Genomic DNA, 144,179 nt, shown 5'->3' with positions numbered 1-144,179 from the left:
ATCAGTGAAATAACTCCCTCTCAGAATGCCATAATTCAGAAGAATTTATCCTTTCCATCAGCAGGTGTCTTGTGTTCTTTTTCCAAATGAATGAGATTACAGGGAAGAAAAGAGGCAAGCAATCCTCTTAAGTACATGTGAGGATAAAGCCTATGTCCCAGATTCAAAAAATGTTGATGAATTGGTGGACCTCGTGAAGGGTCATTATCAGCTAAAGCCCTCAGTAACGATGAAACGGTTCAAGTTTAACTCAAGAAATAGGGCCTCAGGGAAGACAGTTGCTTGTTAAATGGTAGGTTTGAAGCAGTTAATGGAACATTGTGAGTTTGGTACATCTCTAAACGACATGCTCAGATGTCGTTTAGTATGGGGTGTGAATGAGGACACGATTCAGAATTATTGTCTGAAATAAACTTGGATTTTAAGAAGGTGCTAGAGATAGCACTGGCTATGGAGAGCACAGTAAGAGATTCAAAAGCCATACAGGGAGAGCAAAATGGTGCCGTCCTCTATGTTGGGTGGGAAACCCAGCCAAAAAGGGTGTGAAAATGCAAGACTCTGCTGAGCAGCGGGAAACAGCCCCTGCTAGCCAGAAAATAAGAAAAAAATGACTTAACAGCAAAAACAAGGAATAATTTCAATAGAGGTGGAAACAAGCAATCTTATAACGATTGGCAGTTTGAAATGTTTTTATTATCATAGAAATGGACACCTAAAAAGACAGTGCAAAGAAAGAGTCAGTATTCTTTCAAACAAAAGGAAAAACCATGTGAGACCAACAATGTAGAACAACCTGAAGCAACAAATTCAGATATTTGTTTGTTGTTTAATTTAAAGGTTGGAAAGACAGAACCAATATATGTAACAGTGAAAGTAAATGGCACTCCTGTTAGAATGGAAGTGGACACAGGAGCTCCCTCTAGAGTAATTGGGGAACATGCCTTCAGATATCTAAATTGTGAACGTCAATTAAATTTAGAAGAAACTACTGCCCAATTAAAAACATACACAGGTGAAGACATTCAGGCCAATGGCATAAGCAGAGTAACTATCTATTTTGGAAGCCAGTTGACAAAGCTATCCTTGATGGTGGTAGCAGGTGAGGGGCCAAGCCTCCTGGGGCAAAACTGGCTAAAGGGGAGTAAGTTAGAATAGGCTGAAATTTTCCAGTTGAGAGCAAGTGGGTTACGAGAGCTTCTATGAAAGTACAACACAGTCTTGAAGGATGAACTTGGGAAAATCCAAGGCCTGCAAGCAAAATACACATGGATCCAGAGGCAACCCCCCCCCGATTCATGAAGGCAACACCAATACCTTACACGCTGTAAGGAAAGGTCAACACCGAACTGGACAGACTAGAAAAACTGGGCACTATACAACCTGTGCAGTTCTCAGAATGGGCAGCGCCCATAGTCCCTGCCCTTAAACCCACCCAACGTGTCCAAATTTGTGGAGACTACAAAGTGACTGTTAAAAAAGTAGCTAAGCTAGCCAGGCACCACATTCCAAAAATCAAAGACCAGTATGCCAAGCTGGAAGGTGGAACCACTTACTTGAAGTTTTGATATGAGTCATGCTTATCAATAACTAGAGTTAGTGAATGCCTCCTAGGAATTTGTCACAACTGATACCCACAAAGCGTTGTACAAATACACCTGATTGCCTTTCGACATCAGCTTGCGCTGTCTTCCAGACAACAATGGAAAGTTTACTGCCCCCCATTGTAGTCTATTTAGATGATGTTTTGGTGACAGGATTCACTGAAAAAGAGCCTTTGGCAAACTTAGAAGAAGTCTTAAAACATTTCTTGCAGGCTTGAACATGTTTAAAAGAAGATAAGTGCATGTTCCAAGCTAGGGAGGTAATCTATTTGGGTCATCGGGTAGATTCGCAGGGCCGTTACCCAGTTGAGGAGAAAGTGAGAGCCATAAGAGAGGCACCTGCACCAAAGGATGCCTCAGAACTCAAATCATTCCTAGGAATGATCAATTATTATGGGTGGTTCTTACCCAATTTGTCTACAGAACTGGCACCTTTACATTATCTACTCAAACAGAACCAACATTAGTCTTGGGAGGTGCCCCAGAAAGAAGTTTTCATAAAGGTGTAACAATTATTGCACTTTCCAACCTATTAGTACATTATGACCAGAGAAAATAATTGGTGTTGACATGTGATGCATGCCCCTACAGAGTGGAAGCAGTGCTCTCCCATCGGATGGACGATGGCATGGAACAGCCTATAGGATATGCATCAAGAATGCTTACCACAGCGGAAAAGGGATACTTGCAGATAGAAAAAGAAGGCCTGTCAATCATCTTTAGTGTCAAGAAATGTCACCAGTATGTACACAGCTGTCATTTTACTATTGTTTCAAACCACAAGCCATTGCTAGGATTGTTCAGTGAGGACAAGGCTATACCACCCATAGCCTCGGCAGGAATACACCAATGGCTTTAATTCTGGCAGCATACGAGTATACTTTTGTATATAGGCCTGGAAATCAAATAGCAAACCCTGATGCCCTTAATCGTTTGTCTTTACAAGAAAGTGATGAGGATGTCCCAGTACCACAAGAACTTGTTTTATTGTTAAATTTCTTAGATCCCTTGCTGGTATGTGCTCAACAGATCTGAGACTGGACAGTCCTATCTCAGGTATGAGAACAAATGCTTCATGGTTGATCACAAGAGTCTGTGTCTGATGAAATGAAACTGTACTTCAACAGAAGACATGAAATAACCAGCCAGGATTGCGTCTTATTGTGGGGAGCATGAGTGATAGTTCCTCCAAAGGGAAGGGCTACACAGTGTCCATCCAGGAATTTCCCGACTGGAGACCATAGCCACAGCTACCTATGCTGTTTTGGAATGGATGGCCAAATAGAGAGTTTAGTGAAGAATTGTGTGCAATGTCAGCAACTGCAAAAGTTACCTTCAACAGCTCCATGACACTCTTGAGAGTGGCCAGGAAGACCATGGGTATACCAATGGGTATACATTGACCATGTGGAATAATGTTTCTACTCATTGTTGATGCCCACTCAAAATGGATGGGGATAAATGAGATGAAATCACCAACATCTTCTGCTACAATTGGGAAGCTACATAAAAGTTTTGCCATTAATGGACTACCAGAAGTAGTCATTTCTGATAATGGCACAGCATTTACAAGTGCTGAGTTTCAATGTTTTATCAGCCTCAACAGCATCACTCATGTAAAAACTACACCATACCATTCTTCCTCAAATGGACTGGCTGAAAAGGCAGTTCAAATGTTCAAGGCAGGCATGGAAAAGTTACCTAGAGATTCCTTAGCAACCAAGCTAACACACTTTCTTTTTCATTATAGGACCACCCCTCACACAGCAACAGGTGTCCCACTCATGGAGTTATTGATGAAACGCTGTCTCTGGACGACATTGAGCTTAGTAAGGCTGAGTTTAGGGGGAATGGTGGAAAGGGTTCAGGGAAGTCAGAAAACCAGACAAGACTGGCATAGTTGTGAGAGGAAATTTAGCATGGGAGAGATAGTTTATGTGAAGAGCTTTGGAGAAGGACCAAAGACGTTACTGGGTGAAATAAGTGCAGTGATTGGACCTCTATTTTACCATGTGGAGACGGAAGGCCAAGTTATATGGGGATATGTGGATCATGTAAGGATGAGAGAAAGAAATCACCAAGAAATGAGTCCACCAGTGTTCACGACCAGGTCAACATTTCCTGTTGAGAAGACTTAACCCAAGACTGACATGTCTGATGTTCCTGTATATGTTGATGATACAGAACTGCAGGTGCCCAACGAAGAACCTGATGTTCACACAACTCCAGGAAAGGAGGTTCCTGACAAAGCATCTGAAGTTGTAGAGCTGAGATGATCTACATGCCTAAGGAAGCCCCCAGAAAAACGGAACTGGTACATTACTTACCAGTGTAAATAATTTGCTATCTTGAGAAAATTGTAATTCTAAATATAAAATGTATTTCCGAGTAAAGGGGGAGGAATGTGGTAATTATGGTTTTATCTAATGTGTAATATACCTTGAAGAAGAATGGTGTTAAGGAAGATCACATGATCTTTAGTAACCGATAGGAGAGTAGCGCCGGCTAGCTCACTAGTGAATAATTAGTAGTCAGTGAGATAGGGTTCGAAGTGAAAGCACACATGTAGTTGCTGCTGAGTACCTTTGTAAATTAACATAATGGGCAGGATTTTTACCTGATAGGGCAGGCCCAGGAGTATCCACAAAACCAATTGCCGCCCATGATCGGACCCTGACCATGATTTCACGGCGGCTGGCCAATTAATGGCCAGCCAGCATGAATCATATGCTGAAAGGCTCAGTGCTGCCTGGGTGCAGGGGGAGGAGGGCGAGCATGGAAGCCAGTGCATGCATGCGGGCACACTCGGTGAGAGATCCCTGGAGCCACAGAGCTGCCTCAGGGAGCTGAAACTTTCTAACATTAAAAATAAAGATTCCAAAATTAAGATAAACATGTCTCCTCATGTGGCTCTGTCACATGAACAGGGACATGCTAACAATGAGATTTTAAAATTTTAATCTTATTTTTAATTAACATCGGAAACCTCATCCCACCCGTGGATGAGGGTTCCTCAAAAATCCATAGGCTGCTTGGGCTATTCACCTGCCCACCAACCGTAAGGTTGGACAGGCAGGGCAAAATTTACTTTAATTAATTGCTCAATGGGCTTAACATCCCTCTTAATTTTTGCTGGGCGTGCTGCTGACTCCCGCATGCACCCATCGACCAAAATATCATTTGAGTGTGCGATGGCATCAGGACGCTCCTGTCTTTCCTGCATCTCCTGTCCTTTGAGGCAGCCCATTTTTGAACTGCTTTCCTGTATATTCTGTTGGCTACTTCACACGTAACACATTTGCACATGTACCATGTCTCAATATCACACCACACATTCTTGACTCTCAGGTGATCTCATCAAAAGATCTCGAAATCTTTGCTTATCTCCCAATGTGTGGTCCCTGTAGTGAATGGAATATCAAATTCAGTTCCCTTAAAAAAAGGATCCTGGGCAAGAGCACAATGGGCAATATTTTCCCCCCGTCAGGGGGAAGTGCGGGAGTGGGCGCAGGCAGAGAGGCCTCCGATTGGTGCCCCCGGTTCGGGGTGCACTGCCATTTTAGGTGAAAGGGCCACTTAGGGCCCGTCCAGCGTGACGCCCAGCGGCGGAGGTTGGGGGGATTCCCTCAGCCGGGAGTGTGCTCTTTCGCACATCACCATGGATGAGGTTTCATGATTTCTCCGAGGCCTGCCCGTGCTCCTGGCCTGCCCACCAGCCTTAAGGTTGGATGGGCAGGTCCATCAATTAGGTTAATTAGTTTTTTAATGGCCTTAATAGGCTGTTGACAGTTCAGTTAACGTAGCCGATTTGGTTGCGCGCCAGCCGAACTGAAAATCTAAATGACACAGGGTGATGTCGGGACGCACACCCGACATATCCCCGTATCATTTTACACGTCAGTGAGTGGACCTCACCTCCTCTCGCCAACTGGAAGATGCTGGCCAATATCTCCAAGAGAAATCTGTTACTTTATTAGTCTTATCTACACTTTCCCTTCACTAGAATATACCCTAACACCAGATTGATATATTCCATTGAATCACATTCAAGGTTGGTTATTTCAGTTCCCATTTGATGTTGTGTCCTTTCTCCCTAACTCTATCTCCTCATACTATTTTACACATGCAATAGTTATCATCGTACCTTGCTTGTGAGCCCTGGAGAAACTTTATAGCCCAATAAAATATCCTCATAATATTTTTAAAACAGAACTCAAATATTTCTATTTTATTTCAGGCATTAACATATTTTGTTTGTTCATTCTTTATTCTAGATGACATTTCCATTTCTCAAAAGCAACTTAATAAATTACACTGGACATTTTACATTCAAAATTATTCCAAATTCAAATGATAATTGTTGTTGGGCTAACAGGTTTCCTTTTTTAAAAATTTATCTTTCTTCAAAAGAAAATTTGTTTGTAATATAACAATAGGAAGCACTCTTAGAAATTGTGTGTGCTTATTTTTGTTTAAATTAAAGAGCTTGCATATGTGCATCTCTTATTCCATACACCGAACTAGATTCATTGGTACCTGTAAAAATAAAACAAAAATCCATAGTAATGTTGACCAGGAGCCCTGTCAGTTAATACGTATATAATCGTACCTGTCAAAAACTTCTTACAAATTAATAATACTCAATATATAAGAAGTTACCCTCGGAAATACAAAAGCGGTCCAAAAATCAGCTCTCCACTGAAAGGGTTAACTTCTCTGCAGAATTTAAAGGGGCAGAACAAAACATTCATGGAGGCGCGCAGTTGTGTAACCTTTTTCAAACAGACGGAATCTAAACACTGTTTTTAAACTTTGCTTTCTCAAATTATATACTTTTCTTTCACATTCGAATTCCTACAAATTTTTCCTAGGAAACTAGACACAACAAGAAGAATCCTTACTAGCATTAAATCTAAAAGAAAACATTTTGCATCTTAGATTAAATCTTACTTTATCCCAAAGCTTTTTTATTTGCCTGTGTAATATTATTATAATTATTGCAATAATAAAGTTTTTTTCAAAATTTACTTTTTCTGATATGACCATTAACTAAAGTCATTTTCCACTTCACACAATTGAACTTTTAAAATTTATAACTGTCAAGCATATATGTATGTCTTTTTATCCAGAAGTAGACTCCCACATGCACTTCAACATCAGAACAAAGTTTCGCAGTGGTCAGTAGTGAGGCTTCTAGCTTATAACTTAAACAGGTTCACTAACTTTAAAACTCCAAATTTAATTGTGATATTTCACATGTTCCAAATTAAATAAAATGTTTTTTTACAGTTCCAGCTGGATTTCTGCTGTTTATTTCTACAAGGCAAGCAAACAATCTCTTAAAAGGGCAATGCTGTCATTAAACTGAAAATGTTGGTGTAACTCATTTACTATGTTTTAACTTTAACTAACTCAACAATCGCATCAATCACATTCATACACAAATGCAAACAGGTTCTTTCTCAGCTTAACCATTATCACTCCAAGTCTTTTTGAGATCAATATCTTCCAATTCCAAGCAGCCCCACCTGATGTATCCCCATCTCATATTCACTTCAAAGGGTGATTGTCTTTAACTGTTCATAACTCCCTTGGATTGAGAAAGAAGAACATTCTGTGCTTTCTCACTTGTCATGTCACGGGCACCTCCAGATACTGCGGAGATGGGAGCTGTTGTTTTCTCGGGGGAAGGGGGAAATACATGGCTGAAGGGGCTAGTGGAGGGGCCAAAGAGGCTGCACAAGTTGGCTCAGAGCAGGGTTCTATTTCTGGTTTGGGGGGGGCAGCACGAGGACAGGTTCTCCCCTCGTAACTGCAGCAATTGCTCCTTTATATTCAAGGGTGTCTTGTTAACAGTTTAAGATTATAAGTTTTAAAAGGGGTGTTTTGTTTACACTCTCCACATTGCAGATATGAAGTTACGCATCAGTCTTTTGTTTTAAAAGGAGTTTGTTATTTTCTTTCAACAACTGTTTCAATTCAAGGTTTCCTGACCCTTAATCTGGATCTAGATGGCTCTGTCAGGCCGTCGTGCACAAAGGAATGCATTGTACTCCCAAAGAGTTTTAACTATCTCTAGGTTCCACAGCCCATCTTTCATTTTGTCAATGATAAAGTCCCAACATTCAAAAAGCTGATATTGCTTTCTTTCAAGCACTCAGCACTCAGCCAGAGTGGTACAGATGCAAGATCCATGATTATCCTTGCTCTACCTTACACTTCTGGTATCTTCACAATCAAATGTCTTAGCCTTTCATCTCTGTCCCATCTGGGTCGCCATTGGTACAAGTATACAAGGGGGTCTTTGTTATTTCAGCCTGTTCCAATTTAGCTGTGCACTGCCTAATACTGGAACCCAAACTGCCCCTTTAAACGGTTTAGTTTTACAGAGGTGTAACTATCAAGCAAAGACTCAAACATCACATCAGTAAATAATATTGAAGTTTATTGATTACAATCAAATTTTAGAAACTAATCAACTAACTAACAGAGGCAGAATATAGGCAAAGTATACTTATCAATGAAACTCTGCCAACTCCAAGCTTTCAAATGGGCAATCAATCCAAGAAAGTGGACAACAACTTGAACTCCTCACACCGAAGGAGAAACAGTCAATGCCTCCGAGAAGTGCTACACCTTCCTGGGATTTCTACTGGCAGGAAATCCTTCACTGAACCAGTCTGAGTACTAACTACTCATCTGCCCTAAGGTTTGTTGGATATAACCTTGGTACTGATAGGATACTAAACCATCCCCAACAATCTAAACCGGTTCTCCCACACTTGATATACACAAAGATTATTCCCGCAGCTCCGTTTTTTATACTCAAAGGATGTTTTAAGCCCACCTTAACCAAGTTGTTGGAAATGGCTAATTTGTCTATAATTTGTCAATAATATAATGAGTTAACTCCAATGGTTCGAGCTAATTAAGCACATTAGCTTAAACTTAAGACAATGCCTTCTTTTAAGCTATGTCTCTTATCCTGATGTCTTTACAGGGGTCTCATTCTTAAGACATACTCAACATTCAAGAACAGTGTGTGTTCCTGATAGGGAAGGAGTCCAAGGCTTATTTCATATCTTTCCAGTTGTTACAGCACCTTCACTTTCTCATAAGAAAAGCTGATGGAGAAATACAGAAATAACATAAAGTGACTTCTAATTAACTGCTGATTAATAATTATTTATCCTTCAGTTGTAACTTAATTGAGGTACACCATTTGGTTAATCATCTGTCGCTAGTCAGTGACTGTTCCGTAATACTGTTTTGGGTTTGTTTATTGTAAAAGGTTAATAACATCAAAATGGCTTCTCATAACAGTGTTAGCACAAAATGGAGTTTTGATCTTGTTATCTTATTACAATGAATGTAACTTAAATAAACCTGAAAATGGTTGGGTTACACTAAATTCTAGTACAGCAGCGTTCACAAGCATCGCCCGTAAGACATCAAGGAAGAGGCGCCATGCATTCCTGAGGGGGGTTACAGGCAAGTCACTTTTTCCTGGCTGGATTTCAGTGTGTTGCAGGGGCAAGGGTTCCTGTGCAGGTGAGGCCAGTGTGGGTAGTCTGTAGGGGCAAGGCAGCACAGACTGGGGGAAGTACATAAGCACATGACAGCGGGGAGTGTGGGAGGAGCAGCCATGCACTTGAAAAAGTTTGTCAAAAGTAAGCATCCTTCAGCAGCTGAGACAATTCAATAGCAGCTACGTTGACATACTTAGAGTTGGCTTTCTGAATCTTTACAGCCCACTCAAGCAACACAAAAGCATGTAAGTGTCACCAAATGCTCCAGAACCTTTCAGCACTCAAGTGCAGAGTGCAAATTAATGTGCTTTTTAGGAGATGGCACAACAATGGGCCGACAGGGCAAGTTGTAAGATCCCCTTGCAAAAGGTGGCCATGGTGCCATCACTGTTGGAGGCACTCAGAGCCTCTTGCAGTGTCTTTATTAAGGTTTGGACCAGTGTCCCTCATAGTTCAAGCTAACAGTGCAGTCTTGCAGTATGGGTTAGGAGAATGCCTGCACCTGAACTGAGAGCACAGCATGCAGTCCAGTGGCTGAAGCTGCTGCCAATTGGCCAAGAGCAGTGGGGCAGGGGTGGGTGGGGTTTTGATCAACCAAGAAGCACACTACACACTGGCCATCCAAGTGGTGGCCAGCACTCTCCAGCATGCATGAAAGAGCCTCCAGACTTAACCAAGAGAGGTTCTTAGTACACCTGTAGGAGGAGCACATCAGGATTATGGAGCCTCATGATTTAGCGGAATGCCTCATGGCTTACAGGGAGCAGAGAAGACTAAGAGAGTGGTGGAGGTGCCTAGCTCAGAAAAGTGGGGAGCACCTCCCTCGAGATGAAGGGGTGGCAGGGCCTGCTGCGCATGCAGCTGAAGATCCACAGAGAGCCATCGCTCATAGGCACCTCACTTGACCCAGGGTCCACAGACGGTGCTTGTCATTCCTGCAGATGACTGAGAACCAGTGTCGCCAAAGACACATGTCTAGGGAACTGGTCGGTCAAATATGTCACCAGCTGCAGGATTTGGCACCATGGGGACATGGAGGGCATCCACTGCCAATGGCCATGAAAGTGACCACGGCATTCAATTTTTATGCCAGTGGCTCCTTCCAGGGCTCCACAGGTGACCTGTGTGGGATCTCACTAGCCTCCATGCACAAGGGCATCCAGGAGGTCTTGGACGCCACCTTCACAAGGGTGCAGAACTTAGTCCATTTCAAGTAGGATCAAGAAAGCCAGGAATTTGCGCAGATCTCAAGTTTCTCACAGGTGCAGGGAGCCATCAGCTGCATTCATGTAGTGCTTAAAATGAGGTCCCAGTGGCTCCACAGGCCCAGTAGAGCACTGCAATATAGTCCACTGAGGGTGTTGCGCATCATCATCGCTACACGTGGCACTGCCACAGGGGGAGGAGCTGGCTGAGGAGGAGATGTAAGAGCAGCATGTCTCCTCCAATGAGGAGGACCATGAAAAGAATGATGGTGATCTGGTCTTCAAAGGCGAGGATGCTGGTGATGAGGCCATCGCACAGGCCAGATGAGGCAGGCACATTCGGTAGACTTTCATAGCTGTAAGATTTGTGGAGGATGATGATGAGATACAATGAGGACAGTCCTGACATCCTCACCTTGCATCTGTGAATATTTGACTCCTGTCTGGCTGATGGCAGGGCACTTACCCTCAGTGCTCAGGCTCATGTCATGGAGGCCCTAATAGTCGCTAGATCCCAGGAGGATGATGATAACATGCAGCGATGACACGCCATAGATATTCACATTGTCTCTGTGAATGTCTGACTCCTGTCTTGGCTGAGGGCAGCTTGCTTGCGCTCTTGATCAGGGTCATATCATGGAGATGCAACCGTGAAACTTTAAATGCACCTGATCCTTTGTCAGCCTTCAGCACCTGTCAGGAACACAGCGTCACCGGTCACAGATGCTGAAGAGATGGGGGCGTCAGCCCCACTCAAAGGTGTTGAGAGCACGCAGAGAGAATGACGGAACTCTGTGATGCCTGCCCACGACATTCTGGCAGCAATGACAAGCACTGTCGAGGTGCAGGCATCACTGATGTGTCCAGTGTGTGTGAAGCTGAACCATCACTTTGGTCTGAATATTACACACTGCACAGGGAAGAGGCACTGGACTGAGACACCTGCCTTTATCTCGTGCAGGAACCAAGGCTTCACATCTGAGTTACATGAACACTGCTCATCAGAACAAGGAGCTGTAGACAGGGAGATATTCTTGGGAGTTTACTTACAATAGTGAATATTATGTACATTACGTGGTTAACTAAAGGTATTTAGGAAAACATCAAACTTAAGGAAAAAGTATACAACTTCGCAAAGATGAGTGGCAGGACAGATGATTGGACAGAATATAAAGAACATCAGGGAATGACTAAAGGTTAAACAGGTGAAATAAATTAGAGTATGAGAGGAAGCTAGCTAGAAATGTAAAAAAAATGGATTACAAGAGTTTCTACAGGTATTTAAAAAGGAAAAGAGTAAGTAAAGTGAGTGTTGGTCCTCTAGAGAGTGACGGTGGGGAGTTAATAGTAGATAATAAGGAAATGGCTGAAGAAATGAACAAATATTTTGCTTCTGTGTACATTACAGATGATACAAAAAACATTCCAGTAATAGCTGCAAATCAGGAGGTGAACGGGAGAAAGGAACTTGGTGAAACTGAAATCACTGGGGAAACGATACTGAGCAAATTAATGGAGCTGCGGGCTGGCAAGTCTCTATGTCGTAATGGACTACATCCTAGGGTCTTAAAAGAGGTGACTGATGAGGTAGTTGATGAGCTGGTATTAGTTTTCCAAAATTCACTAGATTCTGGAAAGGTTCCATCAGGTTGGAAAATAGCAAATATAACCCATCTATTCAGAAGGGAGGGAGGCAGAAAACAGGAAACTATAGACCAGTTGGCTTGACACATCTGTCATGGGGAAGTTATTAGATTTGATCATTAAGGAGGTTATAGCTGGGCACTTAGAAGAGCTTAAGCCAATTGGGAAGAGTCAGCATGGTTTTGTGAAAGGAAAATCGTGTTTAACCAATTTATTGAAACTTTTTGAAGGAGTAATGTGCACAGTGGATAAAGGGGAGCCTGTAGAAATACTGTACTTGGATTTCCAGAAGGCATTTGATAAGGTGCCACATCAAAGGGTATTAGGGAAAATAAAAGGGCATGGTGTAATGGGTAACATTTTAGCAAGGATAGAAGATTGGCTGGCTGGCAGAAAGCAGAGAGTATGCATAAATGGGTCTTTTTCAGATTGGCAGAATGTGACAAGTGGCGTCCCACAGGGGTCTGTACATTTTACGATTTACGTCAATGACTTAGGTGAGGGGAGTGAAGACATGGTAACTAAATTTGCAGATGATACAAAGCTGGTAGGAAAGTATGTTATGAAGAGGACATGAGGAGGTTGCAGATGGATATAGATAGGTTGAGTGACTGGGCAAAGATCTGGCAAATGGAGTTTAAGGTGGAAAAATGTGAAGTTATTCACTTTGACAGGAAGAACAAAAGAACAGAGAACGGCATGCATAATTCTGAGGTGAACAGGGATCTAGGGGCTGAGTTTTCCCCCCGTTGTGGGGGAAGTTGGTGGGCGGGCGCGTTTGGGTGCACTTCTGATCAGCGCCCCCGATCGGAGGCACAGCGCCATGTGCTCCCTGTGCGGGCAGGGGGAGAATCCAAAAATCTATACTGCACTCTTTCGCGCATGCGCATGAAAGAGCGCACTCATCTCCCTGAGGCTAAGTGCAGCTTCAGGGAGATCACCTCACCCTCCCCCTTTTATCTTGTAAAAAAGATAAAAGTAGAAAAATAAAATTTCCCTTACATGTCACATGAGTTGGAACATGCCCATAATTTTTACACAGTCTTTATTAAAATTTTTAAAACCTTACATGAAACCTCCCGCCCATGGATGAGGTTTCATGTTTTTTCTAGTTCCCGCAGGGGCTCCTGGCCTGCCCGCCAACCTTAAGGTTGGAAGGGCAGGTCCTTTAGTTACTTAATTGACCCTGACAATGGCCTCAATTGGCCACTGACGGGTCTGCGGGCACGCAGCTGATTTTGCAGCACCCCTGCCTTCCTGAAAATTTAAATCGGGTGCAGTGACATCGGGAGTTCCCCCTGTCACCACACATTATTTTATGCGTCAGTGAGCGGGCTCCGACCCCTCTCGCCGACTTGTAAAATTCAGCCCCTAGGTGTTCTAGTACACGAGTCACAAAAGGTTAATATTTAAGTAATTAAGTAATTAAGTAGGCTATTGGAATGCTATCCTTTGTTACAAGAGGGATTGAACATAAAAGTGAGGATGTTATGCTTCAGTTATACAGGGCATTGTTGAGACCACACCTTTAATAATGTGTGCAGTTTTGGTCTCCTTATTTAAGGAAAAATGTAAATGCATTGGAGACGGCTGAAAGGAAGTTTACTAGATTGATACCTGAAATGGGTGTGTTGTCTTGTGAGGAAAGATTGGGCAGACTGGGCTTGTTTCCACTGGAGTTTAGAAGATTAAGGGATGATTTGATTGAAGTATACAAGACCCTGAATGGCCTTGACAAGGTGGACATCGAAGGGATGTTTCCTCTTGTGGGTGAGTCCAGAATTAGGGGGCACTGTTTTAAAATTAGGGGTCACCCTTTAAGGACAGAGATGAGCAGAATTTTTTCCTCTCAGAGGGTTGTGTGACTTTGGAATTCTCTGCCTCAGAAGGTGGTGGAGGCGGGGTCATTGAATATTTTTATGGCAGAGGTAGATAGATTCTTGTTAGGCAAGGGAATCAAAGGTTATTGAGGTTAGGTGGTAATGTGGAAATCGAAACACAGGAAGATCAGCCATGATCCAATTGAATAGCGGAGCAGGCTTAAGGGGCCGAATGGTCCACTCCTGTTCCTATTTCTTATGTTCTTATGTACAAGTGATTAACATCCACGCCCAGGATGTGCAACAACATCTTCTTAGTCTTCCTAACCCTGCCGCTATATTTTAGTGCTCCCCCGACATCTACAGCAGAAGTGGAGGCAGTCTACTGATTGCTACGCCCTGTCTGTGATTACCTTAGTGGGCAATCTCTAAAGGGCTGAGACCTGGAGAGCCCCAGCCTGCTTTGGGAGTGCTGCTATGGGCCAGCTGCGCCCTCCCTGGCCTGTGGGGCTGGAGTTAAGGGGATTTGGATCAGCCGGACATTCCCAGAGTCACCTGGGTGGATGGCACTGGGTCTCGAGCTGCTGGTCCTCTTCCCTATTGGTACCTGATGGCCTCTGGCTGACTGATTGAGGAGAAGGGAGAGCTGGAGTGGGATCGAGCTGCTCTTGCATTGACACAATTGGTGGACAACTATGGCGATGGAGTTCAGCCTGCGCAGCAGTGCAGGACCGATGTCCTGGACCAAGGTATCTATGGTGGCCACCATCCTGCCAGTGTTAACCTCAGTGCATTGACTTACTGGTGCTATCGCCTCAGACTGGAGGCGGACAGACTCCTCTGTCATCTCTTGCAATCTGAAGAGTGCACCAGATATCGCTTCCTGACATCACCATGAGTGTATTTGCAGCTCCACCAACTGATTGAGGACCGAGTCCAGAGGCTCATCATCTGATTTGAACTCAGCAGGTTCCTTGCCTCCAGCAGTCCTCAAAGTGCCGGCAGCCAAGGATATCCCTGCCTCCGTCTGCTGTGGAACAGATTGTGTGCTGTGCTCACCAGATTGTGATCCTGAGGCTACTCTACATCTAGGTTCCACCGAGATGTGTGTCACTGCACTGGTGGAGAGTGCGGGTGGCAGATCTTCAATGCTACTGCCCTCAGGGACTTCAGCTGCGGTGCTCTCGGCGCTGGGGTTAGGGTCATAGTTGCCTGATGGTGGCATGGCAGGTGTACCTAGGAAAGAAAGTGAAGATTATTAGTGCTGGGCAGCCACATTGAACACAGGACAGTGGACTTGGAGTTGTGTTGAGAGAGGAGATGTGGCAGGATCCTCACATAGGTGTTCACCAACAACCACACCATCGCCGCAGGAATGGTCGATGTCCTCTCTGGCCAGATCCAACTCTCAATTCTCAGTCTGAGTGAGGACCATGATGTCCGGCACTCAAACCCAGGTCTGGGACTTCTCCTGTTGATCGTGCACGATCTTGTCCTGAACAAAGACAGGTGGAGAGAATGTGAGCAAGGCGCATGCCAGGCCAAATGAGAAGGATGGCAGGCAGGCACATGTGCTGAGTACAGCCATGGATGGGATGAGGAAGCAGTCTCCAAAGAAGATGAGGAGATGTAAGGGTGTGTGTAAGAGAGTGAGTGGTGATGTCCCTTGATCTGGCAGTGAGTGAGATGCCAGTGAATGTGTGATGGCCTTGTGAGTGGGTGAGTTGCAATGGATGAGATGGTTGACCTACCCTGGCAGCACAGATGAGATCATTCATCCATTTTCTGCACTCGAAGGCCGACCTCTTGTGTGCAGGGCAGGCACTGACCACCTCTTCCACCACCTCCCAAGCTGGGTTAGTGAGACTGATGGGCCTCATGCGGCCAGAAGGTGTTCCAAGGATGTGTCACAGATTCGGGGGCTACACTCTTCCTGGCTTTTGGGGCCATGTCTTCCGTGGAGTAGTCCTGAGCTGTAAGCATTGAGAAGTGTGTGCACGGCTGCATTTTAAATATGGCGCTTGGCATGAGGAAGCGGCAAGGTAATGGCATGGCAGGCCAGTCGGAGGTCTACCGCCAACGGTCAACCATGTTTCCCGTCACTGCATATTTTACGAGGCGGGAAGGAGATGATACGGTGCGAATACCGCAATCACAGCCAGAGGGTAAAACATCTTTTTTCATGCCCCCTACTGCACTTACTGCAAATCTGGGATGATTCCATCCTAAGTGTTGAAGCACGGTGTAGACATTTTAAAGCATTGTATTAAACTTTGTAAATAAAGTTCTTGCACACTTAGAAACTAGTATCATCACTACATTGCTCTTAGGTAAATTAAATACATAAAGTTTACATCACCGCCAGCACCCAGGAAACCTGGAAGTCTGAGTTACTCAACAGTGTTGTAGGGTTTTAATTCCAAAGCGAATGTCATACGTCACTGACAGATTCCCTACACAGAAGTCAGCCTGGCTGACAGGCTTGGCTTCAAGTCAGTGAGGAATGCTGGAGCAGTGCCACAAGACCAATGCGTCTGGTCCCCAACTCAGGGGGGCCCAAGTATTCAGGGGGCTCCAATCAACAGCCCCCAAGAGAGGGGGGGCTGGTCTAGCCGCTGGGCACACCCTCTGGTGAGGCATCAATCTAGGGTGGCAGTAATCTGTTTTCTGACCCTGGGCTTGGGAGGGGTCCAATTCTGGAATGTGTTTATATAGGGACAGGCAGGAAGAACTCCTGCCCCTCCTACCTCACAAGGAGGGCTCTGTCAGGTGGTCCTCACCTTACAGGGTTTCTAAGGCCTGGGGGATCTGTTAGGCCTCAGTTAAACTTGCATAGCAGTTTAAATCCAACTCTCAATGACATACTTAAAATACTAAACCTTGTCCTGAGAGCGGGTTAGCTACCCACTTCTTGCCCCACCTGAGCAAAAGCCAGAAGCAGGGGGTTGAAACTGGCTTCTTGACATGTTTCCTTTTTTTTAACCATTAATTCCCCACTCATGCCCAATCCAACCTGCTCACCCACGTTAACATTCCCCCCCCGACCCCTGTACTCACCTATTCTTTGAATCGTGGCATGTGATCTCTTACATTTACCTGAGGCAAGACAGGGTTTTGATTTAATGTCTGAAGTGAAATTACCAACCTCTGACAGAAATATTCAACCTCTGAGCCTTTCCCTCAGTACTTCACTGAAGTGGCAGATTGGATGATGCGATCAACTATAGGGAGTTCGAACAATGACCTCCTGACTCAGGTGAATGTGCTACATCTGAACCATGGCTGACACCTTTGAAACTAGACTTCCTACTTGATTGTATCGTTTTTCTTAAGACAAACGAAATAACTTCAGCACTCTCTCTCAGAAATGGTGATATTAGTAACTTGGGACTGAGACTGTTGTTCTCATACATAATCAATATAGATAGGGCTGAAAGTACAGTTCCTTATTAATAATTTTGCTCTCTCCTCAGCAACAAAGCACCAATAATTAGTTCAGGGGTAGCTAATCCTTCAGATTCCAATTAGAAATGTTCCTTTTTAAATGCTAAGCAATTGTAAAAATGTATTAGTCAGTCTATATAGTGCTGAGATTATGATTTAAGTGCTTCACACAAATCAGTTGGAATAATTCCAATTATAAATATATGAAATTCATGAAATGCTAATAGTCTCTCATTCCCACTAATGCGTATCTCATTCTGAAATTGTGGGGGAGGGGGAGTTAAGCATTGTCTAGGATTTAGAGGGTTAATCAGTTTGAAGCAGCAACCCATGTATTAGATTTAGAGCTGTATCCTGTTGTTTTTTACTATATGAGTACAACCCATGACTTTTTATAGATGGATTATGTCTCATTTCCTAGCTAACTTATATCTTCTTCCTATTGTTAAACAGAAGTAAGTAAAGGTTTTCCTTGAAAAAAAGCGAGTGCATGATAAAAATGTAAATGCCTAGTATCAGACTGCATTTGGCTTCATTCCAGGAACTCCACCAGCTCCATTACCCACAATTCACAGTGTCTGCATTTGGCAACTGCTCCAGTGGGAAATCTGAAGGCTCTCCCCTAATTTGATCCTTTGCAGATTGTTGCTTTTCTTCTATCTGCTGTATTTTTTCACTATATTTAGAATACCATCCTTTTTTTCAGCATAACTTGTGATTCTAATATGCTATTGAACTAATTTTGTTTCCTTGATGTGTCAGGTGCAAAAATGACAGTGCTCAAAAGGATTTAAGAGCTGTTTCTTGTCTTATGTTCGTGGTCTTGCTTCCTTCATCTTCTGACTCTTGGCTGTCATAGCAGCAGCTGCTCCCTTTTCTAGTTGCCATGGCAATACCAGTATGATGTACAGTGCAGCCATGCAAAGTCAACATACTGAGCGCTGAAGCAACATTTTTGCAATAAGAATATGAGTCTAAAAAAATATTGGCTGTGTTCCATTAATAAAGAAATAATTTTTACAATCAACAGGAAAAGGGACCCATACAATTATCTCACTGTTGACAGTAATTCAGTATTTCTGCATCCTTCCAAGCAGATATTTTATTATCAGACATGTAGCTGACAAAGGGACTTCAATGTTCAGCCAACATCCTTTTCTTAAAAAAGTCGCATTGATCTGTCAAAATGTTCCGCATAAAGATGGTTACAATTGTTTTAATGCAAATTACAGGAGCTTTGCAACAAAGATAATATGTAATTGATACTTACAATTACAATTGTTTGGTTTAAAAAAAACCATGCTAAATAGAGTTACAAAATGGACAACATTCTCTTAAAAAGTGCCATTCTCATCTGCTAGATTTAAATAAAGTGTACGTAGCTTAAAATAATTTGTTTTACTCCATTTTTAACATTATTTATTATGTTGCTTCCTTTTTTATTTAGCATTACATGCACTGCACACCATTACTAAGACAACAGTATGGATAGGTAATCTAATCTAGTCCTTTACCAGTGGGGCAATTAAAGGAGCCACTTGGAGACGCATGAGTGTGGTGTATACTGTCTAATTTTCCATCATGTCCCCTGAGACACTGCCTTGCCTCTGTTCAGCATCTCCCCAAGTGCCTTGGAATTCACAGCCTGGGTAGCCAGTAGCGAATGTTTTTATCTTATACCTACATGGACAATTACTGAAATAATTTAAATTCAAATATATGATGGGAGATATATTTTGTATTTAAATTCAGGGTAACAGGGCCAATGAGTCCGCAGGGGATGGTTATTTGAGACCACAGGGAATAGTTGTCCCCGCCCTTTTGCAAGTCATCCCAGGCCCAGGTCAGAGTCCCAGGCTCGGGGTTACAAGCCATAGCCAACGGTGGCAGCAAATTTTCAGGGTATTGGGAGAAGAGCTAGAGCCTCAAGGGATAAAGGTTGCTTAGAGAAGCAGGATCCTTCGGGAAAAGGAATTGTGTTTCCTTTAAGCAAACGTGAGGAAGGCAATGGGAAACCATCGCATGCATTCTTTTCCCGAGTCATATTGCTCATTGTTCATTGAAATTGAAAATGGGAGGCTCTTACGTACAACTGAAGAAGAAGGTGCAAGACCGCATGACATGGAGAAATGAGCAGAGGAGCTGCCCTTAGGGAGATCACCACCACAGTTTAAATTCAGCCAGTTTACATTGTACTGGGAATTACAAGTATAATGTCAATTTTCAGAATTAGGATTGGCAGGCACTTTCTCCAGGCATGTTAAATAACTTGTTGAAAATCAATAATGTCCAGTGATGTCCAATGTTGCAGGCTCAATACTTAGTCTGTGCTGAGTTAAGTGATTTCAGCCTGGAAGGTGGTCATAACACTACAAATGGAATCCACGGTCTTGGTTTTAAGAAGGTGAAAAATATCAAGGGTCAAGATTTACCATTTTGGGCACAATCAGCGACCTCAGAGCAGGTTGCACTCAAAATTACACTAATTTTCAGATGTGTTTATTTTACTTAATTATCCTCGCAAGCTAATTTGCATATTCACACACATAAAATCTGCCATGAATCAGCACAATCCAGCAGCTTTTCAGAATATAATTTCTAAAATTGTTTTGCATTAAAGTGTATTCCTTAATTTATTTAAAATTGGTGCAGTTTTATCAATACAACTGTTGCTGTACAATTAATCACAATATTAATATAGTTTATCACAAAAATCAAGCATTTTAAACAACTGCTCTACCACCTATGAGTAATCCAATTTTAAATAAATGTAAATTACTTCCAAAAACTAGACATAACTAGTTACCAGTGCCAGCTTATTTTTAAGAGCCCCTATGAAGGCCCGTAATTAATGGAAAATAGTCATGCTGATTAATTCAAACAGGGGCATGACCAGTTCTTTAGGCTAGGTCAGTTCCTAGCATGATGATTTTTAAATTGGTGGAAAAGCTTGCAGAAAGTCCACAAAAAGCAGGACAAATCCAACCCGCCCAATTACCGCCCATCAGCCGACTCTCGATCATCAGTAAAGTGATGTCAATACTTAGTCTGTGCTAAGTGACCTCAGCCTGGAAGGTGGTCATCGACAGTGCTATCCAGCATCACTTACTCAGGAACAACCTGCTCACTGATGCTCAGTTTGGGTTTCGGCAGGGCCACTCAGCTCCTGACCTCAATACAGCCTTAGTTCAAACATGGACAAAAGAGCTGAACTCTAGAGGTGATGTAAGAGTGGCTGTCCTGATATCAAGGCTGCATTTGACCGAGTGTGGTATTAAGGAGCCCTAGCAAAACTGGAGTCAATGGGAATCAGGGAAAAAACTCTCCACTGGTTGGAGTCAAACTTCGCACAAAGGAAGATGTCAATCATCTCAGTCCTGGCCACTGCTGGAGTTCTTCAGGATAGTGTTCTAGGCCCAATTATCTTCAGCTGTTTCATTAATGACCTTCCCTCCATCATAAGGTCAAAAGTGGGGATATTCGTTGATGATTGCACAATGTTCAGCACTATTCACGACTCCTCAGATACTGAAGCAGCCCGTGCCCATCGGCAGCAAGACTTGGGCAACTTTCAGGCTTGGGCTGATATGTGGCAAATAACATTGCCACACAAGTGCCAGGCAATGACCATATCGGACAAGAGAGAATCCAACCATCTCTCCTTGACATTCAATGGCATTGCTGAATCCCCCACTATCAACCATTGACCAGAAACTGAACTGGAGTAGCCATATAAGTACTGTGGCTACAAAAGCAAGTCAGGGGCTGTGAAATCTGTGGCAAGTAACTCACCTCCTGACTCCCCAAAGCTTGTCCACAATCTACGAAGCATAATTCAGGAGTGTGATGGAATACCCTCCACTTGGCTGGATGAGTGCAGCTCCATCAATACTCAAGAAGCTCGACACCATCCAGCACAAAGTAGCTCGCTTGATTGGCACCCTATCCACCACCTCCAGCATCTACTCCCTCCACCTCTGATGCACAGCAACAGCATGCACCATCTACAAGATGAATGGTAGCAACTCACTAAGGCTCCTTTGACAGCTCCTTCCAAACCCACAACCTCTACAACCTGGAAAGACAAAGCAGCAGACACATGGGAACACCACCAGCTGCAAGTTCCCCTCCAAGCCACACATCATCCTGACTTGGAACTATATCACAGTTCCTTCACTGTTACTGGATAAAATACCTCCTAAACAGCACTGAGGGTATATCTACAATGCATGGAGGGCAGCGGTTCAAGAAGGTGGTTCACCACCATCTTCTCAAATGCAATTAGGGATGGGCAGTAAAAATGCTGGCCTAGCCAGCGACACCCACATTTTGTGAAAGAATTAAAAAAACTCCATTTATACTGGACATAATTTGCCCTTGAAGGTTCTCAATATTTTGCAGTGGTTTTGCCAAATCTTGGCAAATTCTGATAGAAGTATCAACTAGATCTTAACTGGGTAGTATGAACTGGTAAATATCAAGTAAAGACAGGACTAGACTTGGTTATATGTACTCAAATAACCCAACAACAGTCGAGATTCACATACAGAGAGTGACTCCTTGAATGGAATACAGTAGAGTACTTAGCGCCTGTGGAACTGGATCGTGCTATGGCTCAAAAACTTTCGTGAGAGGTGGGGGGAAAATTGGAGCGAAAAATATTGACGTTCCTTGACATTTTTCATCAATGGGAAATACATTGATATCTCTTCATCATAAAAGTTTTCCGCAACACTCATGTGGTCTGATTGGATATTTCAAATAATTCACTACTTCATAGCAGAATCTAAAAAATGAAAATTCTGGCTAAATATCATCAAACACCATCATGTAAGTGAGAATACCTTTTTAGCACTGTCAAAATATCTGCTGTTGGGAAAATTGGGGCATTAAAAGAGAATAGCAAAGAGTTAGCAAACAATCCACCATGTGCCATAGAATTTAAAAGTGAATTGAATCTTTACATGACTGCATAGTGTCCTCAACAAAAAAAACAGATGAAAGATTGGAACATAGATTGACTGCATTTTCATATGGATATATTAATAACTTAACAACTTAATATTCATTAGAAAATAAACTTTTTAATAGACTTTGGAAATAAAAAATCTTGACAGTATGTTAGTCAACAACTAAAAAAAGTAAAAAATAAAAATAAAAATGATCGGCTATACAGCAGATAAATATCTCCAACTTCACTATTCCGGCTGAAGGATCACACCGAAAGGGTAAGGCAATCTTTCTCTTGCAGATGCTGGTTGACTTGCTGCACATGTCCAGCACTTCCTTTTAAAAAAAATAGATGCAGTTTTACATGCGGGTTCATTTACAACCATGAGTCAGAATTTATCAGCTCTTTCTGGAAATTTTCTGATAAATTAATCACAGCCAGTGTTTATTTACAGAAAATATCCATCAGAGAAACCATGTGGCCACTTACAGTATATACCATGGCACCTCATCATTGTTTTTTATTCAGAGTTGGCAACCTATTGATACAGAACCTTCAACTATTTTGACAGAAATCTTTGTGATTTAAAATGAAATATTTTGTTTCATTAATTGCAGTTATTCTCATCTGATATGATCCTGAGATACTAACTATATGTTATTGTTCTGCACAGAGAGTAAGCAAATGGTTTTAAAACCACTTGCATTTATTTTTATTAACGAGTAACTCATTTATTGATATTAAGCAATGATTTGGTCATTTGCCATTAGTTGGTGGCAAAGTCACATTCACTAAATATCTTTTTTAATCTTTAAAATTTTTCACTCTGGAAGTTATTTCAAACTCAGACCGGTTCCACAAATATCAACAAATGACTCTGATATCTAAATGCAAGGCCTCGGCCTTGGAAAGAGGACATTGAGATGATTAAATCAGCATAGAGTCTTTTCAAATCTGGCCATCCAGCCATATTAATTGACAATAAATTTTTCGGTATTTACTATCCATTAGGGCTGGCACAATACAACCAATTTAATTTAAGTGAATGTGTGCTAATTGAATTAACATATTATCCCCATTAGAATAATTTATATTAACCCTGAAGCTGATGCTTAAGCAGGATCTTAATATGGTTAGCACTGCAAATGATGTGGCTATGACTTTAAAGATTATGACAAGTCATGTTTTACTCAGGTGGTTTGTGAAATGGTAATTTATTTTCCACCAAAGGACCTCAACCATTGTATTTTTAAATGTATTCATATGTAATATTTCCTGAATCAAGCTATCTACTGAAGTAAGTAACCCATTCATCTTTTAACTTGTGGACTTTATTTTTCCAAAATTGGTAACCATTATTCCATTCAGTTTATCAATTGTTTGGTTATGAACAGGGGGAGGATAGAAGGTTTCTTTCCTAATTGATTGCCACCGTGAAATGTATTGATAATGCTATAATAACGATTATGAATTAATGAATTTGAAGGGACAGGTAAGCATTATTTTATGAACATCCCAATGCTTAACAACAGCTTTTGAAGAATTTGAAATGAGAATAGCAGAATTGACAGGCAATTGAACTTCCATCCAAAAGACCTCAGTTCACATAACTGTTCTTTAATCTCCAATATCTTCAATAATATTTTCCCAATTTCAGGCCTGTCTGCTAGTTGCAACACTACATGGCAAAGCTACTCTGAACTCAGATTGGTGCGAGTCTGGTGAAACCACAAGCCTCAGTGCTTCAAGGTAGGGCAGAGAATTATTGGGCAGGGTGCCACCGCTAATGACTCCCCAATGACTCTGACTGGAAATACAGGTGCTTGTGTATGGATAACAACAAATCAGGTTTGACAAATAACCTGCCAACCCTCACTGTCCAACTTCACACATGAAGAAGTCACTTGACCAAGACACTGGAAGTCTACTTCCAACCTTGGAGCTGTACCAAGTAAAGTTATGAAAGGAGAATCAAAGCAAAAAAATAAATAAACAGGCAGAGTTATCATATTCAGTGCCATCAGTGAATGGTATCAACAGCATTTCATTTTCATAGATCTACCTGTTGCTGCTCCTTTAGAAGAATCTTCCATTCTACGCTTTCAGTGGGGCACTGCTTCCTCTCATTCACACTTTTACTCTAATTTCTTAACAAATTCATTTATAGATTAAATATGCGTTTAAATTAATTTAATTAATCAAGTTATCTACTGAAGTAAGTAACACATTCATATTTTAACTTGTGGACTTTATTTTTCCAAAATTGGTAACCATTATTCAATTCAGTTTATCAATTGGTAATTGATTGCCACTGTGAAATGTATTGATACATTTAAATTAAAGATGCGTTTGATATTATAGATTCTATGCACTTAAATTATAATAAACAACACTTGGTATCAGACAGATATATGATAGACATCCACATTAGCATTTGATAAAAACAAGTCAATGCAGTTAACTGACATATGATGTAAAAAACAAAGTCCTAAATGAATTCCAGAGTGAAAGGGCTTATTATAATATACACAGTTTATGTAATTTCCCTTCCTTCCCGAAAATCCCACCTCCATCCACATTCACCTCCTCAACCTCCTCCTTCCTACCGTCAGTGTCTGTGTCTGCCTTTGAGTCCCCATCAACCACTTTCGCTGGCCCTTCTACTGCAACCATCAAATCCTCACACTCCCAACCTCCTGCCTCACTCTGCCCTCAGTCATTCCCCTTGTTCCATACATACCCTCAGTGTGCTCTCCAGGAGACAGTCATGGACTCATCAGAACCCTTCCTTACACTTTCACCTGGACTTCCCCTCTCTGGACCCCTATCCCCCTCTTGCCTCCTTCTCCCCCTTGGAACCCATTCCCCCTTGGAACCCTTCCCATCCCGGTTTCCCTCACCCTTGCCGCCCCCCCACCCCACCCCCAAACCGCTCCGCTGGACTCTACCACTATTTAGTCCTCCCCTTCTTGATTCCTTCACACACCCCTACTTGTTCCTCCAGCCTTACATCTTCTTCCACCCTTAGTCATTCCCCCTTCCCAACTCCTTCCTCTACCCTTACTTCCTCCTCCAGCCTTACTCCCTCCACTCTCTGCACTCCTTCTGCCCTACGAATTATTTCCCTTACACATTCCACTCCCTTACACCTACCTCCCCAGTTGCCATCTTCTCCACTGTTACGCCCTTCCCCTCCCAACCTCATCACCCCTACCGACACATGCATTCCCCCAACCACCTCACCATCCCGGCATCTTCATTCTCTTCCAACCTCACCATCCCAGCACCTTCATTCCCTCCTTCCCAAACTCACCCCATCCTGACACCTTTATTCGCCCCCTCCCAACCTCACCCCATCCTGACTCTTCTTCTTCCAGTCGACCCTAGACCTTCCCCACCCACACCCTGGTACATCTTCCTCTCCTAGATACAGCTGGACCTTCCTCTCCACCCCCTTGACCGTCATCCATTGTAAGCAGGCTCTCAACTGTGACTTTCCACCTTCCACGCGCTGCTTCGCTGTGGGACATGTCCATGACAATCCACTCAGCATGTGATGGTCATTCCTCCAGTGTGTTGTTGCTGTCAGGCTCCAACATCTTCTGCTCCTCCTCCTTGCGAAGTGAGCAAGGGTCTGGCGTTAAGCACTGACTTCTGCACATCACACTTGTCAAGACATGTTCTGCACAGGTGTGCAATCACGCCGACATGGACAGATGACCCAGCAAGGTCACGGGAGATGATTCCAGGGGCTGGTCTTATAATGATATGCTGATATATTACAAAGAGGCTCCTAACGTCCGATGGCGGGGAACATGGCTCGCTATCAATGAGCTGAGCAGATGATTGCAAACTGGTTCTATGGTGTCGTGAAACCGATTTTGGGCCTTCTCGCCATATCGTCATATTGTCCACCGATTCCAGTGGGCACAGACGAATCTGCCCTAAGGGTGGGATTTCCTGGCCCTGCCCACCACTGGGATTGTCCAGTCCCACCGCAAGTCAGTGGAAATTTGGCTAGGCTGCTGCGTCCCTTGCAGTGGATCCTACCATGACAGAGCTGGAAAATTCAGGCCTTAGGCCGGGATTTTCCAGCCCCATTGCTGTTGGGTGTCATGCCGGACAGGGGCGGGTGGGGAGATACAATATGATGAGAAGGCCAAAAATGGGTTTGATGTTATCGTGAAACCAGTTTACGATTGTCTGCCCTACTGGTAATGGCAGGCTGCGTTCCCACTGCCACACTTTGATAACCTAATTTCAATATTTCAGCATCTCATTATAAACCCTGATCACTGGAACCATTCCCCTCACGCTGGATCATCTGGGTATATCAGCATGATTGTACGCTGATATGTTTCACAATTGTACATAAGTGACATGCACCTGGCGACCTGCACATCACCTGGGGCTTTGAGGTTTGTTTGCCTACCTTGTTTCTGGCAGCACTTACATCGACACCAGGCTTCACAGGCAGCGCCACTTTTAGGGGAGCTCATTGGTAGGTCTCTACCTGCCAGACCAGCCGTAAAGGTGGGGGTGGATTTTCAACAGCTGCAGGGCTAGGCTGGCTTGGAGAAGGGAGAGAAGTGGCCTCAGGTAATGGAAGAGGCTGCAGGGCGAGGGCTGTACTGGAGAAGTGGTGGGGGGGTATCCCTGGGTTTGTATGGGGGCATATGTTGATCTGTGCAAGTGGCCTCAAGGTGGTGAGGGCTGAGGAGGCAGTCTCCAGAGGAGGAGGCCAAATGGAGACGCAAGGGTGTATGTAAGAGAATAAGTGGTGATGTCCCTTGAGGTGGCAGTGAATAAGATGCCAGTGAATGTGTGATGGCCTTGTGAGTGTGTGAGTTTAGAGTTATAAGATGGTTGCCTCATGCTGGCAGCACGGATGAGATCATTCATCCATTTTCTGCACTGGGTTGTTGACCTCTTGTGTGCAGCATTGGCACTGACCACTCTGCCACCACCTCCCAAGTCAGGTTGGTGAGACTGATGGGCCTCCTGCTGCCAGAGCAGGGGTAGAGGACATTGTGACAGGCCTCCACAGCATCCAGAAGGCATCCCAGGGATGTGTCACTGAAATGGGGAGAGCTGCAATCTTCTTGGATGTTGGGGCCATATCTTCACCGGAGCAGTTTTGGCTGAAAGCATTGAGAAGTGTGCATGCAGCTGCAGTTTAAATATGGTGCCCTGAGTGAAGAACTGGTGAGGTAACGGCGTGGCAGGCAAATCAAATCCGCCTGCCAGTGAGACGGCGTGTTTTCTGTGGCTGCATAATTAATGAGGTGAAAATGAGACAATACAACGTGAAAACCCACCATTGCGGCTGAGGGGTAAAATGACTTTTTTCTTACCCGCTACTGTACTTTGTGCAAATCTGGGAGGATTCCACCCTAAGAGTTTCTACAAGTATTTGAGTAGAAAAAGAGTGACTAAAGCTAGTGCTGGTCCTTGAGAGAATGAGTCTGGGGAATTGATACAAAGAAATGGTGGAGGTGTTGAACAGGTCATTTGCATCTGTTTCACATTAGAAGACTTAGAAAACTTCCCAAAGATACTTGATAATCAAGAGGTGATAAGGACAGATGAACTTAAAACAATTATGATCACCAGGGAAAAGCTACTAGGAAAACAATTAGACCTAAAGGCTGACAAGTCCCCAGGACTGAATGGCCTGCATCCTAGGATCTTTAAAGAAGTGATGGCACAGATAGTAGATGCATTGGTTATAATTTTCCAAAATCCCTTAGATTCTGGAATGGTCCCAGTGAATTGGAAAATGGCCAATATAGCATCTTTATTCAAGAAAGGAGGGGGGCAAAAATCAGGAAACTATGGGCTAGTTAACCTAACATCCGTCATAGGCAAAGTGCTGGAATCCATTATGAAGGAGGTTATAGAAGGATACTTAGAAAATCACAATGTGATCAGGCAAAGCCAACATGGCTTTGTGAAAGGGAAATCATGTTTAACTAATCTGTTAATTTTTTGACAAAGTAACATTCAAGGCAGATAAAGGGGAACCATTAGATGTGGTGTACTTGGATTTCCAAAGGCATTTGATAAGTCCCACATCGAAGGTTACTACACAAGATAAGAGCATATTGTGTAGGGGGTAACATATTAGCTTGGATATAGGGTTGGTTAGCTAACAGGAAGCAGAGAATAAGGATAAATGGATGTTTTTTTTTGGATTGGCAAGCAGTAACTAACAGGGTACTGAGTCCTCAACTTTTTACAATCTATATCAATGACATTGGATGAAGGGGCTGAATATATGGTAGCTAAATTTGCTGATGGTATCAAGATAGGTAGAAAGTATGATGTCAAGAGGAGGTAGAGAGTCTGAAAATGGATGTTGACAGGTTAAATTGGCAGACGGAGTATAATATGGGAAAATGTGAAGTTATCCACTTTGACAGAAAGAATAGAAAAGCAGTATACTATTTAAATGGAGAAAGGTTGCACAACTCTGTAGTACAGGAGGATCGGGGTGTATTGGTACATGAGTGACATAGGCCAGGATTTTACAGCCTTGCCGCATCATGTCTCCTCCGGCGGAGGTGGCCAGCCATTTAAATCTCCTTTCAGTTCAGTGGGACAGTAATATCCCACCAGATGGGAGGGGGCAGTAAAATTCTGGCTATTAAGTTAGAATGCAGGTACAGCAAGTGATTAGGAAGGCAAATGAAATGTTGGCTTTTATTGCAAGAGGAATGGAAAATAAAAGTAGGGAATTTTTACTGCAGCTGTACAGGGCCGTCGTGAAACCACATCTGGAGTACTGTATACAGTTTTGGCCTCCTTATTATAAGCAAGATATAATTCCTTTAACAGCAGTTCAGAAAAGGCTCACTCGATAAATTCTGGGATGAAGGGGTTATCTTATGCAGAAAGGTTGAACAGGTTGGGTCTATACCCAACCGAGGCATCAGAAAGGACAATGGCAATCTGAGCGCTGTCGACCCTGCAAAGTCCTCCTTACTAACATCTGGGCGCTAGTGCCAACAGTGGGAGAGCTATCTCACAGACTAGTCAAGCAATAGCCTGACATAGTCATCCTCACGGAATCATACCTTACAGATAATGTGCCAGACAACACCATCACTATCCCTGGGTACGTCATGTCCCACCAGCAGGACAGACCCAGCAGAGGTGGCGGCACAGTGGTACACAGTTGGGATGGAGTTGCCCTGGGAGTCCTCAACATCGACTCCAGACTCCATGAAGCCTCATGGCATCAGGTCAAACATGGGCAAGGAAACCTCCTGCTGATTACGATGTACCACCCTTATGCTCCTCCATGTTGAACAACACTTGGAGGAAGCACTGAGGGTGGCAAGGATGCAGAATGTACTCTGGGTGGGGGACTTCAATGTATGCCATCAAGAATGGCTTGGTAGCACCACTGCTGACTGACTGGCATAGTCCTAAAGGACATGGATGCGAGACTGGGTCTGCAGCAAGTGGTGAGGGAAGTAACAAGAGGGAAAAACATACTTGACCTCATCCTCACCAATCTACCCATCGCAGATGCATCTGTCCATGACAGTACCAGTAGGAGTGACCACCGCACGGTCGTTGTGAAGCTGAAGTCCCAGCTTTACATTTAGGATACTCTCCATCGTGTTACCACCATGATAGATGGGATAGATTTCGAACTGATCTAGCAAGTCAAGGGCATCCATGAGGCGCTGTGGGCCATCAGCAGCTGCAGAATTTGTACTCAAACATAAACTGTAACCTCATGGCCCGGCTTATCCCCACTCTACCATGACCATCAAGCCAAGGGATCAACCCTGGTTCAATGAAGGGTGCAAGAGAGCATGCCAGGAGCAACACCAGGCATACCTAAAAATGAGGTGTCAACCTGGTGAAGCTATAACACAAGACTACTTGCATGCCAAACAGCATATGCGGCAAGTAATAGACAGGCTAAGCGATCCCACAATGAATGGATCAGACCTAAGCTCTGCAGTCCTGCCACATCCAGTCATGAATGGTGGTGGACAATTAAACGACTCACTGAAGGAGGAGGCTCCACAAATATCCCCATCCTCAATGATGGAGGAGCCCAGCACATCAGTGCAAAAGATAAAATTGAAGTATTTGCTACAATCTTCAGCCAAAAGTGCTGAGCGGATGATCCATCTCTGCCTCCTCCTGAGGTCCCCAGCATCACAGTCTTCAGCCAATTCAATTCACTCCATGTGACATCAAGAAACAGCTGAAGGCACTGGATCTGCAAAGGCTACAGGCCCTGCCAATATTCCGGCAATAGTACTGAAGACTTGCACTCCAGAACTTGCTGCACCCCTAGCCAAGCTTTTCCAGTACAGTTGCAACACTGGCAGCTACTCGGCTATATGGAAAATTGCCCAATTACGTCCTGTACACAAAAAGCAGGACAAATCCAACCCGGCCAATTACTGCCCCATCAGTCTACTCTCCATCATCAGTAATGGAAGGGGCCATCAACAGTGCTATCAAGTGACACTTGCTTAGCAATACCCTGCTCACTGATGCCCAGTTTGGGTTCCGCCAGGGCCACTCAGCTCCTGAGCTCCTTACAGCCTTGGTTCAAACATGGACAAAAGAGATAAAAACAAAAAACTGCAGATGCTGGAAATCCAAAACAAAAACAGAATTACCTGGCAAAACTCAGCAGGTCTGGCAGCATTGGCGGAGAAGAAAAGAGTTGAGTGAATATTCAGTTCTGTTGAAGGGTCACGAGGGCTCGAAATGTCAACTCTTTTCTTCTCCGCCGATGCTGCCAGACCTGCTGAGTTTTTCCAGGTAATTTCGTTTTTGTTATGGACAAAAGAGCTGAACTCCTGGGGTGAGGTGAGAGTGACTGCCCTTGGCATCAAGGCAGCATTTGACCAAGTGTGGCATCAAGGAGCCCTTAAAAAACTGGAGTCACTGGGAATCAGGAGAAAACTCTCCGCTGGTTGGAGTCATACTTAACACAAAGGAAGGTGGTTGTGGTTGTTGGAGGTCAGTCATCTCAGCTCCAGGACATCACTGCAGGAGTTCCTCAGGGTAGTGTCCTCAGCCCAACCATCTTCAGCTGCTTCATTAATGACCTTCCTTCCATCATAAGGTCAGAAATGGGGATGCTCGCTGATGATTGCATAATGTTCAGCACCTTTTGTGACTTCTCAGATAATGAAGCAGTCTGTATCCAAATGCAGCAAGACCTGGACAGTATCCAGGCTTGGGCTGATAAGTAGCATGTAACACTCACACTACACAAGTGTCAGGCAATGACCATCTCCAACAGGAGAGAATCCAAACATCGCCCCTTGATTTCAATGGCATTACCATCAGTGAATCCTCACTATCATCACCCTAGGGGTTACCATTGACTAGAACCTGACTGGGCTAGCCAGATAAATACTGTGGCTACAAGAGCAGGTAAGAGGCTAGGAATAGTGTGACGAGTAACTCACCTCCTGACTCCCAAAAGCCTGTCCACAATCTACAAGGCACAAGTCAGGATTGTGTTGGAATACTTGCCACTTGCCTGGATGAGTGCAGCTCCCACAATACTCAAGAAAGTTGACACCATCCAGGACATAGCAGCCCATTTGATTGCACCATGTCCACAAACATTTTCACCTCCGATGGAGGAAAGAGTACTCCCCATCATCGGTGCGGCCATAACTGAGGCTGTGGGCAGCAGCAGGGCTGGAAGAATTGAAGGTGACTGCCTAATCCTCCTTGTCACATCCCACAATGCCCTCATCTCAAATTCTCTTTTGATTCCCAAGCAACAGCTGGAGTAAATATCTACTTCTCGCTTCCCCTCATTCCCTCATGACAAACCAGGCTTCAAGCCTTTCTCCGATCAGATAGAACTACTGCCAGGCCACACAGTGGTGCAAGAACATGAAGCACAAGAGGAAGAAAAGACTTATGATGGTAAAACACCTCATTTGATCTGACACTCATATACAATAACTTTGATATTTGCCCGACAGGTACATTGCTGAGGCCGAATCTGCATGTGGGGAGACACGAGGCACGAGCAACCTACAGCTAGGGCAGGGAAAGGATGAGCTAGCACCTAGGTTCTGCAGGTTCTATTACAGGATCTGGTATTAAGGTAGTCTTAACAATTCACTTAGAAGCGCTTGGTATGATTAAAACAAGTCAACATAGTTTTACTAAAGGGATAGCTTGTTTGACAAACTTATTAGAGCTTTTTGAGGATGTAATAAGTAGGGTAGATAAAGGGAAGCAGTGATGTAGTATACCTTCCAAAAGGCATTTGATAAAGTGCAAAGCAAAATGTTAAAGGAGAGAGCGAGAGGAGGACTCTGGGACAGGCAGTCAGCAGCACCTAGAGGAGTCGGGAGTTGAAAAGGAGTGCAAGAGGAGCCGGGAGTTGAAGAGGAGCTCGAGAGAAGTCAAGAGTTGAAGAGAAACACGAGAGGAGTCGGGAGTTGAAGAGGAGAACGAAAGGAGTCAGGAGTTGAAGAGAAGCATGAGAGGAGTCGGGAGTTGAAGAGGAGTGCGAGAAGAGTCGGGAATTGAAGAAGAACACGAGAGGAGCTGTAAGTTGAAGAGGAGTGCGAGGGGAGCTGGGAGTTGAAGAGGAGTGCAAGAAGAGTCAGGAGTTGAAGAGGAACGAGAAGAGCCAGGAGTTGAAGAGAAGCGCGAGAGGAACTGGGAGTTGAAGAGGAGCATGAGAGGAGTTGGGAATTGAAAAGGAATTTAAGAGAAGCTGGGAGAGCAGGGGTGACTGAGTGAGTTCGGTGAGGAGGGAAAGAGGTGATCCTTTGAGTACTGTGAGTACAGTTGGATAAACATTTACTACTTTTATTGCTTATAGTTTTTATGGTCTTATTTTGTGGTTCATCATTTGTAGGGGCTATATTCTGTAACAACGAGGAGCAGGGAAGAAGGGCCGAGAGTAATTGATATTAAGTATCTTCCAAAAGGTTTAATTTAATTTAAAGGGTTAAGTCATGGCAGGAAAGCTCAAAGCCGTGGTGCTTTGCCTCCTGCTCTATGTGTGAAGCCAGACACATTTCCAGTGCCCAGGGCCGGCATGTGTGCGGGACGTGTCTCCAGCTGCAGCTCCTGGAAGCCTGGGTTTTGGAGCTGGAGCGGCAGCTGGGGCATTCACGAGGCGGAGAGTATCGTGGATAGCATGTATAGAGAGGTGGTCACACCGCAGGCTAAGAGTCCACAGGCAGAAAGGGAATGGGTGACTACCAGGCAAAGCAAGAGGACTAGGCAGGCAGTGCAGGAATCTCCTGTGGCTATTCTCCTGTAAAACAGATATACTGCTTTGGATACTGTTGGAGGGAATGGCCTCTCAGGAGAAAGCAGGAACAGCCAAATTCATTGCACCACAGTTGGCTCTGCTGCACAGGGGAGGAGTAAAAAGTATAGGAATGCAATAGTTATAGGGGATTCAATTGTAAGGGGAATAGATAGGTGTTTCTGAGGCTGCAAACGAGACTCCAGGATGGTATATTGCCTCCCTGGTGCTAGGGTTAAGGATGTCTCAGAGCGGCTAGAGGACATTCGAAGGGGGAGAGTGAACAGCCAGTGGTTGTGGTCCGCATTGGTAAAAAATGCGATGAGCTCCTAAAAGCAGAGTATAGGGAGTTAGGAAGTAAATTGAAAAGTAGGGCCTCAAAGGTAGTGATGTCAGGATTACTACCAGTGCCACGTGCTAGTCAGAGTAGAAATAGCAGGATATATCGGATGAATACGTGGCTGAAGAGATTGTGTGAGGGGGAGGTTTTCAGATTCCTGGGGCATTGGGACTGGTTCTGGGGGAGGTGAGATCAGTACAAACTGAACGGGATACACCTGGGCAGGACCGGGACTGATGTCCTAGGGGGAACATTTGCTAGAGTGGTTGGGGAAGGTTTAAACTAAAATTGTAGGGGGATGGGATCCTATGCAAGCAGTCAGAGGAAGGGGAATCAAAGACAAGAACAAAAGACAGAAAGAGGAGTAAGAAAAGTGATAGAGAAATCAAGGGCAAGAATCAAACAGGGCGTCAGTGAAAAATGGTGGAAACGGGCCAAGTAATGCTAAAAAGACAAGTCTTAAGGCTTTGTGCCTTAACACAAGGAGCACTCACAATAAAGTGGATGAATTAACCATGCAAAAATATGTAAACAAGCATGATGTAGTCGGGATTACGGAGACATGGCTGCAGGGTGACCAGGGATGGGAACTGAACATCCAGGGGTATTCAGTATTTAGGAAGGACAGACAAAAGGGAAAAGGCGTTTGAGTTGCATTGCTGGTTAAAGAGGAAATTAACGCAATAGTGAGGAAAGCTATTAGCTCCGACGATGTGAAATCTGTATGGGTAGAGCTGAGAAACACTAAGGGGCAAAAAACATTAGTGGGGGTTGTATATAGACCACCAAGCTGTAGTGGTGATGTTGTGAATGGCATTAAATAGGAAATTGGAGACGCATGTAATAAAGGAACATCTGTAATTATGGGTGACTTTAATATGCATATAGATTGGGCAAACCACATTAGTAACAGTACCGTAGAGGAGGAATTCCTGGAGTGTGTTGGGAATGTTTTTCTGAACCAGTGAGGGAACAGGCCATCCTCGACTGGGTATTGTGTAATCAGAAAGGATTAATTGGCAATCCAGTTGTGCGAAGCCATAATATGATAGAATTCTTCATCAAGATGGAGAGTGATGTAGTTGATTCTGAGACTTGGGTCCTGATCTTAATAAAGGAAACTACAATGTTATGAGATGTGAGTTGGCTATGATGGACTGGGAAACATTACTTAAAGGGATGACGGTGGATAGGCAATGGCAAACGTTGAAAGAGCGCAACAATTGTTTATTCCTGTCTGGTGCAAAAGTAAAACAGGAAAGGTGGCCAAAGCATGGCTTTTAAGGGAAATTGGAGATATTATTTGATGCAAGGAAGAGGCATACAAATTGGCAAGGAAAAGCAACAGACCTGATGATTGGGAGCAGTTTAGAATTCAGCAAAGGAGGACCAAGGGATTGATTAAGAAGGGGAAAATAGAGTACGAGAGGCAACATAAAAACTGACTGTAAAAGTTTCTATAGGTATGTGAAGAGAAAAAGATTGGTGAAGACAAATGTAAGTCCTTTACAGTCAGAAACTGGGGAATTTATAATGGGGAACAAAGAAAAGGCTAACCAACTAAATACATACTTTGGTTCTGTCTTCACAAAGGAAAACACTAATAACACACCAGAAATGTTGGGGAACACGGTTTAGTGAGAGGGAAGAATGGAAAGAAATCAGTATTAGTAGGGAAATGGTGTTGGGGAAATTGATGGGACTGAAGGCCGATAAATCCCCAGGGTCTGATAATCTACATCCCAGAGTACTTAAGGATGTGGTCCTAGAAATAGTGGATGCATTGGTCGTCATCTTCCGAGATCCTATAGACTCTGGAACAGTTCCTACAGATTGGAGGGTAGCTAATGTAACTCCGCTATTTAAAAAGGGAGACAGAGAGAAAACAGGGCCAGCCTGATGTGGGTAGTGGGGAAAATTCTAGAGTCCATGATAAAAGATTTAATAGCTGAGCACGTGGAAAACAGTGGCAGAATCGGACAGAGTCAGCATGGATTTATGAAAGGGAAATCATGCTTGACAAATCTACTGGAATTTTTTGAGGATGTAACTAATAGAGTTGATGAGGTACAGCCAGTGGACATGGTTTATTTGGACTTTCAGAAGGCTTTCGACAAAGTCCCACATAAGAGATTGGTGTGTAAAATTAAAGCGCATGGGATTGGGGTAGTGTATTGAAATGGATAGAAAACTGGTTGGCAGACAAGAAACAAAGAGTAGTAATAAACGAGTCTTTTTCCGAATGACAGGCAGTGACTAGTGGGGATCGGTACTGGGACCCCAGTTATTCACAATATATGTTAATGATTTAGATGAGGTAATCAAATGTAATATCTCCAAATTTGCAGATGACACAAAGCTGGGTGGGAGGGTGAGCTGTGAGGAGGATGCAGAGAAGCTTAAGTGTGATTTGGACAAGCTGAGTGTGTGGGCAAATGCATGGCAGATGCAGTATAATGTGGATAAATATGAGGTTATCCACTTTGGTAGCAAAAACAAGAAGGCAGATTATTATCTGAATGACTATAAATTGAAAGAGGGGAATATGCAACGAGACCTGGATGTCCTTGCACACCAGTCACTGAAGGTAAGCATGCAGGTGCAGCAGGTGGTAAAGAAGGCAAATGGTATGTTGGCCTTCAGAGCCAGAGGATTCAAGTACAGGAACAGGGATGTCCTGCTGCAATTGTACAGGGCCTTGTGAGACCACACCTGGAATAATGTGTGCAGCTTTGGTCTCCTTATCTGAGGAAGGATGTACTTGCTATAGAGGGAGTGCAGCGAAGGTTTACCCGACTAATTCCTGGGATGGCAGGACTGACATATGGGGCGAGATTGAGTCGATTAGGATTATATTCGCTGGAGTTCAGAAGAATGAGGGGGGATCTCGTAGAAACCTATAAAATTCTAACAGGGCTAGACAGGGTAGATGCAGGAAGGATGTTCCCGATGGTGGGGGAGTCCAGAACCAGGGGTCACAGTCTGAGGATATAGGATAGACCATTTAGGATGGAGATGAGGAGAAATTTCTTCACTCAGAGAGTGGTGAGCCTGTGGAATTCGTTACCACAGAAAGTAGTTGAGACCAAAACATTGTATGTTTTCAAGAAGGAGTTAGGTTTAGCTCTTGGGGGTGAAAGGGATCAAAGGATATGGGGGGAAAGCAGGTTATTGAGTTGGATGATCAACCATGATCATAATGAATGGTGGGGCTGGCTCGAAGGCCCGAATGGCCTACTCCTGCTCCTAGTTTCTATGTTTCTATGTTAACTGGCAAGGTAAGGGGTCATGAAGTTGGGGGTAATATTTTATCATGGATAGAGGATTGGCTAATGGATAGAAATCAGAGAGTGGGCATAAACGGAGCTTTTTCAAGATCGCAGGCAGTGAACAGTGGAGTACTGGAAGGATTAGTGCTGGGGCCTTATCTTCCAATCTATCCTTCCTATCTTTCTATCTATATTAATGACCTAGGTGAAGAGACAGAGTAAAGTATCAAAGTTTGCTGACGATACCAAGCTCAGTGGAAAGGTAAGCTGTGAGGAAGACACAGTGAGGCTGCAAAGAGCTATAGACAGATTAGGTGAGTGGACAACAAGATGACAGATGGAATATAATGTGTTGAACATTTTTAAGTCTTTCAACATTTTTAAGGCAGCTAGGTTATTGATAAGCAAGGGGGTGAAAGGTTATTGGAGGTAGGCGGGAATATGGAGTTGAGGTTACAGTCAGATCAGCCATGATCTTATTGAATGGCAGAGCAGGTTTGAAGGACTGATTGGCCTACTGCTGCTTCTAATTCGTGTGCATGGTTGTGTGTATGTTCATATATAGGGAAGTGTGAAGTTAATCACTTTGGTCGTAAGAATAGAAAAGCAAAATATTTTTTAAAAGGTGTGAAACTTGAGATTGCTGATGTTGAAAGGAACTTGGGTGTGCTCAAAGAACACAGAAAGTTAGCATGCAGGTGCAGCAAGCAATTAGGAAGGCAAATGGCATGTTGGCCTTTATTGCAAAGGAATTGGAATACAAGAATAAACAAGTCTCACTATAATTGTACAGGGTTCTGGTGAGACCATACCTGGAATACAGTGTGCAGTTTTGGTCTCCACCTTTAAGAAAGGATATACTTGCATTGAAGGTGGTACAGCGAAGGTTCACTAAATTGGCACCTGGGATGAGGGAGTTGTCCTGTGATAAGAGGCTGAGTAAATTGGGCTCAAATTCTCTGGAGTTTAGAAGAATGAAAGGTGATCTCATTGAAACCTACAAAATTCTGAAGGGGTTTGAGAGGGTAGACACTGAGAGATTGTTTCTATTGGTCGAGGAATCTAAAACATGGGGGCAAAGTCTCAGAATAAGGGGTGACCATTTAAGACGGAGATGAGGAGACATTTTTTCACTCAAAAGGTTGTAACTCTTTGGAATTCTCTACCTAAGAGGGTTGTTGATGCTCCATCGTTAAATACATTTAAGGCTGGAATAGACAGATTTTTGGTTTCTCAGGGAATCACAGGATATGGAGAGCAGGTGGGAAAATGGAGTTGAAGATCAAGATCAGCCATGATCATATTGAACGCTGGAGCAGGCTCAACCGGCCATGTGGTCCATTCCTACTCCTATTTCTTGCATCCTTGTGAACTGCTCACAGCACTGAATCCAAGATCTTTGCTGCTGCAGAAACTCAGATTTGATGGGGTGTCATGGAGAAAAAAGGTTGATGGGTATGTGCAATTAAATGCTTGGTACACAGACAGCCAGCTGTCATTGAGCAGGAGCATGTAGCAGTCTGGCACTAATTTAACATGTGGCTTGTACAGAGTTTGGAGTCAATCCTTTCCAATAAGGAACTGATGGCCAAATCGGTGAGCATGCTTTCACACCCAGCCTGCCAATGCGTCAGCTTCTATTGCAGAACAAGCAGAAGTTTTTTTTTTAATTCATTCATGGGATGTGGACATTACTGTCAGCATTTATTGCCCATCCTTAATTGCCCTTGTCCAGAGGGCATTTTTAAGAGTCAACTACATTGCTGTGGAGTCACATGTCAGCCAGACCAGGTGAGGACAGCAGATTTACTTCCCTAAAGGGCATTAGTGAACCAGATGGATTTTTATGACAATTGTCAATGGTTTCATGGCCATCATAAGACTTTTAATTGCAGATATTTATTGAATTCAAATTCCATCCCAAAGCATTACCCTGGGTCTCTGGATTACCAGTCTGATGAAAATACCACTACGGTACCGCCTCCCCCTGAGTTATCCAATGATTGAATGCTGCAGTGGAAACTCAGGTTGAAGTCACACCAGGTCAGCTTTCTGTCAAGCATGCTCTGACTGCTGCCATTATGGGTATAGATACTAATGCTCAAAGGGTTTTGCTGGGTTTTACAGCAATCCAGCAAACTATTCTCCAATAGATTATGAGGATTCATGAAGGGTTGCCCCAAAGGATTGGCAGTGACTCTGTGGAACATAAATCTGCCTTCCTGCCTCATGATGATAGCAATCACCCTCCCACTACTGCCACTCCACCAGTGCCCTTGCTGTTGCCTGTCAGCTAGCCTGCCCAAATGCCAAACTGGTGCAGTCCAAAGGCAGACCTTCTAAGGCCAGAACTGTGTGAGGACGTATTACAAGGCCATCTGCATTCTCTCCAACTGAAGGTCAGTAGTCTTTTACCTGCAGCGACTGGGATAGTACTGCATAGGATCACTAGGACAGGCAAAGGCACCCACAAGACAGGCAGTAAGGAGATGCACAAGGGTGATTAGTTCATTTTTGTATGGAGTATTGGATGCTTTGTTTGGTGAAGTTTGTTTAGAATAGGTGTTTAGTTGTGACTTTTATTTCAGCATTGTGGCCAAGAAGACAATGTGATGGTCAGTGACAGAGGGATGTTAAGAAGTGGGATTTTTATTGAATGAGAGATTGGGGTTGTGTTCACTGGTGCCACAGTTGAATATGCTGATCACAGACAGCTTGGCCAGAAAGGGGATGTGCTCTTTGCCTCCTCCCTTCCTCCTTCTTTTTCACCTCTTCATCCTTTTCATACCGCTCAGCTGTTTGCTGTATGTCCATTGTAAGGATTGTATCCTGATGATAGTGAGACTGTGCAGGGTGCAGCAGATCATGGAAAAGTGTGATGCACTCTCTGTAATAACTGCAGGGCTCCATCCATGAGACCCAGGCAGCAGAAGCTTGGCTTAAGCACCCCAATGGTCTGCTCGATGACATTCCATGTGGCAGCATGTATCTCGTTATATGCATGCTACCCACGTGTTTTTTTATGGAGTCATAAATCCGCTGACAAATGGATAGCCCTGTTCAGTAGCATCCTTTAGTTTGATGGAGTGACAATGGACCGGTGTAGATTAAAGGCATCGTGACTGCTGCCAGGTTACCCAGGACTGGTCTACATGATATGCTTGTTGTTATTTGCCTTTAAAGGATAGCAGCATGCCATAACTTTAAGGGAATTGTGTCATGTGATTTAGCCTCAGTTTCACTACGGATTGGAACAAAACAGAGACTCACAGCTCTGATGCCCTCAAGCTTTATGTCCATGTATATCTATTCATATATACCTAGAATTAATAAATGAACCAACAATGTGTTTGCACAATAGTTTATGAATGATTGGTGCCTTTATATCATTATACGCGACATGGTGTACAGCAGTGGTTCCTTCTAAACATCATGGTGTTCAGTCTGGCTGCAAAATTCAGTACAGGTACGATGTGGTGAACAGATTTAAATCATACTACATGGAATGAGATGACCCTTGATGTTCTGGTCAGACTGCAACTAAGCTGGAGCATCAGAGAGTGTTGAAATTGCAGCATGGTGACTGTACAGAAAAGTTTTGAAAACATATTTCCAGGATACTTCTCAAATAAAGAGCTGGTTAGCAGACAGATCCCTCGTAGTCTGTAGCACAATATGTTGAGAGGACCAGCACAGGGTTAGCTCAGTGGGAAAGACGAGTGACCAGGGTGTGGGTCGCAATGATAGCAAGCGAGGGAGGGCCAAACAGAAAGAAAACAAACAAAACCGTCATTAAAAAAACACTGAGTCAGGGAATGTTGTGATTATAACAGTCGGAACTTTGGAAAAGTGGGCAAATGCAACTGCACCAACACTCATCCCAGTTACTATAGGAGAAGGTAGGTCAATGGGATATTGTTAAAATGTTCACTAAGTTCCCCAGTTTAAGTTGGGATGCAGCTGACCTATGATCCGAATTCAAAATACTTAAACAACGTACAGAGCAATGGTTTCTTGATTCAGATGTATCTGAACCAGAGGGGCAAGTGCCAACATATTACCCCTGTGATTTCTAAAAGACATGTATCCACAGACATGGAAGACCATGGCAAAAACAACTACTTTGCAACTTTCAGCGTACAACAGTTCCAGGATCCATAGTCATGGAGTGCAAATACAATCAATCCTCCTGGGTACCACAGATGTTGTACATCATCGAGACTAAAGGCCCAGCAATCACAGATCTACTGACATGCCATGACCTCACACTAGTAACAATGCATGGAATCAGTCAGACCTCACCAGCAGATCAACCTCAGAAACTACTCCTATCACCTCAGTTTACCACCTAACCTCAAAATATCCAGAATATTTTGACAAAATTGGCAGTATCAAGGGAGCTGCACCATTATGCTTGTAGGAGAATGCAAGTCTGTCAATTGTTTTGGTACATTTTGCACAACATAAATCCAGCTACAAGAAGAAAGGGCAAAAGATTCCGCAAAAGCAATGAAAAACCATCACTGAAAGATGGCCTGATTCAATTCAGCATGTGCACAAACACATGAGACCATGTTGGCCTGACTGGGACGAATGAGGCATCTCCCAGGGAATCATTTTTAAAGGCAGGAACATCATCATACTGGAATCTTTGCATCCTGATATCCTTCAACAAATTCATCACTCACACACAGATGAGAAGACTTGCAAGAGCATCAGTCCATTGGGCAGGTATGAACAATGTCATTCAAGTTGTCATCAAGAAAGGCAAGGCATGTCAAGAGCATATGCCAAGTCAGCACAAAGATCCACACACTCCACATGAAGTTCCTATCCATCTTTGGCCCAAAAATTGCATCTGGCCTCTTTCATGTCCATGGCACTGACTTCATCATCATCATTACCAAGTACCTCATCATTCAACAATTGCATAATATGTCAAGAAACTGTTGCAGGCACTCTAAATGCTAACTTTAGTTTCTTTGGTGTGCCTATAGAGATCAGGATGGATAAGGATGAGAAGTGGAACATCAATCAAGCTACTCCTTCTCCTCATTACCCTAGATCTAATGGCCTAGCTGAATGAATGACTCACAAGGCCTAAATTCTCAAATGTAGACACAACAAGCAAATCTACAAATTGCAATGTTACATCTGAGAGCGACCACCTTTAAGTGCAACTATTCCACCACCAGTAGAGCTTATGTTTGGCAGACCAGTGTATGCCAATCTACTTCCTCTTACCCATTCTACTCTCTCAGAAACTAGGGAGCAACTTTTAAAACTGAAAGAAAAGATGACCAACATGCATGATAAAAATGGGGGTACAGAATTGCCAATTTTAGAATTGGAACAACAAGTTCACATACAGGATCCCACAGAAGATACATGGCAACCAGTCAAGGTGACACTGATTTGTTTGGAACAAAATTCCTATTAGGTCATTACACACAAAGGCGCAATAGTGAGGCATAACTGAGGTCACATTAAATCCATTCCAGCTCCTCAACCATCGTACAGTCATATTACATTGAGGACAAGATCCCAGATGCAACTGGGAACAACACCAATAATGACAATCCCACTGATCACTGTGAGCAATTGAAGAAACCTCCAGACAAGGTTACCATTACAAGATCTGGGCATATCAACAGATTAACTTTACGCTTTAGAGACTCATAGATTCACCAGGCCTGTACACTTCTCTAATGGTAAATAAACAAGAATGTGTATTGTAAATAGCTATACTTCATTGGAAGAAAAGAATATCTTTAAAAAGAAAGGGGGATGTTGTAATATGCCTTTAAGGGATAGCAGCATACCATCACTTTAAGGGAAGTGCAGCATGTGATCCAGCCTCAGTTTCACTTCCGCCTGGAGCAGAACATAAACACATAGCTCTGCAGCTCTGATGTTCTCAAGCTTTCTGTCCATGTTTATCTGTTCACATGCACCTGTTCTTAATAAATGAACCCACAATGTGTTTGCACAATCCCTTATGAGTTTTGGTGCCTTTATATCATTATAACACACATGACATGCTGAACATGACACACTGTAACTGCACATAGACTACTATTGTCATTTCAGCTACGGTACATCTTTGAACTTAGATGCAGCGCCCCTAAGCCTTATGTCTGCAATGACATCCTGCACCATCAGGAAGCCCGCTATTCAGGTGAAGCCATGTGCACACTCAGCCTGCTTCTCTCTCGTTAGAAAGAATGAATGTTTTCCCTTTCCAAGCATACAGAGCATCAGTCACCTCCCTTATACAGCAGTGGATGACAAATGGGAGGTGTCAGATATATTGCTTGCTCCAGCCTGGAAGGGTTTCAAATTGAAGAACTCCAGGGCCAAAGTCAACTTCACAGCCATTGGCAGTGCTGACCTCACCCTGCTCTGAGGCTGCAGGTTTGCCTGCAGCACATAAGTAGATTTCAGTGAGCCTGTCCTTCATAAAATAGAGCCATCACACAAACTGCTCCACACTGAGGTTGAGATAAAGGAATTCTCAATGGAGACCAGAAGGAAAAAAACCATTCAGACCAATTACTCTTATTTCCTATTTTTACTGGTGTTCCACTTTGAGGTATACAAGACCAGTTCAGACCAGCATTCTTATTTCCCAGTTGTTACTGTTTCTTCGTTCTCGGGACCTGGGGTGAGTAAAACCTCTTGTGAACAGTTTTTCTCTCCTCCTCCTAATTCTCCCTCTTTGAGCAGCTTATCTTTTTTTATGTTGCTTCTGCTCATTCCCCCTCTTATGCACCAGTCCAGGGGTAGAAAACTGCAGCATGCATGACTGGGAGCTGGTGGCCTGAGCAAAACTTTTGACGTGAGAACCAAGACCTTCACCACTTTCTGTCAACATCACTAACTTTAAATAGCATTGCAAATCACCAAACAGTTCCACTAACTCAGCAACACCAATAGAAATTAATCAGGAAATAAGGTAGTTGATGATATACTTAAATAGTGATGGTGGAGCTTCCTTTCTTATGCTGAATCTATGTTCAGCTGTGCAAGGTTAAGAGAGGGAGTTAGCCGGAGCACTGGTCACTGCAGTCATGAAGTCATCTTTACACACTGCCTGATGTCACAATATGCTGCATACTCTGTTGCACACACCTAGTGCCTGTGCTAAGGCTCCAAACAAAATAACATCCAGTGCAGACTACTCTGGGAGTGTGTGCGCATGGCACAGACACCATTTGCACTCAAAATGGCACCTGTATCACTGGAAATACAGGCGCTATGAAGCCGAATTTTACAACTTGTCTCTTTATGCGGGTAGTACCAGTATAAGTTATTATGTGGTTATGTACAGAATAGGCTAATCCTAATTTGGAGTTCCCATTTCATTGGCTAAGAAATTATTCTCAATTTCAGAAAACAACCATTTCTACCAGATCTCTGTGATGTTCCAACTCCTTACACCATGAGTTTAGGCCAACAACCTCTCAGCAGTATTTCACTACTTTGTGTTCTCAATTTGTACTTAAAGGCATTAGAACTTTAGATTTTCTCAACTTATTTCATTTGGAACTTCTTAACAATCATCAGAAATTGGGAACTTTTGTTATTCTGTATATTACATATTCAATCATTGAAAAACTGAAAGTGTACCACTTAAACTCCCTATTCAAATCAGTCATTGTATTTAATTGCACTTAAGAATGAACCTAAGGAGCAACAATGAGAAAACCCAGTCTTCAGGTTTCCTTCGTAGATTTAGCCAATAATATTTCAACACAAAACTGATTATAATGATAGGCAGACAGTAACGCCTCTTGTATCATGTTTAAAAAGTTACTGTATTCACCAATGTGAAAAACAATTTTAGCATTAACATATTCTTCATCAGTCATATTAGAAAATCAAAATGTGCTGTCTCTTTCAGGGCTTTGCTGTAGCCTATTTTGGCCTCCTGGCCAATAACATATCCCAGGAGTACTCCTGACATAGACTTCCCCCTCTGGTAGGAATGCGCTACTTGAAAGATTAGTGGAAATGGATTCAATAGTAATTTCAAAAGGGGAATGAATAAATAATTGAAGGGCTTACAAAGCTATGGGGAAAGAGCAATGAGATGGGACTGATTGGACGGCTCTATCAAAGGGCCGGCCCAGGCAATGTTGTCTCTAAGCTGTGCGGATGTGCTGCTATGTAGCAATTGGAAATGTGTTGTGCAGGGAATGAACAGACCACATGCAGGCAACGCTCCTTTTAAGATGTATAGACAGGCAACTGCATGTGAGTTTTAAAGGCCCTGTGCAATGCAATGGGCTGGCAGCCAACAGTAACCAAAAGTTAGAGGGAAGATTGGCTGGATGATCTTCTTTGTAGTGTATCATTCTATAACTAGTTTGAAACTAACCAAATTCATTCTATGTAGGACTATCAGCCAAAGCAGATTGGACATCTTCATCCACCTGTTCGGATTGGATTCACAAACACGTTTTGTATTCAGCAATAGCATTCACTGTAGTATTTTAGGGAATGCCTGTAACTAATATCCCCTGATAGCAGTTCCATGGTAAAACGATAGAGTGATACCTGCAAGATAATTATTTTTCCAAATGTATATATAGCCTTGGGGACACTACTTGCCAGTTTAATTCAGCAGGTTTCTCCTTTTCCAGCTGAGCATTTGATGGATTGAACTCATTCAAGAATAAGTTGAATCTAGATTATTTGCTCCCCTTCAATTTCAGTCAGACATTCAGCTTGCACTAACAAGCTCACAATACAGCTTCACTGCTCCAGAGGAATCTGCAAATTACTGACCAGAATTGCTTAAACAGGGCATCATAATAACATAAAGAGATGAGACAGAAAACAAGGAATTAAAGAAAAACTGAAAATTAAAATTAATCATTATACCCTGATAATAATTGAATTGCCTTTGTTTAAACATGATGGTTAGATTAGGGCTTAAGGAAATATTCTTAAGGTGGCTATATTGTTGCAATTTTAGAACTTTAATAAATTGATACCTATACATTTGTATAATTTTTTGCCATTGTATAAACATTATGATTGAAATACAACCTTCTTCTGTAATCAGGTTACAAGCAGTGCCAAACCAGATACCCATCTGGGTTCAGAGCAAACATTTGTGAATTTTTGCCCATTGCTCAACAGCAGTCCATACTCTGGTTTCAAGAGTGCCTGCAGAAGATATTGTTGAATCCCAACACAAATATGGAATGGACCAGAAGGTAGTGAATGAGTGATCGGCAGAATCCTTATGACTACTTTCACACAGTTAAGTGGATATTTAATGTTAAATTATGGGAAGTTTATGCAATTAATTTGTGCCCACTAGAACCACATGCAGTCTGCCAAATTATATTTATTGGGATAGAAAACAACATTGATTTATCAACTGTGGGCTCACTTGGACCAGGCCTAACCAACATTTGTTTTAATAGCTTTAACTCTGGCTCTTCAGGCGTGATTGCTTATGTTTCAATTAAATGTTATAAACTGTTATGATCAGATGAGGATGGGTTGAATAGCTCCCCTCTTTTCCTTCTCCTAATTTGAGCGGAACAGGGATTTTTTGAAAAGCTTATTCTTGAAAAGGATATTCACTGAACGTTTAACTGTTTATGTATTGTGGTCAGAAAGAAACAATTGGACAATCTAAGTAAAATAATAGAAATTTGCGCTGACACAGACAATATCTTCCAAATATAGATTGCCCAGTAGGAGGGACAGGTTAATCAAATTAGTTTGGAGAAGTAAAAAGGGCGTAGTTTAGAGACTCGGCTGGCTTCAGGCAGAATTTGGTGGTCTTATGACTTTGCATCGGTGGTAACGATGTTTCAGATTTAAAGATGTAGACGGCTAATTTGGCTGTTTTTCTGGAGACGGTAGTGCAGGGTTGAATTCTTTTAGGAAGTTTCTGTCTGCAGCAGGGACATCCCTGGATAGTCACAGTCAGAAAACAGGGTTTAAAGCTTATAATGTGGGCTGGAGAGAGAGGCAAGAAGGAGGGACCTGAATCACATCTTCTGTCATCAGCATCTCAGCTGCTTGTCCTCTTACTGCAGAGAAAGCAGAAGTATAAACACACAAAGGGTGGGCCTATCACATGACCACCATCCAGTGATTCAAACAAAAAAACTGCGGATGCTGGAAATCCAAAACAAAAACAGAATTACCTGGAAAAACTCAGCAGGTCTGGCAGCATCGGCGGAGAAGAAAAGAGTTGACGTTTCGAGTCCTCATGACCCTTCTGTCGAAGGGTCATGAGGACTCGAAACGTCAACTCTTTTCTTCTCCGCCGATGCTGCCAGACCTGCTGAGTTTTTCCAGGTAATTCTGTTTTTGATCCAGTGATTCAAACCTGGTTGTAACAAGTGCATTTCTATTTGTAACTTAAGCAGTTCATGTCTGGGAATTATCTGCCTCAACCAGTGTCCCATTGATCAAGTGATTGAGTTTGCATATTCCCATTGTAACTTCATGAGTTCAAGTCTGGGAACCCCCTGTTGAACGTCCCAGGCGATTGCCTTGATACCTTACTAATGGGGACAAGATATGTGGCTCATTGCTCTTAATGGATCTTTGCAGACTTGGTGTCTTCATCTCAAAGGATTGGAATGTAGAAAGCTCAGTGACACAAATTGGGTCAAGTCACACTTTTAGTCTGCATTCTAAAAGGTCTGCTTTTAAAAGTTCTGTTTGGTTTTCCAGCCATTGGATTAAAAATCATTATTTGGCAATTAAACTTAAGCACGTTTTCATGACACGAACAAGGTAGGCTTGTCACCTGAAATTATACAATGATGTTATATTGTGCCTTCACACTATATGGCAAAAATGAAGAAACTAAATGAAACCAGAAAGTAAAGCCAGCTCCACTGAGCCGATCATTCAGTTCTGACATGACACCTAACAACAGGTGGAATCATGAACTATGAGCTTTGAAATCAGTTTACAAGATGGATATAAATGAGCATGGCCATTGAATCCACCTTAACGTATCCATCAACAAAAACTCTGCAGCCACCCAAGTACACGGTTTTTAAAGTTCCTAAACTTATTCCAGAGTTTTTACCTCCATACCCACCCAACAGTCCATTCCATCTATTACTTTGTATGAGAAGAACTTCCTAACATCAGACACAAAATTGCTGCTGAAACTGTATCCCCTTGTCCTTATGTAACATTAATTTTGACAGATCTATCATTTTTATACCATTTTACTGACTGCAAAATTGTGCTCTGTAATGTCTGTGGTTTTGGTGCTATGGTGTCATTTTGGTAACAAAGCGGCCCCTTTGATGCTCACACACACTTATGGCCTCCTTATGATGACGCCTGTGACCATGAAGGTGACCATGGTCCTAAAATTCTTTGCCTGAAGACCTTTGCAGGCTGGAGCAAGTGAAATAGCTAACATCTCCCATTTCACCATCCATTGCTGCATCAGAGAGGTGGCAGGTCTCCTTTATGCCAGGAGAAGGGATTTCAATACATTCTCTCTGAACAGAGGAGCAGGAGGTGCCAATAAATGGATTTACCAGGATAGGAGGTTTCCCCGTGGCACGTAGATGCCATTGACTGCACACACAAGACTTTGCAGATGCCGCATCTCAATGCAGAGATAAAATGAAATTGCAAAGAGCTTCACTCACTGAATGTGAAATTGGTGTGTGAAAATGCTCAGCAAATCATATAGCTGATTGCTCGAAATCCGGGCAGCAATCATGGTGCATTTCTCTCTTTTTTTTATTTGATTGTTCACAGGATGTGGGCATCACTGGCTAGGACAACATTTATTACTCATCCCTAATTGCCTTTGAGAAAATGATGGTGATACCCCTTCTTGAACTGCTGCAGTACATGTGGTGTAGGTACACCCACAGTGCAGTTAGGAAGGGAGTTCTAGGATTTTAACCCAGTGACAGTGAAGGAATGGCAATGTAGTTCCAAGTCAGGATGGTGAGTATCTTGGAGGGGAACTTGCAGGTGGTGGCGTTCTCATGCATCTGCTGCCTTGTCCTCCTAGGTGGTAAAGGTCGCATGTTTGGATGATGCTGCCGAAGGATCCTTGGTGAGTTTCTGCAGTGCATCTTAAGATGGTACACACAGCTGCCGCTATGCTTCAGTGGTGGAGGGAGTGAATGCTTAATAACATAAGAACATAAGACATAGGAACAGGAGTAGACCATTTGGACCCTCGAGCCAGCTCCGCCATTCAATAAGATCATGGCTGATCTTCTTGTCTTTCGATTTCCACATTCCCATCTAATCCTGATAACCTTTGATTCCTTTGCATAACAAGAATCTATCTACCTCTGCCTTAAAAATATTTAATGACGCCACCTCCACCATCTTCTGAGGCAGAGAGTTCCAAAGTCACACAACCCTCTGAGAGAAAAAAAATTCTTCTCATCTCTGTCCTAAAAGGGCAACACCTAATTTTAAAATAGTGCCTCCTAGCTCTGGACTCACCCACAAGAGGAAACATCCTTTTGATGTCCACCTTGCCAAGAATGTTCAGGATCGTGTATACTTCAATCAAATCACCCTTCACTCTTCTAAACTGCAGAGGAAACAAGACCAGTCTGTCCAACCTTTCCTCATAAGAAAACCCACTCATTCCAGGAATCAATCTAGTAAACCTGCTTGAAACTGCCTCCAATGCATTTGCATTCTTCCATAAATAAGGAGAGCAAAACTACACATAGTATTCAAGGTGCGGTCTCACCAATGCCCTGTATAACTGAAGCATAACATCTTTACTTTTATGTTAATTCCCTCTTGTAATAAAGGATAGCATTTCATTAGCCTTATGAATTACTTGCTGTACCTGCATATTAACTTTTTGTGACTCATGTACTAGAACACCTAGATCCCTCTGCACCTCAGAATTATGCAGCCATTCCCCATTTAAGTAAAACTCTGCTTTTTTGTTCTTCCTGCTGAAGTGAGCAACTTTACATTTTCCCACTTTAAACTCCACTTGCCAGATCTTTGCCCATTCACTCAACCTATCTATATGCATCTGCAACCTCCTCCCGTCCTCTTCACAACATATCCTCCTACCTATCGTTGTGTCATCTGAAAACATGGCTACAATGTCTTTACTCCCCTCAGCAAAGTTATTGGTGTAAATAGTAAAAATGTTGAGGCCCCAATACTGACCCATGTGGGACTCCACTCGTCACATCCTGCAAACAGAAAATGATTCATTTATGCATACTCTCTGCCTTCTGCCAGCCAGCCAATCTTCTATCCATGCTAACATGTTAACCACTACACCACAGGCTTTTATTTTCCATAATAATCTTTGATGCGGCACCTTAACAAATGCCTTCTGGAAATCCAAGTACAGTATGTCTACAGGCTCCCCTTTATCCATTCCACATGTTACTCCTTCAAAAAACTCCAATAAATTGGTTGAACAGGATTTTCCTTTCACAAAGCCATACTTACTCTTCCCAATTGCCGTGAGCTCTTCTAAATGTCCAGCTATAACCTCCTTAATGGTCGATTCTAATAACACCCCCATGACAAACATCAATCTAACTGGCCTATAGTTTCCTGTTTTCTGCCTCCCTCCCTTCTTGAATAGAGGGGTTATGTTTGCTACTTTCCAGTCTGATGGAGCCTTTCAAGAATCTAGCAAATTTTGGAAAATTAACACCAGTGCATCGACTACCTCATTAGCCACCTCTTTTAAGACCCTAGGATCTAGTCCATTGGGACCTGGAGACTTGCCAGCCTGCAGCTCCATCAATTTGCTCAGTACCATTTCCCTGGTGATTCCAGTTTCACCGAGTTCCTTTCTCCCACTCACCTCCTGATTTGCAGCTATTGCTGGACTGTTTTTTTGTATCCTCTATAATGAACAGAGAAGCAAAATATTTGTTCATTTCTTCCACCATTTCCTTATTACCTACTATTAGCACCCCAATGTCACTTTTTTAGAGGGCTAACACTCACTTTACTTACTCTTTTCCTTTTTAAGTACCTGTAGAAATTCTTGCTATCCATTTTTACATTTCTAGCTAGCTTCCTCTCATCCTCTAATTTATTTCTCTTGATTAACCTTTAAGTCATTCTCTGCCGTTCTTTATATTCTGTCAAATCATCTGTCCTGCCACTCATCTTTGCAAAGTTGTATGCTTTTTCCTTAAGTTTTATGCTTTCCTTAACATCTCTAGTTAACTACGGATGGTAGGTCCTCCCCTTAGAATTTTTCTTTATAGTAGGAATGTACTTATTCTGAATACTCTGAAACATCCCCTTAACTGTCTGCCACTGTTTCTCTATTGATCTATCCTCTAGCCTCGCTTCCCAGTTCCCAGTTCACTTCAACTAGCTTAGCCTTCATTCCCACTTAATCCCCTTTTTAAAATTTAAATACTAGTCTTAGACCCACTCTTCTCCATTTCAAACTGGATGTTATATTCAATCATATTGTAGTCACTGCTACCTAGCGGTGCCGTTAATCTGAGGTCATTAATTAATCCTGTCATGTAACACAATACCAAATCTAATATAACCTGCTGTCTGGTTGGTTCCAGAACATGCTACTCTAAGAAACTATCTCGAAAGCATTCTAAGAACTCCTCATCCAGGCTACAACTGCCAATCTGATTTTTCCAGTTTATGTGTAGATTAAAATCACCCATGATTTTGCCATCGCTTTATCACAAACACACAATCCTATTTTTCTTGAGTGTCATGTACCCTTCAATATTAAGGACCCAATCCTTGTCGTCCTGCAGCCACATCTCCGTAACTGCTATCAGATCATATTTATTTACTTCATTGTGGGCCATCAATTCATTCACTTTGTTATAAATGCTACATGCATTCAAATAGAGAGCCTTTAGTTTGTCTTTTTGTTACCTTTGTAACATCTAGCCTTGACTGTTGATGTATTCTTAAGTTTTTTCTCTCTGTCCCTTCCTGCTATTCTCTGACCCTCAGTTCTCGTATTACTATTTTGGTCTCCTGGTTTGACTCTACGCCTTGAATTGTTACCTCTACCCAAGCTTGATCCCTCACCCCTCATGTTTAGTTTAAAGCCCTCTATACTTCCCTAGTTATGTGATTTGCGAGGACACTCATCCCAACATGGTTCAGGTGTAAACCGTCCCAATGAAAAGCCCCAGTACTGATGCCAGTTTCCCACAAACTGGAACCCACTTCTCCCACACCAGTCTTTGAGCCACGCATTCATCTCTCTAATCTTATTTGTCCAATGTCAATTTGCATATGGCTCAGGTAATAATCCAGAGATTATTACCTTTGAGGTTCTGCTTCTTAATTTGGTACCTAGCTTCTCATACTGACTTTGCAGAACCTCTTTCCTAGTTCTATCTATGTATTTGGTACATATATGGACCACAACAACTGGATCCTCCCCTTCCCACTACAAGTTCCTCTCCAGCCCTGAGCAGATGTCCTGAACCCTGGCACCGGGCAAGCAATACAGCCGTCTGGACTCTCGCTGTTTGCTACAGAGAACAGTGTCAATCCCCCTCACTATACTATCCCCTGCTACTACTACATTCCTTTTTGCTCCCCTGCTCGAGTGGCTTCTTGTACTACAGTGCCATGGTCAGCCAGCTCATCCACCTTGCAGACTTCACCTTCATCCACACAGGTTGTGAGCACCTCAAACCTGTTTGACAATTGCAAAGCCTAAGGCTCCTCCCCTACTGTCTGCCCGGTCCCATTATCTGCCTCACTGACAATCATATCCTCCTGTCCCTCACTGCTGACCAAAACAGATTACCCTCTTCTATGGGGTGTGACTGTCTTCTGGAACGAAGTGTCCGGGTACTTTTCCCCCTCCCTTATGTTGCGCAGTGTCTGCATTTCAGCATCCAGATCAATAATCCTGATCCAGAATTCCTCAAGCTGCTTACACTTCCTGCAGACGTGTTTTTCATGGATCGCATTGGCATCCAAAAGCTCCCACATCTCACAGCTGCAACATAACACCTGTCCCACCATTCTGACTTATGTTATTTAGTTAATTTACTTTAATTACTTTCTTCCTATGTATGCTACAATTTATTGAATGCTAGTACCACTGACAACTAAAGGTTATATGCTTATTAACTACAAGGTATGTGTTTTAGATGTTTGTTTAAATTACTTTATTTTTATTGCTTCTTAAAAATCTTTATTGTTTGACTTTAATTTTAAAGTTTTCAAATTTTGGTTTATTATTTTAAAGTTTTAGTTCTTTTTATTTATAAATCTACCTGAACTCGCCTGTCCTAAGCTGGTTTATCACACACTGACTGCGCACTTACCGGCCAATCAACTTACTAGCTTCCTGTGACGTCACAGCTGCTTTTTTCTTTTTCCCGAACTGCAGTCTCACAGCAGCTGGGTTGATGGATGGACAGCTTTGTCCTGGATTGGATCGAGCTTTTTGAGTGTTGTTGGCGCTGCACTCATCCAGGCAAGTGGAGAGTATTCCATCACACTCCTGACTTGTACCTTGTAGATGGTGGACAGGCTTGGGGAGTTAGGAAGTGAGTTACTCTCTGCAGAATTCCCAGACTTTGACCTGCTCTTGCAGCCACATATTTATATGGTTAGTCAGTTCAATTTCAGTTTCTGGTTAATGGTAGCTCCCAGGAATTTGATAGTGTAGGATTTCTCCATGGTCTTGAGCATAGTCTCTCTGCAACCTCCTCCTGTACATTATCCCTCCACAAATTCTATGCTCTTCTGCAGCTCTGGTATCTTATGCACACTTCATTTCCTTTATTCCGCCATTGCCAGCTGTGCCTTCAGCCATTCAGGCCTTAACTCATGGAATTGCTTTCATAAACCTCTTTGTGCCTCTACCTCGCTCTCCTTTTAAACAGTGCTTGAAACCCACCTCTTTGACTAAGCTTTTGATCACCTGCCCGAATATTTCTTTTTTTGACTCAATCAGTACCAATTTTTGTCTGATTAAGCTCCTGTGAAGCACCTTGAGATGTTTGTGTTAAAATGCTATAGGAATGCAATTGCTGTTTTAACTTTAACTATGTGGTTACATATTCCATTTGTTTTGTTTGTTAATTTGTTGTTTTGCATTGTTTGAACACATTGAGCAGGAATAACAGTCACTTCAACAGGTTTACCCTTCATCCTCAAATATTTTACCTTCCTCACAGGATCACAGAGTTTTTACAACACAGAAGGAGGCCATTTGGCCCATCATGCCTTTACCAGGTCTCTGAATGAATAATTCACCTAGTGCCATTCTTCTGCCTTCTCCCCATAACCCTGCGCATTTTCCTTTTCAAATAACAGCCTAATTCCATTTTGAATGCTTCAATTAAACCTGTCTCCACCACACTCTCAGGCAGTGCATTCCAGACCCTAACCACTTGCTGTGTGAAAAAGTTTTTTCTCATGCTGCTTTTGCTTATTTTGCAAATTACCTTAAATCTGTGCCCTTTCTTTCTTGATCATTTCATGAGTAGGAACAGTTTCTCCCTATCTACTCTGTCCAGATCCCTCATGATTTTGAATACGTCTATCAAATCCCCTCCCAGCTTTCTCAAAGGAAAATAGTCCCAAGTTCTCCAGTTTATCTTCATAACTGAAGTCTCCTATCCCTGGAGCCATTCTCGAGAATCTTTTCAGCACCTTCTCCAATACCTTCGCATATTTCCAAAAGTGCAGCACCCAGAACTGGACACAAGACTCCAGCAGAGGTCTAACTAGTGCCTTATAAAGTTCAGCATTACCTCCTTGCTCTTATACTCTGTGCCCTTTTAATAAATACAAGGGTACTATATGCTTTTTTAACCACTCTCTCAATTGGTCCTGCATGACTGCAATGACTTATGCACATACACACCCAGGTCCTTCTGCTCCTGCACCCCTTTAGAGCTCTACCCTTTATTTTATACTGTCTCTCCATGTTCTTCCTGCCAAAGTTAATTAATTCACACTGAGATAAAAGCAAAATACTGTGGATGCTGGAAATCTGAAACAAAAACAAAAACGCACTTTACAGCCTTCCGGACTTAACATTGAGTTCAACAACTTCAGGTCCATGAAATCTCTCCTCTATCCTTACCCCTTTTTTAACCCTTTTTACTACATTCATTTTTTATTTTTTATCCACTTAGTTTTATTTTTATTTAATTTTATTTTTATTCTTTTATTCATTGTTTTATCCCCTTTTGTTATCCCCCCGTTTTATCCCATTTCCTGTTTCACATCACCAAAGACGCCCAACGCCAACAGGCACGGAAGATACTGGCCAATGTTTCATATCCATATTAGACTCAAACTGTTAATTCTGTTTCTCTCTTCACAGATGCTGCTAGACTTGCTGAGTTTTTCCAGCATTTTCTGTTTTTGAATCACTTCACATTTCTCTGTATGCAATTCATCTGCCACCTGTCTGACGATTCCACCAACTTGTCAATGTCATTTGAAGTTTTACACTGCCCTCCTTCCTGTTCACAATGCTTCCAAGTTTTGTACATTTCTATACTTACTTGAGCATGCTACTGTGAGTAACCCGGAAGTTACAACTTTTGAGGTCCTGCTTGCTAATTTCCTACCTAGCTCCCTAGATTCTGAATGCAGGACCACATACCTTATTCTGCATTTCTTGTTTGTAGCAATGTGGACCATGCCTGTTGGCTAATCACCCTACCGCTCCCCCTACCACCCCCCACCAATGTCAGGGTGCTCTGCAGCTGCTCAGTGATATCCTTGATTATGGCACAAGGGAGGCAACACAACATCCTGGATTCACATCTATGGCAGCAGAAATGCCTATCCATGCTCCTAACTGTCAAATCACCTATCACTATTGCTCTTCCAGTCTCCCATGTACCCCCTCTGTACAGTTGATCCACACATGGTGCCATGGACTTGGCTCTGGTTGCATTCCCCGGATGAACATCACTCTCATCAATATTCAGAACTGAGTACTTGTTGGAGAGTGAGATGCAGTCTGAGGACTCCTGTACTACCTGCCTGTTCCTTTTTGATTGTCTGGTCATTCCCTCTCTCCCTGCATTCTCTTAAGCTCTGGGATGACCATATCTAAAATTGTGCTATTCACAAAGCTCTCAGTCTCATGGACCCATCACAGTGATGCCAGCTGCTGCTCAAGTTCTGAAATCTGGAGCTCGAGCTGCTGCAACTGTTGGTACTTCCTGCACAAAAGGTTATCCAGGACACCAGGAGAGTTCTGGAGTTCCCACTTAATACAGGATGTATATTCTTAAGGTTGGAGTAGCCCTGCCAATTCTCCATTTATTAACTGATAACTTTGTTACTTCTAATAGCCTTGCTACTGGCAATAAACTTTACCAATACTAATAAAAGTTTCCCAAAACGTATAAACCTCGCTACTATTTATAAGACTTAGTAATATTGATAAGCCCTACTTAGTACACTTAAGTGCATTATTTTGCTTAAATTTCATTTGTCACTGCTTTACTCATTTGCATGCTTAGTCCAACTCTGTGGCTCCTACGTTGCCTCCTCAGGATCAGTTGTGACTCCTAGGAAAGTATCGCTAGTAAGGAGGTCTTGTGGTAGAGTAAGTTGCATCCCCTCCTCTCAGCCAGAAACTCTGGGTTCCAGTTCCACTCCAGGACTTGACAGCCATGGAAGGTGTGTTCATAGCATGGCCAAAAATGTTGACTATCAACCAGAAAATCTTTCCACTTTGCTAATGATGGGTACTAAGTCAGCCAGAACTATGTGGTTACTGCAACACAACAGACTCCACCGGAAGTTCTTCCTGTGGTAAGCATCCTCCTTATTTTTAACCATTCAGTGAATTCAACCATTTTCTTTGTAACATCTGAGTGCAAGTGATCAATGTAAACAACATGTAATGCAATAAAAACAGAAAATGCTGGAAAAACTCAGTAGGTCTGGCAGCATCCCTGGAGAGAGAAACAGAGTTAACATTTTGAGTCTAATATGTATATGAAACATTGGCCGGTATCTTCTGTGCCTGTTGGCATTGGGCGTGTTTGGTGGTGTGAGCGGACAATATGGTGCAATCGGTTTCACGGCAGTGTGAAACCAGTTTGTGATCGTCTGCTCAGCCCACCAATGGTGGGCCGCGTTTCCTGCCATCGGACGTCAGGAACCTCATTGTAATAAATCAGCATATCATTATAAGGCTAGCCCACTGGGTTCATCCCCTGTCCTGCTGGATTGACACACATGTCGGCAGAAAAACACAGCAACGTGATTCGCAACAGCACATACGTGGGCTGGCAGGCTGAACTTTGCTCAGGACTTAAAGGTTTATTTGCCTACCTTGCTTTGGTTAGCACTCTCATTCATCAACACCAGGCTTCACAGACGACACCACATCACTTTTAGAGGGGCTCACGGGTAGGTCTCTACCTACCAGATCAGCCATATGTGGGTGGCGTTTCAATGGCTGCAGGGCAAGGTCTTGCTTGGGGAAGGGGGAGAAGTGGCCTCAGGCAATGGAAGAGGCTGCAGGATGAGAGCTGTACTGGGGAAGGAGGGTATTACAGGGTGTTAGGGGGCACATGTTGATCTGTGCAAGTGACGCAAGATGGTAAGGGCTGAGGGGGCAGGATCCAGAGGAGATCAGGTTAGATGGACATGTGAGGGAATGTGTGTGAGAATGGGTGGTGATGTCCCTTGAGCTGGCAGTGAGTGAGATGCCAGTGAATGTGTGATGGGCTTGAGTGTGTGAGTTTAGAGTGATGGGATGCTTGCCATACCCTGGCTGCATAGATGAGACCAGTCATCCTTTATCTGCATTGGATGGCCAACTTCTTCTGTGCAGCATTGACACTGATCACCTCCGCTGCCACCGCCTGCCATGCTGGATTGGTGATGCCACTACCTGTCCTGTGGCCAGAGCATGGGTAGAGAACATCACAGCGACTTACCACAGTATCCAAATGGCGTTCCCGTAATGTATCATTAAACCTGGGGACTGCAGTCTTTTTGTCTTTTGTGGACATCTTCCCTGCAGCAGTCATGGGCTGGAAGCACTGAGATGTGTGCGCATGGCTGGACTTTAAATATGGTGCCTGGCGTGATGAAGTGGTGAGGTGATGGCATGGCGGGAGAATGAGAGCCCACCTGCCATGGAAATGGCATGTTTCCCAGGAATGCATAAGTAATGTGACAGTTTTGAGACGATAGGGCTAGACAACCCACCATCGCAGCTGATGGGTAAAACATTGTTTTACCTGCCCTCTCCAACACTTGTGCAACCTGAGATGAATCTTCCCATTAACTCTATTTCTCTCTCCACGAATGCTGCCAGACGTTCTGAATTTTTCTAGCATTTTGCTTTAATTTCAGATTTCCAGTAGCTGCAGTATTTTGCTTTTATTATAATGTAATGCAACTCATCTTAAAACTGATGCATGGGCAATCCCCTCTATTCTCACATAACTCCTTTACAAACTATCTGCTGCTTCTTACTTCAACGTCTTACTTGTTCCACATTTTAATCTGAATCTACGCAGCTTTAAGCTCAAATAGTAGAAATAATTCCCAGCCAGAACTTCGTCAGTGCAAAATTTATTCACGTTGCTATTTGGCTGAAAGATTTAAAGAGTGAGATTTGATGTCAAAGGCTGATGTAATAACATGAATACTAAAGTTGGTGAACAAATGTGCAGGAAATGCCTTCCTTATTCACTCCTAAAACAACATGCATCAGGAAGTAAGACAGGCCTTTGTCTGGAACTGTTTAAAGGATCACTCAATAAGTTGCAGCTGAGGTGCTTTTGACTTACTTGTCTCAGGCAAAGTTGGTGCAAACACAAGTGAATTGCTGAAGTAGTCTGTAGGTTCCTGCTGCACAAAGAAAGACAAAGGATTTCCTTGCATAGGTATGGAGGCAGTAACCAAGGTGCCACATGCTCTGTAGCATGAGCAGGACCGACAGAAGAGGAGGCAAAGAGGGGAACCTCTGCAAGGAAAGATAGAAGGAGGGATCTGCATTGAAGGCCCTACCCTGAGACAGTCTTCAGGGAACACCAGTCCTACATTGGGAGAAGTACCTCGGGAAGCTTCACTTCAATAAGGAGTTAGTGACAGAATTGTGTCATCTTCTTCAAAAAAATTGAAACCTCAAACCACAATGGCGACGGCCTTTAGAATGGCTGTGAAGATCTTCATCGCCCTTTCATTCTTTGTAATCAATTCCTTCCAAGTGGGAGCTGATGACATTAGAAACATGTTGCAATTCGCTGCCCACAGAAGGATCCAACATCTTTCTTTAAATAAGGTGATCAATACTGTACACAGTAATCCAAATGTGGGTCTCACCAATGCCCTGTACAACTAAAGCATAACCTCCCTACTTTTGTAATCAATTCCCCTCACAATAAATGTTAACATTCTATTAGCTTTCCTAAGTACCTGCTTTATTTGCATTCTAAGCCTTTCTGATTCATGCACCAGGAAACCTGGATCCCTCTGAATCTCAGAGCTTTGCAAACTCTCACCATTTAGATAATAAGCTTCTTTTTCATTCTTCCTGCCAAAATGAACAATTTCACATTTCCCACATTATACACAATTTGCCCAATATTTTTCTACTCACTTAATCTATCTATGTCACTTTGTACTCTCCTCATGTCCTCTTCACAATTTACTTTACTACCTATTTTTGTGTCGTCGGCAAACTTAGCAACCATTTCTCTGGTCCCTTCATCCAAATTATTTATTTACTCAGAGGGATCAAAGAGCCACCAAAAGCTCCAAAGCACTTTGGGCACAAACTACAAACTAATGAGCATTTTAGTGGACTACAGAACAGTTGGACAACAGGGCACATTGTACAATCTCTTTGCTAAAACTGGCCATGGAGCAGTCACTGGTGGAGGTGCTCATAGCCCTTTACAATGTTATCATCCCAGTTTGGACCAGTCTCCCCCATGGTTCAAGCTAACAGTGCAGCCTTGCAGTGCGGGTTAGGAGAATGCCTGCACCTGAGCTGAGAGCACAGCATGGACTCCAATGGGCAAAGCTGCTGCCAATTGGTCAGATGGAGTGGGGCAGAAGTGGGTGGGGTTTCGGCCAGCCATACAGCGTACTAATCTCTGGCCATCCAAGCGATAGCCAATACTCTCTGGGATGCGTTAAGAGGCCTTCAGACTTAACTAAAAGAGGTTCTTAGTACACCAAGGCTAACCCACACCTATACCATCCTGCAGGAAGGGTAGAGCAGCATCATGGAGCCTGGTGAACTAGCTGTATGCCTCATGGTGAGAAGGGAGCGACTGAGGCGCCTGGCTGCGCTGAGGGAGGAGCAGCATCATCTGGAAGTAGGGGCAGCTGGGGCTCCCGCACATGCCACTGAAAAGCCACAGTGGGCCATAGCTGGTTGGCACCAAGCTAGACCCAGCATCTATAGACACCGCCTTCCATTCCTGCAGATGACCGAGAACCAGTGTCGCTGAAGACTGCGCAAGTCTAGGGAACTGATCAGTCACATCTGCCAGCTGCTGCAGGATTTGATACCATGTGGGCATAGAAGGCATCCATTGCCAGTGGCTGTGAAATTGACTGCACTGCTCAATTTCTACGCCAGTGGTTCCTTAGAGGGCTCCACAGGTGACCTCTGTTAGATATCAAAAGCCTCAACCAAATGCATCCATGAGGTCCCAGATGCCATCTTCACAAGGGCACACAACTTTGTGCATTTCGCCCAGGGCCAGGAGAGCAAGAATGCAAGAGCAATTGGATTTTCCCAGGTGCAGAGTGCAATCGACTGCACTCACATGGCGCTCTGACCTCTATCGCAACATGCGGTCAAATATGTCCACTGCAAGGGATTCCATTCACTGGATGTGCAGCTGGTGTGCCACCACCACAAACTTATCTTGCAGATCTGCGCATGGTTTTCAGAGAGTGTGCATGACTCCTACATTCTCAGTTGGTTACAGATCCCTGATGTCTTTTAGGGTTCACAGATGCTGTAGGGATGTCTCCTTGGGGACAAGGGCTACCCGCAGAAGTCGTGGCTGATGAAACCCGTGCAGTGGCCTCAGACTGCAGCAGAGCGAACGTATAAGGGGGCTCATGCTGCAACTCACTTCTTGGTGGAACAGACCATCGGGATGCTGAAAATGAGGTTCTGGTGCCTGGACTGGTCTGGTGGAGCCCTGCAATATAGTCCACAGAGTGTGTCACACATTGTCATTGCCTGCTGTGCCCTTTACAACCTAGTACTGCTTTGGGGAGAAGAGCTGGCTGAGCAGGCGATGAAGGGACTGGGGGTCTCTTACGATGAGGAGGACCTTGACAGCGATTAGGGTGAGGAGGTTCTTGAAGGCGACGATGACGGCGATGAGGCCCTCGCATGGCCAGGTGAAGCAGGCGCGCTCGGGAGGCCCCCATAGCTGCTAGATTTGTGGAGGATGATGACAACATGCAGTGAGGAGACACCATAAGATCCTCACACGGCATCTGTGAATGTTTGACTCCAGTCTGGCTTATGGCAGTGCACCTATCTTCTGTGATAATGCTCCTGTCATAGAGATGCAATGGAGACCCTGATAGTCACTCAATTGCAGAATGATGATGATGATATGCAATGAGGACACTCCATTGATCTTCACATAGCTCCTGAGAATGTCTGACTCCTGTCTGGCTGAGGGAAGCTCGTTTGTGCTCTGTGATAAGGGTCATATCATGGAGTTGCAGCCGTGAAACTTTAAAAGCATCTGATTCTTTGTCCGACTTCAGGAGCACAGCGTCACTTGTCACAGATGCTGAAGAGATGGGGGCCAGCCCCACCTTAAATGGGCTGAGAGCACACAGAGAGAATGATGGAACTCTGTGACACCTGCCCACAACATTCTGGCAACAATGACAAGCACCGTCGAGGTGCAGGCATCAGTAATGTGTCCAGGGAGTGTGAGGCTGGACCATCACTGTGGTCTGAAGGCTGCACAAAGCACAGGGAAGAGGCCCTGGACTGAGTCACCTGCCTTTATCTTGTGCAGAAAGGTTTCACATCTGAGTGACACAAACTGCTTATGAGAACAAGGAGCCATAGGCAGGGAGACATTCTTGGGAGTTTACTGACAATAATGAACATTATGTACAATTGATTAACGCCTGTGCCCAGGCTGTGCAACTGCATCTTCTTAACTTTCCTAACCTTGCCATTACGTCTTGACGATCCTTGGATATCCACAGCAGAGGTGGGAGCAGCCTGCTGACTGCGATACCCTGTCTGTGATGACTTTGGCAGGTGTCCTCTGGAGGGTCAAGACTTGGAGGCCCCCAGCCTGCTTTCAGGATCCTGCTGTGTGGCAGTGGCTCCCTCCTTGGCCTGTGGAGCTGGAGATGCTGAGGTCACAGGAAGAGGAGATTCAGATGGGCTGGACACTTATGGAGTCACCTGGATGGATGGCCCCAGGGTGTGCACCTGCTGTCCTCCTCCCTATAGGCATCTGAGGGCCCCAGGCTGACTCTTGCTCAAGGAGGGACAGCTGGAGTAAGATCGGGTTGCCCCACACCCCTGTCACATACAAACTATGGAGGCCAACTATGGTATCAGCGATAGAGTTCAGCCCATGCAGCGGCGCAGGAGCAATGTCCTGATCCAAGGTCTCCATGGCGGCTGGCATCCTATCAGCGTTGACCTCAGTGCATTGGCATGCCAGCGGTATCACCTCAGCCTGAAGGTGGATGGACTCCTCCATCGTGCCTTGCAATCTGAGGAGTGTAGCGGACATCCCTTCCTGTTGTTCCCGAGCTTGCCTTTGCAGCTCCGGCAACTGTGACATAACTGAGTCCAGAGGCTCATCATCAGACTCGGGCTCAGCAATTTTCTGGCCTCCAGCAGTCCTCTGAGTGCTGGGGACCTGGGAAGCTGCTGCTGCCGCCTGCTGTGGATTAGAAAGTGTGATGTGTTCACCAGATTGTGATCCCACGACTACTGTAAATTTAGGTCCATTCAAGGTCTGTGCCTCTGCGCTGGTGGAGGGGGTGGGTGAGGGTGGAGGATATGAGTGAGTGCTGTAACGGGCCTTCAGGGAGGATTTCAGCAGATTCCTCTTTTGAGCTGACCTCAGGGCTTGATTGGAGGCCCTGGGTTGTGGACTCCATTGGCTGTTTCCCAGATGTGCCTGCGAAAGCAAGGAGAAATAATTAGTGCATAGCAGTGGCCTGTGAAACAGAAGATATTACTCACAGCATGGTTATGTGATGGATGTTGCATTGCTGGATCTTCACTTGGTAGAGCACCGTCAACCTCACCCTCAGCACAGGAACGGTCCAGATCCTCGCCAGCCAGCTGGATGACTCTATTTTCAAAGTCTGTGAGGACCTTGATTGCAAGTATTCCTCCACCGGTCTGTGACCTCTCCCTGTTGTTGTGTGCCAGCTCATCCTGCATGAATAGAGATTGAGAAAGTGTAAGCAGGATGCCTGCCAGGCCAGATGATAAGTATGTGTGGCATGTGTGGGTCGTGAGTGGTCCCATGGACGGGATGAGGACAATGAAAGTGTGTGAGAGAGAGTGAATGGTGATGTCCCTTGAACTGGCAGTGAGTGAGGGCCCTGTGGATGTGTGATGGATTTTGTGTTGAGAGTGATGAGAAGAGTGATTTACCCTGGAGGAATGGAGGAGTTTCATTCATCCTCTTGCGGTACTGGGTGGCTGTTCTCTTTTGAATGGCATTGGTACTGACCATCGCCGTCTCAGCCTCCCAAGCCAGATTAATAATGTCACTGCCCATCCTGCAGCCAGAGCGGGGGTAGAGGACATCATGGCAGGCCTCCACTGCAATCAAAAGGCACTCGAAGGATGCGTCATTGAACCTGGGGGCTGCAGTCTTCTTGCCTTTCAGGCTATGTCTTCATTGCAGCAGTCGTGGGCTGAAAGCATTGAGAGGTGTGCATGCAGCTGCACTGTAAATATGGTGCCCAGCATGATGAAGTGGCAAGTGGTGTGGTGGGTGAAAGAGAGCCCACCCTCCATGGAAATGGCTTGTTTCCCAGGAATGCATAATTAATGTGGCGGGTTTGGCATAATATGGCATGAAAATCTGCCATTGTGGCCAACTGGTAAAACATCATTTTACCTGCCTGCTACTGCACTTAGTGCAAATTTGGGATGATTTCACCCAAGGTCTCCAGGTTTGTGTTGGTGTGCTGCAACAATTATGAGTGCCCAGCCACAACTTCCTGGAATCCAAAGGTCACCTCAGGGGGGAAGGAGGAGGAGGAAGGAGACCACATGCACAACATGCAACTCGACAGAGTGAGAGGGACCATAAAGTGAGGCTTCAGGTAAAAGCAACCTCCTCATAACCTGCCCCCAAACACAAACCCTTACAGTGCATCAATTTCACACTCTCCATCATAAAGTCACCTTGCCCTACATCACGCAATAAAGATGAACACCATAAACCTGCTGTTATGATCAAGTCCAATGGGGTGAATACATTTTTTTCCCACTCCTGAAGTTGGTTATATCAGAGTTTAAGTTTTTAGGAACTTGTATATTTTTAAGTTCAGTATATTCTTGATCGTACATAAAGGTATATGAAGAAATAAGCCAGCCAGATCTATTGAGTTATTGAGTTAGCAAATAAGTTTAATGCCCCCGCCCCCCGACCCCCCAAACACACATACACACACACACACACACACACACACACACACACACACGTTACAGGGTGGAGGAGGTGGAATTGATAAGCGTTAAAGTCCGTAAGCAAAAAAATGAAATATAGGAGACAACATTCCTCTGATTAACTTGACATTCCGGGGGGGGGGGTTGTGGCCAATGTAAGTGGGTTGTTTTTCTGGAGACAATCTCTTTTAGCTATAATCTATCTTTTTCCAAGTGAATGCTATGACGCTTGAAGATCCTTTTAATTAAAATTCTCAATCTCTGTGGTGTATTGAAAAATGTAACAGAGATAGGGTTCGAACTTCAGAATAGCAGGGAGAGAGAGATGATGTTCCATTCTGTAGTCTTCTGGATCTTACTGGTGCATATTGCCGACACCTCTTGCTGTAACCAACAGACAAGCTTATAATCATAGCTTTTTATAAGTGGGGTTTGATCATGTTATAGCTGGCTATTGGCACACAATGGAGGGAAATCGATATTAATGAAGGAACTTCTACCTCTATTTGTCAAAGCTATCAAGATGCCATCAAAACAGATGGTGGGTGGGGGGTGTCCTTAGCACCCTCCTTGCATAATAAGCTTTGTTAGTCCTTCTTTGTTCCAGGCTGTTTCTGGAGTCAGGATGTATGGTGGCCTATTTTCCTCATGTTTTGCAGAGACTTTACATAATGGCAAGTATGAAGTCCATCAGGTAACTGCCTAGACATATCCCCTGGTAATCTGCATTTAGAGGCTTCTAGAAAATTGGTCAATTTGTGGGTCAGGTGACTTCTGCAGCCATTTTAAAACAGTATCTTTGCAGTTCTAGCTGTTTCTTTTTTCCTTTTTAAAAACATTTGAAGACATTACTCCAGTCGATTAAACTAACAATTAATATTCCACACTGCACATCATACATCATCGTGACATTTCATATGACAATTTTATCTAGCAATACATCAAAAATAATTCATCCTTGTGCATCCCCTTAGTGCCTGTCTTGTGGGTATCCTTGCCTGATCTAGTGCTCCTGTGCAGTGCTATCTTAATGGCTGCAGCATGGCTGATGGGCAGCTGTGGAGGACAACCTTGAGTAGCTCTGACATTGAGGATCCAGCTTTGGATTGCAGAAACTCAACATGTACAATTCATGTACTACTCCCCTTTAATGATAACCCTTTCCGCAAAGTACATTAACATACAAGATTATATTTCAGGTCAGTGCTATCTTATGCTATACGTTATCACCCTGTCTCCTTCGTGTCTCTTAGAACATTCATGTACTATCACTCTCGGCACACCACCACTTTATCCTTGGACAGCTGTGTACTACTTGACCCCAGGTTGACTGTTTTTTTTATTCATTCACAGGGTGTGGGCATCGCTGGCTAGGCCAGCATTTATTGCCCATCCCTAATTGCCCTTGAGAAGGTGGTGGTGAGCTGCCTTTAATTGAAACCATTCTATTTCAGTTTCATCTGATCATTCTATCCCAGGTTTAGTCTGATCATTTCAGGCCAATGCCATCTCATGTTATAGGTTCCCATATCCCTCCCTGTCCTTTCTTTATTGTGGTTTTCCAAAATCTTCACGGATCTTGAATTTACGTTTCGCACAACTCGTGTTAATTAATATAAAATGATTGCCACTTCAATTACAAAACATCCAAATTGTAAAATATTTCATTAATCATTTGGCATCTATGGGAAACCTAATAACATTTGAGACATTTAACTTCCAAATAACATTTATTATATTTTATTACTAAAGTATTGATATTTCTGTTGCTTTTTCTCAAGACTTCAAATCTTCCGTGTTTACAGGTTTATTCACATCATTTTATGTCAGAAATGCAATACAGGTAATGGGAAATAACTTTCTTCCTAACCAAAGGTATAAACATACTGTTTGATTTTTATGTCCTTACTGTAACATGGAGTTGGACTGACCAAATGATGCAGGAGATTCTGTTTTGTCAATACTATGATTTTTTTTCAAAATGCAATGTAAAATATTACTGCAGTCATGCTTTGATTTGTAGTCAATCCGTATAAAACCAGTGGAGGGCCCTTTTTTGAGGAATGATATTAAGGGTTATCTGTTGCATTCCTTTTTATTCTTTGTTGTATGTCATAAGCATTGATTGCTTTGTTGGAGGCTAAAAACCTACAGCATTACAGGGGTTAATGTATGGTGACGTTACTGGATCCAATCACATTCTGCTGTTCAGCAGCTGGGCTAAAAAAAATGCATTCATGAAGCAGAGTGCAAAGAAATGCCCAATCCCTGCAACTTATATTATTCATGAGAGGGGTAAAATCAATTTAATTTATCCTACTAGCCCTGCACAGCACCATGGTTTGGGCGTGGCAGATCACTTCATTAATTATGAGATGCTCTCAAGCATTTTGGCACCATTTCAAAAAATATATTGCAAATGAAATGTTTTGCCTATTATTGTGAGGATACATTTAATAAAGAAATGTTCTTAATGAATGAATTATTATTTATCCTTTTATATAGTATCCTGAATGTACAGAATATCCTTGTTAAGATATTTGGATAAGATATTTGAATGTGTGCTACAAGATGTTGAAAGAAATTCAGTACTTAAATTGTTAATACTCCAGAAACGTGCACACTTAGACAGTGGCCACTGAGGGTACGGAAGAGACGCTTAATATTTAATGAGCTGTCTGGGAGTGGTGGCACGGGTGGGTGGGGAGGGAGGGGGAACTGGTAGGAGAGTATGCTGATCAGCAGCAGTTGACTGTGCAGCTGTCGGCAGTGCCTGTGTGAGAAGAGAGGGAGTGAGAGACAGAGAGGAGTGAGAGAGGAGCAAGAAAGAATAGGAAGGAAGAGAAAAGGAAAGGGATACAGGAATCATGTTGTGCTGCATTAGAAGAACTAAACAGGTACAATATTTTTGTTTTTACAGTTATTGAAAGAACATATCTGCAATGATCTTTTCATAAGTTGAAATTGAAATACTTTGAGGAATATAAATATTTCAAATCTAGAATTTTAAAAAATTACAACATTTTGGGACTACAAGATATGAGATATTTGCATGAAAATGTAGGGGGTTGACCATTAATTGACTGAAGAATAAAATATGAAATGGAAGATATACATGTGTTTCTATGTTATAATGGTATATTTTATTTTTTAAGATCTGATAATAAAACCTATTCTAGATGAATGATTTCATCTTTTAAGGAGTACAATGAATTGGAAGACTGTTATAATTCACATTTGGCTTTGAATTCATGACTGATAGATTTTAAGGATCCTACAGCTAAAAGAGTTAAAATACCTGAATGCATCAGGTTCAGCACAGCATTTGGATTCAGTCAGTGTTCCATTTGAGAATGCCTTTTCATTTGATATTCAACAAGCATAATGCTAAATCTATGGGATTTTAGCCAGTGCCCAGTTTAAATTACATTTTAGTTAAAACAACTACGCATTAGAGAAAATTTACCTAAAACATTCACATTGTGATGCACAAAGGTCAGGGCTGCTGGATTTAGAAAAAAATTAGAGTAACAGTTACTACAACAGCCTTGATAAGGATGAATAGCTATTTAAAAAAAAAATATGGCCAGTTTGTCAGTTAATTAATCGAGTCTTACCCACTGGAATTTCAGCTTGTGATAATCGTATGATTTGGCTGCAGAGGTACAGCTTTGGGAGTGGCACCTAATGTATAAGGCTAGCTAACACAGAACACTGGTCCTTATGGTGGAGTCTTTCCGAACTCTCCTTTGTGTGCTGAATATATTTTTAAGATAGGGTAGTTTTCAATTATTAATGTATAAAAGAAAAATACTTTAAACTAGAACACTAAAAATCTTAGGGGATAAAGATAAATTCAACATTGCAAAGAACAATATAAATAATATATAAAAAGATGTTCAAACCTTAATATACTTTGGACAAAGGAGAATAAAAACTACAATAATTCTGTGATATTAAATAATGATTTTTGCAATATATGTTATGGATAATAAGATTTTGGGAAAATGCATCTGGTGGGTAGGTAACCAATGCCAACTTTATAATGAGGATTTGAATGGCTGATCACAGCATGAGCAACAACCTTATATGTCTCAGTCTAGTTATTGGATTGGTGGATATAATGGCCACATATGACAACCAATTATTGTATCTTGTTTACAGTAATTGTACTGAAAGTGAAGGGAGATATTCCTGAAAAGCTCAACTTGCACTTTATATCGCATGAATATTCTGATTCAGTCAGGTTGCAGATTAGAACTGTTATTTCCTGATCCCTTTTCAATAAGTGTGTATTTATTAGAAAGCACAATAGAAGTTTCATTAATCAATGTAGTCATAATGGTATAATTGAGTTATAGTACAATTTATTTTAAACTGATGGGTAAGATAAAATTAAATTTAGAATCTGACACTGTCAATGTAGTTCAAGGTACATCCATTACTTCACCCCTAAATTTGGACATTATTATCTTTGAAATCAGATTTGCTGAGAGAGATGCATTATTGTCCAGATATCAAACCTCATACATCTTTCCTTCAAAACCTGAATTGTAAATTGCTGGAGGAGCCTTTTCTAAAAAGGATGGAAATTTAAAACTGAATAATATTAATGCCATAGTATACCAGTTAATGGGTGTTCTGCTAAATAGGAGCATAAACATTTTATTGTGCATTGACTCTGCATTCTACACAGGATAATTAATAGAAATTATTTGAAAAGGTTGTGCTTTGCTAATCATAGAGTATTCCCATAAAAAAGCTTCAACCGCGATAAAAGCGAAAGTGTGTGTTGAATGACCGGTCTTTGATTTATGCCTGAATTAATCTCAGTATTTATTAATCATCAATAATGCACAGCAGTGCATTCATTAGTTTCTAATTCAATTCATCCCCTAAGGTTTGACCTGGACTCAGTTCAGGTGGCTGAAATGTCCAACCAACATTTAACTGACCTAAATGCCAATCCATCTTTACAAGAAAGCTTTATTCTGAATTGGAAAATTCCTTTTGACTGCTGTCTTTAAAAAGAGAAAGAAGATGTTAGGGCGGGGAGCAGTATTAATTCGAGGTATCCAAATAAAGTGATGACTAGTGAATTTTTAAGTGTTCCTAATATCTGCAGTCCTCCATTAGAAACTAGGCAAGAAGGCTTGATAAAGCAAAAAAAAAGGTTTCACAATCATTTATTACATTGTTGCAAAAGGAGAGCCCAACTAGACAATAAAAAGACTGACTTCTGGGCAATTTTAATTGTACTACAGGGTAATTGTTATTCCTGTAAGACTGAGGGCGTTGGGAGTGCTCTCTGTATCTGAAGAAAGTGGGTTGCCAGTCCTCTGGAGAATTTACATCATCATTTCTGAATCATGCTGATGATGTAAACCTTTGTGCTATGTGATGAGCTTTTGTTACACAATAGACCTAACATGTTGTTTGTAGATGCTCTTGTTAGAAACCAAAATGCAAGTGCTGCTTGTAAAAAAAATACATGATTTATTTTGTTAGTGGAAGCTGTATGCCATGTCAATGAAAAGTCAAAATCATCTAATTTCCAATTTATCATCTTGTATTATTCTGTATGCTATTTTAAATTTATCAGGATGAAAAATATGCAATATTTATCATTGGAACTGTTACCTAAAGGCATTCAAATGCTTAAAGTCTACCAGGATTGAAATCATTAAACACTTGCGAAGTTGTAAACCCAATGTTGATCCTTAGCAGTTTTCTCTGAAGCCTTGGTCCACTGACAGACAGAAGTAACTGTGCCTCATAATTTTTTTTTTGCCATTTAGCTAAATAGGAGAGGCATTCTGGTATGTCATTGCACTTGATTGAATCAGACTTTTCAACAATCATAAAATAATTATTTCAATTTATTTCCCCTTGGTTACTTTACCCATATATATAATCTGTTGTTTTATTGTATTTATGTAACTAACTATAATCAGTGTTTACTTTTGTAAGGTATTTCAGTTGTGATCTTCTAAAATTCAACCTATATGAGGCCGATAAGCCTTACAGAAAATATACAGATAATACATATCTTATCATACATCATTGGGTGACCATTCTCAAGAGTCGCCCTTTCACTAAAAAGGTCGTCATAAAAAGGAAAAGCTACTACTGCAATAAACTCTGTCTCTGATTTCTAATTATATTGGAAGGCATATCCCAGTTGAGGGCAGACGCCTCCCTGTGGGAGGGCAAGAAAAGTTGGTTGTGTGCCTTCTGGCAGACAGCCAAGACATGCATTATTGGAGACCTAGAAGCATACTGCTTTTGTAAGGTGTGTCCCCCAGGCAGTGCTAGTAAAGGGAGAATATTAGGAGGACAAAGAGAGTAATAAAGCTTCATAAGATGGTGCATACTCTTAATGGGAAAAAAGATGTGCATTTCAAAAATGATTACATATTTACTGTCATATTTTCCGATATTAATGCTTTAAGTAATTTTTGAATCCAAAAAATAAAATTCTAAAAGCCTTTCTTTAGTAAATGTTATGTATTTTATACTGTTCAATAAATGAATTATTTGAAACATTAAATAACATTGCAAACTAATGGAATCCTTGCCCTTCAAAGCTGCCTGTTTCTTATTTCATCTTTTTGAAGTTTTTTAATTCAAAATTTTTTATCAAGGAAAGTTGCTTGAACTCATAGTTAAAACAAGGTGCACCTCAATGATTGCATGAGACAAAATTACTGCATAGTGTATTTGGACAAAAGCATAAAGGTGACATTTGAATCTGTTTAATGAGGCTAAGCAATTCTTAGCAGGTTTAAGATTAGGATTTAATAAATAATTCAAGCCCATGTCAAGACTGAAGCTTAAACTGCTTCCCTACACTTCCGTACATTCATGATTAAGCAAGCTTGTAATACATTGAAGCTTCTAAACTATTTTGTGACCTCAGAATCTGCCAATGAGACTATAGTAGATGCTTCATTTCCTGCAATATGTATGGCAAGCAGATGCTATGTTTCTCATGAAGGATGCTACAGACCCTACTGTCACTGTTGCTGTTTTTTCACTACTGTGCGCAAACATGATTTTTTTTCTCAATAATACTTTTAAAGCATCAGATCATTGTCACAATGTCACAAATATATCTCATGAACACTTGGCATCTTGCAAATTTCAGTTTCAGAATCCAGAATGGTGCTATATAAAATTCACATCAAGTCTACCCCAACTGACCTTAGTTCTGTCAACTCCACTCTGCTTAGAAGAACTGTCACTGATCTTTTTTTATTCATTGACTTGTGATGTGCCTCCTGACAGTTAAAGCATGATTGGTCCTTTATTTAAGCTGCAGGGGGCTTCAAACCTGTTTTACACCTACTCAGCAGAAAATTGGAAGGAAGCTACAACAATGAAGAAATTTGGGACAGTCATACAGTATATAAAGTAATAGCAAAACACCCATTTCCAATAAGGAGACATTCATTGGTATTTCAGAAGTAATGTAATTTCTTTCATGTGTTTGTATAAGTGCAAAAACTCTTTACTGTCATGTTGTTTGTTCACATTCTGTTTTTATGGTGAAAGTATCTTCATTTTGGAAGATTTTCAGTATCTAAACTATTGCCTTTTATGTTTTGAATTTTGGGATTATGCCTGGTTTTCTTAAATAGTTTTGCCAACAAACTTGAATGCATTGCACTTGTTGCTTCATTCCATATTTCAAGGTGGTGATGAAGAAGATCAAAAATGTACAAATCACCTTCAACACCAAGCAATGTAGCAGCGGAAGGCCTGGTAATATTTGATACTCGGGTCTTATAATTCAGCAATTCACCCCACACAGCTGAACAGTGAGTGGTAATGTTGTTGAAAATGACAGATGAACTCATGACCCATTCACACTGTGCTAGCTAAAAATAGATATGTGAAGCAGAGTTATAATAATGCAATGTGGGAATCAAATTTGTGAAAATGGTTGGGAATATACTCAAAGTTTTTTTTATACTAAATGCTATTAAAAGAAACTATAAAAGAAAAATACTTTGAGTCTAATTTTAACTGGGAACCAGTTTTCAGGTCTGAGCTCCTGAAGTAAATCCCATGGCCTTTTTAACTTCCAGGCCTCAGTTAAATCCTGTTCCAGCTGGGAATTTGATGGGAAGCAGTGGAAAATCATATAACCCATTAGCTGCCTGTCAACAGCAGGGTCATCCTGCAAGATTGCCCATGATCGAGGAGGGTGAGATCATAGCAGTGGCATGGTTGAAGACTCCAACTTCACCTTACCTTCGAAAAAAGTTTTTAAAAAGTTAAAACCTTTCCTCTTCTAGCCCAATCCACTTTGTTGCTAGGCTGACCTAGCAGGAAACACACTATCACCTCCCATGCAGGCCACCTATTCAAAATTACAGTCAGGTCCTGATTACACTCAATATGCAAACTGCATCTGCCAAATTTGGATGGGCATTCTTTCTGCCTGCTCAGGAGAGTAGGTGAGAATCTGAATCCATCAGCTCCTGACTTCAGATCGGGTAAGTAGTGTGGAACCATTTAACTTGGATATTTTCTGGCAGGTGAGCATGGTTTAAATCACTCCTTTTGTCTTTAACCCATAGTGCAGAACAAACTAATTGCATACTTAGTATTCATAAATAATAAAGTTAAGCATTACTTTTATTTACTAACCTCTGCCAGCTTGCAGCTGATCCTACCAAGAGATCTACTTTCAGGGTATGTCATGCTTGTCTGTCTTGTGCCATTCTCACAAATCCACTCACTGTAGCTTGTCTACAATGCTTTGTCACAATCATCATCCAACTACGCCTAGGTTGACCAGTCTTTCTGCTGCCCTCACTTTGCCCTCCAGGAGGGATCCCTGTAGATTTCAGTTCTGATCAAATGGCAGAAATATGGGCATTTTCTTTTCTGAATGCCACTTTTTTGAGCCTTTTCGCCATTGTAATTTCGAGCACCTCTTTATTGGGCTTATGGTCTGTAAATTGAATTTTAAGATTTTCTAACACTGAGGCAAAAAATAGGGTTCAAATAATATCCTGGATGAAGTATTTTTCATGTTGGATAACATGGGGACCTAAAAAAAAAAATTCTGCTCATTTTCAGAAAAATCTGACTTGCACAAACTCAAGCCACCATTAATTCAGCATGTTGGATATGTAACGGGTAAGATCATCAATGACTATCAATTTGTTCCATCATCAGACAGATAACTATAGAAAGCATTAAAACTATCCAATCCTCAAAATAAAAACATAATTAAGATGCACTCTTTGTCAAAGCTAATCACTTCACACTCTTCCCCATGGACAATATGAAGTATGAAGATAGACTTCGGCAGGCCTGAGCTTTGCTAGAATTACAGGCCTCATGCAGATGCAGGGCATCATTGACTACACATGCAAGCTATGTGTTTTACTAGAAGAGTCTGGAATCTACATGAATATGGAAGGTTTTTCAATCACTGAGTGTCCAGCGGATGTGCTGACACGACTGTGCAACATATAGGTTTCAACATGCACCAGTCTTGAATCCTCATTCTATTTGACCTTGAGCATTGAGTGAGAAGCTGGTTGCTTAGGAACAAAGGTTATTCTCTCCAGACTTGGCCAATGAAACCTCTCAGAAATCCAAGCACACATGTAGAGCTGAGGCACAATCACTGCCCTGTCTCCATTAATGCATTACCCAATGCTGACCTCTCTAAATCACTACCAAAAGCTCACGAGGTGACAATTTCTGAGCTGGAGGCACTAAAATTGTGTGACAATGCATATTCAGGTACAGTGCACTTCCCTCCTCTACTGTCAATGGACCTGGAACTTCATAAATAGAGCTGGAAAGTAAAAATGGTTAGCTGCTAGAGAAAATTGCATATTATTGCAAAAGAGTATTTGCCCAATGAAGAACCAGGCTGTATTTTAGATTGAGTGAGAGACAGCACTAAGTAATAAGTGAAGTAGTTATAGGACCAAGTACCCAAAGACACATATCCCCTTGCCACCTTCTCCGCAACAGTTACTGCAATATCTGGGGGCAACATTATCTTTGGGTGATAGTGTAAATCAATACTATCCATTTTACACTATTGCCAAAGTCAAAATTACCCATTTTCTGTTTAAGATATCCATAGTAGCCTCTGCAGCTGATGGTACTTCATGCTTTTATGTACTCTCTCCTCCTATGCAGGTCTTCTACCTGGCATTGTGAGCTGGTTTGTCCTGCAAAAGGAAGAGAGTCTGATAGTGAGTGGCATACCTGAGAGTATTTAACATGTATGTGTGAGTGTGCAAGAGTTTGTGTCGAGCTGTGGCAGTATGTAACGGACTTTGGAAGCGACAGCAACTCAAGGTTTCACTAAAGGATGCTGCAATGAATGGATGAGGAGAAAGTGAAGTGGGGTTCATCAAGATTTTCATAGACATTGCAGTAAATTGATGCAGAGCTCTGCTGACAACGACAAGAAGACAGTGAATGAAAGTCGCACTTTAGCAGTTTGCTTTATATCATTGAAATTTTCGCACGGCCTCCAAGCCCAAGCGATTAAAATGTAGGCATTGGTGATGTAGTGGGACACCCTTCTCCTATTCTTTGGAAATAAAAAACTCCTCTTCCTTCTTATTTCTTCCACTGAAGACTCCGGTGCAATGCTGGAGAATATAGGCACCATCCCAGTGGACATTTTCTGTGTTCTAGATCATAGAAAACAGTTCCAGCTGAGCTCCACAATGAGCACTTTAGATCCCCTTTAAAAGATGCCAGCAGGAATAGAAATCAAGTCCACACAAAAGCCTCCCCACAATGGGCAAGTTGTCCAATAGCCAATGCAATTGTGGCAGATTGCCCATCAAATTTAAATAAGGCGGGGACTTGAAAAGGGGGCATGCCTTTGTGTTGACATCATCAGGCAAGCATAGAGTTCATTGAAAACTTGCTCCAATGTCTTTTAAAATATTTTAAAGTCGTTATTTTTTGTTTTTTTTTATTCCATGGATCTATTCTACTAGTTATATTACCATCACATTATGATAGAAGAATCCTTTTCATCTAACTCACACAAAAAGTACAGTCTTTGCCTGGAGACGATCTTTTGCAATAATGCAGCTATCTGTACCATACTTATTTAACTTAAATGATTGGTAGGCAATATTAAATCCCATATGTGCAACTGTGAGATAGTAGGCAAAAATGCATGTTGGATTGAATTCTATCTGAACAGATACAGAATTAGTCATTTGGTAGTACAGAACTTGAGTATTGCTGATGAAAGAGGCATGCCTAAGCTTAGGCATTTCTCTTCTTTCAGCAATACTCAGATAGAAAATTGGCCAATTTGGATAATTTTGTATAAATAAATGAACGTGTACTTTCGACTCTTAATTTTTCTTGAGTGCTAGTTTGGTAGTATGCTGACCTCTGACTCAGAATGTTGTGGGTTTAAATACCAATCCTGGAACTGAGCACATAATCTAGGCTCACATTTCAGTTCAGTACTGAAATGGCATTTTACAGATAAGATCCTACCTGCTTCATGAAGATTAGGGAGTTTTCCTAGAATCCTAGCCAACATTCAGACCTCGAGAAATATGATTTAAAATAGATAGGCTGACTCTTTATCTCATACACTTTGGGACTGTCCTGTGTGCAAGGTGACTTTTTTTATACATCCATGGGATGTGGCAGTTGAATCCCTAATTACCCTCCATTTGTCTTCAAATCAACCTGTGACTACAGTTGAAAAGTACTTTATTGGCTGTGAAGTGCCTTAGGATATCCTGAGAATGCGAAAAGCACCACATAAATCTTCTTTTCTTAATATGGTGACAAAACTCTTCTCTGTATGCGTGCACAGCTCTGGCAATTTCCAGGGAAGCAGTTTTCACTTTAATTTGCAGAGCTGCCACTTACCTTGTAAAATATTAAAAATATAAATTAAGCAAATCAAAACCATCTGCATTCCAAATTTTAGAAGATAGCACCTGAGAGTTAAGCTTTGGTTTCAGGAAGATTTAATAGACCACCAATGAGTTTTTACCAACTTGTAAGCATATATGGCATGATTTGGTGACAATATTAAGGATGGGACTGTAAACACTAGTGTGATAAAATGATGCACCAGAATATGGCAGCTAGCCATGGTATGGTTTTCCAATAAATGAAGTATGCAATGGACTTTTTACTTCTAGATGTACAAAACCAGACAGTTTATCTAAATTATAAGGAAGGATAGGGATGTTCCTAGAGAATCTTTTCAGAGAAGCAGGGAGGAGGAGACTATCTGAGGCCTCCAGGATAATTCAGGAAGATTGAAGGCTTTGCTTAATTTTGTGGTGTCATTTAGAGTTTAGGAGGGCAGTTTTTGGCTTCTACCTGAAACAGGGGTGATGTGAGTTGAACAGTCACGCTACCCTCCTGAAACCAGCTTCTGGAGGCCTGAACTCCAAATTACTTTCAACTGCCCAGCCACCCTTTAAACCAGCATAGTATTGCCGCTGGCTTAGAGCAGGTGAAGTTGTGTCAGGGCCTGTTTCTGCTCGGCAGCAGTGCAAGAGTTGAGTTGTCATAGCAACTCCAGCAGTGCATGGAGTGGGTGCAATCAGACAACAGGCATACGAGCAGCTAGCAAACAGATAAAATACATACAAGTTTCATAAAAAACAAAATGTCCATTTAAAAAGTAATGTTCATTTGCAACGAGACAAGGACATATTTGTGAGCTGGTTGCGTATAACAGGCATTTAGAGGATCAGAAAGATCACTGTGGCTCATCCGTCTGCTCACAAACATGTCATAGGGTCAATCAGGATTTTACCATGGTGACATCAAGATGCTTGGAATACATTCATTAGTAGACATAGCCAAATATTTAAAACAATGTTGTCAGTAATATAAAGAACCTGCCTGCAGGCTAAGAAAAAGCATACCCTTCACAAATAAAAATATGCTTTGAGCAACTAGTGGGAGGAGCTTTTCCAAATTACTATGTCATCATAGGATGACACATTCATACCAGTCCTTTCAGCAAACTGTCTTTGTATTCTGAATCCATGATGAAGTGTATTCTGTGATCTGCATTCTTGACCCTGAAACTATTCAGGCATCGATGATGCACTATGGGCTATCAGCAGCTGCAAAATTATACTTAGCCATAATCTGTAACCTCGTAGCCTGGCAAATCTCTCATTCTACCACTACCATCATACCAAGGGGCCAATTCTGGCTCAATCAGCCATGCAGATGAGCAAGGAGCAGCACCAGGTGTAACTCAATGTGAGGTACCAACCTGATAAAGCTACAACAACAAAAATTTGCATTTATGTAGCATCTTTAATGTAATAAAATGTCCAAGGTGTGTCATAACCCAGAAGGAAAAAACAGTTCAAAATTGTCAAAAGCTGGTACCATTGGCACCAGTGCTACTGGAGTTTCATGTTCAGGTATACAGGACCAGTTTGGCCAGTACCAGTCATTTCCAAGGTAGAGAAGCAAAGAGGTTTTGGGAGTGAATTCCAGAGCTTAGGACCTATAACTGAAGATATAGCCACCAATGGTGGACCAATTAAAATTGGGAATGATCAAGAGGCCAGAATTAGTTGAATGCAGATATCTCAGAGGGTAGCGGGGTTGGAGGAGATTACAGAGCTGGGGGAAGGCCATGGAGGACTTTGAAAACAAGAACAAGAGTTTTAAAACTGGGTCATTGCTTAACTGGAAGCCAAAGTGGGTCAGTGAGCACAGGTGTGATAGAAGAACCGGACTTGGTGCGAGTAAGAACATGAGTGGCAGAGTTTTGGATGACCTCAAGTTTACGGAGGGTAGAATTTTGGAGGCAAGCCAGGAGTGCATTGGAATAATCAAGTCCAGTTGAAAGATGGCATGAAATTGGGTTTCAGCAGCAGAAGACCTGAGGCAGGGGCAAAGTCAAAGATAGAAATAGGTCTTACTGATGGAGCAGATATGTGGTCGGAAGCTCATCTCAATGTCAAATATGATGTCAACAGTTTGCAAACAGTTTGGTTCAGCCTCAGATAGTTGCAAGTAAGTGGGATGGAATTGATATCTAGAGAATACAGCTTGTAGCAGGGACTGAATCAATGGCTTCAGTCTTTCCAATATTTAATAGGAGGAAAGTTCTCTTTATCCAATACTGGATGTCAGAGAGGCAGTCTGATAATTTATCAATAGTGGAGAAGTTGAGAGAGGTGGTGGTGAGGCAGAACTGGATGTTAATAACATTGATGTGCAAATAGCATAGGAATGCATCCATGCTTAAAAAACCCAACAACGGTATGCTATAGTCAGATCCCTCAACCAATCAAATCAAAATCTGCCATTCTGCTGCATTCAGTTATAAATAGAGGTGAACCATGGTGGTGACAAGGTGCAATCACACCCCTTAATCAAGTAGTACTGTAGTAAGGTCCATACAAAGAATAGTGGTAAAAAATAAAATTAAAGAATCTTTAAAGAGCATTTGTAACAAGATAACTGAACTAATGGCACAAATAGAGATAAATGGGTTTCATATATTCATCATTACAGAGTCATAGTTGGCAAGGTGACCAAAGTTAGGAAATAAATATTCCAGTGTACACAACATTTTAAAAAGACAGACAGACTAGCAAAGGAGCAAGAGTATCCCTGATAAAGGACAGCATAAGGATAGAAGTAAGAAAGGATCTTGGCACAGAAGATCGGGAAGTAGAATCAGTATAGGTGGAGATTTGGAATAACAAGGGTCAGAAACCATTGAAGGGAATGTTTCATAGGTCCTCAAATAGTTTTTTCCTAACATTGGACAGAGCAATAAGTGAGAAATAATTAGAACTTGTAACAAAAGCAATGTGGTAATCATGGGGGACTTTAATTTTCATATACACTGGACAAATCAAATTGACAGAGATAGTCTGGAAGTTGAGTTTGTAGAATGCTTTGACAACAACTTCGTAGAATACATTGTGGGATAAAGCTATTTTAGATCTAATATTGTGTAATGATGCAGGGTTAATTAGTAATCTGAAAATAAAAGACCCACCAATAAAAAGTTATCATAATACAATTGAATTACATATTAAGTTTAAGAGTGACATGGGCATCTGAGGAGCAGAGAATGCTGGAGCCCGACAGTGGCGGGATCTTGGAGGGCTGTCCATGGTTTGCTGGGTGGATTCTCATGGACATGGCTCTGTTGTGAAGCAGCTCACGGAAGTTGGAAAGTCACCGTTGATGCCACAACGGATGATGGTCAAGGGGGTGGGAGAGGAAGGCCCAGGTTCGACTGGGAGAGGAAGAGGTGTCAGGAGGGAGGTTGGGCAGGGGGAATGAAGGTGTTGGGGGGTGAGGTTGGCGGGGGGGTGGGGGGGGGGGCGTGAAGGTGTCGAGGATGAGGTTGGGGAAAATGAGGGAGTATGGGGGAGGAGGGGGTAACGGGGGAGAAGAAGGCAACTTGGGAGGTAGGTGTAAAGGTGGTGGTAGGTGTAAGGGAAGGAGTTTGGAGAGAGGAAGGGGTTCAGGTGGAGGAAGGAGTGTGGAGAGGGGAGGGATTAAGGGTGGAGGAAGGAATTAGGAAGGGGGAAGGAGTAAGGCTGGAGGAAGAAGTGAGGCTACAGGAAGAGGTAAGGCTGGAGGAAGGAGTCGGGGGGGGGGGCAGGACTAAGGGTGGCGGAAAAAGTAAGGGTGTCTGAGGGAGTTAGGAAGGGGGATGGACAAAGCAGTGGGGGGGAGTCTTTGGGGATGGGAGGACTTGAGGGGGTGCGGGGTCCAGAGGGGGAAATGGTTTGAAGGGGGGAAGGGATTCCGGGGCAAGGGGTTCTAGGGGGGAGTGGATCCAGAGAGTGGAAGGGGTCCAGGAGGGGGAAGGGGCCCAGAGTAGGGAAGAGGTCTAGAGTAGGGGAAGGGGCTCTGAGGCAGAAGGGGCCTGGATGGGGGGAAAGGTCTGGGGTGGGGGGGTTGTGGTTCGAGTGAAGGGGGGTGCGAGGTCCAGAGGGGAGAAGGGATTCCGGGGGGGAGGAGTCCGGAGTGGGGGATGTCCAGGTGAACGTGCAATGGAGGGTCTGATGACTGCCTCCTGGAGAACAAACTGAGGATGGGTGTGGTATGAGGGAATGGTGAGAATGACCAAGGGCAGAGTGACAAGGTAGGCAGTGAGTGTGAAGGTTTGGCAGGAGCTGTAGAAAGGACAACGAGGGTGATAGGTAGGGACATGGAGGCAGACACAGACCCTGGGGGTGGGAAGGAGGAGTTTGGGAGGTGAATGTGGATAGGGCTGGGATTTTTGGGAAGGAAGGGAAAGTGCATGTTAACCTGGGCATCCCCAAAAGAAAAGGGTTGTGGCTGGTAGGTAACAGAGGGGAGGTAGAAGGTGATGCCAGGTGGGCCAACTGTGATGGGAGAAAGGAAATGGGTGACTGGGGGAGGGGAAAAGATGGGAAAATGAAGAAAAAGCAAATCCAGACCATGCTGTCCAAATCGAAAGTGAAACGAAAGCTGTGGTGGGTGAGATCATGTGCTGCATGGGAGTGTGATCAGCGGGTGCACAGAGATGCAGGTCTGCTCAGGTGGACAACTGAAGCAAAAACTAGCAGGCAACGTTCAAAATGCCCAGGACATTGCAGTGAATGTGATACATGAAGGATCTGTGTGCTTGAGAGAATGCTTGCACGAGTCTCCGAAAGGCCCTGCCACACATACACTTCTCCCTGCAGAATCACCTGTGGGCTGGCTACTCCCTTTGCAGTGTCAGAGGATGAGGTTGAGGGGGTCACAGGCAAAACAGACTTGTGGGGAGGGGACATGCTGGGAGGGAAAGAACAGCCTCTGAGAATCCTGAGTGGATGACCCAGGGGTGTCCAGCTGCCGTTCTTTCTGCCCTTCGGGTGCCTGGGGGCCCTGGCCTGATTCCTTGAGTGGAAGGAGCACATGGAGTAATGTCGAGGTGCCCCATTTCCCTCACGTGTTGCTGCTGCAGGAACTCACCCATGGCTCCCATGATGGAGTGCAGGTCTGTAGACAATCTCCAAGTTCTGTTGGACCAGGGACTCCATAGCGTCTGCCATCCTTCCCATGGAGACCTCCATACACACGTATGTGGGCACCACTTCATCAGAGAGCAGACGGACACACTCCTTTGACTCACATAGCACTCTGCTGGGGGGCTTCCAACAGCTCTATGTGATGTCCCCCCGCCTTCTGCTGACTCTCCAGGATGAGTTGAAAGGCCAAACCTATAGGCCTGTCATCTGACTCAGACCTCACAGATGCCTAATCCCCTGCAGCCCTCCGAGTGCCGGGGAGTTCGCACGAAGCTGCCTCCTGGTGCTGCGGAAAGCTGTCTGTGCAGTGACCACCAGATTGTGAACCCGAGCCTTCCCTAGATCTAGACCCCACCAACGTGTGTGTCTCTGTGCTGGTGGAGGGTGTGGGTAAGTACTGTGATGGGTCTTCCATGCTGCTTATTTCCAACTCTTCAATGAAGGAGGAGATCTCTTGGCTGGAGGTGAGGGAATGGCTGGCTAAGAGCATTGGTCGCTTGGCAGAGCTCCCAGTGAACCAAACTAGAGATAATTAATGAATGGCAGCACAGTCAAAAGCAGGAAAGAGAGCACTCACATTTGTGTTAAGAGAGGGATGATGTGGTGCAAGAGTCTCACAATGGTGTTCCCCACTGACCTCACCATCACCGCAGGCATGGTCCATGTCCTCACCAGTCAGCGCAATGGCATGCTCCTCAAAGTGAGTGAGGGGCCTAATGTGGGCCACGCCATCCCCAGTCTGGGACCTCAGCCTCCTGCTGTGAGCCAGCTTCTCCTGCATGAAAACAGATGGAGAGAGTGTGAGCAGGACACATGGCTCTGCGTGGGATGTTTGTGTGGTGAGCAGAGCCATGGACAGGATGAGGATGCAAGCTTGAGAGGACATGAGTGTGATGCAGATGTGAGGGCGTGTGAGAGTCAGTGGTGTTGTCCCTTGAGATGTGAGATCCCTGTGGATGTGTGATGGGCTTGTGAGTTGAGAGTGATGAGAAGAGTGAAATACCTTGGTGGAAAGGATGAGACCATTCATCCCATAGCAGCATTGAGTGGCTGTCTTCTTTTGCAGGGCATTGGCACTGACCACCCCTGCCACTGTTTCCAAGCTGGATTAGTGAGGTTGCTGCCCATCATGCGGCCAAAGCTGGGATGCAGGACATCACGGTGAGCCTCCACTGCATCAAAAAGACACTCAAGGGACATGCTATTAAACCTGGGGCTGCAGTCTTTTTGTCTTTCAGGGCCATGTCTTCTTTGCAAAAGTCGTGGGCTGGAAGCGGTGAGAGGCGTGCGTGCAGCTGGACTTTAAATATAGCGCCCGGCATGCTGAAGCAGTGAGGTGGTGGCATGGCGGGCCAATGAGAGCCCCACTGCCCCACAATATGTTTCCCCGGAATGCATAATTAATGTGATGGGTTTGGGACAATACAGCATGAATAGCTGCCATTGCAGTCGGTGGGTAAAATTTAATTTTACCCGCGTGCTACCACACTTAGTGCAAATCTGGGATGATTCCGCCCATTGAACAAATATTTTGTGTCTGTCTTCGCAATAGAAGACACAAATTGCAAACCAGAAATAGTGGGTAATCAAAAGGCTAATAAGAGTGAGGATCTCCACACAATTAATATCACCAGGAGAAAAGTCAAAGGCCAGGATTTTCCGTTCAGCGAGTGGGGGGCAGGACCCACTCACTGACATGTAAAATGATGCAGAATGACATCAGGCAGAACTCCCGATATCACCCTGCGTCATTTCCATATTCAGGTGGGCGGGGGCTCAGCAGAATTAGCTGTGCACCCCTTGACCTGTCAATGGCCAATTGAAGCTATTGACAAAGTAATTAAAGTACTTAATGGGCCTGCCCATCCAACCTTAAGGTTGGTGGGCAGGTCAGGAGCCCTGGCGAGCATTGGAAAAAGCATGAGACCTCATCCATGGGAAGGATGAGGTTTCATGTAGGTTTTTAAAATTTTAATAAAATTGTTAATGAAAGTAATGGACATGTCCAAACTCATGTGACAGTTTCACATGAGGGCACATGTCAAGGGATTTTTTTTTTCTATTGTTAACATTTTTAACTTTGGCGCCGATCTCCCTGAGGCAGCACTTAGCCTCAGGGAGATGAGTGCGCTCTTCCATGCTCATGCACGAAAGAGCGCACTCTCGGTTTAGGGAATCCCCCCCCTCCTCCCGCCCCCACCCACACAGGGAGCGCATAGTGCTTTCTTGCGAACATCACGTTGAGCGGGTCTTAATTGACCCACCCATGTAAAATGGCAGTGTGCCCCTGATTGGGGGGTGCCGATCGGAGGCGCGCCTCCACATGCCCACTCCTAAACTTCTCCCCCGATGGGAGGGAAAATTCTGCCCATAGACTCAGAGTCATAGAGATCTGCAGCACTGTAAAAGGCCATTCGGCCCATCGAGCCTACGCCGTTCAAACAAGTACCTAACTATTCTAATCCTATTTTCCAGCACTAGGCCCATTGCCCTGAGTAGCATGGCATCACAAGTGCACATCCAAATACTTCTTAAATGTTCTGAGGGTTTCTGCCTCTACTATCCTTTCAGGCACTGAGTTCCAGATTCCCACCACTCTCTGGGTGAAAAGATTCTTCCTCACATCCCCTCTAAATCTCTTGACCGTTACCTGAAAGCTATGCCCCCTGGGTATTGATCCCACCACCAAGGGGAAAAGTTCTTTCCTGTCTACCCTATCTATGCCCCTCATAATTTTATACACCTCAATCACATCCCCCCTCAATCTCCTCTGCTCCAGGGAAAATAACCCCAATCTATCCAATCTCTCCTCATGACTAAAACTCTCCAGCCCAGGCAACATCCTGGTAAATCTCCTCTGCATTCTCCCTCGTGCAATCACGTCCTTCCTATAATGAGGATTCCAGAACTGCACTCAATACTCTAGCTGTGGCCTAACCAGCATTTTATACAGTTCCAGCATAACCTCCCTGTTCTTATATTCTATGCCTCTGCCACTAAAGGCAAGTATCACATATGCCTTCTTAACCACCTTATCTATCTGTCCTGCTACATTAAGGGACCAGTGGACATGCAAACCAAGGTCTCTCTGATCCTTGGTACTACCATTCATCATGCATTCCCATGCCTTGTTTGTCCTGCCCAAGTGCATCACCTCACACTTATCTGTGTTAAGTTCCATTTGCCATTGATCAGCCCATCTGACCAGCCTGTCTATATCCTCCTGTAATCTAAGGCTATCCTCCTCACTATTTACCACCCCACCAATTTTCGTGTCATCCACGAATTTACTGATCAGCCCTCCTACATTCAAGTCCAAATCATTTATATATACCACAAACAGCAAGGGACCCAACACCGATCCCTGTGGAACCCCAATGGACACAGGCATTCAGTTACAAAAACACCCCTCGACCATCACCCTCTGCTTCCTGCCACTTAGTCAATTATGTATCCAATTTGCCAAATTGCCTTGGATCCCATGGGCTCTTACCTTTGTTATCAGTCTCCCATGTGGGACCTTATCAAAAGCCTTGCTGAAGTCTAAGTAGACTACATCAAATGCATTACCTTCATCTACATACCTGGTCACCTCTTCGAAAAATTCAATCAAATTGGTCAGACATGACCTCCACTTAACAAAACCATGCTGACTGTCCTTGCTTAATCCCTGCCTCTCCAATTCTGTCCCTCAGAATTGCTTCCAATAGTTTCCCCACCACTGAGGTTAGATTGACTGGCCTGTAGTTCCCTGGTTTATCCCTTCCTCCCTTCTTGAATAATGGTACCACATTGGCTGTCCTCCAGTCCTCTGGCACCTCCTGTGGCCAGAGAGGTATTGGAAATTATTGCCAGCACCCCTGCTACCTCCTCCCTTGCCTCACTTAATAGCCTGGGATACATTGGGACCGGTTCTAGGGGCAGGTGGGACCTCTACAAACCGTACAAAAGTATTAGAGAAACTTTAGGAACTAAAAACTGACAAATGCCAGTAGTAATTCCCATCAGTGTTTTCTGACCGTTGTTATTCCTAATTCCCGCCCATACTGATTTGACTTCCTGATCTTCTGAGCCAAGATCCTTTTTTACTACTGTAATGGCCTACATCCTATGGTTCGAAAAAAGGTAGCTGCAGAGATAGTGGATGCACTGGTTATGATCTTTCTAAATGGCCCGATTCCAGAATGCTCCTAGCAGCTTGGGAGTTAAGAATTGTAACACAGTTATTCAAGAAAAGAGGGAGAGAGAAAACAACCTGACATCAGTCATCAGGAAATACTGGAATATATTGTTAAGGAAGTCTTAACAGTGGACTTAGAAAACTATAGACAGATCAGACAGAGTCAACATGATTTGAAGAACGTTAAATTGTGTTTGACCTTTTTTTAGTTTTTTGAGGATGTAATTAGGAGGGTAGATAAGGGCATCGAGTAGATATAATATACTTGGATTTCCAAAAGGCATTTGATAAGGTGCCGCACAAAAGAATAATACACAAGATAAAGGGTTCATAGACTTGGATGTAAAATATTAGCTTGGATAAGTGATTGGTTAATGGATAGGAAACAGAGAGGAGGAAGAAACAGGGACATTTTCAAGCTGGTAGGGTGTAACTACTAATGTGCCAAAGGATCAGTGCTGGGGCCAAAGCTATTCACAATCTATATTAATGACTCAGATGATGACAATAAGAGTAATATATCTAAGTTTGCTGATGATAGAAAGCTAGGTGGGAAAGTAGCTGTGAGAAGGATATTAAGAGATGGCAAAGAGATATCGACAGGTTATATGAGTGAGCAATGAGGTGATGGATGGAGCATAATATGGGCAAGTGTGAAGTTATTCATTTTGGTATTAAGGATAGAAAAGCAGAATATTTTTTAAAAAGGCATGAAACCTCTAAATATTCATATTCAGAGGAACTTAGGTGTACTCATAAAAGGAACACAAAATTAACTGGGAAGGCAAAATTAACTTGCTAAAATTGTATAAGGCTTTGTTGAGAATATACCTAGGGCAGAATTTTCTGCCCGCTAGGTGGGTGGGCCCGACCCAATCTCCGGCGAGCGGGGAGCCGATCCCCGCAGGAGAAGTGGGCCCCGCTGCCATTTTATGTGGGCGGGCCAATTAAGGCCCGCCCAGTGTGGCATCCTGCGGGAAGCGCTGTGCACTCCCTGTGCGGGCGAGGCGGGGTGGGGGGGGGGGAGGTATTCCCCAAAAGCTAGAGTGCGTTCTTTTGTGCATGCGCACGAAAGAGTGCACACCTCCCTAAGGCTAAGTGCTGCCTCAGAGAGATCGCTGACACTTTTAAAATCATTAAAAATATTTTTTAAAAGTCCTTAACATGTCCCCCTCATGTGACAATGTCACATGAGATGGGACATGTTCATAAATTACACTGAAACTTTATTAAACTGGTTAAAACCCTACATGAAACCTGCTGGTGGATGAGGTTTCATGTTTTCTCTATTGCCTGTCGGGGCTCCTGGCCTGCCCGCCAACATTAAGGTTGGACGGGCAGGTCCTTTAATTATTTTAATGATCCTGTCAATGGCCTCAATTGGTCACAGCTGATTTTGCTGTGCTCCCACCTTCCTGAAAATTTAAATGGGGCAGGATGACATCGGGGGTTCCCCCCCGATGTCATCCCATGTCATTTTACGCGTCGGCAAGTGGGCCCCGCCCTCTGCTCACCGACGACAAAACTCAACCCCTGGAGTACTGTACACAGTTTTGCTCTACTTATCTAAGGAAGGAGTATACTTGCCTTAGAGGCAGCACAGTGAAGATTCACGAGATTGGTTCTTAGGATAAACGGCTTAATATCTTGGGAGTTTAGAAAGATAAGGATTGGTCTCATTGAAATATACAAGATTCTGAATTGGTTTGACATAGACGTCATTTCCCCAAACAGGGTATTTGAAACACAGAATGTCAGTCACATTAAGAGACCGATTTATGATTGAGATGAGGAGACATTTCTTCATTCAGAGTTGCGAATCTTTGGAAGTTTTGGAATCTTTGGAATTTTCTACCCAGAGGGTTGTGTATGCTCCATTGTTGAGGATATTCAAGGCTGAGATACATAGATTTTTGCTCCCCCAGGCAATCAAGAGATATGGGGAGTGGGCGAGAAAGTAGAGTTGAGGCAGAAGATCAGCGATGATCATATTGAATGATGGAGCAGTGGTAAGGACCTACGCCTACTTCTTTTATTATTATGGCCAGAATTTTAAGCTTGTCAGGTGGGCGTGCGCCCGACCTGAACGAGTGTAAAATGACACATGATGATGTTGGGCGAATGTCTCAATGTTATCACACACTCGATCGATATTTCGATCGCCTGCCGACAATTAAAAGGCCTATTAAGGCCACTAACAATGTAATTTAATTTAATTTTTCACTGCCCATCCAACTTTATGATGGGCGGACAGGTGAAAAGGCCAAGAGGCCTTTGCATTTTTGGGAAACAAAGCCACTTGCCTTTGCATTTTTTGTGAAACCTCATCCACGGGTGCGATGAGGTTTCGATCCGTCATTTTCAAAAAATGAAAACATTTCATACTAATTTCTAACATGTAGCTGCTCATGACAGAGTCACATGAGGGGACATGCTTTTTAACACCTTAAAATTCATTATTTTTATTTGTTTACATCTTCATGTCCCTGAGGTAGCCCTTTGCCTCAGGGAGCTTTTCCAGCGCGCACCTGCGCACATGCACGAAATTAGGCTCTCGCCCTCCTCCTCACCCCCCCATCCCCAACACAGGCAGCGCTGAGCACTGAAACACACGTTTCACGCTGGCGGTCATTAATTGGCCTGCCAATGTGAAATCGCGGTCCATCCCAGAGAGTGGGCGGTGGTCAGCTTCCCAACTGCTCCCTCCCGACCCCTGCCAAGCCTGCCCGATGAGGGCAAAATTCTGCCCTATGTGTTTGTTAAACAACTGACAAGAGGAGGAGGTTGCATGAATATGCTCATCCTCAATGATGATAGAGTCCAACAAATTGAGTGCAAAAGACAAGGTAGTCAGCGAAAGGACTGAATTCAATAAAAATCTGGATTTAAAGTCTAAAGGCGACCATGAAACCATTGCTGATTATTGTAACCACCTGGTTCACTAAAGTCCTTTAGGGAAGGAAATCTGCTGTCCTTACCTGGTCTGGCCTACATGTGTCTCCAAACTCACAGCAACGTGGTTGACTCTTAAATGCACTCTGAACAAGGGCATTTAAGGGTGGGCAATAAATACTGGCCTAACTAGAGACACCCACATCCCATGAATGAATTAAAAATTGCAAAAGGGTGGTATGCAGGCATAGCAAGTAATTAGGAAAGTTAATAGAATGTTAGCATTTATTGCGAGGGGAATTGAATACAAAAGTAGGGAGATTATGCTTCAGTTATACAGAGCACTAGTGAGGCCACATCTGGAGTACTGTGTACACTATTGGTCATCTTATTTAAGGAAGGATGTAAATACATTGGAAGCAGTTCAGAGAAAGTTTACCAGACTAATACCTGGAATTGGACGGTTGGCTTATGAGGAAAGGTTGGGCAGGCTAGATTTGTATCCGCTGGAGTTTAGAGGAGTAACAGGTGACTTGACTGAAACATATGAGATCCTGAGGGGACTTGACAGGATGGATGTGGAGAGGATGTTTCCTCTTGTGGGACAATATAGAATTAGGGTCACTGTTTAAAAATAACGGGACACCCATTTAAAACGGAGATGAGCAAATTTTTTTTCTGAGGGTTGTGAGCCTTTGGAAGTCTCTTCCCGGAAAGGCGGTGGAAGCAGAGTCCTTGAATATTTTTAAGGCAGAGGTGGATAGATTCTTGAAGAAAGGGGTTGATAGGTTACTGGGGGTAGGTGGGACGCAGATTGAGGTTACAATCAGATCAGCCATGATCTTATTGAATGGCGGAGCAGGCTCGGGAGGTTGAGTGGCCTACTCCTGCTCCTTGTTTGTATGTATGTTTTTTAAAAGTGCCAAGTGTATGATCCATCTCAGCCTCCTCCTTAGGCCCCCCCATCAGAGATGCCAATCTTCAGCCAATTCGATATACTCCACATGGTATCAAGAAACAGTTCATTGTATTGGATACCACAAAGGTTTATAATAGAGCTGAAGGCATATGCTGTTGAACTAGCTTCCCTGTAGCCAAGCTTTTCCATGAGAGCTGCAAAACGGCATCTACCCAACAAAACGGATAGTTATCTGGTTTTATCCAGCCCAGAAAAAGTGGAACAATTCCAATTTGAACGACTACCACCACATCAGTGTACTGTGAATCATCAGCAAAGTGATGGAAGGTGTTGTCAACATTGTTATCAAGTAGCGCTTGCTCACCAATAACTGTTCATTGATGCTCAGTTTGGATTCCACCAAGCAAAAATTGGCTCCAGGCTTCATTACAGCCTTGGTTCAAACATGGAAAAAAGAGCTGAATTCCAGAGGTGATGTGAAAGTGACTGCCCTTGACATCAAGGCAGCGATTGACCAAACGTGGCATCAAGGAGTCCTAGTAAAATTAAAGTCAATGGGAATCAAGGGAAAACTCCCCACTGCCTGCAGTCATACCTAGCACCAACAAAAATGGTTGTGGGTGTTGGAGGCCATTCATCTCAGCCTCAGGACATTTGCTGCAGGAGTTCCTCAGCATAGTGTCCTAGGCCCAAACATTTTCCGGCTGCTTCATCAATGACCTTCCCTGCCTCATAAGATCAGAAGAGGGAATGTTTGCTCAATTGCATTTGCAATTCTTTGTTGAATGAAGCAGTTTGTGTCTGCATGCATCAAGAAGTGGACAACATTCAGGTTTGGGTTGATGTGTGTATATTATTTGCCATTTAAGTGCCAGGCAATGACGAGCACCAACAAGAGTGATCTAACCATCTCCCCTTGACGCTCAAAGGTGTTGGTGTAATGGCAATGTCACTGGACTAGTAACCCAGAGATCCAGGCTAATGGTCTGGGGACACAGGTTCAAATCCCAAAAATCTGGAATTAAAAGCTAGTCTCAGTAATGGTGACCATGAAACCTTTGTCGATTGTCGTAAAAACCCATCTGGTCCGCTCATGTCCGTTAGGGAGGGAAATCTGCTGTCCTTACCTGGTCTGACCTATATGTGACCCCAGACACACACAAATGTGGTTAACTCTTAACTGCCCTCCAAAATGACCTAGCAAGCCATTCAGTTGTATCAAATCGCTACAAAGTCTGACGGCAGCGGTTCAAGAAGGAAGTTCATCATCACCTTCTCAAGGGCAATTAGAGATGGGCAACAAATGCTGGCCTTGACAGCGATGCCCACATCCCATGAATAAATAAATAATAATTTTAAAATGACCATAATCAGGTCCCTCACAATCGACATTCTGGCATCACCACTAACCAGAAACGTTACTGGATCAACCACATAAACACTGTAGCTGTAAGAGCAAGTCAAACATCGATTCTGTGACAAATAACTCTGCTCCTGACTTGCTAAAGCCTTTCCACCACAGGGCACAAGTCAGGAGTATGATGGAATACTCTCCACTTGTCTGGATGACTGTAGCTCTAAAAATCTCAAGAAATCGTGACACCCAAGAAGCTCAAAATCAGTCAGGACAGAAGTAGCCTGCTTGATTGACACTCCCTCCACCACTGGGTGCATCATGACTGTAGTGTGTATCATCTACAAGATGCACTCCCCAGCACTTCTTTGACAGCATTTCCCAAATCCACAACATCTGTACTTAGTTGGATGAGGACAGGAGACCCCTGGGAATACCACCATCTGCAAGTTTCTCTCCAAGTCACAAACCATCCTGGCTTGGACATATATCATTGAGTCAGCAATGATGGAGGAAAAATTTCCTGGAACTCTCTACCTAGCAGCACTGTGGTGATATTTTTATCACAAGGACTGCAACTGTTTAAGAAGGCATCTCCCCACCATCTTGTCAAGGGTAACTAAGAATGAGCAATAAATCCTGACATTGCCAGCAACAACCACATTTGATGAATGAAGGAGTTAGAGAAAAAAGGTTCTGAGCACTAGATTTGAATGTCTCTCATTTAATGCGATCTGGGGTAATTTTCATTTAAAAAATGCATTAATATAGCACCTTTCAGGTCCTCAAGATGACCCAAAGTGTTTCACAGCCAAAAAAAGTACAGTAGGCTTTACATATAATCTTAAATATTGCAGCAACAATGTAATTGCCTCACTGCAATTCTAGAGTAAGTGTGTGAATGAACTCTTAGAATCTTGAAGTTATTTCTTCCACTGTAAAGATGTTCATGCATAATAATGTGTAAAATTGGCAACAATGAGAGTCAATTAAATCATCATTATTTTGGTATAATTTATGGATGATACTGAAATTGACCTGGATGTTGCAAGTTTATTTATTAGGCTATCAACCAGGTGATGAAGAATATGCACCAGATCTTAGCTGCTACAGAGCTGAGTAAATTAAGGAACCAAGGACATTTGATATTAACGTGGTGAAGTTTTCACTTGTGTACTGCTAATTTGCCATCCTACTTTGTATCATATGTTATGTTCAGGAAGAGTATAGTATATTAATAAGATGTACTTTGATCTTGGCAATGGATTTTAACGAACTGCTCTTTTAAATCTGACTTTAAGAGGTAAACTTTCTTAAAAATAATTTCCCCTGAGATTGAATCATGGTAACTGTTGCATGAGTTAAGCAAGTTCATAGTTTGGAAATATGGCTTTCAGTTTCTTTCAATTCTGCATTTTCAAAAATTTGTCTCAAGGGAAAAAAAGTGGGTGTATGGGGAGGTGTGAATCCTTGAATTCTGCTTGAGGACTGCGTTTATCAAGTGTGTGTGGGTGTTGCCAGCATTTGTGTTCTGTGTCTATGTTTAGTATGTGTGTGCATTTGTGAACATGTCTAATATTGTTTTCTATGTATGTGGGGTGCATATCTTCAATATACATGCATGTGTGTATGTGTGTGTATGTGTGTGTGTGTGTCAGACGAGTGTTGATAGCCTCCCTCTGTGTCATATCTGTGAGGGCAATTTAGAGAGTCTCTTCATTACTGTCCTACCTCCTGGACTGGGTTGTTAGTTGAGGTTGGGGGAGGAGGGGTGGACGGTGGGGTATGGCAGGGATTGACTCTAAAATCATGCTATGTAGACTGAATGGTGCATTCAATATTTTATGTTCAGGGAAAGTATAGTATTCTAATAAGATGTACTTTGGTCTTGGCAATGGATTTTAATGGCCAGAGCCATTTGTTAAATATTTAATGGCAGGAAAATTGAAATGCAGTAGGGACTCTCTGACATTCATTGAAGGGAAATTCCCAAGACCTCATCAAGAGTCTGCCTGCTCAAGGAAATATAAATATTTCCTATCTTCGTTCTACTAACCTTCCTGTCTGACTGACTTACCACTCTCTCAACAAACACCACCCCCACCCTGAAGAATTGCCTCTTAGTGATATGTTAGTATACATATAAACACCTTTCAATAGAAACTCTCTTAATTATTGCCATTCCCAATCTATAAATGTAACAATTGAGAGTGCTCACCTAGGACCTCTAAGCTCTGAGTTCAAGTTATTTTATATTTACAATTTGTTGATGTGATTATTATGTAACATAACTTTCGTGGAATTCTAATATTTTTAAGCTTTTCATCCCTGATTTTTTCTAAGATCATTTTTCAGACCTTTAGAATTCCATTAAAAATTGCATATTCTCTACATTTTGGTGACCACAAAGGTAATTTTAAACCCCAAAATGAGTAACTGTCATATTCTCCTATGAAAAAGGTTAAAAATTCAAAAAATCTGGAACCTGACCCGAATCCATCTCCAATGGGCCAACTTCCAGTCTTAATGGAAGTAAATTGGGGGAAGGGGGGTGTTGCAGGTGACTAATCCCACACATATCATGGGATTCCTTTACAATCGGACATCCCTCGCAATTGGGAACCCCCCTTCCCCACCCACCCACCACCACCACCACCCCGGCCCCGGTCTTTGATTGATTGAACTTCCACTGTTCAATGTTCAACTTCCTCTCTGATCTGCAATTCCCTCCCCAGTCTCCCCCAAAACCTCTTGGTGGCTGAATCCCGTCTCCTCCCCTGATCTCCCACCATGATGGCAAATCTCTGCCCATTCCCATTTTACCTTGAGTCTGGTACCCAGCTGCCTTCCCACCTGGCAGTCAACCAGTCTCTCAATCTGGTGGACTGCGGCTGGAAAACCCATACAAAAAGCTTAAAACAGGTTTTGTTGTTAAATTCGATGGAACTTCCACAAAATGTGTATTTCCAGGTTTCCTGGCATATATATATTATATATATATATATATATATGAATTTTCCATGGAATATATGGTGCACTGGTCAATGCTTTTGCCTTTGCACTTCAAAGTCTTGGGTTTCATTTCAGACCAGGTGAATGTGATTAGATTTTTGTTTCAAGACTTAGAAGATACATGCAAAACAGTTCATGCACTCTTCAACCACTGGTAGCTGCTTGCCCAAAGCACAAAGCTATCCTCAACTTGGCTCAAAATGTCAGCCTTATTACAAGGATGGCTTGGAAAGTAGAAAAATTCTTGCCAATCCAATTGAGTTGTTTTTTCTGAGGTTTGGCTTGAAGTCTTGGAACACAGTAGAAGTTGGTTCTTGGTGCATCTGATCTATTTGGCCTGATAGTGTTTGATGGTAACAGATAGAGAGAACAGAAAACTGTGCCACTTCTCAGTCCTGAGATTTTTCATTCATTTTGTTAGAAAAAAATCAAAGACCAGTTGCTATAAAATCTTCATCCACATAATAATTGTCACGTTATACTATTTCATCTACATGACTGTTTTGCATTTGTTAATCCAGACAATAAGTGTTGGCAAACGATTTGGCATTGGGATGCACCGCAGCAAGTCTTGCTCACTCTACCATTTTCAGACTGATGGGCATCAGGGATGGAAACCTTGGCCGATTTTGTTATAGACCTTTCATTTTATTCTATAAATTAAATAAACCTGGATTTTGCAACATATTGTAATTATTTGCATTCTGTAACATTCATAATTCTGCAACCCTTTTATTATTTTACACTCTATATATTTTAATGATAGTCTATAACTATGTTATGAATTATGATTACTTGTTTTAATTCTTTCATCATCACAATTCAGCACATGCCACTATGATGATTTTTTTCAATAAACCAATTACCTTCATCTTTATCTTCTATCTGTAGCCTGGGAAAATTTAGTGGCAGAAGTCAGCTAACTCAACAGAGAGAAAACTTATGAATTCTAGCCTATCCAGCTTTAGTACATTGCACATTGCACTTGCCAATTGAACCATTGAAAAGTTTGGTTTACACCTTTTAAAATAATAATAAAATTTACACCTTTTAATAATAATAACTATTTCCCAATGACTTCACTGGAATGGTGAACTTGGGCAAGATGTAAAATGGGGCTGGTCCAATGTTGTCCATCTTACCCCCTTGCCAAAATTGATTGTTCTGGCATTACTCCTATTGAAATATGATGTGTAAATATTATAAAACCGTGAGGTTTAAATTGATTCTTGTCCTTTGCCTTGAGAAATCCTACTTTATAGAACTCAATAGCCAATTTAAATATTGATTGCAGGATAGAATAGGGAGAAGGGACCGATGAATATTGGGGTTGTGGTGCAACTGGGTAGTAGCACATCCGCAGCCTGTTGCTAGCATTGTTGAACTATTGTTAGGAGAAATGTAAGATAGGTTGTTGATGCGTTAATATCAGAGTCAAATTTCACCCCCAACAGCTCTACGTAACTTCCTATTATTTTACTGCTCTACGCTTGCTGATTGGTTCAGGTGACAGACAGATTTTTCAAGCACCTAATACATTAGTACGTGGCTGAGAATGATGGTTACTTCTGCATTTCTGGTCCATGACTACTGATTATTTCATTTACCTGATACTTATTGAATAACACTTTAGCCTTTAAGTCAGAAGGTTGTGTGTTCAAGTCCCAACCCATAGATTTGAGCACAAAAATCTAGGCTGGCACTGTCAGAAGTCCCGTTTCAAATAAAATGTTAAACTGAAGCCTTACTTGTGTTCTCAGATGGACTTAAAATACATCATGACACCATTTTGAAGAAGAGCATGAGAGTTGTCTGGTCATTATCACATTGCTGTTTGTGGGAGCTTGCTGTGCGCAAATAAGCTGTTGTTTTTCCTGTTCTACATCAGTGATTCCACTTCAAAAGCACTTCACTGGCTATAAAGTGCTTTGGGATGTCCTGAGGTCATGAAATGTGCTTTATAAATGCAAGGCTTTCTTTTTCCCTTTCATTTAGAATGCACTGAAAACAGAGAAATCATTTTAAAGTTCCCAAAACGTAAGCAAATCAATACTTCAAAAAATTAAAGCTAATCCTTTTTGATTGACTTACATTTAACACCAAATATGTTCACCCAGCAAGAAAAAGCAAAAGTATTAACTGTAAGATTTCTTGGTAGCTCTATGACATATTAAAGATACCTCTAGTTCAAGAATGTTTTCTCATTAATCTTTTCTGAAGATTTTCAAAATATCTTGAAATAACGTGAGTAGAATCAAAAGAATTTCTAAAATTAATGAGCGTTCCCAGTCCTCCTGCACAAAAGACTAAGGAATAATCATATTCTGCGGGCACCCGATACTACTTCAAAAAGCCATAGCTTGTAAATATGCGTCTCAGTCTATCCACAAACCAAAAGGATTAAAATTTATATTTGCTACAGCTATTCACCACTTATTATGCTGCATTGTGTTCTATTCAGGTTTTCAACCATTCACTCCAACTACAGCCATCTTTGTTTCTTTATAAATCTGTAGCAAATAACATATCTGTGTTCAAGATCTATGAGCTGCCTCAAACAGAAAACACTGGGTTACCACTTTTGCTTATAATATCATTAAGAAACTTTGAGAGCTACATTAGATTCTTGATTTGATTTACGAAAAGCTTCAGGTCATGTATTAAAATAATTTCATTCTGTCCTATTGAAATTATTTCCTATCTTAGATGGAGTCAATGGGTTACAATTTCCATGCCTATTATTCCAGAAGAAGTTTATAATCTAAATTGTAACTGATGCTTTTTTTCTGACTTTCATTATATTGGGGTGGACTTTTTTAATGTCATCAAACAACTTCTAGCTTTGTATATTCTTGATGGAATTTAGTGATCTTCCTCAAAGTCTTGCTAAAATCCAAGTGGCCTGCAGTTGAAATGACAATAGGTTGTGAAGATGCAATGTGACATAACCCACAGATAATTTTACTTGAACAATATTACATTTTATCTCAGCATTACACTAGTGTTTAGATATAGTTCAGATATTGAGGTTCCCAATGTCCAATGGCAGTGAATATGGCCCGTCATCGGCAGGCAGAGTGGACAATTGCAACACACCCGACGCCGATGGGCACGGAAAATCCCGGCTCAGGAATTTTCAAAAGCAACTGTAGCTCTTCCTCCTGAATAGTGTTTGAGCTTGCTGCATTTAAATTGGTTGTCTTGATTTTAACTATGGGCAGATTTCAGCCGATAAGCAGAAGTGTGAGTCAGATGGCAGGACTTTCACCCTGAGAATGGAGGTGGGTGGATATGTAATTTTGCACCCCCTGCCAGCGGCTGGTTTGTTGGCAGCACCCTGCCCCAAACCATTTTGCCAAAGGGAGGAGGTCAGGGCAGAAGGGCTACCCTCCCACAAGCAACAGGTAGCCAAATGAAGTAAACTAAAGGTCAATTACAGCCAATTATCAGCGGCTGACTTGTGTTGGCAGCACGGCAGCTGTCTGGAGGCAATCTTCCAATGGCTGACTGGGGACCAAATTCTATGCAAACTTTCTCCCCAACAAGCCTAATTGATCACAGCTGTAGCAGCAGGCTGCCTTATATAGAAGGGTTCCCCTTCACAATTATCGCTCAGCAACTGTGGCCATTTTTCATTCCACGTTTTAAAAGGTTGTTGAGAGGGCACCTCAAGATGGAGGCACCCTGTCTCCCCCTTACCTGCAACAGCAGGCTGCAGCTTCTTCCGTGCCTCCTATTGGCCATTCAGCTTTGAGAGCCTGCCCGGGCAAGTGCATCTTCTGGCCACTAATTGGTCAGTGAAGACAAAATTACTGCTGGGTCACTGCCCCCAACATAGTATGGAGCCGGGACCCCATTTTATCCTGTCATCAGATCCCAACTCAAAATGCAAAATTCTGCTCCAAAACACATTTGAGCAGTTGAAAACCTGAACTGGCCTGCTCCCAGTAGCTTCGCGGTAGGTGTGTAACTCTGACAATTTTAACTACCCACCCATCTGATCTCTTTATACCGGTGAGACCTGTGTTGTTTAGAGCACTTACAATTAAAATTGAATTATAATTGGCATACCAAAATAAAGCCTGAGTTGGGACTTTTAGCTACATTAATAGCCTGATTGTCTGAAATATCTGACAATTGTATAAAAACCTACATGAATCTTTGAAGATTTAGACCTTGAAGACTTTCAGAACATTTTTCAATATTATGTTGCTAATTTGGCTGCTCAGAATGAATCAACCACCAAACCCTTTCCCTAGGTTAAAGTTATTGTTGATTTTGTGCCATTACAAGTACTTCCTGCTGCTCTATTTTGTCAATGGGCACTTTGTTTACTCTATTTCCCTTGCAACAACATATATTTTTATAATATCCAAAATTTTCAGCTTCTTCCTTTGTAAAATAAAACTTGTTTGGTGTAATTCTGTTCTTAATTAGCGTGCTTCTAATTGGTCAGTTACTTATTTGGGCAGCTTAGCTACCTGCTTAGCTAAAGAGCTTAACTTCAGGGATCATCTTAACCATTAAAATTATGGGCAGGTTTTTCTAGTTGACGAGCAGGGGCGGGGTCCGCTCGCCGACACGTAAGATGACGCGGGGATATGTCGGGTGTGCGTCCTAACATCACCCTGCATCATTTAGATTGTCAGTTCGGCGGGTGTGCAGCTGAGGGGACATGGCAGGAAATTTTTCAAACCCCTTTATTTCAAGTTTCACATCGGAGACGATCTCCCTGAGGCAGCACTTTGCCTCAGGGAGATCTGCACGCTCTTTCGCATGCATGCGTGCAAAAGAGTGCACTCCAGGCTGAGGGAATCCCCCCCACCCGCACAGGGAGTGCTCAGTGCTTCCTGGTGCACTTCACGCTGGACGGGCCTTAATTGGCTTGCTCACTTAAAATGGCTGCCTGCCCCCGACTGGGGGTGCTGATCGGAGGGAACATGTGGGCCCATGTTACTTGAGATTCTTATTCCAGGCTCTTCACTTAGTAAATGTGCCCTGATATGAGTAAGAGTTCCTTATCTCATTACATTATGATAGTTTATGTTTTCTCTCTCCTCAGGCTGCTCAGCATCATGCACCATGTCAGCCACAATAAGGTGTGCAATGAGTGACCATACGCCAGGCTAATGTTAATCACTAACTGACCACTGTAAGCTTTTTTCTTTCTATGACTGAGAAAAAATACTTCATTTTTGTTAGGCACTTCCAGACAACAACATGGATGAAATTGGGAGCGCACACTTTAAGATCAGTTTTCTTGCCCCTTCTCTTACATTTTAATGAAAGTCACTCTGAACAGGCAGAATAAAACATTTAACATATCAGATCAATTACCATCATCAAAGTAAAAAGTTAATGTAAAAAAGCTGCTTTGCTCGTATTTTGTGATTGAACATACTGGTTAATATTCATATAAAATGTAAGAGCTAACAGATTTATTAGCAATTAAAGCTAGTGAAATTCTTGAGCAGTGTACAATGGAGAAAATGGGTACAGTTCCAATTATGCTGTGTTTCTGAGCTCTGCTATGCAACGATAGGTGGGCATTGGTCAAGATTTTAACAGTAACCATGAGACAGACTGGGAGGCAAGGGAGCCAATAAAATCAGACATTTTACTGACGATGAGACCAGAGCTGGACAAGTTGTTTGTTCCAAGGAAATGGACAGCTAATTTCTACAAATAAAGGCCTAATTAAAGACCATTTTATGGTGCTGTCAACATTTGATGGGACAACACCCCACCTTGTGACGAGGCTGCCAACTAAATGGAAGCAACTTCCAAGCACCAGCTTGGGGGGAAGGTGGGAAGGTTTAATGGAATAAAGAGGAGACTCAGACAGGGAAGGAAGCACCAACAACCCAAAGCCTTTCCCTGGAGGAGTTTACCTTCCAGCACTTGGCCTTCTGAATTTTTTTTCCAAACTTGCTGTAGGCCCGAGGTCCCCTGCATTCCTCAGCAGTGGCCATGTCTTCAGGTGGCACTGTTGAAGCCTCAAAGCTGCCAGCCCACTCCTTTGGCTGGGAGCATCAGGAGATTGCCTGCTGTCTTAATTGGATGGCAGTAGGAGGCCACCTACGGTAAAAATCAATTTCAAAAATCAGATTGTACCAGAAATACAGTCTGCAGGAAATCTTACTGTATTAATTCACAATGTTGTTACACATATAGTGGGTGACTAGAAGAAATCATTGCTATTGATAATTAGTTTTGCACTCTTCTGAAATTAACTAAAGGACTTCAGCATAGGTAAAAGACGTAAAAAGTGGCTGAATCCATGAGGTAGGTACCTTTACAGCACTTCTTGTGAGCCAAGGTGAGCAATGTTTCCTCTGGGCCAAACATGCTCTCTAGTAAACCATTAATTCTCCACAATCCATCTGCTTTGATCCATGATCAGACCTCCACCCTACCACCATATGCTCCCTTCCACCACCACCTGTTCACGCTCCGACAACTATTTCCTACCCTCCAACCCAACTGTTCCCCTCGACAATCTTTACAGTTGCCTTATGGTAAAATTGCCGCCTGTGATAAAATTACTAAACAATTGTGGGCTTGGGGTCAATTTATACCCCAACATTAGGACCTCCAAATCCCTCAGAAAATGCAGCCTTTTAAATAGGGAACCAGGTGACTCTTCACAAGGGAGAATGGAAATCAGAAGTAGATTTAACATCAGTCTATTATCTTATATCTCCCAGTATCTAGATGAAGCTTGGTAAAGACTTGTGAGCAACTTCAAAACCTGGTAAAAATGCAACCTGGGAGAAAATTGTCATGCTGCAGTCAAATGGAGAAACTATCCTCCCTGCTACGAACCACCCCCCTCACCCAAAAAAAAACTGTTTGAGAATTACCATTTTGCATTATATAGATATAGATTTATTTGCATTATTAAAAGTCAATCATATATTCAGTTAATAATATCTACTGGTAATGAAACAACTTCTAGATTTTATCTGATTTTTATTATTGTGGTAAAACTTCAAGACATTGTAAGATAAAAAATAAAATTAGCATCTCCTTTATCACTGATAAATAATTACACTTAAAATAACTTCATTACAGATATACTGACTGATGCCAACAAACAGCATAGTGCTACTTTGAAAGGAAAAACATATAATTGATGTATAGTGTGAGGTATTTCCTAGGTTCTCTAACAAGAGAACAAAACAAATGGATACTGCCTTTATTACAGAATGTTTATGCCAGATGTTAAGAACACTGTCGTGACCCTGTAATAGTAAGAATAAGCTTGATGTTGGGCATATGTTAGCCTCCTGCAAGTAGACGTTATAATTAATTGCTTGGTTCCTGGCGCATTTGGAGAAACATATTTAAGGTTGCTGGAACATTGGCTTGGAGTTAGCCCAGAGGTGAGTTCCAAACAGGAGGGCTGGTTTGAGATCAGGAAGAATGGGTTCCTCTAAAATATTTCTGTCAATTTCCTGCCCACATGCAGCCTAATTGATAGGCTGGAGGTCTCTCCAACGAGAAACCTCCAGGGCAATCCTGCAACCATGGAGATCAGTGGGTTGGTGGGGGTGTTAGCGCATGTGGAAGATGGTCCTGATTGGGGTGGAGCAGAGGAGGAGGAGAGAATCTAATTGTGAAGGTGGTTGCAATAGCACTTGTAGAGGGTCCAATAGCAGTTAGGGGTTCTGATGGTGGTCAGGGGGAGCAGATGGGCATCAGGAAGCCTGATGCTGGTTGGGAGAAGCGCTGCAGGTCAAGGGTGCACATGTGATCTGAATGTCTGGTGGTCAGGGTGGGTCCAATGTTAGTCAAGGGGAGCAAATATTGGTAGTGGAAGGGAGCATGTGGGGACGGTTCTGATCTCAGGGGTCAGAGCAGACAGATCAAAGTTAGGTTAGCAATTTACTAGAGAGCATGTTGGACCCGGAGGAAACATTGCTGCTCCTCCTAGCCTACAAGAAGTGCTGTAAAGCTATCTAAAGTTATGGATTCAGTCTTTTTACCTTCTCTACCTATGCTGAAGTTCTTTAGTTAATTACAGAAAAGACCAAGGGTGGAATTTTTTCATTTTGGAGACTGAGTCTGGTGGTGAGTGGGAAAGTTGGTGTGATGCCTGTTGGATGGCAGAGTGGGTGAACACGTGTGATCTTATGCTTTTCAGCTCATTAATTATGCATCAGTGAGGAGCTTGGTGAAAGTCATGGTGGGGCAGGCACCACCCTACCATTACCTCATGAGGTCAAGGGTTCTGGTGCCATTTTGAAAGGGCACACAAACACACATTCACTCACTGCAGGCCAGGAGCTCTGCATTACTCCTCCAGAGTCCTTGCAGCTGCAGCTCATACTGGAGAAGCTGGTAGATGTGAGCAACCACATCCTGGAACATACGAGGGCACCTCCAGAATTGGCTTTCGCTCATCTCTATTTAGGAGCACCACCGTTGATACACCCATGGTCAGGCCAATGCTAACCATTGCAGTGGTCCATGTTCACCAGCCTCTTGACCTTAGAGAGGCCCTGCTGCCTCTTGCTCCTTTTGGTCCTGTGCCAATTGGCAGTAAGCCCTCTTTTTCCTCATCTGGATAAGAGCCATTACCAAGGCAGGGTTTCCTGCAGCCTGCATCATTGATGCCTCAGTGATTGTGTGAAAGAATTGATGATACATTAAGTGAGCATGGCCTTTACAGCTTTCTCTCCATCTCTAAGCTAGCAGGCTAGTGCTAAGCCCTTCACCCGGCCTCCTTCTAGGCATGACATCCCTGCTCCAACCCTTCTATAACCATATCCTGGAGGACCAGAGATGGTTGTTCCTCCCATTCATACATGACTGCATATGGAGACATTGCTCTTTGACCTGGGTGAGGAAAGCCATGTGCAGGAAGCCTCACACACACACTTTTCTGCTTGTCTCCACTACCCTCTACAGAGAGACCATTACCTTGGCAGCATAGAAAGACTAACTACATGATCCCTTGTCAGTCATGGCCATTCAGACGAGAGGTTGGAGGTTTGGCGTTGCAAGTTAGCAGCCCTCCACCAGCTGTGCCCCTTGGGGGCATTCCACCTCCCTCCCTCCATCCCTGCTTCAGACTGCAGCCAATGGCAAATGGCATAGAATGAATGGCAGCTCTACCCCTTGCTGGGACCTTGATGTTGTGAGACCCATGAGTCACGGTCAAACCCACTACAATGTGGGCTTCGCCATGGAGAGGAGAACACGAATGAGAACTTTTGGTATCCAGTTGCCTCATAATTATTAGGGTATCCCTTTAGTCAGATTATTGTGCTGACTTTGAACTTCACCTACCTGAAAAGGCCCTCTACTCACCTTGAGGGATCTCACTGACTGACTAACTGAGTGGCCAAGGTCAGTTTGGAAAAACGGTGCGTGTCACCTTTCAAACTTGCTCCACCACTTTTGACCCTCCCCTGTCACCCACCAACGTGCCCCATTACCATAGACCTGCCATATCACCATTGCTCTCCCCTTTGTGACCCTTGAACCTCCCGCCTTACCCTGGGCCCTATCACAATTCATCTCCACATGCACCACCTGTATTGTCCCCCTCCATGACCCACCCAATGAGAAATTCATCTACCAGTCTCTCACCCTAGACCTGCCACCCTACCGTATCCCACTGCCCCTTCGACTGTGACTGTTCCCTCCTATCACCAGTACCCTGGGTTCTCCCTCCAGGAACCCAATGTCAACACCACTGACCCCTCCATCTAAGCCACTCGTTTCTGCCTTCCCCAGGCATTCCCCCCTCTTCCTTCGACACTCTCCCCACCTTTCCCCTGTAAGCCTGCTTGCCCGGTCCAGTCTTTGCTCCAACCTTCCAAGCTACTCCCCTCCCTCCAGCCTTTGCCTGCCTCCCTTATCCAGCCTTGACGCAATGTTTGCTAATGGCACTCGAGTAAAATTATGCGAGGTCCCCAAGAAAGAGAATGCAACATCTTCAGAACTCAAAGTCGTGGAAGGGGTGAAGCTCGCCAGTTGCACACCACTTATATACAGTCATAAAACTGAATGTTTTAAATTCTCTCTGGTGGGGAACTTGATTTGAAGGGTGAACTTAATTCTGGCAAAGTGGACTTTTAATGAGCATGCATGAGATTCTAATACATACAAACAGTGCTTCCGACATTTTTTATTCAGTTATGGGATGTGGGTGTCGCTGGTTAGGCCAGCATTTATTGTCCATCCTTAATTGCCCTTGAGAAGGTCATGGTGAGCTGCCTTCTCAAGCTGCTGTAGTTCACGTGGTGTAGGTACACCCACAGTGCTGTTTGGGAGGGAGTTCCAGTATCTTGACTCAGTGCCAGTGAAGGAATGGCGATATATTTCCAAGTCAGAATGGTGAGTGGCTTGGAGGGGAACTTCCAGGTGGTGGTGTTCCCATCTATCTGCTGCCCTTGCCTTTCTAGATTGTAGTGGTCGTGGGTTTGGAAGGTTATGCCTAAGGAGCCTTGGTGAATTCCTGCAGTGTATCTTGTAGATGGTACATACTGCTGCTACTGTGGGTCGGTGATGGAGGGAGTGAATGTTTGTGGAAGGGGTGCCAATAAAGTGGGCTGCTTTGTCCTAGATGGTGTCAAGTTCCTTGAAATGTTGTTGGAGCTGCACTCATCCAGGCAAATGGAGAGTATTCCATCACACTCCTGACTTGTGCCTTGTACATGGTGGATAGGCTTTGGGGAGTCAGGAGGTGAGTTACTCTCTGCAGAATTCCTAGCCTCTGACTTGCTTTTGTAGCCACACTATTTATATGGCTAGTCCAGTTCAATTTCTAGTCAATGGTAACCCCCAGGATGTTGATAGTGGGGAACCCGGTAACGGAAATGCCATTGAACATCAAGGGACGATGGTTAGGTTCTCTCTTATTGGAGGTGGTCATTGCCTAGCACTTGTGTGGCACGAATGTTACTTATCACTTGTCAGCCCAGGTCTGGATATTGTCCAGGTCTTGCTGCATTTGGACATAGACTGCTTCAGTATCTGAGGAGTTGCGAATGGTGCTGCACATTGTGCAATCGTCGGGCATTTGGGGATGCACAGTTCAGTTGCGTGCCAATGTAATCAGCACCACCTCTCCCCAACACACCCAGTGCATGCACCTGCCCTCCAATCTGCCTGCAGAGCCCTCACCAGCAGTGTGTACCATCTACAAGATGCACCGCAGGAATTCACCAAGGCTCATTCAACAGTACCTTCCAAACCCACGGCCACCACCACCTAGAAGGACAAGGGCAGCAGATAGATGGGAACACCACCAACTGGAAGTTCCCCTCCAAGTCATGCACAATCCTGACTTGGAAATATATTGCCATTCCTTTACTATCGCTCAGTTGAAATCCTGGAACTCCCTTCCTAACAGCACTATGGGTGTACCTACAACACATGGACTGCAGCGGCACAAGAAGGCAGCTCACCATCAACTTCTCAAGGGCAACCATGGATGAGCAATAAGTTCTGGCCCAGTCAGCGAAGCCCACATCCTGTGAATGAATTTTAAAAAATGGGGAGAGAGGCACAGCTGAGGCATGCTAGGAACCTTTTACTGCAGGGAATCAGGAAAGTGAAGCAATGATGCCCATTCATGTGAGACTAATCCTGCAAGGTGGCACTAATCAATTTGTTTATTTTAGTCCCTTGTTCACAGTGGGAAAATTCCCCAGAGTAATAACGAACTCCATAGCAATTGGGCAAATGGACAAGCTCCAGAAGCCTGCTAGAAAGTTGGTGCTGGCCAGTTCACTGATAAGAAGCCTCAGGCCACTCTCAAATATTCTCATTTCCTTAATGAACATTTACTCTCATGTTTATTCCAAAGAGTGTAGTATTAGAGGGCAGTGAATGAGGCCCTCAGCGCCTGGGCTGAAAGCAGCACATCTAAGCGCCTGGCCAAAACAATGTCATAGCGGTTGGTCATGTTGGGGTGGGGGGAACCATAATGTGCACCCCACACTGACCATCATTTCAGGGGCGGGTAATCTCAGCACAGGAACAAAGCCCTTGAATCCACATTCACTGACGAGTCATTGACAGAAAGAAGACCCTTGGAGATGAATGCAACACTCGTCTCTTTCTCATTGGTACTGCAGAGAGGAGACCATCAGGAAGATGGAGGTTGGATTTATTGTTGCCTGCATAATTGCTTACAGGCAGGAGAGAAGAAGGAGAAGATTGTGACCGAGATGCCTGGATCACCAAAGGGAACAGCAAGACTCTCAAGGGCCAGCAGGGCCTCCTCCAGATGCAGCGGTTGAGGGTCACAGAGATGTCTTGCGTCAGTGGCTGGAAACCCAGGGTCTACAGAACTTGCATGTCTTATATGCAGATAAGTGAGAGACAGTGTCGCTGATGGCTCCACATGTCCGGGGATCTGGTGACTCACATTTGCCACATTGTCCAGGAATTGGCACCATGGAGACTGGGAGTGCATCCATTGCCAATGATCACGAAAGTCACAGTCGATCTGAACTTCTACACCAGTGTATCCTTTCAGGGTTCCATGGGGGATCTCTGTGGGATCTCTCAAGCATCCATGCACAAATTCATTCATGAGGTCACAGACACACTTTTTGCCAAGGCCCATAATTACATCAACTTCGACAGAGATCAAACAAGCCAGGATGCCAGAGCACCGGGCTTTGCTGAGAATGCTGGATTCCTACAGGTGCATGGTGCCATTCACTGCATCCGTATGGCTATAAAAGCTCCCTGAAAACAGGCACTCCAATACACAAACAGGAAAGGCTACCACTTGCTCAATACACAGCTGGTTGGCGACAACAAGAAACTGATCGTGCGAGTTTGTGCCGTGTACCCAGGAAGCATCCACGACTCATACATCTTGAGTAGATCGTGAATCCAGGACATCTTTGAGGGACCAAACAGGATCCAGGGCTGGCTCCTTGGTGACAAAGTGTACCCGCAAAGGACGTGGCTGATGACACCTGTGCGGCAGCTTCAAACCCCTGCAGAGAGAATGTACGAGACTCATGGCGCTAGCCGAGTATTGGTGGAGCATACCACAGGGATCCTAAAGATGCGATTCTGATGTCTGGGTAGATCTGGCGGAGCACTCCAGTACAGCCCCCACCGGGTCTCATGAGTCATTGTGACTTGCTGTGAGCTGCACAACCTGTGCTACAATGTGGGGATGACTTGCCAGATGATGAGATGGAGGAACTGGACGTTTCCTTCAATGAGGAGGAACTTGAAAGGATGAGGGTGATGAGTTTGAAGAAGCCGAGGCTGCAGGGGAAGAGGCCATGGCATGTGCCAGATGAGGCAGGTGTGCGTATGAGGCCTCGATAGCCACCAGATTCCACTAGGAGGATGACAAGTTGTAGTGAGTAACCTAGAAGAAGAAGAAGAGCCAGCATAAGCTCCAGCATTGCAATTCCTTTCATTTCACTCATGCACTTCAATTTGAGAGTGAATAGTTACACAACAGGCTGACATTGTCCTGATCCTTTGAAGGATGATGACCCCTCAATGGATGTGTCCTTTCTGAGACAGGGTGCTAACTGGAGTAGGGCATCCCAGCATCAGATGTCAGAAGGTGCTACCTTTTCAAGTATCTCTTCAGTATCCCAGTAGCAACCCACAAGAGCTAAGAGCTGTCAGTCGATCCTCAGTGGTTTCGTAACTGTATACTTTCATTGTGACAACACTCCTCAAGGAGATCCATCTGAAGCAACAGAACTACTCACTCTGTGTAACATCGATTGTGAATCAGATAATTCACACTTGGGACAAGGCAGCCGCTGATGTTCCGCTGCTGTGAATCCAATTACAGATGACTCAGTCATCTGTAGTGCATTCTTCCAAATTACACAGATGCCCGGCACTCTCAGTCAGGGGTCTTGGGCTGCATTTATCCTAGGCTTGACATGGATGCAGACCACCTGAGCATGACGACATCAAATACTTGCCTGTCAGACATTAAAATGGCTCCTCTTTAACACAGACATTGTGTCCTCATGGCCAGCCCTGACCCTTGCCAAGTTTAAAATACACACTGACCATGAAGCCCTCAAGGGCACATGTCATTGCAAATAAAGAGCAGACTTCAGCTTCAGTACATCCTTGGTCCTGTCCCACTGCTGCCCTACACATTGTCTAAAGCTACCATGTGCACTTCCAGATCCTGCTGAAAGTCTGTATTGCCTGCCAGAAATGGCTATTTAGAATTAGCATTTGTGACCTTGGCGAGCGTTCAGGTGAGGGGATGCACAGTGCTACATCCCTAGTTTGTGATGAGAGCCTTGTCCCTGCAACACACAGGGTGAGAGACGCACAAAGTTGGACATTCCAGTGCCAGGACAATAATGTGGCTGAGAGCTGCTGAGCTTCATCGCCTGAGATTGCAAATTGCCCCACTTATTGGTGAGCTTAGCAAATGTACACTCACAGTCGAAAACGCGGTTGGCTGACAGCAGCGCACACGAGCAGTGTGTACATGAAAACCCTGCCAAGCGATAGAGAACACATAGAGTTGCACGATATATGAACCTTCTCTCCTTGTCTACTGTACCTTCACCTTTCAAGAATGCAGACGAGATAGGAGAACACCTCTGCCTCAATCTTACACAGCCAAGAATAAACATGACATGCCCTGCAAAGCATGTGAACGAGCTTCCTTCCCCAAGTATACTTAACATTAAGGTTAAGTCATCACTGACATGCAAAAGGGGCACACATTATGGTGCTATGGAAGTACACTACTTTGGAGAGACCAATGATAGCGACATGTGTGCTAAATGGGGGAGGGATCATGGTATTGCACTGTTTGGCAGCAGCACAGCTCATCGTAAAAAGGAGACATACACAAGAGGAAAAGTGAAATGTTTATTCATTCACGGGATGTGGGCATCACTTGCTTGGCCAGCATTTATTGCCCATCCTCAATTGCCCTTGTTCAGAGGGCATTTAAGAGTCAACCACATTGCTGTGGGTCTGGAGTCACATATAGGCCAGGCCAGGTAGGGACAGCAGATTTCCTTCCCTAGAGGGCATTAGTGAACCAGATGGGTCTTCACATCAATCGACAATGGTTTCATGGTCATCATCAGACCTTGAATTTATTGAATTCAAATTCCACCATCTACTGTGGTGGGAATCAAAGCTGGGTCCCTATGCCATTACCCTGGGCTCTAGATTACTAGTCCAAAGGGTGCAATCGTACTTACATTTCTGCACATTATATACATGTTATGAATACCTGTGCCACCATTGTGCTCCTAAATCTTTGTAACTTTCTTAACCCCACTGCTCCAATCTTGGTTTTCCCCAACATCCACAGTGGAGGTGGAGTAGCCTGCTGACTTCTATGCTGTACCTGTGATGAGCTTGGCAGGCGTCTTCTGGAGGTTCAAGATCTGGAGGATCCCAGCCTGCTTTGGGTGTCCTGCTGTGGAGGAGGTACACCCTCCTTGGCCTGTGGAGGTGGAGGTGATGAGGTCACAGGAAGACGGGGCCAGAGAGTCCCAGAGTTACCTGGGTGGATGGTCCCGGGGTGTCCTCCTCCCTATGAGTGCCCAAGGGCCCCTGGCTGACTCCTTGAGGATAAGGAGCAGCTGGAGTGAGATCGAGGTGCCCTGGCCCCCTCTCACATAGCCACTAATGGGTGCCACCAAGGGCTACAGCAATGAAGTGCAGCTCCTGCAGCAGTGCAGGACCATTGTCATGCTCTGGCTTGCTGACACTATTACCTCAGACAGAACACAGACAGACTCCTCCATCATATGTTGGAATCTGAGGAATGCAGCTGACATCCCTTCCTGATGTTCCGGTGATTGTTGCTGCAGCTCCACCAACTGATTTAGGATTGAGTCCAGAGACTTGTCATCTGACTCATCAGAATCGTGACCTCCAGCCAACCTCCGAGTGCAGGCGACCTCGGATGTCCCTGCCTCTGCCTCTGCCTGCTGTGAACTAGATTCTGACCCCGCGGCTGCTCTAGATCGAGGTGTGTGTCTCTGTACTGCTGAAGGGTGTGGGTGAGTGCTGTGATGGGTCTTCAATGGTGCTGTCCTCAGGTTTCTCATCTGAGATGTCCCTGGGGCTAGAGCTAAGTGCCTGGCTTGTTGAGGGCCTCAGGTGCTTGACAGAGGTGCCTATAAAAGAAAGTAGAGATAATTTGTGCATGGCAGCCTAATAAAAAACAGGACAGTACACTCATAGTAAAGTTGAGTGAGGGATGAGCTGGTACAGCATCCTCACGTGGGTGTTTGCCGCCAACCTCACTGTCATCGCAGGCATGGCCAGATCAGTGGAATGATTTTGAAAGGGGGTGAGAACCTTGAGTTCTGGCACCACACCTTGGCCTGGGGACCTCTCCCTTTTATTGTGTGTGAGCTTGTCCTGCATAAAGACAGATGAAGAGAGTATGAGCAAGACACATGCCAGGGCTGATGATGAGGATACCCAGCATGTGTTTGTGCTGAGTGGAGCCATGGACAGGATGAGGGTGCTGTCTCCAGAGGAGATGAGGCCAGATGGAGATGTGGGGGTGTGTGTGTGAGAGTGAGTAGTGATGTCCCTTGAGCTGACAGTGAGTGAGAGCCCTGTGATTGCGTGATGGGCTTGAGAGTGTGTGAATTGAGAGTGATGAGATGGTTGACTTACCTGGTGGCATGGATGAGATCATTTCTGCAGTGGGTGACTGACCTCTTGTGGAAAGCCTTAGCAATGATCACCACTGCCACCGCCTCCCAAGCCAGAGTGGTGACGTTGGAGGACCTCCTGCAACCACAAAGGGGGGTGGAGGGCATGGTGGCAAGCCTCCAGGGTGTCCAGCAGGCATCCGAGAGAGCTGTCACTGAACTTGGGGGCTGCTTTCTTCTTCCCTTTTTGGGCTATCTGTGGTATCTGTAGCAGTCCTGGGCTGGAGAGTTCGAGAAAGCTGTGCACGGACGCAGTATAAATATGGCATCCAGAACGAGGAACCGGTGAGCTGACGGTGGGACGGACAAATCAGAGGCCGTCCACCAACAATCCGGCGTGTTTTCTGTGCTTTCATAATTAATGAGGTGGGAAGCAGACAATATGGTGCAAAAACCTGCCATTGTAGCCGGAGGGAAAACTGCCTCTTTTCATGCCTGCTCCCATACTTAGTGCAATTGGGGGGAAATTCCACCCAGTATTTCTGGTGAAATTAGATTGTGTTGTTTGAAAGTGATTTTTTAGCACAAATATTGATCAGGGAAAGCTTTGCCACATTTAGTTAAGCTGCTTGACACATAGACCCATATTTTACTAGGTCTAGCTTCTTCCAGTTCTGTACCTTTGCCGGAAATGCGCCAGAAACACTTTTATAGCACATGGATAAGATTTCCACTGCAAATTCCTGTAAAGTTACATCAATGGAGCAAACCTGAGGGAATCTGTGATCAGAGAAAATTGCCTCCATTGAAAAGAGAGAAAACTTGTTTGATTCATCACTTGAAAATTATAGACCACTTTATTCCAAGTTATTACCTTGAAAAATTAGCATGGGCTTAAGTATGATTACTTTTGGAGCAGCTAATAATATATTGTTGCCATGTTAATGTGTAATGTGTCACAACGAATGGATGAGTTAGGAATTGGATCTCATTCTATCCATTGTACATCCATTTTGTGAAATGAGGCTCAATTTTGGGCTTCAATATCCTGTGTCCCCACATCCATCCAAAATTAGACCTGGCCACTTTTAGCCCTGGTAGCTGCTGAAAACGGGCACCAGGCCTCTTGTATGTATAAATGAGGGGCACAATGCTTGTTTAAGGACCCCTCTGCTAAAGTGGCCCGTGTTGTGTATTGACAGCTTTGGGCCTGTCTTTTTCAGAGTTCTTTAATGGCTACTACCATCTAAACAACAAAATGTATGTTTTTAACTTTTTTTTTAATGCTCCCATGGAGCTTGGAGGAACAGGAGCTCTCCTCCCAAGTGAACAGCCTCCCCAAGAGACATTTCTAACTGGCAATTGCACTATTTTCTTTTCCTTCTCTTGCTGGAACTTCCCTGAGGGCCATGGATAATAATGACAATTGGATTCTCCAGCTGACCGAAACGCTTGTGGAAACCAGACTGATGAAATGATCCATTATTTAGCTTAGGAGCAATTCCTTCCTCCTTTGTGCACATAGATCATTCTCTGCACAAATTTGGCATCTGAGTTCAAATGATTTTCTAGGCTGATGGGTCTGTTTGGTTACAAATAAATTGATGGAAGTACCTACATTTCCTTAAAGATGTCTCCTTGCTACTTTCCTTAACTCAGTTGGTAAAGGCAGTGGGTGGAATTTTTGCTCCCGCCAGCAATGGAAATCGTGGCAGGCGAGGGCATTAAATTTGGTGTGAATGAAAAAGTCAGTTTCTCACCGCTGGAAAATTAGTTTGGAGTTTTGTTCTCCCAACTTTCAAGGCAGGTTAAAGGCAGGTTGAGATTCTCGCTGAGCAATGTCTGGATACACATTTGCATTCATTTGAATCTCATCAATGCACTTTAAAAGGCCAACTCACAAGAATCATGTTCCCCTCCAAATTAAGTGCCTCACCAATAAGATAATAAGAACAGTCTGCTTTACAGCTGTATGCACCTGGCGGGCTTCACTTCATCCACAACTTGGAGGTCAGTGGTTGCTGCATTTGCCTTCCTTTAACGCCATAATTGCTAAGTATCAGGTACCTGTCGCACAAGCTGCGCCAAGGCCAGGCACGCGAGGCAAGACCAGCTGGGTGGGGTGACGCAGAAGCAGGACTAGTGGTAGGTAGATGAGAAGGGAGGGATGAGAGGGAAACAGGGCTGGGGGGTGCGGTAAGACAAGAGGGCAGGGTAAGACAGAGACAGGACAGGGGGATGGGGGATCAAGGAACAGAGTGGAAGAGAGAAAGACTACTCGGGGCCAAAAGTTAAAATATTGTCTGGAAGGCTCAGAGATTGTCCTGGGGCTAAGGCCACACTGTCGGGAGCATAGTGAAGAGACTGTCCTGGGGCTAAGGCCACGCTGTCGGGGGCATATTAAGAGACTGTTCTGGGGCTGTACAGGCCATGTGAGAGTACTCTGCATGGCACGCATGTCTTGGTTCTGATCTTCGGGGGAACCTCTCTATGGAGTGATGGTCATGCACAGCATGGTGTGTAGGGAGTGATCAATCAAATAAGGCATTTGGTCCTGGGGTTAGAGGCACGGTATTGGGATACAGAGGGCACAGTAAGATTCAGGGGAAGCAACTGTATTCTGTATGTCAGTAGCTGAAAAGTATGGGGGTAGTATTGGTCTCATGGGAACGGGGTTCCTGAAAGGTAAGTGTGAACATGGCCTCAAGAAAGGGAGGAATCAGGTTGACAAAGGGCATGGGCCATCAACAATGAAGGGTTTGGGTGGAGAACAGGAACATCGACATGTACAATTATGGGGTCAGGGGTAACAGGGGAGGCTGGATAATTACAAGAGGGATGGGAATTAAGAGACAGTAACTATGGAGGAGGATGGGAGGAACTTGGTATGTGATATGGGCACGTTGGAAGCTGGTTGCACTTACAAATGTGATGAGCACCATGTTCAAATTCAGTTGGAAAAATAAACTTGAAAAAAATCGATATTGTGGGGGGTGTATCATGTCATTTGGGAGGAGTTCAGCAGACTTTTGGGCCAATTGAAGGGGTAACTATTAATCTCCTTCTCAAACTATGAAGAACATGGCTCAGCTGAGTGCTGGACTTGAGGATCCACCACAATGAACTAGCTTTTCTCTTTTATTAATGGTGTGCGTTCAAGAATCCATGAAGTTTTGGTGTTGCAATGCAGTTGGTCTTAATGGCCATCTAATCCTTATAGAGGCATGTGAAAAGTGAAGGAGGCTCAAACAATAAAGGGCCACAGCTGCTACACAGAAGCTAAATGGACACTACAAACCATAGTGTTCCCAATGGCTTACAAGGCACCATGCTTAGTCATGATATAAGTATAAAGGATTGGGTATCAATAGTTATTGTCTAGGCTGATGGAGGTGAACTGACAATGGCTGGACTGAGGGTTATAGCATATGGGTCTATTAAGCCTAATGAAGATCCTTGTTGTGAATGTGCGGTCACATCAGAGTCACTCATTCCAGTCAGGAATGATTGGATTCCTGGCATGTAGATGGAAGGAGATCATTCAAGCGGAGCAACCAATCATTGCTCAATTGTATCTGTTCACAGATACAAGGGAGAGTAGAGAATGCAGGCTGCAGGCAAAGCTGCCTTGTTGATAGCTATGAGGAAAAGAAGGGCCTGTCGCCGATTGGCAAATCTCCGGGAAGACCATCGACCTGAGGAGCAAAAGCCAGCGGGGCCCTAGGAAGTCCCAGATGCTCCCAAGGAGGGGAAAAATCTATGATGATGTTTGACATGAATAAAGGTCTACAGAAAACACAGCTCATACATGAAGATGAGTGAAAGACAGGGCCGCAGGTGCCTTTGCTTGTCTAGCGTCACAACTCACTGGGGATAGTGTGCTGTAATACCAAGACCCACTGTTCCCCGAACCGCGACAAATTGAAAAGCCTGAGCAAACCACCAGATTGCCCCAATTCTACCTAATTATTTAATTTAGGTTAATAGAATACGAGCACCAGGTTTGTAAACTTAGTAAGTAAATAACTGTTTATTGAACAAACTGTCGTTAACCAGTGGCAAAAGAAAGAACTATGAGCTGCTAATTTCTAACTTCATACCTAAACCCTACTGCTCCTTAAATCCCTATACACACATACAAGGCACATAAAACACACAAAAACATGGATTTTAAGGGTGGGATAAAACAGCTCAACAGCACCAATTCTGGAGTACAGGATTCGATGGGTTGATTTTGATTGATGTCTTCCAAATTTTTTCAATTCTTGTTGATGAGTTGAGGTGGTCTTCCAGCACTTTCAGTATTTAGTTCACTGGTTGAGCACTTGCCTTTCAATGTCTTTAGCAGTGATTTTCCCCTTTGCCTCTTGACAGAGGTTTTCAGAGAGAGAACAGGTTATAGAGATAGGAGGAGAAAAAGCCAGTTAGCTATTATTGTGGAATTATGGAATCTTCTACACACAGGAGAAAGAGGTCTTAGGTCTTGTTCTTTTCATGCCTGGAGCTATTCTGCTACACTGCCTTCACATAAAACATGATCACCTTATCAGGAGCCAATTAAAACATTGTTGCCAGGCAGCTTCCCTAGTCCAGGACTCACTTTCCAGCACCATCCTATCTTTCATGGCACACTCTTTTCCAGCATTGCAACATTATATATATCTCTCACTCTGTTCCAGTAGACATATATTTCAAACTGCAGCCATTGTAATTTTAATCCACTGACCAACAGAAAATAAAAAGATATGTTCTTTACAACAGTCCACAGAAATAAAAAGATATGTTCTTCACACTAGGGATGTGGTAGCTCACATTTGCCACATTCTCCTTGAAGAACTCATGCCACAAGGACTTGTAGAGCATCCCATGCCAGTTGCTTTGAAGGTGACTGCGGCACTGAACTTTTTGGCCAGCAGATCCTTCCAGGGCTGAACTGAAGACCTTTGCAGAATCCCATAACCAGTGACACACAAATGCATAAGGGAGGTCACAGATGCCCTTTTCAGTAAAGCTTACCATATGTCTAGTTCCACATGGATGACAAAGTCAGGTTGCCATAGCTGTGGGATTCTCTGTGATCTCAGGTTTCCCTCAAGAGCAGGGTGCCATTCTCTGCACACATGTAGCCTTGAGGGCACCCTGGCAGTAGCCAGTGAGATTCATTAATAGAAAAGGATTTCACCCTCTGAATGCCCAGCTCACTTGTGCTCACAGAAAGCAGATCAAGCATGTTTGTGCTAGCTACCCAGGTAGCTCACATGACTCTTACAATTTGAGTCACTCACAGGTCACACAGATCTTTGATGGCCTTTGGCAATTAGAGGGATGGCTCCTCGGTGATGATGGGTACCCTCAGAAGACATGGTTAATGATGCCCATTCGTTGGCCAGAGTGTATCTGTGGAGAGATTCAATGCAGTACATTCCACCATAAGGTCCTTAATTGAGCAAAGTATTGATGGTTTCTGATGGTTGGACAGGTCAGCTGCGGCTTTCCAATACTCACTGCAGAGAGTGTCACACATCATTATTGTTTGCTCTGCCCTATACAACCTTGTGTTGTAAAGGGAAGATGTATTGCCTGAGGGAAACATTGAGGAGCTTGATGTCTCCTCAGATGAGGAGCACATTAAAGGGGATGAGCTGAAAGGGGCGAGGATTCAGATGAGCCGCATGAGGATGTCATTGCATGGGCATAATGTGTCAGACATGCCCATATCCACCTCATAGCTAAATAGCTAAAAGATTCGGGAGGAATAAGATGAAGACAAATGTTCACATTCGAACTTTTCTTCAGCCTCGATGCAAGGGATGCACCAACAGCTTCATTCTTGGCTTGAACATGTCAGGAAAGGTCAGAAATCTCATAATGATCATGGAAGTAGGATTAGTCACCTTCTGCCCTAACGATGGGTCATCCTTGGAAGGCATAGAAAATATTGGCAACATGTGGTTACTGTGGAATGTGATCAGCACTCCCTTAATGCATGTCCTTAAGCAAGTACTGGGCTTTCAACCATGGAGTCACCAAGTCATTGGGCATGGCAGCTTTCAAGCGGATGAAAGACTAAGTCACACACAGATGGACTCATGTCAGTATGACACCAGATTTGTAAGGTGGCCCAAACACAAATAAAATTCTTCAATGATGTGTGCTTGGACATCTCAAGAGGAAGCAGCATCCAGACAGCTCCATTTTTCCCATCGCCAGCTCTCATAAATGCTTAATACAGAGACATGACCCCATTCATCCTTCACAAATCAGGACACAGTGACCTTTTATTCTACATCATACACACAAAGCTGTCAGGTTTATTTGCATTGTCCTCACAGATAGTGCCTCACCAGAACCATGATTTGATTATTTACAAACACTCAGGACCCTGCAATCGTATGACAAGTTTCTGTCCTGGGTGACCTTTGCATTAGGGAGAAATGTGGCCCAGTCAGTATTAACACATCAGTCAGTGACAACTTCTTCCCTTCATAGACTGCTGAGGACTTAGAAAATGTGCAAAAGCATCACTTTCAGAGCATGACAGACATTGATATTGCCAGTTCACAAAGGCCAATCCTTTCTATATAATCTAAGTCAATGAGTGCACTGTCATGCAATGAGTTCCATACTGAGTTGTGTGTTGTGCCTTTACACAAGGATCACATAAAGCACCATGAGGCAGCCGTCCAGGAGAAATGTAAGATCATCACAGGTAAGGACATGATTTCATCAAGATGAGAACACAATTCTGACATCACACACTCATGCCCCTCTTGCAGACATTTGTAATGTCCCTGATTGATCCTTGCCTCCCTAGTTCAGTGTCATGCATGGGGAGAGTGGGAACTAAGCATGGAATGATATTCAGCCTTAAACTTGGAGATAAGAACTACTTGCAGAGAGGCATGGGTTTCAAGGTTTGATACTTTCTCTAGAAACTCACTCTCAAAGTAAACACCATTGCAAACTACACATTGGTGGAATGATTGTAATATTGGTTGTGATGAATACGTGTGCCATTCACAAACAACAGACATCAGTGTGACAGCAGTAGGATAATTAGTAATCTTGATGACCTCTTTGCCTCAGCCCAAATAATGTCCGAATGATATTTAGAGCTGACATGTGCATTGGCCAACTATCGTTGTCATATAGGATGTGCCTTTGCTGATCACAGTTGTGGAAATAAAGGCTACTCACTGTGGTGAGATTGTGTGAAAATTAATGCAAATGAAGATCCAGGTGGGAGTTCATTGAGGATGGGGATGGGTGGAGATTTTTGACCCTTGAATGAATGAGGGACATTGAATCACATCAAATATCAATTGAATCTATGAGACATGGAGAAGGATTAATGCAACATATATTTACAGAAATGAAAAGTATATACAATGCATGAGCACCCGTGCCAACAGTATTCAAAACTTCTTAATTTTTCTTACCTTACCGCTTATTCCCCTGTTGTCTGAGATGACTTTGGTGAGTATCCTCTGGTGGCCTGAGGCCTTGTGGGTCCCATCTCCTGGTGGTGTGTGACATCCTTTTGCACTCCAAGCCTTAGACTGGCTGATGCCCTTAAGAGAGTGTGGGTTTGCAGTGAGTAGGATTTCACTTTTACTGGTGGAGGGGAGCAGATCATGCATCCTTTTGCAGGGCAGTCCTTTTGTGTTTTCCATGGGTGCTGACCTCCCCAGTCACCTCCCAGGCAGGTGTGGTCAGGCGGGAGGATCTCCTGCTCCCATCCCGGGGAAGGAGGCTCTCCCGCCTTTCCTGGATGGCAATTCCCAGGGAGGCCCGCTAAACCATGGTGCATAGGGTTTGATTCTCCTTGGGGCCATTGTTTTCCTGTGCAATGCAACACTGGATCTGCAATGAATGAATATCTATCCGGTTGCAGTTCCAATATGACGCCAGGACTTTCAACCCCATGAGGTAACAGCAGGGCAGGTGAATCCCTGCCCGCTCCATCACAAGATTTGCCAAACTCCTCATGGATGCATAATTAATAAGCTGAAAAGCTAAAGATCGTACCTGCTCAGCTATCCCGCTGCCCAGTGGAAATCACGTTGAATTTCCCACCAGCCACCGGACTTAGTCTCCAGAATGGAAAATTCTACCCAATATATAACTGGACCACATGAAGCATAAGTTCCAGGTTTGATTTCCATACAATGCTTGTGTGCTGAGATCAGTTTCATTGCTTTTTGAATTATGGAAGGAAAAGAATCAGTTATAGTTCTCACCTTTAATCATTATCCACTGACCCCTACTAGAATACACATGCACCTGGATTTGAAGAGAAGATATGATTGGCCTCGGTTATAATGCCCTTCACAGTTGAATAAACTGCTGACATTCACACTCTAAGCTATTAACTGAAGAATGGGATACTTAGACAAGATAGCAGAGGGTGTTTTGCACTGTGGAATTGCCCCACAGCTGGAATCAATATCTCCAGATGAAAATAAAGTATCTACTGAACATTATTACTGCACTCAAGCTGCAAAGAGCAGTCTGGTCATTTGACACGTGTCATCATATAGGGATACAAATCATGGGATGGGCATAATTTAGCAAGGGACTAAACTGGATGACTTTGGCACTAAACACGCACATTGTAATGGCAGGGCGTGGGAAATGAGGCCACAGATGCAGACATGGATGTTTTCTCTCTGTGCACATGTACAGCATTGCTTTAATTTTGCCAGTTAATTTCAAATTCACACTGAGCCAAATTAACCATTTTTAGGTCACGTTGAATCAAATTAAAATGTTTCAACTTGGCCCACACCTGGTCTGCAATACAATCTGGTGCTCATTCTCATTCATTTGTTCTTTTATTTAATTGCATTGGAAGAAAAACTTTTCTCTTCACAGCTACAATTTTGGGTCCTTCAATCTCCTGTCACTTGTATGTCATATATGTAGCACCGGAACTAAAGACCTCTTAGAATCAGAGACAATGTATTACCAAAAAAACACTTAAAAAACAAGGAGTTGAAAGTTTCTCTTTTAATTCCTGTTTTGTCCGTTTGTGTGTAAATTCAACCTGTAATCAAATGATAGTTTAATAAGTAAAATGGCATGGCAGCAGTGTGAATGAGAGGAGAGAAATCAATCAATGTATTTGAATGAAATAAAAAGGACTTGCGTTTATATGGTGTTTTGTCATAATATCAAGGCATTACAAAGTACTTCATATCCAATTAAATACTTCTGAAGGTATGGATTTGATGGACCAAATGGCCTCCTTCCATGCTAAAATGACTCGAGTACAGTTTATGGTGTAACTGGAGGCAAATACACCAAATAATCATGACTCAGAAATATCAGATAATATGTGTGACTAGTTAATCTGCTGTTAATGATGCTGATTGAGGGATATATATTAGTCCAGGACTTGGGAGAATTCCTTGCTTTTCTTCCAATAGTTTCATTATTTAACATCTAGCTGCACTGATAGAGGATTACTCAATTTAATCTCTCACCTGAAAAATGGATTGGTGTCTAAATAGATACTGAATGCTGTCTTAAAAATTATTTTTAAATGTTTTATTTATCCACTGATTCCTTCTTGGTTTTATTTCAGGCAGATTTCATCAGCTAATTGGATTATTTTATTATTTATTTTTTCAGAGAAAGAACTCTGAAAAATAAGATTTTCAATGCGTATTTTTATTGCTACCAGTTTAGATTGAAGAAGCCTCTTGCTGCTGTGAGGGATAAATATCAATCTGGAGGTTCTTGGTAAACCTCTGAAATAAGGATGCCAACCTCAACAGAGTATTCTTTTAAACACATAAATATACTTACAATGTGTTTTATTACAGATGATGGTTTAATTCATTACAGCAAAAATAAAACATGAATAGATGAAACCAAAAGTTTACAATCTGCACCTCTGGACATCGTTTGAAGTAATTTACTTGGATACCCTCTTCATTTAGTCAACACTGATTTTATCCTTGTTGGTCTCACTGAAGTGCTGGAAGGGGTCCCTTCATTGTAACCTTGAATATTCAGCCAGCAAAAATTAATCAATGCTGAGAAAAATGAAGATGTGTTCTTTCTACTAGCTGCACTGACATGAGTGAAGGGACCAATTAGCTAAGTTAGGTTGCCAGTTTAAAAGGGATGAATCACCAGGAGATCTTGACTGGCAGTGAGAAACTTCTGTTTACACATTCTCACTCACTGTGATGTTGATCGCGCTCTGACATCCAGTTGGGGCAGTTCAAAGACAAAGCAGCAATGGTGAGAATCCAAAATATCTGATAAGAACAGTCCAATGGTCTGATTCCAATTTCACTCGCTAGCATGTGACCTTTCCTTGTCCACAGGGTAACATGCCTACCTATTGATTGTTATTTTGCCAGGAATTATGTACAGCTAATTCTCTCCTCCAACTGAATACTCACAGGAAGCACAAACATATGCTCTGCTACCAAACAGCAATGAGCTGAGATTGGGCTCCTCCCTGGACTGCAAAAATGAATATAAACTAAGTTGTTCAGCTCCTGCCCCCTCAGTCACTATGATTATAATGATTTTTTTTATTCTTTCAAGGAATATGAGTGTCGCTGGCAAGGCTAGCAATTGTTGCTCATCCCTAATTTCCCTTGGGAAGGTAACCTTCTTGAACCATGGCAGAACATCTGGTGGAAGCTGACTACAAAAGCCTTGAGCAGATCTACCCATATACACAAAGAAACATCTTATACCCCTTCACATGCATGCTGTCATTTTTTTATATGGGAAGAAACGCAACCTCAATTCAAAATTGCTTGAATTGTGTGAATTCAAATATTCACCTGTGCTCATTTCAGGGACCAATGGATTATGAATTAAGGTTTGCTCTTTGCTCCTGGTGACAGGTCCTCACACAAAGGCCATATTTTTCAAAATGCTTTTAACACATATTCTCTTTTTTTAAAGAAAAGGTAGCCCTAATCTGCTGTTGTGTCCAATTTTGTTGAGTATATGTTTTCATACTGAGAATCAAATTACCCTAAATACAATCACTACAATAACAGCTGAGGTTTTCCCTGTAAGTGCATCCCCCTCCCCCACTGTGCATTCAATAAGTTACTAAGAACTCTGACAACCTGCAAACAAATAGAACTCCCAGCTGAGCCTAGTCTTTTGCAAAGGTTTCAGTCTGTGAACCTGAAGATGTGCAGATATCTTTCTCTTACATTTTGACCATTTTTCTCTGTAAGTTAATTCTCTTCTGACAATGTTGGATCCTTGACCAAAGACAATCAATCAACAGCACTACAATTTAAGCGCCTGTCCTCAATCTTTGTTTAAAAATGCTGCAGGGAGATAGTCCAGCTTTCCCCTTATAGGTCAGATTTTATTCGCGTCATATTCATTGATTTTCTTTAAATCTATGAGGGCATGACATTTTAAAATATCACAGTTCATACTATGAGTCTTTTGAAGGTTGCTTTGATCACAACAAATCCATGTTTATAACATTTCAGGTATTATTATGTACAAAATACTGTTTCTATGCACTTAATAGAACCTTTAAAACATTTTTTTCTTTCTAAGAGGCTGCCTTATTTATGGCTTCTTCAAATACATCTTTTACTAAAATCAATGAAAGGCTTTTCAAGGCTTGTGAGTTCTGCTCTCAATGTGCTAATTTGTGTTTTTTCTATAAAAAGTGAAATACTTTTAGATTTAACACACTTCTAATCATGTATCAGGGCCACAAAACCTGTCCAATGCATTTTGCACAAGGGACTGCCTTTAAAACAAAACTCACTGAATTATTTCTATTGTGTAGTTTGATATTTTCTGAGAAACAAATTATGCAGCATGTTGGTATTGTTAGAGTAAAACACCATTACAAAGATTCATTGGAAAAGTGGATTTATTACTTTTTCATCCTATGCTGTACATGATTATACAATCCTTGACCATGCAATTACAGGTTTTGACAGTGCATATACCTTATGTACTGTTTCACAGCAAAAATAAAAGTCCTTGGATACTGTGAAAGTGAGTTTAGTTCCCTGCTATAGTAGAAAAAGGATTTTTTTAAAAATCAAAATTAAATCTTTTTGGGTACACATAGCTGAAGCTGGAACTGTCAGAATTCATGGTGACAGCTGCACGAATGCAGGAAGAAGCTTGGAGATCCACAGATGTTTGCTATGGTCTGCAACATGCTACACGTCCTCACCATCATGAGGGGACAGCCAAATTGCCACCAATGGTGGCATGTGGTGAGTGGCTGATGAGCATGAGGGGGTGAAGGAAGTGCAGGAGCAAGAGGAAGAGGAGTAAAAGGAAGAAGAGAAAGAGGAGGGAGAAAAAGGAAGTAGGCAACCTAGTCAGCCCGTTTTGGGCAGGACTGTCCTTGAAGAACTCATCCGACTGTGCGACACCAGTAAGTACAACCTCTGTCACTGACTCTCACAATCCGCTGGATTTTATAGGGCACCGTATTCTCCGCCAACCACCGCCCCCCCCCCACCCCCCTCAACTGGAAAGTCGGTCATCAGCCCTCCCACCCAAAAGCCGGTTACCTCCGGGTGGTTTTATGCTTGGAGCAGCCTGAATTGTTTCAGGGTGAGACCCCTGCCCCCATCTGGGAGGAAATCCCACCTTAGAGAGCTCCAGCCAGTCAGATTGGTTGGCAGCTCTGTAATCCCAACAGCGCCATGATCGAGCAGTAGCCACTGCTGGGACTACAGGCAGTACCCGAAGACAAAGTGGAGCCCAAGACTTCAAGGTAACTCCGGACTTTTGGATGGACCTGGTTGGCAGGCCCTAGTGATTGGGGAGGCGGGGGGAGGAGGGCTGAGTTGGGGGGGACCAGGTTTAAGAAGCCTGGGGCCTGGTTCAAGGAGCGGGGTATACCTTTTGGAGGCTGCATTTGATGTGCACAGGGATTGCACCCCCCCCCCCCACCCCGCACCACCACCCCCCACCCGCCACCCCACCACCCAAAGGAGATCACAGCTTCTTGCTCAATAGCAACACATGCAGCAAAAGCTGCCAGGCTACCCGCATTGCCTCTGCATTCCCCTTCTGTGGGTAAAATAATGGTGGAGGTGGATTGAGGCCATTAAGTGGCTATAAATTGGACATGTAAGGACCTCAATCGGACGAAGGGAAGGCAGGCTGCCTGCGTCTTCCTTGCCCATTTTAATACGAGAAACAGGTTGGGGGTGGGTGGGAAGGCATTGAGAAAACCCTACGCTTTATTTTACAAACCCCTTTAAAATGCACTGGTGGGGCGCTGTAAAATCCAGCCTAATACAATGCAAAAGATAAAACCACCACAAGTAAACATTAAAAACCAAATTTTTAAATTAAATCATACCATGTTGCATGCAAGTCAACTCATCACCATTGTGCATTACCTTATTCCCTTTGTCTATCTTAGTTACAGCACTACCCTGATGGTTGCAGCATGTCTGGTGGAAGGCTGTTGACTTGAAATGGAGGAGACTGTTGATGGTCTTGGAGCAGCTCTAGATGCCTGGCTGCTGACTGTACCACCTCACCTGGACGACAGCAGTGTGGGCTGGCGAACTGCAAGGGCATCGACAAAGTGATGGAGATAGGAAGATGAATGCTGACTTCCTGAGAAAGGACAGCAGGTTCATGCTCAATGGAGCCACTGCCGTGCCCCAAGGCGTTATCTCAATAATCCTAGTAATCTTTTGGAGGATAGATTGCTGGACTGCTATGATACCTTATTGCACATTGTAATCCACGGCCCTCATGCAGCAGCTTGAGCCTGCATGGCACCAAGCTGACATTGTATGATGGCAGTCTAAGCCTCCACTGCATAAATCAGACATTTGGTATCTGCTGCTTGTGCAGCAGTGGAAGCTGACAAATCAGCTATCAGGTGCTGCATGATGGTTGGATCCACAAATATACAAAGTTCCATGCTGGAAAGGATGGGCTCCAAGTTCTTTGCCAAGTTAGTTCTGGGCTCCTCTGTGCTCTTTGAAATTGACCACAGGTTTACTGGCAGGATTCCTAATGCACCAAGCATTTTGGTATGAATACCCATCAATGTTCTTCTGTTGATGACCCCATTGAAGTGCACATCGGAGTTGTCTGCAGGGAAAACCATGGGCGACTTTGTCCTCTCACATCTGTCCTTTCTTTGGCCCCCATTGCTCTGGCTGCAACTCACTCATGTCTCACCACATCCAGATACCATCTCTAATATCTACGCTAAGATATGAGTAGCATCAAAATCTAAGATGGTGGCTGAGAGCGTGAAATCAAGTAATGTTGCTATGTCTTCATCATCACTCTCTTGTTGGTATTCCTCCACTTCCTGTCCAGGTTGGTCCTGTAGGATATATGAAAGGGAAAAGGCTCAATGGTAAGTTTGTAGTGTGGGGAGAAGGGAAGGATGTAAATGCTTACACCATCTGCAACTTGCAAATCAGGAAGATTGTCTCTGCCTCTGCTATTTGTCAATAAATTGTGCTCTATCCTTCCAATAGGTTCTCAAAGCAGAGACACATGGCTTGCTGTTTCTCTCAAGGGTGATAGTTCACTACACTATTCCTCAAGTCAGCAAATACTCTTCATTTAGGATAATTAATCTAAGCAGAGGGCTTGACATGTACCAATGATTTAACTGGAGTTAGCAAGTTACAATATTAACACCACTCACGCAAACGTCCACTGATGTATAGAGTCAATAAACAATGCAGTTAGTGCTGGCTGTACATTACAATCATTCAAATGAGCAAGCAGAATAAAGTTGCCATGTTGCCTGCAGCATTACGTTGAATATGTGCTGGTTATTCATATATCACAATCCTAGCATACGTTTTTGGGGTCAACCAATTTAGTCTCCTGCAAATATTATCACTCTAATATTACTCAGGGCTGAATATTTCTGCTGGGGTGCTTCACAAATTCTGCTGAAGGCGACAGAATAATAAAATTACATGAACAAATCAAATATATGGGGAAACCAGTCCAGCTTTCAGCAACCTGCTTCTTTGTCAATGGATGAATTTTCTCGTTAGCATAACCTATGCCCTTATCCATTACTGCTTGCTACATTCATTGATCCTTAGGTCCTATGATGGTTATTACTGCATGTTGCCAGACAGATCTCTGCCCCGCTCTACTCACCAGGAAAAGTAATCATAATTCTCAGTAGGAAGCAAGCAATTGACAGGAGCATTTACACACAGCACTCTGCTTCTTGCAGTATATCTGATACAGGTCCACCTTTAATCAGTCCCCAGCTCCTAAAAATACTGAAGATGCCAAAGGGCAATTGAGAGAACTTCCATAAAATAATACCTTTAATTTTAAGAGGGTCTGCATCATATACGTAAGGTTATTTATTGTCAAAATGATAATTTACCTCTCTGTAAATTGAATTAACATGAATAGGAATGACTATAATGCTTAAAGGTATAAGGTGTGACATTATGGCAACGTTTGTGCCTTCAAATCAAAGCAATAATTTCATTTGGGCTCCATATTTTCTCTTGGGTTCAATGGCACTTTTCTCTCCCATGTCCAGTATGATCGGGTGCACATTTACTGCTCAGTATCAAATCACATGATAACGTGAGCTGAGTTGTAGCAGCAGTGTGCTAGAATTTAGCATTTACCCGATCAACTGATAGTGAGGTAACCATTGTGTATGGTTGTACATGCCACTTAGATGAAATTAGGACAGAAGCATATATTACAATATACAGAAACAGCTTAACACAATTCTTATGATTGAACTGCAACCAGATTTGAAGACCAACTCAATCTCTTCACATTGGCAATTTATACCAAACAATAAATTCCACTTAGGTCCATTGTGGTTTATTGCCTTGAATAACCACTATTCCAAAATCAATGTTCAAGGATAATTAGTGAAATAAAATTGTTGGGATTCACATGTAATACCATATACATATATCAACAAGGAAAAACATAACAATTTGGAAATGCAAAACCACTCTAACCCACTGCTTGTGACATCTCCACCACTAATATTTCACGTCAGGTTCACAGCAGCTGAAGAGGGCTTGATGTTGTTGTATTTCTTTACCAGTTTAGTTATCCAGTATGCTGTTCCTTAATAGACTGCCCAAGGCTACAGTGAATCCAGCTGTGTGACACACATGACAATTCCTAAAAGCATTTGACTAATTAGAAATGCAATGTGTTATTCAAGCTGCATAGTAGGTTAAACAATATAGACCAGAAAGACAAAGATGAGAAAACTAGAAATAATCAAAATGGATAGATCACATTTATGGGGAGACAGTGGTGTAGCGGTAATGTCACTAGACTAGTAATCCAGAAGCCCAAGCTAATGCTCTGGGGACATGGGTGCAAATTCCACAGCAGCAGGAATTTAAATTAAAATAATAAATCTGGGATATAAAGCTAGTCTCAGTGATGGTCACCATGGCTATCATTTATGTAGTGAAAAGCCATCTGGTTCACTAAGAAGCAAATCTGCCAGCCTTACTTGGTCTGGTCTACATGTGACTCCAGAGCCACAGCAACTTGGTTGACTTTTAACTGCCCACTGAAATGGCCTAGCAAGTCACTCAGTTCAAGGACAATTATGGATGGGCAACAAATTCTGGCCTTGACAGTGACGTCCACATCCCATGAAAGAATTTTAAAAATTGCTGCGATCCTGAATATAAGGATAGTGCGGGATGGTAAAATTGGGGTAAAAGATCAGCCATGATTTTGTTGAATGGTTGAACAGACTCAAAAGGGCCAAATGGCCTACTCCAGTTCCTATTACTTACATTCTTATTTTTTTATAGGATGGAATAAACAAAACTATGCCGCAAATGAATATATTGATTTGCTTTCCAATGTCACAAGATAGATTATTTCAATTTATTTATTTGCTCCAAAGTTAGCTATTTTTCCTTAAGCTTTGGGCAGAGTTGTATGGCCCTAGAATTATCTGCATTCTGGGCTCCCGGCACTTTTGTTCTGTGGGACTTAGTGTTGTCCCAGCACTCCTGCTGGCACTGCTGGGAATAGAGAGCTGCTGGACAATCAAAAGACAAGACTTCCTCCCCAGATAGGGGTAGAAGGCCCGCCTCCAGCTACTTAACTTTTCCCGGAGCGTTAAATGACTCAGGGGCAGCCGTCAGGAGCAGGGGCGCATTCCTTGCTTACATTTTCGGTAGCGGGCAGGACACCCCACCATTTGAAAAATTCTGTCCTTAGTTTAGTCTACTGAAACAAAAATCTTTTAGTTTCATCTTGCAGAGGATATTTTGGAACTCTTACAACACAAGAAACACTCTGATGATGTATGTAATTGTTTGTCATAATATATTGAAATAGGCATTTTGCACCAGAGATGGTTTATTAAACAGTTATTCTCCCGTGCCACTCAGGGGCACCAAATTTCTTTAAGCCGGTGATTTGATCTCCAAGCTTCTTGATTATCTTGTTCATCCAACTATAGCTTCTCCAAAGGGTCAGACAAATGAGGGTCTGTTCTCATAGTGGAGAGTTTTTGCAGGCCCAGCAGACTTAGATTAACATTCTTCTCCATCTGCAGAACTCTCTGCATTGCTTCCAGACCATTGTTGTCAGGACATTAAAATTGTGGGTCGCCATGAGAAATAAAATGAGTAACTAAAGCATGGCTGCATGGTGACCAAGACTGGGAAATGAATGTTCAAGGAAATTTGACACTTAGGAAGGACAGACAAGAAAGAAAGGAATGTGGAGTCATGCTGATAATAAGGGATGGGGTCAATGCATTAGTAAGGGTGGATCTCAGATCGGAAGAGCAATGTGTGGAATCTATTTGGGTGGAGCTAAGAAACAGCAAAGGGCAGCAGACATTGGTTGGAGTTGTTTATAGGCCACCAAACAGTAATGGTAATGTGGGGCATGATATTAATCAGGAGTTGAGAGAAGCATGTAGCATTGGCAACACAGTAATCATGGGTGACTTCAATCTGCCTATAGACTGGGTAAACCAACTGAACACTAATGCTGTGGAAGAAGGGTTTCTGAAGTTGTTAGGGCTGGCTTTCCAGAGCAGTATGTTGAGGAGCCAACTAGATGACAGGCTATTTTAGATCTAGTATTATGTAATTAAAAGGGGGTAATTTATAATTTTGTTGTAAAAGAACCTTTAGGGATAAGTGGCCACAATATGACAGAATTTTACGTTATGTTTGAAAGTGAGGTAGCTCCCTCTGAAGCAAGGGTGTCAAAGTTGAATAAAGGAAATTATGAAGGCATGAGGGACAAATTGGCTGAAGTGGATTGGGAAAATACATTAAAAGACTGTACATAGGCATAGGAGGTCTTCAAAGAACTGTTACATAGCTTCCAGCACCTATACATTCCTCCAAGGTGCAAAAACCCCCAAAAAATGTCAGTGAACCGTGGATTGTATAAGATTAAAAGAAAAGGCTTATAAAATTGCCAAAAGTAGTAGTAAACCTGAGGATTGGAGGTATTCAGAATACAACAAAGGAAGACCAAGAAACTGGTAAAGAAAGGGATAATGGAATGTGGATGCAATTTGGAAAAAAAAACATAAAAATGGACTGTACAAGCTTCCATAGGTATGTAAAAAGGAAGCATTTTGCTAAGGCATATGTGAGTTCATTACAGGCAGAGTCAGGAGAATTCATAATGGGTAATAGAGAAATGGCAGAGAAGCTAAGTGATAACTTTGTGTCTGTTTTCACTGAGGAAGAGACTGGAAATCTCCCTGATTTAGAGATCCAAGGGAGTAGGGAGAATGAGGAGTTGAAGGAAATTAGTATAAGTAAGAAGGTTCTATTGGGGAAATTAATGGGACCGAAAGTTGATAAGACCCCGGGTCCTGATATTCTGCATTCCAGAGTGTTGAAAGAGGTTGCTATAAAGATAGTGGATGCATTGGTGATCATTTTTCAAAATTCTATAGATTCTGGAATGGTTCCTGAAGATTGGAAGGTAGCAAATGTCACCCCACTATTTAAGAAGGGAGGGAGAGAGAAAATAGGGAACCACATACTTGTTAGGCTTAAATCAGTAGTAGGGAAAATGCTAGAATCTATTATAAAGGATGTGATAAATGGATATTTGGATAATCATGATCTGATTCGGCATAGTCAGCATGGTTCAATGAATAGGAAATCATGTTTGACAAACTTGTTGGAGTTTTTTGAGAATGTTACTAACAAACTTGATAAAGGAGAGTCAATGGACATAGTATACTTGGATTTTCAGAAGGCTTTGATGGAGTTCCCCACAGGAGGTTGTTAGAAAATTAAAAGCACATGGGACAGGAGGTAATATACTGGCATGGGTTAAGGATTGGCTAACAGAAAGTAGGAATAAAGTGGTCACGGTCACATTAGCAAGCTGTGACTAGTGGGATATTGCAAGGATCAGTACTTGGGCCCCAGCTGTTGACAATATATATCAATAATTTGGATGTGGGAACTATTTGTAATATTTCCAAGTTTACTGGTGATACAAAGCTAGGCGGGAATATATGTTGTGAAGACAATGTAAATCGGTGACAGAAAGGTTTGGACATACTTAGTGAGTGGGCAAGAACATGCCAGATGGAATATAATGTGGAAAAATGTGAGGTTATCCATTTTGGTAGAAGGAACAGATGTGCGGAGCATTACCTAAATGGTAAGAGATTAGAAACTGTAGATGTACAAAGAGATCTGGGTGTCCTTGTCCATAAGTCATTGAAAGCTAACATGCAGGTGGAACAGGCAATTAGGAATGCTAAAGGAATGTTAGTCTTTATCGCAAGAGGATTTGAGTAGAGGAGTAGTGAAGTCTTGCTTCAATTGTATAGAAGCTTGGTTAGACCGCACCTGGAGCACTGTGTGCAGTTTTGGTCACCTTACCTCAGAAAGGATATTATTGCCATAGAGAAAGTGCAACAAAGGTTCACCAGACTTGTTCCAGGGATGGCAGGACTGTCTTGTGCAGAGAAGTTGGGGAAATTGGGCCTGTATTCTTTAGAGTTTCAAAGAATGAGAGGTGATCTCATTGAAACCTACAAAATAATTAAAGAAAGACAAGGTAGATGCAGGCACGATGATTCCCCTGGTTGGGGAGTCTAGAACCAGGGTACAAAATTTCAAAATAAGGAGGAAGCCATTTAGGACCTAGATGAAAAATGTCTTTACTCAGAGGGTTGTGAATCTTTGGAATTCTCTACCTCAGAGGGCTGTGGAAGCTCAGCCATTGAGTATGTTTTAGGTAGAGATTGATAGATTTCTGATTAACAATAATGTAAAGGGTTATGGAGATAGTGTGGGCAAAATACATTGAAGTGTTCGATCAGCCATGATTGTATTGAATGGTGGAACAGAGTCAATAGGCTAAATGGCCTTCTCCTGTTCCTATGTTCCTAAAAAAAAAGATATTAGCTACTTTTTATTGAAGATGAGTGATATAGATTCAGAATAATACCCCTTGTCATGAACATAATAATGTATACAATGTGTAATTGGAAATTATTTTAAATTGAACTTGTAGTAGGGTCTGTGTCTGTGGGTGTGAGTGTCTGTGTCTTAATTGGATTAAAGGCAGCTAGTCAGGTGCTTTGATGTATAGTAGTTTTTATATGATAACAGTAAGGTACAGGGTACATTTGCATTTTGTCGAATAAACCATTCAAAGACTGGGGGTGAAATCTTGCACCTTGCTAGGGGAGACAAAGCAATATGTTTATATTACTAATAAAATTGGTATTATGAAGGGGGGTTTATTGTTGGAAGAGGTGGTGTTCAAAGAGCCTGGTGATGAGAATTTATATTCAAAGGGAAGGTTAGGTATATAGGGAAAAGAGTTTTGTGTGGGGGTCAGAGGCATGTGACATCTAAGCCACCTGTAAGCCTACAACTATCTTCAATGAAGACAAATTGCAAGGGACCTCATTTTGAATTTGTAAGATGAAATGTGCTTTTCTTGGTTTCTGTTTAAAGTCTATGGGTTATTGTTGCCTTGGTGAAGATATTTACCTGGGAGTGATTAATTTGGGGATTTTTTTAATAGTTATGATGGTAATAATTTATAGACATTAGTATGTGTTTACATTTTTTGTTAAATTAATAAATGTTTAATTCAATTTATATAAAAAACCTCACAAGGCTTGGTGGTTTTTATTCCTGTATTCAGATCTGTATCTCAAATCTACCAATTGAAAATATAGGTTATGACAGTTGTTTAAAGTTTCCCTCTGGGATTTTAAATAACTCAGCCTTTACCAACTGCTGTGTCATAACACCCTAGGCTTTTTATTCATACCAACATCAGTTTCAGTGAGATTGTTGGAGGTGAGAATGAATTTGGTTAAAGTCACACTGCTCTCTTTTGCTAATGTTACAAATCAGGTAAGTTCCTGAAACAATCAAGAAGAGGATCTTCTGATAAAATTACCTTAAACTCTACCTAGTAACTACAGAAGTATACATTTGTGCTGTGGCAGATATTTTATTTCCTGCCTCACAATTATTTACAGCCTAGTTTCTGACTGCATGGTATTTCAGAATTAATTCTTTTAAATTGTGCTTATAGAAAATTACAACACAGAAACAGCCATTTATCTCAATAAGTCTGTGCCAGTGATTTTCTCCACTTCAGCCAACATGTATAATTCACCCACCTGTTTTCTTCCCTATGCCCTGCAACATATCCCTCTCTGAAGTGTCTAAAGCCCTTTTTAAAGTACTTATAGGTTCAACTCTAACAACAGTTTGTCAGAGAATTCCACATTCAAGCCACCCTCTGTTTAAGTTTTCCATTTCTTAATTTTATCTTTTCATGTTTTTTTAATTCAATTTTCTTTTCCCATTTAACCTGTCCACTTTTTTTTACCCCCATTCTAACTATTCACGTAGAACTTACCTTCCCTTCTCAACAGTTTAATCTATTCTTTTACTTTGTCTTACCATCCACTGCTTCCCCACCCCCAACTACCATATAAGTTTCAACTCACCATTGTTCTAGTTCCCAAACCTCCCTGTCGCTTGCCATTTTAACACTCCACCCTGCTCTCTTGCCCACATGTCTGTCCTTGGCTTGCTGCATTGTTCCAGTGAAGCCCAACGCAAACTGGAGGAACAACACCTCATCTTCCGACTAGGCACTTTACAGCCATCCGGACTGAATATTGAATTCAACAACTTTAGGTTGTGAGCTCCCTCCCCCATCCCCACCCCCTTTCTGTTTCCCCCTTCCTTTTCTTTTTTTTCCAATAAATTATATAGATTTTCCTTTTCCCACCTATTTCCATTATAAAAAGAGAAAAAGAAAAAAAAAATATTTATTTATTTTATTTTTTTTTACATCTTTTATGCTCTCCCCACCCCCACTAGAGCTATACCTTGAGTGCCCTACCATCCATTCTTAATTAGCACATTCGTTTAGATAATATCACCAACTTTAACTTTAACACCTATGTGTTCTTTTGTATTATTGTTGTTGACATCTTTTGATGATCTGCTTCTATCACTGTTTGTTTGTCCCTACAACCACACCCCCACTCCACCTCTCTCTCTCTCTCTCTCTCTCCACCTCCCCCCCCCCCCCCCCAACACACCTTAAACCAGCTTATATTTCAACTCTTTCTTGGACTCAAACTCAAGTTCTGTCGAAGGGTCATGAGGACTCGAAACATCAACTCTTTTCTTCTCCGCCGATGCTGCCAGACCTGCTGAGGTTTTCCAGGTAATTCTGTTTTTGTTTTTGTTTTGGATTTCCAGCATCCGCAGTTTTTTTGTTTTTATCATTGTTCTAGTTCTCCCTGCCAAGATATTGGCCTGAATTCTGTTCAGGTAAAGGTTATGCTATTGGTACAACTCACTGCTAATTAAGAGATGTGCTAATGTCCCTATAATTTGAATCCTGCCTTTCCTAATTTAGCTCTTCTGTATTGATGAAACATGGCACTGATGCTAATCCTGAGAATGCCATGTTTTAGGTTTTGCCTTTTAACCTATTTCCTAAGCCTTGAACCCTCTTAGCAGGGCCTGAATTCCATTCTACTCTACACAAACCATGAACTTTGGATGATATTCCTCCCAAGAGCTTTTTCAGGCACTCCATCGTATCCATTAGCCTGGCATTTGTGAGACTACACCCCATTTGGGACTCTCAATTGGAGAGAGAAGGCTCACTTTAGCTATCAATTATCCTTCTATCATTGTTTTCCTATGCATAATTCTCCTGCCTTGGGTAGCCACTTGCTTCACACTGCGTTGCTCAAGATTTCTCTTCCAAATCATGTTCTCATCATCTCTGTCATATATATCCAACATAATGCGCTAATCAGGTAGCTTCAGATCCTGGCGTATCCCGTACTGCCTCTACCTGAGTTCTCTTCCTTCCCAGCAGCATGGACATCCACAGCCCTTCTTCCATTTCATTATTCCTCTCTAACTATGGTGAGCCCATTCAGCACCCTTAAGAATTTGTCCAACTACCATCTAGTGCAAAGTTTCTCCTTGGGGTTTTAAAGCACTGTTAGCTTTTTCTGTTTAATTTAGGACATCTGGATCAACCCCCTAAATCTGTGTTTGCCATGGACAACCATCATTTGCACATTATGCATATGCCACATTACCTAAGTTTCCATTGTCATGCCATAATAAATGTGCTCAGGAACTCAAATAACTGAAAGTATTTTGAAGTCAAATACACTTCAATGCCAAGCTGTAATTCAGACCAAATCGAGGTGCTTTCTCTCTACATTGGCTTCTCACAACTTGATTGCCTCTCGTTTTGTAAAACTGCTCAAATCTCTCGAAGTAATATAGTTGGCAAGCACACACCAATCTATTTAATCTTATGGATTCAAGTTCGCCTTCTCAGGCCAAATACCATTTTTTGCCTTCTCTTAAAAAAATCTCGTTATATCAGCATCTTACTCAATCAGCCTCTAAGATCAAGATCTGAAAAAAAGCATCATGACACTGACCATTACATTTTCCAGCCCCCTTTTTAGCAGTTTTATCAGACATCAAACCAAAAGTTGCAAAACAGGGAACTGCATTAAGAAAAACACAGACAAAGCGGATATTTTGCCAATGGCACACATGACTGAAATGAAAAGATACAATTAACTCCTTTGAGTACTGAATGTCTTTGAAATTTAACTGCAAAAATTATCTTCTTGCGAGTTTCTTCTGGCCTAGAGCAATAATTATGATGGAAACCCTGTTTACTCAAATAGTTTCTGGCAAAATTACAGCAGCCTAGCAGGAGAGATCCTGAGAAAGTTCTCAGTGAATGAGTCATTATGTTGCCCAGTATCCTTACTTCCTTCAGTGTATACCACCTGCTATGTATATTTGCCTGGAATTTAAAATTCTCATCCTTCTTTCAAAGCTGTCCATGGTCTTACCTCTCACTATCTCTGTTCCCTTCTCCAGCCCTACAATCCTCCCTGCTGCTCCAATTCTGGCCTCATGAACATCTCTGACTTTGAGCGTTCCATCCTTGGCAGCCATGCCTTCAGCAGCCTGGGTCCTAAACTCTGGATTTTCCTTTCTAAACCTCTCCACTTTTCCCTTATCCTTTAAAACACCCCTAAAACTGAATCTCTCTGACCAAGCTTTTGCTGGAGTGCATTGGAATACTTTACTATGTTACTGATGCTGTATAAATGTAAGTCATTGTTGTTTTACACATCATGTATTGTAGGGTTGGCACAATATCATTATTTCCTGATACAGATATAATAATAATAATACTAACTGGCATCTAGCCTACCTCAAGCAAAGGAAAACTCTTAATCATACATCTTTTAAAATAAATAACTGTTTAGGCAGAAAGAAGCAGAACATTCCAGCATTTTCACAACTCAGTAGCAAGGCAAGCTCTTCCGAGGCCAAGGTAAAAACGTGTTGGAGAGATGAAGGAGGAGATTTAATCTGCATGTAACCTCTTCTATTCCTGTTCATGGCATGCTTAATGCTGGCAGTGAGTTTTTAAGACTTCTTTTTACACTCACATTTTTCACCATTGGTATTCCTCGTTTTAATAAATTCAAAACTTTACTATCGTTTATACTACCTCAACTCAAAAATCAAACCATCAGTGAAGCAACAACATTTTGCACATCTGGATCTCTTAAAATTTTGAACTGTAGATTGGTGAAAGATTCTGGCTTGCCTCAGTTTGATCTGTTAATACGTTGTATGTACGAAACATACAATTGCCTTTATATACTATATCGTAGTAAAATGCCACAAGATGCTTTCTAGAATTCTATTTGTGTTCGCAGTTTGAAGTAGCATGGCCTTTTGTCTGTCCTGTTTTGGGATGCCAAAGGGGTGTGGCAACAGGTATCATGGAGCAGTTAAGCAGTGTTCCCTTCCTCAAATCTGTGATACGCAGAAATAAAAAATGGTATTTCAAATGGCATAATAACTCCTGCGATAGGGAACTAATTCACTTAAGGCATAACAGATTTTAGTGGAGATTTACCATCCTGGTTATGCCCGTCCTTCAGTCAGCTGCTCCAGTTTGACTTCTATGTGGCTGCAGTCATTTTGTATATTTTTACTTTTGTGCATCTGTCTGTATTTTATGGCAGAAACCCCTCCCCCACTATGCAGCATGGAAATTTACTGATGGGGAAAATGATAGCAATCAGCTTGTCAAGGACTAAATAAGGTTGACATTGTATATTGGAGCACTAACATTGTTTGATTACACTTCCTTTTCCCATATCAGTCATTCTATTCATTTCATTGAATAACTGCCAATTTAGAATCAAATTTTTGGTTGTTTTGTGGACTTGTCCTGCAGGATCTGAATTTACATTGCCAAAACCCAATTTTGTGTAGAACTCTAACAGTTGACAGTGAGGCAGACTTTTTACCCAGCCTGTCTGACTGGATTTGAATTTAGATTCCAGAAGTGATAGGATAGCAGTGAAAATAGCTGTGTCACAGCTACATAACTTTGTTATTAAACTGCTTTCACCTTTGGGAATGAAACTGGTCTTTTGACTTATCCTTTCTGTCAAATATCATTTTGAACAGCCATTTTAAAAGTGGAGTAGCGTGTTTAATGGCCCGGATTTTGTGGTCAGTGGCGAGGTGATGGCCCTTGCAATTGACCTCGAAGGAAGCAGCCAACAAAGATCTAACAATCTCTGTGCTGTGAATTTCAACATTTTCATGTTACTTTCATTCTGCCATCCAGCAGTAGGGGATCTCTGGTATCCAACGATAGCAATGTCATTAAGCAGGGTAAGCAGCCAATCACATTGAAGAATTCTCGCAGACAGCAAACATGGAAGTGTATCCATATTTTCAATTATTTTGCAAGGAGTGAAATAAAGGTTGGGATATACCCACGGGATTAAGATAGGAGCTGAAATATCATACTATATTGTTTTTTTAAATATCTATGGATTTTTAAAATCATAATGGAGAAATTTAACATTCCACAAGTATAAAACTGGTTTTCCCGGAACAGTGAGGCTGTTCAGCAGTGGCTATAACAAAGAATGTTGTAACCCAGTTACACCTAATTCAACAAGTCAAAACTTTTTCAAGGATTTTTACAGCAAGACTAATCATGTAAAAGTGGAAGTTCACGTCAATTCAAGAAGTAATTTCTAAGATTTCCATAGTCAGGGGCTTCAACAACGTGTCCTGTGAAGCAGCAGGGAACCACTGACAACAGCTTCTGGCTTTCTGTGTTTAACTGCACGTGTGCAGCCACCAAAAGCTGCTATCAGTTCTAAAGTTGTAATGATGGTGAATTACACTATCATTACAACTGTAAAATTGAGGCCATAGTAAATCAGTACCACATAAGTACAAATTATATGTCATATAGTTTAATTTACAAAAAGCACAGCCATTTCCAACTAAATCCACAGTGTACATTTCTATGTATTGCATGTCTTTAGTGAGTGCTATGTCTATTTTCAGAATACATATGAATTTAAAGGGCAATGAATGCACAATCAATATTAAGGTTCTGCTTACTTAAGTGAGATCAAACATTAAAATATTCTGATTTTTTTGGAGTCATTAATTAAAGCCTGAATGGTCTTTTTGGGCTAAAATTAATTTTCACCCTTTGTTGGGCTCAAGGTTTATGAATCACGTTCATCCCACATTCATTGCCTTGGAGGTAGGCAGCACACAAATTTGGCTCCTCATTGACCTGATTGTAGCATTCGTCTGAGTGGGGGACCTATGCTGCTAACTGCCTGAACATTAACAGAGGGCTGAACCTTCACTCATCTCATGTGGTGCAGCCAGCCTGCTCCTCTTAAAGAGCATCTACCCCGCCGTGGAAGGGAACTGTTGCTGGCTGTCTGTACTGACACCTGCAGAATGTAGGAGCTGAACAAATGGAGCATGAGGGAAGAGAGAGGGTTTCTAGGTTCATGGATGCAGTGCTACTGACTTTATTGATGGAGGTGGACAGGATGAGAGATGCCATGTTTCCATTTTGTCCAGAAGGCCCTCAATGACTGAAGGGAATGGAAGCAGGAGCAGGTGGACAGAGTGGTCAATGCAAGGCATCTGTTCCTGAGGATCTGATACCAATGCTACAAGAGGTTTAATGACCTCACGCAAGTGGTCAATGTCAGTGAATACATCTTGGCATGACATTTCCTACCCACACCACCAGCCTCTCATGTTCAGCGTACCACACATCATATCCCCATCACTCACCCAGCAACACTTCCTTACACTTGGTACTCACGCCTAACATCCAGATACTTTACCTCACCCTCACCCACCTATCAATGCTGCCAGACTCACCCAACACCCATCTCTTGCTTCCCCTATATACCTCCAACTTTTCAGCTATGGCAGACACATCAGCCAAACACCGTGCTACACAACCACTGATGTTCTGTCCTCTCTCTTACAGGACAAAGTGGTAAACAATAGAAGGTAGAACAGCAAAAGCAGTGGGGGACAAGAATGCCTGAATATCCTAAGCACTATGTAGGAGATGGTTCTCTGCATTATGGGGTCAGTTGTCGTCAAGCCCAAGGCATCCAGTGTCACTGAGAACATGAAGAATGATGGCATGTTCCTGCATGATTGCTCTTCTCAACTCCTAATTTCCCAGCTCACCCTCCTTTTGCTTCTTGGTATAATGAGCAAGCAGCTGATGGTGTGACCATGGACCTTTTGCTTACCACCCTGCTTCTCCTTCCTTCACACAAACCATATCCTTTCTGATTTTCTGCTTTGAGACACTTGAGAACTGCCACCTGCCAAGCCGCAGCATACCCAGAGGAAGAGAGAGAGCAAGACCATAGCACTGGTGAAGAGGCCTTGTCACTGGATCTAACACACAGATACTCAGCTCAGATACTGACATGGCACATACCTTAGAATCTAACATAGACTTGAGATCAGTGCATGATGAGTCACTGGGCAGAAGTGGACTGTAGCCAGGCGATAGGGAAAGGGTAGTCTATGTGCTCGCTCAATGGACGACGAGATTGCAGATGATTTCTGCTACAGGGGACTCAGGTGAGGGCCTGAACCTTCTGGTTGCCGTGCGGGGGCGGGCTCCGCTTACCGACGTGTAAAATGACATGCAGTGACATCGGGCATGCGTCCTGACGTCACTGCATGTCATTCAGATCTTCAGTTTGGCCGATGCGCCTACCAAACTGTCAAAGGCCTATTGAGGCCAGTTAAACAGCAATTGAAACAATTAACAAGGTTGGCGGGTAGGCGAAGAGCCCAGGCGGCCTTCGCATTTTTTATGGAGCCTTATCCATGGGCGGAATGAGGTTTTATGAAAGTTTTTAAACTTTAATTTAAAAATTTCATAAAAATCGTAGGCATGTCCCAGCTCATGTGACACTGTCACATTAGGGGGCATGTCCGAATAATTTTAAAAAATCTTTTATTCACTTTTTGATAATGAAAATAAACTCCCTGAGGCAGCTCTATGCCTCAGGGAGATTTCTGTGCTCTTTCGTGCGCAGGTACACGTCACTCTGGGCAGGCTTTAATTGGCCCACCCACATAAAATGGCAGCATGCCCACTCCCACACAGCAGCCCCCCCGATGGGACTTTGACTGGGCTGCATACTGGAGAGCCAAATCCTCTGCACTCCCTGTAAGGATGCAGCAACACCTGCAAAACATTCTACTTCCAGAAACTTTATAATAGCAGAAGCTCTTCTAAATTGTTTTACTTGCAAGTTGGATGTCAGCCTCTTCAAATAATGAGTGCTCGGTCGCTCTTACATTGGAACGCTTGTTGTTTGATGAGTGACAAGCAAATATGTTGAATCGGTCCAAGTTTGTAAATCAAGCTTCACCTTGGTCAATATGGCTGTTTGACACATGACAGCATCAGCTGGCAGCTTCTGGCACATGTAGAGGATGGTGACCAGAGCATCCTTCTCAGCATGGGCTGCTGCGTGGACCTCACCGGAATCAGCATGCCCCAACTGGAAAGCTTTCGGATTCTGTCGTATCTCCAGTGCTGCTACGATTTGAATTTTATGCTCGTTATCACACTGTAGCTGTTTGTACTTGAGTGTTTCCAATAGTTCAAATAACTTGCATATTGTTATGACCAGGTGAGAAGTCCTTGAGGCATAGATTTTATACGCCATGGCTGATCTAGGTTAGCTGTTTTCTTGAATTCAGTCAGATATAGAAGATGTTACAATTATTACAAGATCTTGGTTTGCTGGTAGGTTTCTGGTAGAGTTAGCTTCTGAAATTGGGGACAGTCTTATTCCAAAACAAAGGGAGGGAGAGACCCAGCAGTCCTCAGCTTATTTTCAATGCTGAACACCTTCTGGGCACCGCCTGTGTCACTTGCAATTTCTCTCTAGTGGCTTTCTCTCTAGTGGCCTTGCCTTGAAACACTTCACCAATTGTGTATTTCCAAGAGGTTTAGGGTGGGCTTGTCTGTGGCAGCCATTGCTTCAATATCAAGTACCTTGAATATTTAATATCCCTTCCTTAGACAGTTACGAATTTTGATGGGTTTCTGGATTATAGGAAATCTCTCTCTCTTCGCACTTCTATGAGGATTATTTGTTTGTTTCCCACCTTCACCTTGGAATGTGGCCTTGCATTTTTAAGCAGTTGACTTTGTCTTAGTTCAAATTGCAAAATTTCCAGTCAGTTGAATGTTGAAAGATCATATTTTCGAAAATAAAGAGGCTTAGCCTCATAACAACATAAAGACAGGAATTGTCTTAAAAACCTACGTTGATGTAAATAATGCAAAATACATATTTTTATTTCTAACTTTGATAGTTCTATTATTTTTAATAGTTAAATGAAAGGTAAATTGTAAAATCAATGGCATTTTAATGTGCAAGAATGCATTTGTATGCAATCTTTTGCTTGTTATTTTAAAGTAGTTGACACAAGAATTTTATACAAATGATTAATGTTTGATAAATACTGAAAGATCTGTAAGAAGTAGCTGGATCTGCTGTAAGTGAGAAAATCACTTTGAATGTTCTGAATTCACAAGAATTGCACCAACTTTGCAGGTACCATTAAATCAGATATCAATAATTGCAGTGAAGCTGAAACACAAAGAACTCACAACCAAATTCAAGTTCAATTTTGTTCAGACTTGGCCCAAGTCTACTGTTACCAAGTTCAAGTTTGTTTCCAACTCCATTCTTGAAAAGCCAATTTAGAATCCTTGTTACAAGCAACAGGCTTTTTCTTTGTAAATTTGCAAGGGGATTGAGTATAAAAGTAAGGAAGTCTTGCCACAACTGTACAAGGCATGGGTTTGACCACACCTAGAGCACTGTATACAGTTTTTGTCATCTTCCTTAAGAATGGACATACTTGCATTGAAAGCAGTTTAGAGAAGGTTCACTTGGCTGATTCCTGGGATGCAGAGATTGTCTTATGAGGAAAGGTTGAGCAGTTTGGGCCTATACCCATTGGAGTTTAGAAGAATGAGAAGTGATTTTATTGAAGCATGTCAGATTCTGGTGGGGATTGATCAGGTAGATGCTGAGAAGATGTTTCCCTTCATGGGGGAATCTAGCAATAGGGGGCACAGTTTCAAAATAAGAGGTGTCCCATTTAAGATTGAAATTAGAAGGAATTTCTTCTCTCAAAGGGTGGCTACTCTTTGGAAGTCTCTTCCCCAGCAAGCAGTGTAGATTGAGTCATTGAATATATTCAGGACCGAGTTAGACAAAGCTTTGATTGACAAGGGAGTCAAGGGTTATGGGGGGCAGGCAGGAAAGTGGAGTTAAGGCCACAATCAGATTAGTCACAATCTTAATGAATGGTGGACAAACTTGAGGGGCCAAATGGCTTACTCCTGCTCCTGTTCTTATGTTCATGAGTAAATCATTAATTTTATTGAAAGATGCTTGCTGCTATTTGAGAAGCACAAAACAGGTTCTTCCACCTGGTGATAACGTTTAAAAACACCATAACTTATATCAAAAATGTTTAATACCCTTATCCCGAGAGGCTCGTGTGCTAACAATATTTGGTGATCTATGCATCTTTAGCATACATATTACAATTACAAAGTATTCATTGCATATCAGGTGAGCAAAGTCAAAAGGGTCAGTGCCCCCATTCTGCTAAATATTAGCTGGACTTTGCAGACAAACAATTTTTTCTGCTGCCCTGCAAGTTTCAGGTATCTTCCATTAATAGGAACCCATCAGCACCTTTTAATTTTGAGTCTAAGCTTGAGTGGCAAGAAAACATGCATTAATTATGGAAATTTGTGATTGCCATTAATTTTAATGGCAGGAGCTGGGAATGATATGATAACTAACTTTTCATGGTTATTCCAAGAGTAACAGCATTGAATTACAAATAGCCCCGGAAATTTTGGGGTGGAATAAAACATAATGTAATTTACACTTTTAATTTCCCGTAACTTCAGCACCAGAATAATATTGTCTGTGGTAGGTATGCCATTACAATGCTATACATTTCCAAGAAACTGCAGGCCGTAGTATGATGGCAATACATTTTATAAATTTATTAAACTAGCTCTATTTGTGGATTAACATATTTTGGAATCCACCTGATCTCTTGTCCAGTTTTGGACTTCATCTGAATTTGGCAACCGCATCTTGCTGCCCTTGCCATTTCATGCTGTCGACTGCTCAACAACACCAAGCACTGTATTTTGTGAGTTCTCCTTCAGGAGATGGGTCAGGAAGAATTTGGCTCCAGACCGTGAAGACATCCCATGTACGCACAGTAGCGCAAATTGCAAACTCTACGTTCCCGCTTTCTCCTGTGTTGCACTCAATTGTACCTGGAAGATCAACATTCTATTCCTGCAGACTCTAGGGTAATCCCAAATCCAACTATTCTACCAAATACTGCTTCTGTCATAACACAGGATACTACTGAATTAAGTGTTTTGATATTAAAGTCCTCCAACATCATTAGAAGCTTGAGAACAAATGCTGCAGCTGCTGTTTACATATCCACTATTCACCATAATTATTGGCAGAATTATATAATTGTACATACTTAACGCCATTGTCTCTAGCTTGTTCTTTCCCTCAAGTGATAATCTTAGAAAATGCAAGTAATACCACAGCTTTGGTGACCTTCCCTATCAATGCAATACATTAGCTTCTTAGAATGAACAAACAAATTCAGAAAGCAAGGCACTTTGTTATAAAAATATAAAGGACAAAATAGAAAAATATTACCTTCATATCGAAAATATTTCTCAGAAAAACACAGGTATGACTGGTAGGTCTGTCACAAATGCCAAGGCGAACAGCATGTTATTGGCTTTTATCATAGAGTCATAGGCCTGGATTTTCACCAAGCCGGGATGACTCAGGGGCCCTTTAAAAATGGTGGGTGGGTCATGATTCTGGGATTCCTGACCCCATTCCCGAGCTGTCTGATTTTTTGGAATGCCTTTAAAGGATGTGGGCTGCTTCCTGTCAAAAGCCCACATCTGGGACCCCTGACCTGGCTGGCGCCATTGTTGGGATAGACATCTCCTCCTCCTCCACAATTTTCATGGAGTCAGGCCAAGTTTTAAAAGGGAAGAATTTTCTCCCAGTCGGGCGGGCCGGTCTGGAGCACGTACAAGCAGACGTGGAGCCGGTCGTCACCCATGGTTGGCTGCACACCATCATTTCACATGGGTAGGCCAATTAAGGCCCACCTAGCATGCTGTATACCTGGAAGTGCTCAGCACTACCTGTGTGGGTGGGGTGGAGGGATAGAGTCGGGGCCTGCGCTCTTTCACGTGCATGCGTGCAAAAAAGCGCAGAAATCTCCATGAGGAGCGGAGCTCACATAAGCTGGGGCATGTTTATGAATTTTCTTGAAACATTTTATTGAATTAAAAAAACCATTCATGAACCCTCATCCCGCCCGTAGATGTGGTTCCATGAAAAATGTGAAGGCCTGCCCGCAAACCTTATTGTTGGGTGGGCAGCCCTGACAATTACTGCAATTGGATTATTAACGGCCTTAACAGGCCTTTGACAGGTCAGCAGGCACACAGCCGACTCTGGTGCTTGCTCACCGAACTGATAATCGGAATGATGCGCA

The sequence above is a fragment of the Carcharodon carcharias genome, chromosome 18, assembly GCF_017639515.1.
Source record: "Carcharodon carcharias isolate sCarCar2 chromosome 18, sCarCar2.pri, whole genome shotgun sequence".
Taxonomy (NCBI): domain Eukaryota; kingdom Metazoa; phylum Chordata; class Chondrichthyes; order Lamniformes; family Lamnidae; genus Carcharodon; species Carcharodon carcharias.
Note: the sequence above shows the minus strand (reverse complement) of the source record.